Below are 144,179 nucleotides of genomic sequence, written 5' to 3'. Positions count from 1 at the left end.
AACTTGCCCCTAATTTTAATCAACTGTAAGCAAGGCTTCATGTTTAGTCCACCGAAGATACAGGGCAGGCATTCTACAAAACTTCTTAACATCCAAACAAATCAGCACCCAACAATTATTGGGAACGCTCCTAATTTCACCATAAATGTTGACGGTGCCACGGCTTGCACTTAATATTCATTGCATTTGCATTGCCATAGAACTAGCTAGCGACACTAGGAACTAAGCTGATGACGGCCGTGCGATAGACACTTTCGAAGACTTGCTCTTTTTTTTTATTCTTAGTCGTACTTGCGCGCTGTTACTAACTGCAATTTTTGAGACTTGTACAAAGGACCATTCTATCATTTTTAAGACCGTGCTGCTTGCTCATTCACCCTTGAGGCCGAGCATGGGCTGCAACTATTATTGTACGTAATTATTATAATATAGCAAGCAGATATTAATTTACTTCACGCAGTAACAGTAGGAAGACGCGCAAAACACCCTTCATGATTGGTGTCAGCTATTGGGTCTGTGTTTTCTCAGCAAGCCCAAGAGGTGGTGCATGGACCCTTGAACGGAGTCTCATTACACCGAAAAAGAATGTCCTTACTGTTGATCCATTTCCTTCTAGGATAAGTTGTTGGCAACCCTAATGATAAAAACATGATAAAAAACTACGTCCAGCGTGAAGGACGACGACTGTTAGACCACATACACTGCGCTGTGTATGTCGTCTCTTGCAGTCCTTGTCTCTGGCGCTGTACGTCGTTTTTTATCATGAATTGCCAACTACTCCAAGCAACCACCCCTAGAATGAACACTCGAATAAAAAAAAAACTTCTCTTTCCAGACCTGGAAAACTCGAAGCTGAGGATGCGACTACAGGAAAGCGACTTCGACTGCCGCTGCGGCGTGCGACACCAAGGCACCGTTGTGATTGTAGAGTCGGCAGGGCTCAGTGAAAATCTTTCGAGGCGCTTGGTCTCCTTTTGTATATCGCGGCTTTGAATAAAAAATGGAAGCATGCTCATCAACACCATGAGAGGTGACCCCGGGGGGGGGGGGGGAGGGGTAACGCAGCAGTGCCTCCCCGAGCGATGCCGGAGTCAACTCCCCCCACCTAAAGTGTCGTTAGGAGAGTTACCCACATTTGACATTTATTTTGAGTTGCCTCTACCTCTTCAGATAAAATGTTATTGTGTGTGACTAAAAGCTTAGTCGCAAGTGTGCGCATACGTGCGACGATAGGAGGACAAGCGCATTAGAAGCACCACAGACATTTTTTGTTCAATTTCCACTGCGATTGCTTGAAAACTATTCCACCGAGCTGGGTTGCCCGCCTCTTGCCCTACACGCAGGTAGGGAGAGGGGACGAAGCAGTCCCCATGCGTTGAGGACGGTTCGTTTCCACTGCGAACACCTTGCACATACAGAATATATTTAAATATATACTGACACGACGAAGTTCATTTTATTCAAGAGAAGGAGGTAGCCAACTTGACTATTTCTAATGGTATGGGTAACCTATGCCTGGAGAATGAATATGTTGCTCTATGTTAACCCCGCTTTAAATTGCTTTGCATGCTTTTCTTGCTCTGAAAAAAATCTGCAGTGACCCTTTGGCCACCATATGGCCTTGCCAACAGCAGTTGAAATCCATGTGAAGGCTATGCGCCTGATTATTGTTTCCCTTTCTAGCAAGCAATATAATTTACAACATTTATTAGGAACGGAAACATCGCCGCGAAGAGGTCATAAATATATATAATTGAGTCAGTAACCGAATTGGGACCAAGCCGGTTTCATTCTGAATCGTAATGAATAGCAGTCGGGCACACCAGCGCTTATACTCGGAGTCGCAGTAAAGAAAGAAAGAAAAAAAGAAAGACTGCAGTTTCACCAGAAAGGTGAAGCAGTATTAGTGATAGTGAAGCATATGCCGTACTTATTCGAATGTAGACCGATAGTTTTCTTTTTACACAATCATATTCCAAACTCTAGGGTCAGCTTAGATTTGAGGATCTTAAAAATGCGCCACTTTTTCATTTAAACTGCTAAATATGGCGCATAGCTAGCGCCATCTAGAAAAGTCAGTATCGCAGCCGCGCCAGTAGCCAACCGTACACAAGCGAGGTCGTCATTTTGACCTGTGTCGTGTCGGCCATATCGGTGTGCGGCGCGGTGTTAGTGCGATGGCGCGAAGCAGGAGATGCCACTACAGTGCCGCTTTCAAGCGAAAAGTTGTGATAGCCGCAGAGGCATCGTCAAACCTTCAAGCCAGGCGGGACTTCGGCGTCGACAAGAAAAACGTAAGTCATTGGATGGGACACCGACAGCAGCTTCTTGCGTGCGCCGTAATGAGGATGATATATAGCGGACCAAAGAAAGGTCATCACCACGAAGTGGAGACAGTTTTGGCTGACTTGTTCGGACGCAGAGAGCAGCTGCCTTTCCAGTGACTACAGATATTATCCAAGCAAAAGCTAGGGCACCGGGGTGCCCCAAACGTGCATCGCTATCGCACCTGGCGGGCTGGGTAGCTGCAGCGTGGGACGACATCCCAGGTCCTTAGATCGTGCGCGCCTTTAAAAAGTGCAGCATACATATCTAATGCGCTTGACGGTACCGTAGATAGTGCACTGTTTGAAGGGGACAGTGACAAGGAACGCAGTGACGAGTCTAGCAGCGACGACGACGTTGAATGAGCTCCGCACGTTCAGATTCAATAAATGCTGTTTGCATTTTGTGAGTGAGTGAGTGAATAAACTTTATTGTAGGTCCGGCGAGGACGCGAACTCGTCGCGCACCCGGCTAGTCCCACGTCGGGACCGGCAGGTCTAGCCCACCAGTCCGGTTGCGGGCACGCCGGACGGCCAGGATGTGCTTTTCTAGAGCGGGGCTACGCAAAAGCGAGTCCCACTCCTCCTTGATGAACTTGGGGGGTATGTCGACCCACACTCCCAGAGCATGCGAGGTAGAGTGGAGGTCTGGCCGCAGGACGGTCAGGCGTCGTCGCGATACACGTCGGGGTAAGCCTCGTGGAGAGCGGACAGACACGGATATGTGCTCGTCTGTAGGAGCCTTAGCGAAACGGCTTGCGCCCTATTCAACTTGGGGTGAGGGGGTGGAAAGCCCCTTCTGGACATGTAGAAATATTTAATAATTTCGTTGTGAGTAGCGGGAGCGTCCCTGTGACCGTAGAGAGGAGGGGAGTCAGTGCTCCTTATAGACCAGAACACGCTAGTCTCGCACCCACACTAACCGAACGCATACTCTCGCACCCGGGTTGCCCGGTCGACCGGCGCTATTTTGTACTGGGCTGCCAAAGTGTGTTCGCCGGCGACCAGTAGACGTGGCAAGCGCCAGCTCTAGGGCTCCAAAGTGCGGAAATGTGCCCGTTCACACGGATCCAAAGTAGAAGAAGTCATCTGGGCATCATTGCGTCGTGTTTGGATGCCAAAACAACCAGCGGAAAAGGAGCAGGTTGCTTAGCGCTGTTTGCGAAGAGCACAACACACGTAGGGAATCGTGCCGGTGCGGCGTTTTCAGCCTGCGCCGATTTCTATCCGCAACGAAGAATGCCAAGCTGCGCCACCGGTGGATAGCTGCAGTGAATAGGAAGAACTACCAACCCAGTGAAAATGCACGAGTGAGTATTCGATCTGTGTATATTTTGGTGCCACGTTCAACTTTGCGCCCTACAAACGTAATACGCAGGTTTGCTCCGAGCACTTTCTGGGCAACGAGCCTACAGAGCAGAATCCCGCGCCGGTGCTTCGCCTTGGCTATAACAAAAAGGCAAGCCTTTTCGTGTTTTCATTCAGGCAGAGCTCCCGACGGTTAAGCGGAACAGTTGAGTTTGCGGTTAGCGATACTTGCAGCTGGTGCACGGAATGACCATTAAGCGTGAACGACAAGTTGTAGGCCTTGCTGGTGAGCGTTATTGCTAATGAAAGTAAACCGAAGTCTGCTCGTCACGTAGCATGCGTCCACAAAAACGTAAACGACGACTACTCGTCGCCGAAGGTGTTCTTGCAGCGCACCTACCTTTACGAGCTGGTGTTGCAGGTGTCATTCGTAACGAATTCATTTGAGCCTCCTGAGCTCTAAACTGCGTGCGGGCTGTTATGCGGGGCAAAGCGCAAAATATTTCCGTTCATATGACGAGGAAAATAAGGTGCTTAATTATTCTTGTATTTTGTAACAAAATTTTGATCGCTCTCACTAGTTTATTTTACTGTTTTCTTTTCTGAGGGAGCACCAACAATCCGATGGCCTCGCACAAGTGAAACAGGTCTGGTACCAGGTAGCTGCAGTTGGTGGGGCTAATTTCTTGGAATGCAGGTGCGGTTGTTGTCTTGTACCAAAGGCGACCTGATGATGCACCTTTAAGTAGGGATGGTAATTTTACGTGCCCTGTCATGGTTTGTGCAACTGTACAACACCTGCATCTGTCATGCTCGCCCTGTTATACGGGCTTTGACTGCACATGTAGTTGAACATTATAACTACTGTAGTACCTCATTTTCCAATGAGTGCAGGTTTAGCATCATATGCTGCTTGTTCGAGTGCTGTAGGCTTTTGTTCTGAATGTTGTACTCTTAAGTAGTTGCACGATACAATTGGCCTGGTGTATTTTCTATTTCATTTTGAGAGGACATTATATCTTCGCAAAAGTGATGGCGTGGGAAAGAACTACAGCCCTTCTTACTATGACATCTATTTTGTTTTCAGTGTGCAGGTGGTGAAGGGCAGGCGTCTGCTAACCAGGCAGTCAAACGACCTCGCCAGTTGGTTGCCAAGCGCGGCGAACCCAGTAGAGACCATTACAAACAAGACCAAACTGAAAGTGCAGATGACAGTGTTCTGCGTGCTTTAATAATATATGGCACCAACACAGTGCTGTAAATTCCTTCACAGGTTACGTGCCAAAAAGCTCACAGGTGTTCTAGCATATAGCGCGCGGTTTGTACAAATGTAATAGCGTACCTACCCGATGTATTCGCTTCTGCAGTCTGCACAGCACTCAGTGTGTCCATTGTGGACTTGCACGAGGTCTTGAATTTTGATTGAATCCAGACAGCGAAAATGACAGGTTAGAAAAAACGTGAAACACGCCTTCCGCCCAGCTAAAAAGCCCAAGTTTCGCTTTCGCGCCGGGTCGCATCTCCCGGCGTGGCAGCCCAGGCCTGCTACTTCGCGGCGCTTGGGATAGATGGCGCGACCGGCGCTCATCATTATGGCGGCGCCCTTTGAATTCACGGTGTTCTGGTGTATAGAGGAAGCGCGGTCGGTGAGGTCACGCGCAGCCTCGTCGGCAGACTCATTGAGGTTCGGGGGAGCACCCTCGACCGATCCTACGTGAGCGGGAAACCAGTGAATTGAATGGTCTGTGAGAGCATGTAGACTCGAGCCGCTAAGAAGACGAACAGCTTCCTTGGCGATGGAACCCTTTTGAAAAGCCCTAACTGCCGTTTTGGAATCACTATAGATTTCGGACCCACGACCGTCTAGCAGGGCGAGGGCGATGGCGACTTGCTCGGCGACTCCGGGATCTCAAGTGCGAATCGAGGCGCTATTGGAAATGTTTCCGCTCGAGTCGACCACAACGACGGCAAAGGTCTTCCCGTCACTGTACTCCGCCGCGTCGACGAAGCTTGCGCTAATGTCGTGTCGCTTGATCTGTTTGAGGATGGCTGCTGCTCTGGCCTTGCGTCTGCCCTCGTTGTGGACGGGATGGACGTTTCGGGGCACAGGGGTCACTACGAACTTGTCTCGAATGCACCTAGGGATCGGGCTACCGTCCATCGAGAATTCCGCAGGGTGGTAACCCAGCTCTTCGAGGATGCGTTTACCTGCCGCTGTGGTGGCCAGGCGACTGAGTTGCGTGCGTTCTTGGGCTTTGGCAATCTCCTCGGCGGTGTTATGTACCCCAGCTTCAAGAGATCCTCGGTATGTGTCCTGATGGGTAGCCCGAGAGCCCTCTTGACTATTTTGCGGATAAGAACGTTGAGCTTGTCTCGCTCCGCTCTGAGCCAGTTGTGCTAAGAAATCGTGTACGTGAGGTGGCAGAGTACGAAGGCATTGATTAGCCTGAGAAGATTGCTTTCCTTCATGCCACGATGCCGGTTTGCGATTCTGCGAACTAGGAGGAAAGCGTTGTCCGTCTTTGCGATAATCTTGCGGAGAGCAGTTCCGTTTCCGCCGTTGCATTCGACAAACATGCCCAGGACCCGAATAACGTCGACCCTGGGTATCAACCCCCCCCCCCCCCCCCCCGTCACAAGTGCGAAGTCTGATGCTGCTTTCAGAGACTGGCTTCCAATCTTTGGGTCTGCCTCCCTTCTCTTTTCTGTAAAGTAGCAGCTCCGACTTGGCGGGGAAGCATCGAAGTCCGGTGGGGCGGAGATACTCCTCGAGCACGTCAATCGCCTCCTGCATGGCTTCGACTCTGCCCTCGTGCCCTCGCAGCCGCGGGAGCACCATATGTTGATGTCATCGGCGTAAGCGGTGTGCTTGACGTCCTCGACGCGCGCCAACCTGTCGGAAAGACCAATCATACAGATGTTAAACGATGGGGAGATGACGGCGCCCTGAGGAGTGCCCCGCCCTCCGAGGGGCACATCTTCGGAGCGGAACTCTCCAATGCGAAGATTGGCCTTCCTGTCAGTTAGAAAAGAGCTGACGTAGTTGTGGAATCTGGAACCGAGACCCAGGTCTGAAATGGTCTTGACGATGAAGGTGTGGAGCACGTTGTCGAAAGCCTTCTCGAGGTCCAGACCGAACAGAGCCTTGACGTCTCTGGAACGGCCATCCACAATCTGATGCTTGATTAGTTTCATGGCATCCTGCGTTGAGAGTCCGGCGCGGAAGCCGATAATGTTGTACGTGTAAACATCGTTGTCTTCGAGGTACCCGTTAAGCCTGTTGAGGAAGACGCGCTCCATGACCTTGCCGACGCAGGAGGTCAGAGAAATCGGCCTCAAGTTTTCGATGTTCGGGGCCTTGCCGGGCTTGGGAATGAGCACCGTGCAGGCAGTCTTCCATTCTGCAGGTACAATGCCGCTCTTCCAGGAATCGTTTAACTTGTCGGTCAGAAAGACAATCGACGTGTCGTCGAGGTTTCTCAACATTCTGTTGGTTACTCCGTCCGGACCCGGCGCAGACTTGCGGTTGAGCGCGAAGATGGTCTGACCTCGGCAATGGAGAAGTCTTCATCCAGCTCGGGGCATGCAGGGCCTCGGTAGGCCGGGAGTTGGGTCGACGGATCTCCGTCTCGACGGACAGGCAGGTACTTCTGTATGAGTTTTGCGACAAGTTCATCGACCGTGTTAGACCTGGTGGCTTCGTGAAGGGCCCCCCGGGCCAACGTATGCCTTTGATTTGACTTCGAGCCGCTTTCATCGAGAAGGTGCTTCAGCATACCCCAGGATTTGCCGTTGCGCATCTGTCCGTCGATGGATTCGCAGAGCTCGTCCCACTGCTGCTGGCATAGCGCCTTGCAGTGGTCTTCGATGACCTTGTTGAGCTCCGAAATCTTCTTTCGGAGTCTGCGATTGAGCCTTTGACCCTTCCATCAGCGGAGCATGACGGTTTTGGCCTCGATCAGGTGGGCGAGCCTGCTGTCCATCCGCTCGACGTCGAGATCTGTTTCCACTTTCTTGGTGGCCGCGGAAGCGTCGTTCCGGATGCCTTCACCATTCTTCGAAAGTGGCGGGTGCCCTGGCTCTCCCGGGTTCGTCACGAATCTTGCGAAAATGGTCCCAATCGATGAACGTGAATTCCCTGGCCCTACTCCGAGACACCTTGAAGTTGGTCTCGAGAATGTAGTGGTCGCTGCCGAACTCCATGGCGATGTTCTCCCAACCCACGTCCTCGACGTTCCTTACGAAGGCGAGGTGTCGAGTCCCAGGTGATGGAGTTGCCAATGCGCGTAGAAAAATTCTTGTCAGTGACTAGAGTGAGGTCCATCTCGTTGGCTTCTTGCCACAGGTTTCGCCCCTTGGTAGTGTCGTAGACGTAACCCCAGATGCCATATGGTGCGGTGAAGTCGCCGACGACGACGAAAGGTGGAGGGCCGGCCAAGTCGGTCGCCTTCTTGAGAATGGTCTTGAACTGCTGGCGCGAGTCTCTGGGGTTGCTATATACATTGAGGACTGACACGCTGTTTCTGCGCTGATTCCGCTGCGAAACGTCGAGCAGGATCTCAACCATGATGTATTCGATTCTACTCCTCGCCAGCTTGAGGTCGTGGGTGATATGAGTTAGCCGTTTATCGATCAAGGTGCAAATCCCTCGCCCCCCGGGCTGGCCCGACACGGCCCCGTATCCCTGAAGCGAGGCGGCGGAGATTAATGTTTCCTGGAGGGCAATGACCTGAGGTTTCGCAGAGAAATACCTGAAAAACTGCTGCAGAGGTGCTTTTTTGTTAGAATACCCTCTGCAGTTCCATTGCCAAATGCGAAAACTCTTTGAATCTATCCATTATGGCTGACCTGACGGACTACCACCTAACGGAGCAGTTAGGCCTGCGCAAAGAATGGGTCCTCCTGTCGCCGCGCTGCTGGGATAATGAAGTGTAGCTTCCTTTAGTATGGCGGGAATTTAGTCGGGGAATTCTGGTCTCGGCGCAGTTTTTGTGCAGTGGCAAGCTGGTGCGGCACGCACCATTGCTTATGCAAGCCGCATTCTCACCAAGGCTGAGAAAAACTATTCAACCACTGAAAAAGGATGCTTAGCGGTTGTGTGGGATATTAGTAAATACCGACCCTACTTGTACGGTAGACCCTTTAAGGCAGTCAGTGACCACCACGCGCTGTGATGGCTTGCCAACCTCAAGGATCCTTCAGGCAGACTAGCACGTTGGAGCCTATACGCCTACAAGGGCACGTCATTACAGTTTGTCTGCCGGCCTGGATGGAAGCACAGTGACATTGACAGTTTGTCACGCGCACCACTCCCTACGACGTCATCGGACCCTGACCATGACTAGCCATTTGTCGGCGTTATCGGCTCGATAAAGATGGCTGAGCACCAGCGCGCTGACCCTGAGCTGCTGCCGCTGATTGAGCACCTTCAAGGAGTTGAAGGTGTTTTACCGCACTCGCTCGTGAGCGGCTTATCATCATACTACTTGCAGAACAACGCCCTTTACAGCAAACACTGTGGAAGCGGTCCCAATACGTACCTCCTTGTCGTGCCGTCGGCGCTGCGCCAAGACATTTTGCAAGCCTGCCATGATGAGCCATGCACGGGACACCTGGGATTCGCTAAGACATTAGCAAGGATACGACAGCAGTATTACTGGCCCCGGCTTTATTCTTCTGTACAACGGTACGTGAAGACCTGCCACGATTGTCAGCGCCTCAAGAAACCACCAGTCAAACCGACCAGTTTTCTCCATCCTGTAGACCCTCCTCAAGCACCGTTCCAACAAATAGGAATGGATCTACTTGGGGCATTCCCACTGACCTCTTAGCGCAACAGATGGATAGTCGTCGCTACCTACTACTTAACCCGGTACGCCGAAACTGAAGATCCCTCAAGCAAACTCGTATGAAGTAGCCAAGTTCATTGTACGCCACATCGTCCTGCGAGATGGTGCACCGTCTGTTCTCATCACCGACCGCGGTACAGCATTTACAGCGGAACTTATGCAGGACGTTCTCCAGCTGACGCATAGCTCTCACCGCAAGAGCACAGCGTATCACCCTCAAACCAATAGATTAACGGAACGTCTGAACAGAACGCTGGCTGATATACTCTCCATGTGTGTCGACGTAGAGCACATGACGTGGGACGAGATTTTGCCCTACGTGACTTTCGCGTATAACACTGCTGCACAGGAGACTACACAGTTTCGCTGTGGACTCACGGAAAAGTTGATCCGCCGGTATTATTGTCCCTACAAAGTTACACGCCGCCTCAGTGGCGTGACCTACGAAGTCGTCCCCTGCAGTTCTGACCCCGGTTCCATCCATCGTCGTCCTCGCGCTGAAGTTGTTCATGTAGTGCGCATGAAACCATACTATACGCTTACGTGAACCCCGAGATGCACCTAAGGTGCTCAATTTCTTATGTCGTTGAAAGAACTTTGTGACGCGAGCGAGACTGTCGCGTTTCGCCTTTCTGTACCGACGTGGAAGCAACCCGCTACGCGCTGATGCGCGTTCCAAAGGACCAGAATAAATGCCATCAACATTTCTTTCTCTGATAACGAGACTAACGGGCAACTTACATAATTTATTTTCTTTAATTTAATTTATTTACATAAAATTACAAATGTGCTAGAACAATTTGTGCTGTCAATCACTAGAGAAAAAGTGATGGCAAACGTCTTATGAGCATTCCAAATGACAGATATGCTTTGATGTGTTTTACAGCACTAGACAAAATGTGTATTACGCCCAATAACAATGCGAGAAACTCACCGCGGGAAAGAGACTCGTAGAATCTTGTAGGCGCCAAGATGAGATATACGGTTTGTCGCAAAAATGGTGACGGCGGTGGAGAAGAACGTTCATACCATCCCGTGCACTTTCCTTGAGAGGCGGTTTGTCGGCTTCCCGTGTGTCTTGTGGCCTTTGACGAGTCGATTCGGTCTAAAACCGGTGTAAAATCTTTAACTTTCTGCATTAAGAAATCGTGACGGGCATTGCTGTCGTTGTTCCATACATATATCCATCAAATGAAGTCATCGTCCTTGCTGCTGGAACGTGCAAGTTGTGTGTCACGACAACTGAATAATGAGTTAAGTTCACTCACACCTACGGAAACATCGATGCATTTGGTCAGTCAGCTTTGCTACGAGCCATCAGTTTATAGAATTCTCTTCCTGAGGGCACTGTCACGCAAACGGATAGAGATAAATTTGGGAAACTCGAGATTATGCAACTTCTGTCATAAAAAAGTGTCAGACTTTTTGCCATGTTCTGTATAGCTGTGCAACGTCAGGCAGGTTTTTTTCCTCTCTCACGCCTTAATCTGCACTTCTTTATCATGTGCGCGAGCAATTGTGCGTAATAATATATATCAGTTGTTTTGTACGCTACCACTAAAATTAATTTCTGTTTATCTCAGAATTGTTAGTATTGTTTCTTTTTCTGTTTTTCATGTTTTGAACTACAGTTTCTTTACGCGATGTTTCATTAGGTGTCTGATAAAATTTTTCCAATGTTTGTTTACTACCGCAGCTCAGCATTTGTAACCCTGTTTTGCTGTGATTATTTGCTTCTACTCATCCTTGCGGTGTTCTCGTGTGCAATTTCCTTACTGTGATGCCCCCCTTACTCAATGCTCCTCATGAGGCCTGTAGAGTACCTTGGAATACATAAACAAACAAACAAATGCCAGGACTGGCGTGGCATCGTTGTCATAGAGTCTTGTTCAGACAGTCTCTATCGTGCTGTCCTCGTCATACCGACGTCGTCATTTAAGAATGGTCACGGGATTGTAATCATGCCGCTGACGTCACACCGTCTTTGTCATTCTATCGACGTCACACAGTCGTCGACACGCCGCCATGTTCAAGCCTTGCTATGGCAAGTGGACGCTATAGACCAGAACACGCTAGTCTCGCACCCAGACTAACCGAACGCGTACTCTCGCACCCGGGTTGCCCGGTCGACCGGCGCCGTTTCGTACTGGGCTGCCAAAGTGTGTTCGCCGGCGACCAGTAGACATGGCAAGCGCCAGCTCTAGGGCTCCAAAGTGCGGAAATGCGCCCGTTCACACGGATCCAAAGTAGAAGAAGTCATCTGGGCATCATTGCGTCGTGTTTGGATGCCAAAACAACCAGCGGAAAAGGAGCAGGTCGCTTAGCGCTGTTTGCGAAGAGCACAACACACGTAGGGAATCGTGCCGGTGCGGTGTTTTCAGCCTGCGCCGATTTCCATCCGCAACGAAGAATGCCAAGCTGCGCTACCGGTGGATAGCTGCAGTGAATAGGAAGAACTACCAACCCAGTGAAAATGCACGAGTGAGTATTCGATCTGTGTATATTGACACGTGTACTTATCTTTATCGGGCGACCACGTTTCGCCGCTTAACAACTGTAATCGCACAGCGAGGGATGCGCCTGAATGTATCCGATGTTTCTGGAAAGTTATCGATGCTTCTACCCGGCTGTCTGTTGTCGCCGAACCTTGTGTTATCTGATTTCATCGCGTAACGCGAATGGTGTAGAACTTTGTAGAAGGCACGCGGGTCCGAACGATTAGTCTGGAACATTCGACGAGTGCTCTATAAAAGCCGATGCGCTTGACCCGCTGATGAGATTTTCGACGATCGCCGACTGTGTTCGCCGCTATCGTTGTGCTCTAAGTGTAGCCTGTTTTGTGGGCACAGGTTCGCCCAATAAAAGCTAGTTTTGACTTTCACAGTACTGCTACTGTGTTCTCTCTTCACCGTCACTACCACGTGACATCTGGTGGAGGTGCTAGTGCGTTCATGTACCGAACGCCCCCGCAAAGCCGCGATCCAAGCCCGAAGCCCGAGGACCAAACTAACATCGCCGAAGACCAGCGTGCTAGCCGCAGACTGCAAGGACTGCCCCCAGAGCACGGATTTCTACCTGAGTCGACAAAGAAGATCGTGGTCAAAACAACTCCAATGGCTGCCCCAGCGTCCCCCGTTATCCTACAACAACCTCGGGACCCTCCGACCTTCCATGGAGCAGCGACTGAAGACCCAGAATCCTGGCTGGAGACCTACGAACGAATCGCGACTTTTAACAACTGGGACTCCGACGACAAGCTGCGGCATGTGTACTTTGCCTTAGAAGATGCCGCCAGAACGTGGTTTGAGAACCGGGAGTCGACCTTGACGACATGGGACCTCTTCCGTACCGGCTTCCTGCGCACCTTTACGAGCGTCGTGCGCAAGGAAAGGGCCGAAGCCATGCTCGACGCCCGAGTGCAGCTACCTAACGAGAATGTTGCCATCTTCACGGAAGAAATGAAACGTCTGTTCCGCCATGCCGACCCGGATATGCCCGAGGAGAAGAAAGTCCGCCTTCTCATGCGTGGTGTAAAGGAAGAACTTTTCGGCGCAATGATACGAAGCCCACCGAAGACCGTAGAAGAGTTCCTTCGCGAGGCCGCCAGCATCGAGAAGACACTCGAAATGCGGAACCGGCAATTCAACCGCCGTACAAGCTCTACCCACTACGGAGGAATTCAATCACTGGCCGCCGACGACTTACGCGAGACTATCCGAGCTGTCGTGCGGGAGGAGCTACAAAAGCTGTTCCCATCATCACAGCCTCAAGTGGCTTCGATTGCCGACGCCGTGCGTGAGGAACTCCAACAACAACTTGGAGTAGCCCCTGAATCGCCGCAGCGTGAGCCGCAAGCGATGACCTACGCCGCCGTCGCACGCCGTCAAGGACCCCCTCCGCGACCGCGCCAGGGCCCTGTCACGCCACAGTTTCGTCGTCCGCCGCCGCCGCCGCCAGCACGAGCACCCGTCGCCCAGCGCACCTACGCGAGGAAGACGGACATCTGGCGTGCTCCTGACCACCGCCCGCTCTGCTACCACTGCGGAGAAGCGGGTCACGTCTACCGACGATGTCCGTACCGGGAGATGGGACTGCGAGGTTTCGCCGTCAACGCGCCGCGTCCACAGCTTGGCGAGCGCCCACGTGACATCGCCGATTACCTCGCTGCTACTCAGTGGAGCCCTCGACGGCCGTCCCGTTCGCCATCACCAGGCCGCTACCTGTCGCCGCAGCGCCGACCATACACTGGCCCAGCCCGGGGCCGGTCAGCGAGCCCATATCCGGAAAACTAAAAGCAGCAACCGATGGAGGTGCGGTTGCTGTTCGTCGAACTGACGAAGATCCTCCGCCGCCGACGAAGACGACGACGAAACGATCTCGACGACATAACAACGACACGCCGCCGTCCCGACGAAGTCAGGAAGGCAAGACTACACCGACGAACGACGACTCGAGGACGCGACGTTCCAACTTCAGTTCAACACGACGCAGCCGTGATCCGACGCCACGACCTAACTGCAACGCCAGACAAAGAACGACCGACCTCGACGTGCTTCTCGACGGCCACGCAGTCACTGCCTTAGTCGACACAGGGGCTGATTACTCCGTCATGAGTGGACACATCGCCGCCCAGTTGAAGAAAGTTAAGACTACGTGGGAAGGCCCTCAAATTCGAACCGCTGGAGGACACCTCATCACGCCGTCTGGAGTCTGCACGGCAAGAATTACCATTCATGACCGGACTTACCCTGCCACCTTCGTTATCCTCCAACAGTGTTCTCGAGACGTCATTCTCGGTATGGACTTCCTGAACCAACACGGCGCAGTCATCGACCTGAAGTCGAAGTCAATAACGCTGTCGGAAGATAAAGCGATACCGCCAGAGAGCCCTCGTAGTCACCACGCCTTGAGTGTGCTCGAAGACCAAGTGAGCATCCCGCCCCGCTCCAGCATTGTTATTTCGGTCGGCACCGAAATACCCGCTGACGTAGAAGGTGTCATCGAAGGCGACCAACGTCTCCTGCTAGACCGTGAAATTTGCATCGCAAGAGGGATCGCTCGACTGCATGGAGGGAAAACTGGTGTGTTGCTGACAAACTTCAGCCCGGAGTTCAAGCACATGCACGACGATCGCGTACATCGAGGAAATTCTGGAAACCGGTAATGCGTTTGTCCTCTCGGATTCCGCCGCATCTACCCTGACGACCATGGTTCCCGAACCAGACTACGACATTAATCCAAGTCTCCCAGTTATTAAGCAACAGCAGCTCAGAAGTCTGCTTCGACGATACAACGACTGCTTTTCGACGTCATCGAGGATTCGACAAACCCCAGTCGCAAAGCATCGCATAATAACCGAAGAGTGCGCTCGACCACTCCGCCAGAGCCCTTACCGAGTTTCGACGCGAGAACGCGAAGCTATAAGACACCAAGTCGACGAAATGCTGCGCGACGACATCATCCAGCCGTCGAAAAGCCCGTGGGCGTCTCCAGTTGTTTTAGTGAAGAAAAAGGACGGAACCCTACGTTTCTGCGTCGATTATCGTCGATTGAACAAAATCACGAAGAAAGACGTATACCCCCTCCCACGGATAGACGACGCATTGGATCGGCTCTGCAATGCTAAATACTTCTCATCGATGGACCTCAAGTCTGGCTACTGGCAAATAGAAGTCGACGAAAGGGATCGCAAAAAGACCGCCTTCATCACGCCAGACGGCCTCTACGAGTTCAAGGTTATGCCATTCGGGCTGTGTTCGGCGCCTGCAACGTTTCAGCGCGTCATGGACACAGTATTAGCAGGACTGAAGTGGCAGACCTGTCTCGTTTACTTGGATGACGTCGTCGTCTTCGCCGGAAATTTTGACGATCATCTTAGGCGGCTTGCCACAGTACTAGAGGCCATCAAGTCATCAGGGCTCACTCTGAAGCCAGAAAAATGCCGCTTCGCTTACGACGAGCTTCTGTTCCTAGGCCACGTCATCAGTAAATCCGGAGTACGCCCCGACCCGCAGAAAACAGCTGCCATCGCAAAGTTTCCGCAGCCCACCGACAAGAAGGCAGTGCGTAGATTCCTTGGCATGTGTGCCTACTACAGGCGCTTTGTCAAGGACTTTTCACGCATCGCCGAGCCGTTGACACGTCTAACTAAATGTGATGTTGAGTTCAAGTGGGAAACGCCGCAGGCCGACGCATTTGAAGAACTCAAACGACGCATGCAGTCGCCGCCGGTACTTGCGCACTTCGACGAGTACGCCGATACAGAAATCCATACTGACGCCAGTAGCCTAGGCCTCGGTGCCGTTCTAGTCCAGAGGAAAAACGGAGTCGAACAGGTGATATCTTACGCTAGCCGGTCGCTGTCAAAAGCGGAAGGCAACTATTCTACGACCGAAAAGGAATGCCTCGCCATCGTTTGGGCTACAGCTAAATTTCGCCCTTATCTTTATGGCAGGCCATTCAAAGTCGTCAGTGACCATCACGCTTTGTGTTGGCTAGCGAGTATAAAGGATCCTTCAGGACGACTGGCGCGGTGGAGCCTCAGACTACAAGAATACGATATCACTGTAACCTACAAGTCTGGACGAAAACACTCCGATGCCGATTGCCTGTCGCGCGCCCCCATTGACCCGCCGCCGCAAGATGACGAAGATGACGATGCCTTCCTTGGCATGATAAGCGCGGAAGACTTCGCTGCACAGCAACGGGCCGACCCGGAGCTAAAAGGCCTGGTGGAATATTTGGAAGGGCACACCGACGTTGTCCCCAGGGCATTTAAGCGTGGACTATCTTCCTTCACGCTTCAAAACAGTCTCCTCGTGAAGAAGAACTTTTCACCAGTCCGCGCCAACTACCTTCTTGTTGTCCCGTCAGGACTTCGTCCAGAAGTATTGCACGCCCTACATGACGATCCGACCGCTGGACACCTCGGTTTTTCCCGGACACTCTCGAGGATACAACAAAAGTATTATTGGCCGCGCCTGACCACCGACGTCGCCCATTATGTCAGAACATGCCGAGACTGTCAGCGACGTAAGACACCGCCGACAAGGCCAGCAGGATTACTACAGCCAATCGAGCCTCCTTGCCGACCATTCCAGCAGATCGGGATGGACTTGCTGGGACCCTTTCCGACGTCAACAACCGGAAATAAGTGGATCGTCGTGGCGACAGACTACCTCACCCGCTTCGCTGAAACTAAAGCACTGCCGAAAGGTAGCGCAGCCGAAGTGGCGAAATTTTTTGTCGAAAACATCCTGCTTCGACATGGCGCCCCAGAAGTCCTCATCACCGACAGAGGAACGGCCTTTACAGCGGAGCTCACCCAAGCCATTCTGAAATACAGTCAGACAAGGCACAGGAGGACCACGGCCTACCACCCGCAGACGAATGGTCTTACGGAGCGGCTGAATAAGACCCTCGCCGACATGCTAGCGATGTACGTCGACGTCGAACACAAGACCTGGGATGCCGTCCTGCCGTACGTGACATTTGCTTACAACACGGCGGTGCAAGAAACAACACAGATCACGCCGTTTAAGCTGGTTTACGGCAGGAACCCGACGACGACGCTCGACGCCATGCTGCCCCACGTCACTGACGAAGAGAATGTTGACGTCGCTAGCTACCTCCAACGCGCCGAAGAAGCCCGACAGCTCGCCCGCCTACGGATCAAGAACCAACAGAGGACCGACAGCCGACACTACAACCTCCGACGACGCTTTGTTGAGTACCAGCCCGGCGACCGTGTTTGGGTTTGGACACCGATACGCCGACGAGGACTCAGTGAGAAACTACTCCGACGCTATTTCGGACCCTACAAGGTCATCCGACGTATTGGCGCTTTGGACTATGAGGTCGTGCCAGACGGCATTTCGCATTCACAGCGGCGCCGCGCACGATCTGAAGTGGTCCACGTGGTGCGCCTTAAACCCTTTTACGGACGCTGACGAAATTCCTTATTTTTTGTTGTTGTTGTTTTCTTTGCTACGGTTGTTTTTATTTCGCTTGTATGTAGCATCGGGTCGATGCTTTTTAAGAGGGGGGTATTGACACGTGTACTTATCTTTATCGGGCGACCACGTTTCGCCGCTTAACAACTGTAATCGCACAGCGAGGGATGCGCCTGAATGTATCCGATGTTTCTGGAAAGTTATCGATGCTTCTACCCGGCTGTCTGTTGTCGCCGAACCTTGTGTTATCTGATTTCATCGCGTAACGCGAATGGTGTAGAACTTTGTAGAAGGCACGCGGGTCCGAACGATTAGTCTGGAACATTCGACGAGTGCTCTATAAAAGCCGATGCGCTTGACCCGCTGATGAGATTTTCGACGATCGCCGACTGTGTTCGCCGCTATCGTTGTGCTCTAAGTGTAGCCTGTTTTGTGGGCACAGGTTCGCCCAATAAAAGCTAGTTTTGACTTTCACAGTACTGCTACTGTGTTCTCTCTTCACCGTCACTACCACGTGACAATATTTTGGTGCCACGTTCAACTTTGCGCCCTACGAACGTAATACGTGTAACACGCAGGTTTGCTCCGAGCACTTTCTGGGCAACAAGCCTACAGAGCAGAATCCCGCGCCGGTGCTTCGCCTTGGCTTTAACAAAAAGGCAAGCCTTTTCGTGTTTTCATTCAGGCAGAGCTCCCGACGGTTAAGCGGAACAGTTGAGTTTGCGGTTAGCGATACTTGCAGCTGGTGCACGGAATGACCATTAAGCGTGAACGACAAGTTGTAGGCCTTGCTGGTCAGCGTTATTGCTAGTGAAAGTAAACCGAAGTCTGCTCGTCACGTAGCATGCGTCCACAAAAACGTAAACGACGACTACTCGTCGCCGAAGGTGTTCTTGCAGCGCACCTACCTTTACGAGCTGGTGTTGCAGGTGTCATTCGTAACGAATTCATTTGAGCCTCCTGAGCTCTAAACTGCGTGCGGGCTGTTATGCGGGGCAAAGCGCAAAATATTTCCGTTCATATGGCGAGGAAAATAAAGTGCTTAATTATTCTTGTATTTTGTAACAAAATTTTGATCGTTCTCACTAGTTTTTTTTACTGTTTTCTTTTCTAAGGGAGCGTCAACAATCCGATGGCCTCGCACAAGCGAAACAGGTCTGGTACCAGGTAGCTGCAGTTGGTGGGGCTAATTTCTTGGAATGCAGGTGCGGTTGTTGTCTTGTACCAAAGGGGTCCTGATGATGCAGCTTTAAGTAGGGATGGTAATTTTACGTGCCCTGTCATGGTTTGTGCAACTGTACCTGCATCTGTCATACTCGCCCTGTTATACGGGCTTTGAATGCACATGTAGTTGAACATTATAACTATAGTACCTCATTTCCCAATGAGTGCAGGTTTAGCATCATATGCTGCTTGTTCGAGTGCTGTAGGCTTTTGTTCTGAATGTTGTACTCTTAAGTGGTTGCAGGATACAATTGGCCTGGTGTATTTTCTATTTCATTTTGAGAGGACATTATATCTTCGCAACAGTGATGGCATGGGAAAGAACTACAGCCCTTCTTACTATAACATCTATTTTGTTTTCAATGTGCAGGTGGTGAAGGGCAGGCGTCTGCTAACCAGGCAGTCAAACGACCTCGCCAGTTGGTTGCCAAACGCGGCCAACCCAGTAGAGACCATGACAAACAAGACCAAACTGAAAGTGCATATGACAGTGTTCTGCGTGCTTTAATAATATATGGCACCAACACAGTGCTGTAAATTCCTTCACAGGTTACGTGCCAAAAAGCTCACACGTGTTCTAGCATATATAGCGCGCGGTTTGTACAAACGTAATAGCGTACCTACCCGATGTATTCGCTTCTGCAGTCTGCACAGCACTCAGCGTGGCCATTGCGGACTTGCACGAGGTCTTGAAGTTTGATAGAATCCAGACAGCGAAAATGACAGGTTGAAAAACGCGAAAAACGCCTTCTGCCCAGCTAAAAAAGCCCAAGTTTCGCTTTCGCGCCGGGTCGCATCTCCCGCCGTGGCAGCCCAGGCCTGCTACTTCGCGGCGCTTGGGATAGATGGCGCGACCGGCGCTCGTCAATATGGCGGCGCCCTTTGAATTCACGGTGTTCTGGTGTATACCAAGATGAGAGGATACCGGATTAGGCTACACATATCCAAACCAAGGGAAGTCTCACATTGACAACTGCAGATGTTTAACAAATGCGAATCCAGAAAATGGTTCGTTGCTACACGCTTTAATGCTAAGCATTACGATCGACAGTCATCATGAGATGAGTCCTGCAGCAGCATTTTTATATATTCTTTTTTTCAATAACACTTGTCGCTTGGCGTCCTGCAGTTGTGGTGTACTGCAGCAACTTGACGTCTTTTACTGCGTAAGCTCGGGTCCTGCTATCTACAAACATGCGAAATCTGCAATCGCTTTCCAGAGCAACCACTGCACCAAATCTTATGGATTATTTTGAATTTAAAGGAAAGTTAAAGTGTAGTGATTTCCGAAAGCGATATTTTATTTAGGCTGTCTACTTTCTTTACGTAAACCTTAAAAAATGCAAAATTTCGAGAAAAAAATCTTGACGTGTGGAACTCGACCTCAGCAACTAAAACCGATATGGCACTTCTTCAAACTGCGGTTAGTAATACATCTAAAGTGGACAGCAGTGATATGTCATACGCCACCCTGATATATACCGCTAATTATTTTGTCAATGTTGCATTAGAAACATCCTTCCAAAGTTAGTAACAAACTCGCACAAGGTGTAAGATCGCGCATATAAAATTTGTTCGCTTTTGATGATCTGACGGATGCAGTTTATAGAAATGCGTATTAGTTTTGCAAGGTTGAATTGCAGATTTGTAAAGTTCATGTTTCTATGCGTCACGTTTATTCATTTCCGGCAATCCTCATTAAAAATTCCATTGTCTTAATCAATATTCTATTTGCTGCAATCACTGCAACTTAACTTTCTTAAGTGCAACAAATTTGATTCAAATCGGTTTGGCGGATTTCTCATAAAAACATTCCTGCGTTTTACATGTATTTGAGTAGCTGCACTCTACACTCTTAAAAAGGTTGCACCCTTTGGGGTGTATATTTGTCCCACAACAATAATCGTCATCTACTTTGCTTGCGTTTCCATTCTTGAAAACTCGGCGCTCACTACTTTCCTGTCGAGAATGCTGCGTCACACTGATAACGCACATGCCGTTCGTGACTGGGAAGTACCGGGCTCGCACCGTTAAAGAAAGGAAACGCGGGCAAGGCAGATGACGATTATTGTTGTGGGACAAGATAAGCCCCAAAGGGTGTAAATATTTTTAAGAGTGTAAGAAATCTTTGCACCCTTTGGGGTGTATATCAACCCCACAACGATAATCGTCATCTGCCTTGATGCGTTTCCTTTCTTGAAAGCGCCGCGCCCGCTACTTTCCTGTCGGGAATACTACGTCATGCTGATAACGCGCATGCCGTTCGTTACTGGTAAGTGCCGGGCTTGCAGCGTTAAAGAAAGGAAACGCATCAAGGCAGATGACGATTGTTGTTGTGTGGCAGATATACACCCCAAAGGGTGCAAACTTTTTTTAGAGTGTAGTTAAAGCGTCTTACACTCTAAGAACAGTTTACACCCTTTGGCTTGCCCCTTCTGCCACACAAAAATAATCGTCATCTGCCTTGATGCGTTTCCTTTCTTTATCGCTGCGAGCCCGGAACTTTCCAGTAACGAACGGCACGTGCGTTATCAGCATAGAACAGTTTACACCCTTTGAAGTGCCTCTTCTGATAACGCGCGTGCCGTTCTTCACTGGAAAGTTCCGGGCTTGCAGCGATAAAGAAAGGAAACGCATCAAGGCAGATGACGATTATTTTTGTGTGGCAGAAGGGGCAAGCCAAAGGGTGTAAACTGTTCTTAGAGTGTAATGAGTCACACCTGTTTTACAGGAAAGCCATATAGCTTTTCCATATTTTCCGTATAGCTTTAGGAAACTTCAGAAATACTCAAGGTCGTCTTATCTTTTTACCACGACACACGCAGTGGAGCATTGGAAATTATGCGAAAAGACACAGGGACGCGTTAACGTAGCCTGTCGTGTAAAAAAAGAACGATTCCAACCGAAGACCGTTTGTGACTTATCCCCACAAATTTGTGTGAGCAAGTCTTGTTCACAGCTACAATTACCACAGTTGCCAACGCCATTATTCTGTTCAATTCTTTACTACTCTATTGCTGAGTCCGGTCCCAGCACCGTGATATAATTACTGGTGCGATTCTCCTGTAATTATGTGAGTATATTCTTCTACCCTAAAATTAACGTGTTCGAACAATTGAAGGAACATGAGAATGGTGATGGCTAGCAAGAAAAGTTTCCTTAATAAATGCAGATTTGTGTTTCATCTTCTGAGCTTAGAAGCTCAAAAGGTAAAACGCTAAGCCATTTCTTTGTTGGAAAGTATGGGCCTCACCAAGATTGTGAAAGATGTAAACCAATGTAAGGTGCTTGCTCTAGAGGTTTTTTTCACTGCAAAAATGCGCAAACCAGATGTGCCTTTCCGTACAATAGTCAGTGAAAACAACAGTTGGCAGTTTTTGGATAGCTGCTTTTTGCAGAAACAGTTGAAGCATTTAACTATTGATAATCCTAATGGCATAAAGAATTATTCGATGTTGTTTCCTCTCTGGAAGACAACCATTCCGTAGCCGACATTTTTTCTGTTGACGTCGAAGATCTTTATTGTTCAATACCGCACGATGACCTATTTCGTAGTGTGATGACGTGCATCGAAGAAAGCGGCGAGGTAGATTTACGCAATGCAATCGGGTTGTCCTCAGAAAATTTCATGTCCCTTCTTGAATTTTATCTGAGTGCAACTTTTATCTGGTTCGAAAAGAAGTATCTTATTTCGAAAAATGGTGTGTGTAGTGGTTCATGTGTGGCGCCTGCTCTTTGTAATATTTTTTTATCGTTTGTCGACCGCGCTCCTAATAGTGCTTTAAATAATGACCCGGTTCAAATTTTTAGATATGTTGACGATTTTCTTGTGATAAAACAGACAAACAATGAATGCTCCGTTACGCTAGCTGACATTTTAACTCTGTTCAATGACAATGGCAAAGGTTTATCTTTCACACGCGAGCTATCTAGGGACGGTAAACTTGTTTTTAGATTTGCAGCTATCCTTACAAACAGGTCACGCTTGTTGGATGTACTCGCCACGCGCACACAAGGAACATTTACCTTATGCGTCTGCGCACTTAAAGATTGTGAAACGCACCATTGCTCTATGTGTCTAGAATCTTCGTTAATGAAATCTTGTCATCACTCATAGAACCAGAGTTTCATTCCACAGTTAAATAGGTTGCAGGCTGCGGGTTACCCAAGTGTGGTGGTGACGTCAGTCTCGGAGGTATTGGTTCAGAAACTGAAAGAGAAACGGCACAAAAGTAACTGTATTACACAAAATAAGAAGCCTGAAGTTGTGCCCTATTGCCATAGAGTGGCTCACAATCTAAAGAATGTCGCCACTATATAACAAATTACGGCAGTGTTTTCTACTCGTCAGAAACTTTCAATGTTGTGCAGCGGTATTTCTAAAAGAAGTAAAAAACCTGTTTGTGAGATGATCCACGCGAAGTTTGTAGATTGCAGCGTCGGTGTACGTGGTTTACAAGATTCCATTGTCGTGGAGCAAAGTGTGTGTAGGGCAGTCAGGACGCTGTGTTAACGAGCTCCTTAGAGAACATGAGCGATCTATACAACAGGCACAGGTTCCCATTTGGCTCAACATTGTAAAATATGCAAGTGCAAAGCCATGTTTCGCGATACTACGATTTTGAAAAATAGCCGTGATAACACGGCGCGAGAGTTATCGGAAGCATTCTTCATACAGTCATTGGGGTCACAGTGCATTAGCGTGCCTTCTTTAACCTTGTACTGTGCTGAATATGGCTTTTAGGTTTTGTCGCTGGAGTGCCCTCCTGTGTCCGGATGTTGGTGGTTCCCGCACATGGTGCTCACTGCGCATGTTCCTCTAGTTTCTGCTGTCTATAAAGGAGTGACGCAATAAAATGATGTCAGTTGAGAGTAGCGCCTTGTCCTGTCGTCTTACTTGTGTCCGTTGTTTTGCGCTAAACAAATTAATTATGGATTCGCCTCAACTAACCCGCCAACGCATTGTGCTGTGGCAGATAGCTGAATTCCAGTTGAAGAAGCCGTCTACTCGAAGCGGCGGACACTACTTGCACAAAAAATTAAAATGCAAAATTGACTAATTAGCAAGAATTATCTAATTAACTTTTGGGCTAACTATCGTATAACGCACATTGCAATTTACAAATTCTAGCCGTGCAGTTCGCAAGGCGGATCCACTTGGAAGAAATTTTCATGACGACATCAGCTTCGAGATAGTATAAATTCCCGAACTTTGCGGAGAAATGCATTGGGGTTCCAGTTACTTGTGTGCTTCAGTGCATCGAACAACGTTTTGTTAACAAACTAACTGGAACGCCAATGCATTCCTTCGCAAAGTTAGGAAACTTATACTATCTCGGAAATTCTTTGCCAATGAATCTGCCTTTCGAACTCCGCGGCTGTAATTTGTAAATTGCAATATGCACGGGCCATAATAAAATTAGGTAAAAACCTAATTAGTGAATTTTTATTATTTAGTCGATTTTGCATCTCAATTTTTTGTGCAAGCATTGTCCGCCGCTTCGAGTAGACCAACTTAAGAACTAGAATTGTGATATAAGCCACAGGCAACCCTCGCCTATGGTTCTCTGCGGGCCATGCGTATCACGTTTTCTTCAATATTCCCTCAGTAGCCACATTAGGTGCCCAAAGTAGGCATTCCATTATGGCCAACATGTTTTCCTTGCGTTTCTTTTAAAATTTCCATGCCCCCGCACCACACACACAAAAAAACAAAGGCATTGTTGCGTGTGCAGCAAATTGTCGCATGGTGAAAGTTCAATTTTATTCTTGTTTTGCGGAAAGTAATGGGTCATTGTAAGTTCGTGTTTCTAATGCACGAGGGCGCGTCATATGAGAGTGAGCCTACCCAAACCGCGGAATAATGGTTCGGTTCATTAAGTGCTAGGCATGCGCGGGGCACAGGATCAGCTGTCATTTACAAAAGTGACACGCAGGCGCGAGGATAAAGGTTCTTTAAACGTCCCCTCACCAGGTCTGGCCATATTGTCCTGACAAGCGCATTGCATAAAATGCGCGCTAACGATCGTGTCTCTAAAGTATTACATCACTTTGCGCCGCGGAAAGATCCGCAATTTCAAACCGAACGCCGTTTTTCCTTCTCGTAGCGGCCGCTCTAGGCCGGAGGATGACGTACTCGTTTACCTGCGCCTTCGTATGGGTGTCCGCACTGTGACGTCGCTCGTGGTGACACGTGACTTCGAGAATTATTCAAGACATCTCTTATTCGTGCAATCTGTTGCTAGAATCTACGAATTGAAGTTTAGATAAATAATAAAACATGTTTTTTTTCTGCATGTTTTTTTTTCTTTTACTTCGCACCGAAGCGAGAGAGATGTACTTCCGCTTCGTCTGCTTCTTCCCACAGTCGTGCGGTCACGTGCACAGGTGCCAAAACAATGCCATTTTTTACCGTGTTCCAGCGCGTGATCATGCTGTTCGATCCGCTTGTTCTGCCTCAGTATTCGCGTACCGCTGAATTATACCGCTAGTCATGTGTCCTTGTGTACAGTGCGCAAAACGATAACAGCTCGCGCGAAACGCCGCCAGTGAAAGTGCGCGGGGCCGAAGAAGAAAGCGAGGAGAAAAAAAAGTGAAGGTGGGGCCCATAACGTACCGTATGTGTCACGCGATCTTCATGGTCAGGTATGGGGAACGCAGGGAGGGAATTTGACTTGCGGAGGCTAGATGGGGCGAGTGGAGAGAGAGTGTCACTATGCAGTGGAGCTCGCCTCCTGAAATCATTGGTTCACGACACTGAAATATTTTGATCTCGTCTATTAATGAGCGGACTTGAAAAAAAAATTTGCGGCAAAACACTCCCTGCAAGGCACGTAACAACTTCCAGCGTATAACAAAAATTTGCTATGTGGCCTGGTGAGGGGACGTTTGATGCCCTCGTACACTGGGTTAAACTTAGTTTCGTGGCATAATGCACACTCCAAAATTTAACAGCGTGATGTCGTGAGGTTTTTGGCAGCCGAAGATGTTTCCCAAAAAGAAACTGGTCGCCTTATGGCTGACCTGTATGTTGAACATTGCATTTCATTGGCCACTGCGAAGCGTTGGATAAAACCGTTCAAAGGACGTGAACGTTGCAAAGACGATCCAAAACCGTACCTAAGTAACCGTGCAATCACCCCAATGGATGGATGTAAACAACTTTATTTTAATTCCGGCAAAGCTTGATGACCCGGGCTCGGGTCTCCCATGAGCTAGAGGACTTCGAGGCCTTGCCTCGTAGCCGCCTCTCGGGCCTGCATGGTCTGCCCACTCTTGCGTCTTGAGGTTGGAGCTCCGGAGCTACTGCCATCGTAGCTGATGTAATCACCCCACCAGAATTGCAAAGGCTGATTAGACAAGGACGGAGGATAAGCATTGATGAATTGGCAGGGCGTGTGAACATTAGTCACGGTTCGGGTCACACCTTAATTAATGAACACCTCGGTTATTGGATCTTGTGTGTGCAATGTATGCACAAGATTTTGAACCACCACCAGAAGACAGAGGTTCGGCGCTGCCTTGACTCACCTAATCCGGTATCACAATGAGGGTGACGACTTTTTGTCTGCAATCGGGACCGGGGACGAATCAGTGTGCCACTACTACGAGCCTGAAACACGACGGCAAAGCTTACAGCGGAAACGTGAATTCACCACCCCCAAGGAAAGCAAAGGCCGTCATTGCCGCTAGAAAGGTGTTGTTGACTTTTTTTTTTGTAGTTGTTAGCGGCCATTTGCTAAACCTGGAGAGACTATCAATCGTTTCTGCTATTGTCAAACATTGGATCGGCTGCGTGTGCCAATGAAGAACAAACGACGTGGAAAATTGAGGAATGGGGTTATCTTTGTTCCACGGCAATGCCCGTCCCCACGATGCTGACGTGGTTAACACAAAACTGGCAAAGTGGAAAACGCTGCAACATCCGCCATACAGCCCAGACCTGTCGCCGTGTGAATTCTATATTTTTGAGCATTTGAAAAGAACAGCCCAAGGGAACCAGATTCGTGTCGCACGATGACGTGAAAGAGTCGCTTACAGACTCTTTGAAGCAGCAACCCAAGGAGTTTTGTGAGCCGGGAATCACGCGACTCGTTATTCCGTGGCACAAATGTCTAAATGCTCAGGGATACTACTTTTCAGTAAAGTACGCCGTTAGTCATATATTCGCATTGGCTCACTTTCATTTGAATCGCCCTCGCATATATTGCAGCACTCCTGCTTTTTATATGTGCTCTCTGTTGCGACATTAATTCTCACAATTCATGACCTTGCAATGACAAACAACTCCTGCGTAGTACATTCTAACAAAGGACAGCGTCACTGTGATTTTCCCCGGGTCGTTGCATATGTACAAAAATGTAAACGAGGTTCTTGAAAGACACAGAAAAAGATGCAAATGAGAGAAAGGCAGGGAGGTTAACAAAGTGTCATTCAAATATTGGTCCTCAACTTGTTCATTTCGTTGCCTTTGCATTTTTCTTACCAGCGGCATGCACTGCTTTGCTGGTTTCCAGCTGATATAATTTAAAAGTTCGTGTGATATTTTCTTTGCGTATTAAATAGACAGAAAACACGGAAGCACTGATATAAGTTATTTCGAGCACAATGAGACGTATGAGTGTATTCTTTTATGAATAAATGCATATTTTGCTTGTCTTGATGATGCGTAGCGTTCAAGAATTTGTTTGCAGCATCTTTTGCAATGCCAATGCAGTTATTATTAAAGTATTTGATCCTTCGACAAATTATTCTACAAGGAGGAGGCCGAGCTGCTGCGTGAGCCGCCCCCGAACGAAATTAGTGGCTACGCCATTGGCCACCCCGAGAACGGCCGACATAGTCAAAGAAATATATTCGCTTTAAAAAGAAAACATGCGCATGTATCGTTCTCGTAGAATACTACAACGGTTTGCGCAAAAGTGTCACTTGGGCCGTTCATATTTTCCTGTACCATCCTGCTTCTAAAAAGGTACTGTTATGGGTTTCACTGCGATACCGAAACCTGCTACAGCTGCAACGTAAGAAATGAGCCAGAGCCATCCACAACCAATCCGACAGAAGTGATATTGTTTGGTTCTGTGGGCCATGCGCACGCATATCGTCGTCGCTTTTCGTTGACCATACTCCCAAAGATGAGCAATTTCCACAAGCTATTGAGGTTTCTGAGGGCCCCACCATGTATCTGCAGTGTTAGGGTGAGTTAACTACGCGAAGCGACAGGCTGCACCGTGTCTGGTCTGATAGCTCGGCGCTAGTAAATGTTGCGAAGCGAAACAGTGTTGTCGAAGTTCAGCGTATGCTTTGTTGATTTAACACCGTTTCAACGCCGCATATTTGTTGCCTTTAAAACGATGTGGCTGTTTTTAATTAACTCATTAAGGCGTCGTCAATAGTTGCCTGTCGAGGTCGCTTAGGCGGTGACACGGGTCCTTTAGCTCATCGACAACGCGAAGTTTCCGCTAAATAACGCCTGTAGTGACGAGATGCACCTAAGCAGTATTGTTCGTTTAATGTAAAGTGTGCTCACTCATATCGTGGTTTTCCTGTGCAGCCAATCACTAAAGCGAGCAATGCCGTCTCACTACCGAATGACCTCAGCGAGGCCCTCGATACGTCCGAGATGAAACACAGGAATCATCCTGGAGCGAGAAAACGGAAGCAAGTGAAGCTGCCAGAGAAACTGATTGATGCGGCTAATACCGTTCTTGAAAGTAAGTTCTTCCACGAGAACCACCTACTAATTCAAGCAAACCTTTGATAAAGTTACGCGATAGAGAAGTGCAGTAATCAAGTGCTTCGCTGTCCATTCACCTTCACGCCAAATTAGTTCATTTGAGAACGGGCGGGCCAAAAAATTTGCCGTCTCTTGAATTACAGCGGTTTCATTATATAGATTCCGATCGCATGCACTTTTGGTAAGTTTGTACTTGATTAAAAAGTCTGGAAAGGACCAAATTCACTTAGACAATGTGCGTTGGCCATTTAGGAGAGGTATGATTAATGCAAGGATTCCTTTTGCTCGCTTCTGTTGCTTTCTTTTCATCCACTCCTAACTACCGGCCGATTACGCTGATAATGTAGGCATAGCGATGCACTGACTACTGCTGAGAAAAAGAAATGTGTAAAAAAATCATTACACTTCGGTATAGGTTTAATTAATTAATAATAATAAATTATGGGGTTTTACAGGCCAAGACCACTTTCTCATTATGAGGCATGCCTTAGTGGGGGCCTCCAGAAATTTGGACCACCAGGGGCTTTTTAACGTGCACCTGAATCTAATACACGGGTGTTTTCTGCATTTTGCCCCCATAGAAATGCGGCCGTCATGGCTGTTGGGTTTCATTGAAACAACACTATCATATGGAAAGCTCTGGATATTTATTGTGGATATTTTGTGGCTGTCAGATCTGATGATGCAGAATTAGAGAGTTACATATCAAATGTTGAATCAGTCTAGACATAGACTACCCTTTGAGCAACCACTCAGTGTTTGTCTTATGCCGAAGAAGACTTATACCCCACCCACATAGACAACGTTAGTAACACTTTGAGTGAGTGCTCCTCTCTGCGTGAACTGTCACTTGGCCAGAACACCACTGTGTTGATGGATGAATCAGCCAACACACCATATATTTGTTACTTAAAGCAAGTGTTTGCAAGATAACAATATGATCACAAGTCATCACAAGATGGCATTGCACTTAATACCTTAGCAGGACGTTGTGCATTTGAAAGTGAAATATAGAGAACTGTGAACCTTCGGTACATCAAAAAATATGAGGCAGCTTTCGTTAGCAGGGGAAACATATGAAATCGCAAAATGAGGTGGTTTCAGAATTAGTGCCAACCCTGCATTGAGTATCATTTTATTTGTTTTTGAAGCACTGCTGTTGAGGTCACACACTGTGGAGCAGCGAAGTGAGTTCAACCGACACACTTGTGCGTGAGTGCATTCTTGCGGGAGTGTCACTAAACCTTTTAGTGTGACAGCCTGTGAACAATACTAATGGTGGAGTAACGCTTAGTTTGGCCATCAGTCTAGTTATTACTAGTAGAAAAAATCAATTCTTGATGAGGTCAAATTATCTGCAGCAACTTGAACATAACATTGCCAAGTGCTCTCTTTAAGTTGTCTGGATTACTTTACTTCTTCTTATGTTGTGTTCACAGCACAAAACATGACCCACCTGCGTGAGGCAGCTGTGGTGATCCGAAACCAGCTCTGGTCACGACACCTGCCCATTGAGAACGATGAACTCAGAGCTCGGGCTATGAACATCGAGAAGGACCTCTATGGATACAGTAAGTTTCTTGGCCCTTGTATACATTAATCAAGTAGCACATCCCACAAGTGCTTCCAACAATGGGGGTTTCATGAATTTATGAGATGTTAATGTTTCCATTTTTCTTTAATAATTTTTATTTTGAATAAGTTATGCTCAACTTTACAGGAAATCCCACAAATGTATGCAGCTATGTTGCTTTAACCTAGTTGGCTTACCTTATGCTTGCAGCACAGGAAGGATTTGTTCATAACCAGACTTGTGTTACAGAATAAAGGTTTTTGATTACAGTTAAAATTACTTCATTAAAAACACTTGGTCTCAGGGATCATTTAATGTAATGTAATTTAAAGTAATTTAACACTAAAATGTAGTCTATCACTTTTATGTTGCTTCCTACAAGCGTCTATTTACATTGTGCAGACACAGTAAATAGAAGAACCTGGCTTTTAGAGTGCAGCCCTCAGGCACCAGTTCCTGTGGCAATCCTCGGCTTTCTCACTCAGTATCCTCGTAACCTTGCTCATAACCTTGCTTGTAACTGAGCAAGCACAGCACAAGGATGTAAGAGCGAATGCATAGCGCATATGAAAGACTGTGATAGCAATGGAAGCACAAAGAGGAAAATGAAGGAGGAGGGTGCAGCAGAACCATGAAGTGGAAATCGGAGGAGAAGGGTATGGTGAAAGCATGAGAAGAAAAGTGCAGTGCCACGCACGGTGGGCTTTGCAACAACGATGGCTGCAATATTATGCCGAAGTAGCATGTGTCGTCCGTATGGAAACAAAGCACTGCATGAGTGGAGGTATGTCTGTGGTGGCTGCTGTGAATTGTGCCCAAGCATCACCCGCACGCTGCCTCTCATGATCTCCCGATTTGTGAGGCATTCGCACCACACTTCTCTCTGTTTGCAACGTGCCGCTCGAGACAGATTGCCTACACCAGCCAATTTATTGCGAAATGAAAACAAGCATACAGATGCCCTCAAATTTCACATTAGGAAGTATCGTATTCGTCGATGAATAATTCAGTGCTTCCTCAGAAGCCCTTCACACATTGTTTTTATCTTCACGAAGAACTGCTTTTTGGAAAATCTTTGTTTATCACCTGGAGTTGTTTCCTTAAACAGATGTGAACCGTGACACTGAAAACTACCTCACTATGTGTGCTAGAAGGAAGGATGACGTTACATCATAAAAACCTTATGTACAAGGTGGTAGTTACAAGTAACAATGACGCGCTGCTCACGAAGGGCCATGCTTCACTGTCGGTAAGGGATGGTGAGGTTGCTGTCAATAGGGCTAATGAAAAGCTGAGAAAATTGCCCACTTAGGTGATTTCCTGGAGTTAGCGTCCACAGTGGCCATCACTATCGAGCCATAGCAGCGCCGGTCGGCATACACCTGCCCAACACCTGGTTAAGCATTGAGATGAAGAAACAAATAATTAGTTCCCGGGTTTGCCTTTCTGAATGCGTGTCTTCCTGAGGCTGCTACATGGTACGACTACAGGCCCGCTGCTGTAGTTCGCACCAAATTCAAGTGCTCGAAGTGGCATCACTTGTTAGAGCTTGTCTCATCATTAAAGTAACTGGTTAGATATAATTGGTTACCGAAAAAGTAACTTAATTACAGTGAGCATCACAGACTGCAAAAGTAATTGATCAATTAGAAAACTACAAAAAAATGCATTTGAGTACAGGTAATCACTTGATTGTCACTCATTATGTACATACAAATCAGCTTTAAGCGCTGGCGTCATAAGCTAAACTGTTTTTTGTTCTTTACTGTCAGTGATAATTGATCTTATGTCATAATATCAGTGCTTTGCCAGTTGATGGGAGCAGGACTTTTTTTGGGGGGAATTTGTGTTGCAATAAAAATGGTAATAGGCCTTAACTGTGATGTGGTGGATGTCATGCTCAGGACTATCGAAGCCGAGTGCAGCGGGCCATTGGTGAGAAGGGAAGGGGGATTGTACAGTAGCAATTGTGCACACATCACCTGAAGTGCATCAAAATCAAAAGTACTAATCAAAAACTAATTTAAAATGCGGTCACATACGGTATATCTAGGAATTTGTCTAATTGAACCTGTGCTGTAAATTTGAATAGTATGTGCAAATCTGTTTTAGTAAAATGAGAGTGAATGTTGATGGCCGGGTGTCAACGCGTGATATCGGTATGCCAATATATAGCAGCTTCAATTGTTTCATTACTTTTCAGAATGCTGTACATCAGGCGTATTGTTAAGTACCTGTATAGGGGCTTTCCAAGTCTCATATGCTAGACATGAAATAGTTGATGTTCTCTTGTCTGATGTTCTCGTAGAGAGTTCTTGCATGAGATCCACATTTTGTATACTTGGCAAAACTCTCTGAATAATGGAGGTGTCTGGATTCATTCTGCAGCTGCATGCTTTTTTCATGATTTTCAAAGAACTGAATTAATTAGCACCTGAAGGGAATATAGACTTGTATACTTGGGCCTCTTGTAGCATGAGGCTAGATGTTCAGGTCAGGGCAAGTGAAATGCATGGAGGGGCACACTTGCAGAATTATTCATAAGGCCTATTCCTAATAATGTTTCAGCCGCACAATTTTAGGTTTAATCTGGCATGTTGCATTCATCTGATGCCTAGCTTACCAAGGGATTATTTAGTCATTGACAATTCTTGCGACAGATGTTATACAGTCAAAACTTGTTCAACACAAAAACCTCTTTTTCATATTCAATACTATTTGTTATGGCACACATGCTGATGTAGCCAAGCGAATTGTGAATTTTGGCCGTACTTTGTTATCTCAGATAACGCCAGGGCAGTGATTAATGAGACTAATCAATATGTTTGTTGGAAAACCTTGTGCTGTATCATATATTGCCAGATGCACACGTGGTGAACATGTCAATTGCGGCATGTCCCTGTCACTTTTGTAAGGGCGCATGCACTGCCCCATGGCCAGGGTATAAAAGCATGAGGACATGCTTCAAGAAAATGTTCTTTCTTGTTTCTGATAGGTAAGGGTCTGTTTCTCCGTCCTTTAGCTACAACATTTGTGTGCAGGGGGAAAAAACTATAACAGGGGAGACAGAGGCCGCAATAAAAGCACTGCACAGTTGAGAAGAATAAAATAATTTCCCGCTCATAGGAAATCAGTCTTTTTCTTTTTCGCGCAACCTTCCTCCACCTTGCAGGCTTCCACAGAATTGCTTTACCATACCCTGTGTACTTATAAATGTACTTTACCATACTCATACTTATAAATGTGTACTTTACCATACCCTGTGTACTTATAAATGTACGTCCAGTTGGTTACATCAGCCATTTATTTTGAATTACAGCAAATAAATATTTCACTGATTTTGGCTTTACCCCTGGTCAGGTGTTCCCTTTAATAATGGACTGTACTGTACAATGTAATAATGATAGGCCCGCATTGCTATCAAAATGGCTACAAATTTTGCAAACATACTAACACAGGAAGCAAAGTATTGCAAGAGAGCCGGGAAAGTGAATGCTGGCAAAAAGTAAAATAATGCACATGTTGCAGTTCGCATTTGCAGGCTGAAGATGTTGCATAAGGTTGTAGCGTCTCATCATCATCTGTTTTTCAGCTCTTGAAAGAATGAGCCCAGAGGAGAGAGATTACGTTGAAGAAGATGTAAAGGAAAGAGTATTTGAGAAGCTTAAGAAACGGATCAGGTTGTGGAAACCTATGAAGTGAGTATCAGCTGTAGTTCAATTTTTAATTAAAGGAGCATTTTCGCTTAAGCTCTTTAATATGCTGTGAACCGAGAGCTAATTCATGATAACACCTGTTGCTGGGGCTCACTTACTATGGCATCCTGCTGCTGAGCAAGAAGTCGTGTGTGATTCCTTACCATGCCAGTTGCATTTTGGATGCAAATGTAATGGAATGCAAAAACACTCATGTACCATGCTTCTGTTGGGTGCCTTTATTAAAGGGCCTCTCATCAGGTCTAGGTATTGCAAATAAACAAGTGCACTTTGTAGATCACGCTCTGACGATTGTGTTTGCAAAGGATCAAACCATTGCACAGTGCAGAAGGAACTCAAACTTCTAACAAGAACGTGCATACTCTTTCACTAAAGGGATACCCGCTTCCTGTCGTAGACTCAAGGTCTGATGCAGAAAACGCCTCTAGGCCAGATGCACTGCCGCCGCTGATGTCACTGAATATTATGGCATGTGACATCATTAAAGGGACACTAAAGGAAAATAGTGAGTAATAAGATTCTGGAAACCTCACAACACTTGTTTCGTGCCAAGGAAATACTGCTTCAGGCCAAGAGAACCTTTAGTGAGTGATCCCATTGCTTATATTCGAAAAGAAAGGAATAAGTATTCGACAATGTTAAATAGTGAATTCCCAAATTAAGTATGAATCAAGTATCCTAGACTGTTTGATTCATATTTGAAAATTTAAACATTTGCACACCATAGTTAAATCCCCTGTGCACGCTCCCTTCATTCTGGGCAGGTATGATGATTTTGGAGCACGCAGCTATCTTGTGGCGCAGCTTGCTGCAGACTACGCGGCCGTCCACGACGTCTTTCATGAGGTAAGAGCGACTTGCCAGCCGTAGAACTGCATTAGGAAGTATAGGATGTCAGTATGTGCATGCATATTCATGTGGTACTTGCACTAGTGCTGCATAGAAATTCAGCAATTTGACAGTTGATTTCTGTTGGCTCTTCTGCAGTGAAGACTTAAATACATAGTAGACAAGACGAAAAGGTGAAAGTGAATCGTACAACATGAATATTGTGCGACTGATCGTACAAGATTGATAAACAATGAATTGAACCTGTTGATGTGAAAAGGAGGATGTCAAGAGAGGCTTTGTGATGGAAGGCATAGAAGGCTTCCTAGGAAATGACAGTGTGTGTGGGTAACGTTTAGTCAAAGAAGTCAACTGTTCTGTGCAAAACGCCAATACAGTTGACTTCAATTAATTCAACTTTGGTGGAACATATGAAATTGGTTAATTTATCCAAACGGTCATATTAAGAGAAGAGGCATTGAGAATGATCTAATGCACCTTTTGGCACCATTTTGCAGTGCTGTTTACTGATTCTAATGTGTGTAAGTTTTTTATGACTTCATAGGGAAAATAATGTGCACCCAGATCTAGCATGCACATAACTTTATAGCAAGAAAAGAAAAATGATGTCACATGCCTTCTGGTTCTGGGAACCACAACTGAGATAAACACATGCGTAGTTTAGAGTGAAGTATTTATTTATGCGTAATGCCCATCATCTTTGCTGCAACGTGACCCCCTCCTAGCGGTTCAGTCTTTTTAGTATTCCACACTTCCCTGGCCTTTCTGCTACAATTTCGAATGGGATGGTGGCCCACACTTACACTAACGACTTTATCAGTATGTCCTTTGAGACACGCAATTCTTTGGAGCTACAAAGACACATGATGGGGCTCCATGTGCACTAGCCCAGCATGTAAGGTAATTTCTTTTGAGTGATGTTTTGTGCTTACAGCCCGAGTGCAAGCCTGTGGTTGCCATCTGATGCAAAAATTTGTTCTGCTGCCTTCTTGTGATGATTATAATGCTTGCTCTGAAGGTGGGCTGTTGCTGATGCTGTGAAAGCTGTTTAGGTTCGTTCGTAGGCAATGGTGATGGGCAGGTAGTCTTTTAACCAGTTTTATTGGAAAGGAGGTGGTGCGGATTAGAATCAGGTAAAAAATGGTAAGCACTCATTGTGCCCAATCGTTCTTGCTTCAGCAGCTACAAAATATAGTCCTAAAAACTGTATTTTTCGACGGAAGATTGTGCCTTTAATGCATTCATTGTGCGTTAGTGCCAACAAGACAGATGCTGCTACCATGAGCTTCAAGTGTGTGCATGTGGACCCGTCAGGCTCAAGTCATTCAGTGGGGGCCCATTTTAGAATCAACATAGTGAAAGTATAGAATTATATGAGCACTGGCCAGTATCTTCTGTCGGGATTGCATTAATTAAAAACTTAAATTAACCAGAATTTAATCAAGACATTGTAGCTATTGATTGTACAACACGTTCAGCTTTATTTAAAGATGTTCTTCATTGTTAATGACCAGAAGTGTTGCAATGGAAGCAGGCAGCTTGACAGCTGAGGCTGCTTGTTGCTGCAAAACAGCTCTGGAGCGATTCAGCACTGCCCATCTGGACTTGTACTCCTTTCATATACAGCATCTTCCATATTTGGCCGGTGGACTTTAATATATTCCTGTCCACAAACTACTCATCTAATCCAAAGCAAACATCGCTCACAGGGTAGCATATTGTATTCTAAGTTGTTTGAGATGTATTTAAACATCTGTGTTTGCCTGCATTTTGTAGAATGTAGCAGAAACTGCTTTCGGCTTCGAGTAGATTTTGCAGATAAGCACCGAGCTGCTGGTCCGGCAGGTTGTGCCATCTGGCGGATGGCAAGGGAAACAACTTCTCGGCTAGGGGGATAAGAGAGAAGCGCAGTTGCTTCGAAGATGCAGCAGATGCAGTTCGTCTGCCCGCACTGCTTTTACAGCTTTTTACGCACAGGGCACTCCTTTTACAGATAAGACGTAACGTCGCATACCGGAAGCACAAAAGTGTGCAAATAATGTGCGATTAAATGCAACCTTACATCTGCAAGTTGTACGTGAAGTAGTTATTGTGTAGAAAGTGTTGCAGATAAAAAAACAAATGCTCTGCCTGTTTAGTTTCTGCAGCATTGTCTGCTAAGTATGAAATGGAGTATAGGCTGTGCAGCCTTCAACAGGTTCTATAGTGTGTCTATTATTTTTTTAATTCTCGCATTACAGATTCGACACCTAAATCCAGCATTTGCCCCAGCTTCTATGATGGACTTTGGGTCGGGACTTGGTTCATGCTTCTGGTAAGTGTCATTTCTTTTTAGAGTGGTAAGCGCAAGAAGGAAGGAAACTTATTATAGTACTATATTCTATTCCTACCAGACATTATATTTTTTTCATCTAGCATAATGATTATCACTCTGGCGTATATATACTTTGGGCTGTTGGTCCCTCAGCAACTAACATGAGTTCTTTCATCTCTCAATGCCTCTCTGTGCACGTCCAGGCGAGAGAGCATGCTACCGTACTTACTCATGTAAGACCTGCACTTTATTTTTCTTAATGTTGGCAAGGTCCTGCTCTTACTCAAATTGGGCATATGACTGCTTCCTAAAATTGTGGAAGGCATTGAAAATGAATTACCGAATAATCCAAACACTGGCTACACACTATAGACATGATTATTCAAGATTCACCACCACCGGGGGGGACATCCGGTTGTCTTAGGGAGTTCTTTGTTTTGCTATAGTTATGTGTATCATTTTTCTGACAAAATAATTTGTGAGTTCGGCATCCTTTTGTCCCTTTTTTTCTGTTCAGTGCGTTATCTTTCGTCATGCTGGTTCCGCTATGAAGATGAACATTCACTAACTTATCGAGCTTGCGATTCTGAAGCTCTGTTTCCCTTTCTTCAATGAAAAAAAAGAATGTTTAGTATCAAGTGAAGGTGGGTCTGACTTTTATATTAGTAATAGTATTTTTAATTGATTGTGAAACTGTTGCACAAGTGACAATAATGGGTCTTCAAAGCCTCAGTATTTTCGCTTAATTGGGTTGTTTCTTAATGTACTCTGTCAACAACAGATGCCACTATTTGAAACAGAACAGCGTGGTATTCACGGGGACAAGCAGGGAGAAACAACACGGACGAGCGCTGTCCAACTCGCCAAACGTCTGTTTTAACAAATGCCACAAAGCATTGCTTGTGTTCATATACAATGCAGGTCGTACGGCACATATATTATACGAACCATATATTATGCCTTAACCCAAGTCTTAATCACAGTTAAAGAGACAGTGGATGTAGCATGCCATGCTCGAGGAGTACACTCATGGCAAACTGTGTTGTGAAGGTCACCCATACTTGCACTTCGCAGAATACTGCAGTTACATGGCATTAACTGACGTCCCAAGTTCCTTATTTCATTTAAGACTGCGAGAAAGCATGCGCTTTTACGCATTTGGCCTTTCTCATCTTGAGAGTTGCAAATGAATGCCACCGTATTGTGGTTGGGTCATGTGACTATGTGACTCGCTTTTCAGTGGGTCCTCTTTTTACAATGTTGCAAAAAGTTGGTCATAGACCCATTTGAGCAATTGCTGCACAATCTTGCCACATTCGCCAACTGCCACTTGTAACCTCCTGATTTGCCACTCATGTTTTTTTCACTTGATGCAGATGTACCCTTATGCAGCAAAAGCCCACAGGTGTTGAATTTTTCAGAGTCATTGTGAGCTTTTCTTTTCTATGAATTAATAAACATTTTTTGTTTGCTTGCACTGCCAAAATCGGTGACATCACAGGAAGCTGGAGCGTGGATATTGAGGCAATGCCACCACCGATCTTTAGTTTTTCTTGCAGGCCAACTGTCTGCTCGTAATGAGGCTAAGCTGCTCGTACTTTGTAAAGTAAAATCTGTCAGTGTTGTGTTCCTTAATCCTTTAGCCGTTTTGGACAAGCATAGCTCGTCTTTGCTAAATCAACTGTCCCAAAACCGTTTTGGACGAGTGTGGTTTGTCGAGTGTAGTTTTGAATGAGACTCGCTCGTTTGCGGGATAGTTGGTGGGCCGCTTCGCAGATGGCTGTACTTGGCAGGTAATTTCTTCTTTTTTTAACCACCATTTCATATTTCTTTGGGTGGTTTGACATGTCAAGTGCGTGAGTGTCGTGATCAGAGAGGGTCAGCCATGCGAGGATGATGCCGAGATGCCGCAGCGGTTGCACAAGGGCACCGAAGGAATGGTTTTAATAGCAAGAACAACAACCACAAGCAAGCAGAGAGAACAGAAGAAAAAGAAACCGGAGAGACGTGGAACAAAGAGCCTGCACGGAGGAAGGAGTTCGCCAGTGCTCCAGGTGCAGGAGTGAAGTCGTCGGGCATCAGGCCTGTGCTTTGTGCCTTCTACTGGACCAGGGTGACCTTCCAGAGGTGTGGTCACCGCATTCTCCTGATAGCATGTAGGAAGGTGCCGATCAACGTGAAAGAAGTGAAGCCTACTGTAAAAACCGGAATATAGGTGGAACTTTTTTTCAAAAATCTATTGCGAAAAGTGGACCCTTGTCTTATATACCGGACATTGGCGGAAAAGCTACGAAAGTCTTGCAACAATGGGCGGGTGAAAAAGAAGCGCCTTCGCCATCAGTATAGTGTACTAGAATAATGTATTATTTTACACTATCGCCATCCGCAGCAGCGTGTCGTGGCCACATTGTGGCACCGCCTTTTTGCGTTTACATTGTCACAAAGTTATATTGGTTGAAGGCTGCTTTTTCACATTTTATTTCAAAATGATTGGAAGCCGAAGACAAGTCACCATCGCCTTCAAGAAAAAGGCGATTGAGTGCACGGAAGCCCACGGCAACCTCGCGGCACAGCGCGAATTTGGAGTATCTGAAAAGAGCATTCGGCACTGGCAGAGACAGAAGCAGCAAACCAACAGAAAACGTCATTTCGGGGGCAGACCGCAGCGGACCGCAAAACTGGAAGACAAGGTTGCGGAGTTCGTCCGGAAGCTGCATGTAAGATCGCTGCCTGTGACAGCCGAATGCATCCGTTTGAAAGCGGTAGAGATCGCACACGCCTCTGGACTGGGCAGCGAAAGGCACTCGGCATACAACTCTAGTTTGGGCCACTCTAATCAAACGCGTTGCTCTGATTCGGAGTAGCGCTTGCGCACTTCATGCCCTTCTGGGTACTGTACACCCGGCCAATTTTTAACAGTATCGCGCGACCATCGACCCGCGTGTTTGTCAACATGTTATCATCACGGCACGAAGCGGCGAAATAGCGTAAGTAAGCGCACGTGTACACATGCACGTATCTCGTTTGTTTCGCTGCTCAGCGCCATTAATAAGGTGCTGACAAGCACGCGGGTCGATGGTCGCGTGATACTGTTAGAAATTGGCTGGGTGCACATGCGAGCAGCATTTAAATAAATACTGTAACTATTGTGCATGAGTCGCATTTGTTTCAAGGTAAGGGTGTCTTTCGGTACTTTTGCCATTAAAAAATTTTTTTTTTTCGTTTTTAGAATTCGTTAGTTGGGGGATCGACCTATATTCTGGTCCGACCTATAGTCCGGTTTTTACGGTATTCACTGGGAGCAGAGGTCAAACTATTGGGCTTGGTGTCCGGCATCAAGACTTCTACCAGGCCAAGGCCACATGCCCATGTTCGCTACATCGCAATCAGACTTACTCCTGCATCACTGGATCCCGGTTGTTCGTCTGGGGATGACCAGGATTTTTCTGCAGACTGTAAAACTGTAGGCCCATTCTGACTTTAATAGACTTTCTTTGGAGACTAAATTATTTTTTTTGTGTTTAATTGGTTTGTAGAGTTTTCTTTTTCTCTTTGTACTGGATATTTTTTATGAATGGCTTGTGGTGTGATAACGAACGGCTTCGTCATTTCATGCGCCGAGGCTGTGCCTCCGCAGCAATTGATTAATTGAAAAAACCTCATCGCAGAGGGCAACTCTTGGTTCTTTCAAAAAATGGCATCTGGTGAAGGTGACGCATGTGTTTCTGGTCCATTGTTGCAGAAAAGAAGCCTTTTTTGATCGTCCAGCTCTTAAGACCATAATGATTCAGACACAACAGTTCACTTTGTTACTGTAAACGAAAACTATAGTGATGACTTCAAAATTACCAAATCATCAGATGAAGAAGTCTGACGTAATAGTTCTGCGGAAACCCACAAGGTGGAGAGAGGTAAATAATAAAAGGAAAATGAGACGTCCGCCTAGTTGTAGCAATTGCTACAAAGGAAACCCATACGGGTTCCTCGAAAGAAAAACCTCACAGTTGAAGAAAAATTTGTCCTAGTCCAGGACTCGAACGTGTAACCAGGCAGCTAGCAGATGGCAGGGCGAAGTCGATATTGCTACGGCACAATATGTGCGATCACGAAAGGCCAGCAGTGTGAAGACGACGACGACGATTAGATGCTAGCGCGGGCTGTTGCCTCTTGGCCTAGCGCAGCGTATTTTCCTTGTAAATATATTTGTACATAGCTTTTCGTCTGCGTCATCCTACGTAACATATCTGGTGGAGGTGGACGTTCCCTGTACCTCGTCACGGAGCTTCGCAGTGGACGGTACGTCGAGCCTTCCTTCATGGCTCCCGGCGACGACAACCCGACTCCGCCGGCTCCGACACCTGCTGCCCCTTCGACGACCTACATCACTCTCCCCGCTACCCGTGATCCTGGCGTATTCTCGGGCCACGATGGGGAAGACGTCGATGACTGGATCAGCCTCTATGAACATGTCAGCCGCAATAACCGGTGGGACCCTACTATTATGCTCGCCAACGTAGTCTTTTACCTCGGTGGCACACCTCGAGTTTGGTATCGCACGCACGAAAATGAGCTCACCAGTTGGGATTCACTTAAGACACAGCTTTGAGACTTGTTCGGCAACCCCTACGGTCAAAAACTTGCCGCGCAGAAGGCGCTTTCCGGCCGTGTGCAGACGTCAACAGAGCCCTATGTCACGTACATTCAGGATGTCTTGGCTCTGTGCCGCAAAGTTGACACCCACATGACTGAGTCAGACAAGGTTTCCCACATCCTCAAAGGCATTGCCGATGACGCCTTCAACTTGCTCGTTTGCAACAACGTAGCCACGGTGGATGCTGTTATAAAAGAGTGCCGCCGCCTGGAACTCGCCAAAAGCCGACGTATTGACCAGCAGTTTGCCCGTCTGCCCAACACCCCAGCGACATCTTCCTGTGCCGACGCTCCTCGTCCCAACAACACTGCCGATGTTACCAGAATCGTCCGGCGTGAGATCGAGGCCGCCTATCCGGTTGCCTTCGACTCCAGTCCCACCAACACATCTGCAGTCACGGTCTCACTGATCCAGGCAGTTGTCCGCCAGGAGTTTGAAAACATGGGTCTTCACACCATCTGCTCGGCCCATCGCCCTGATACCCGCCCGGCTTCTTCGATTTCGCCCCGTCCCGCATCTTCTTACCCACCACGTTTCCGCAACCCATCTGAGTGGCGCACTGCTGACGACAAGCCTATTTGTTTCCACTGCCATCGAATCGGGCACATTTCTCGGCACTGTCGTAGTCGCTGGAGTTCCTCGATCCGGTCTACTTATACTGCCTACTCTCACCCCTCAGGTGGCCCTTCTCGTCCCTATGCCGCACGCTCCGATAATGCCGCCACTGATTCTCCTGCAACGAACTGCCCCTATTCTCATTCGCCTTCGCCCCAACGATGACAATCACGCTCTCCCCAGCCCCGTCGCTCCTATTCGCCGACTCCCTTCGGGCGCCGCTCCCAGCCGGAAAACTAGACGATGCAGCGCCTCGAGGTGACGCTGCATTGCTCCCTACGCCGCCAAATCCTCTACTGACTTTGCCCACTCATCTGAACCTTCTTGACGTGCACGTCGACGGTGTTTCCGTGTCTGCTCTCATAGACACTGGAGCAGCGCATTTGTCCGTAATGAGCGCTGACCTTCGTAACCGGCTCAAGAAAATTATCACGCCCGCCACGACGCCTGTTGTCCGTGTCGCCGATGGCGGAACAGCCCCCGTAATAGGTATGTGTACCGCCCGCGTCTCCTTCGCCGATCGCTCAACAATCGTGCTATTCACAGTCATCGCCCACTGTCCCCACGACATCATCTTCGGCTTAGACTTCCTCTCCGCACATTCTGCTCTCATCGATTGTTCCGCCAGTACTCTCCGCCTTGACCTGCCTGTTCTGGATCCTACTGAACCACACCCCAGTCGCCTCAGTTCCGCCGACTTCGTTCGCTTGCCACCTTCGGCACTGACCTACGTTGACCTAGTGTCATCCCCACCAGTCCCCGACGGTCACTACATCGCGGCTCCTATGCAAGACGTCCTCCTTACACACGGGATCACAGTACCCCATACAGTTTTATCTATTACGGCGAATTGCGTCTGCCTGCCAGTGGTCAACTTTGGCTTGACGACACAAGTGCTGCCACGTGGGATGTCTTTGGCCCAGCTTTGTTCGTTCGAGGATCACTCAGTAGCATCCATTGCAAGTAGACGACACTTCATCCGATACTTCTCTACCATCGCAGTCGACAAATTGTTCCATCGCTGACTTACGGAAAATGATTGCGCCCGACTTGCCCTCCGAGCACGCTCGTGAACTCTACCGCGTTCTGTTTTCCTACAACGATATTTTTGACTTTAACGATCGTCCTTTAGCCCAAACTACAGCTGTCAAACATCGCATTAATACTGGCGATGCCCCTCCTATTCATCGCCGCCCGTATCGAGTGTCACCAGCTGAGCGTCAAGTTATTCACGCAGAAGTTCGCAAAATGCTTGCCAAGAACATTATTGAACCGTCATGTAGTCCTTGGGCGTCACCGGTTGTGCTGGTAAAAAAGAAGGATGGCTCATGGCGCTTTTGCGTGGATTATCGGCACCTTAACAGGGTTACCAAAAAGGACGTGTACCCCCTACCTCGGATTGATGACGCCCTTGACTGCCTCTATGGTGCTCGCTATTTCTCCTCTATTGACCTTCGCTCCGGCTATTGGCAGATTGCCATGGACGATCTCGACCGCGAGAAGACTGCCTTTGTGACACCCGACGGTCTTTATCAATTCAAGGTGATGCCGTTTGGCCTATGTAACGCTCCTGCAACTTTTGAACGCATGATGGACTCCCTTCTTCACGGTTTCAAATGGTCCACGTGCTTGTGCTACTTGGACGACGTTATCGTATTCTCCCCAACGTTCGCTACGCACCTCGAGCGCCTCTCAGCAGTCCTAGACGTTTTTCGGCGAGCGGGTCTGCAACTCAACGCATCGAAGTGCCAATTCGGCCGTCGCGAGATTACCGTCCTTGGACATCTCGTTGACGCGAACGGAGTGCAACCGGACCCAGGCAAGATCCATGCTGTTAGGCACTTCCCTGTTCCGACGTGTGTCAAGGATGTGCGCAGCTTCATCGGCCTTTGTTCGTACTTCCGCCGTTTCGTGAGGAATTTCGCTGCCATAGCACGACCACTAACCGACCTTTTGAAAAAAGACTCTCCTTTCCAGTGGGGCGATAACGAGGCCTCTGCATTCTCTCATCTAATCGACATTCTCACAACGCCTCCCGTTCTGGCCCATTTCGATCCTTCTGCGCCTACCGAAGTCCGTACTGATGCCAGCGGTCACGGAATTGGAGCAGTACTAGCACAACGTCAGCGTGGCCACGACCGTGTTATCGCTTACGCCAGCAGGCTCCTCTCACCTGCGGAGCGCAACTATTCCATCACTGAGCGTGAGTGTCTGGCCCTAGTTTGGGCGGTTGCGAAATTCTGCCCATACTTATATGGCCGATCCTTTTCCGTTGTCACAGACCATCACGCGCTTTGTTGGTTATGCTCATTGAAAGACCCTTCAGGATGACTTGGTCGCTGGGCCTTACGCCTCCAAGAATATTCGTTCTCTGTCACCTACAAATCTGGCCGACTACACAAGGACGCTGACTGCCTGTCTCGCTACCCGGTAGACGAGCCTGACGACGCCGACAGTAGTACCGCCGACGGCATTTTCTCTGTGTCTGCCTTCGCTAACATCGCCGATGAGCAGTACCGAGACCTATCGCTGCAAGTACTCATCGAGCGTCTGCGCTCTACACCTACCGACGCATCCGTTCGCCGATATGTCCTCCAGGGCGGCATTCTGTACCGAAGGAGCTTCCTCCCTGATGGACCTGATCTTCTTCTCGTCGTGCCAAAACATCTACGACAGGCTGTGCTCTTTGAGATGCATGACGCACCCACTGCAAAACATCTTGGGGTAACCCGCACGTACGACCGCGTCCGCCGCCACTTCTATTGGCCTGGTCTCGCTCGCTCCGTTCGACGCTATGTTGCTGCCTGTGATCCCTGCCAGCGTCGGAAGACACCTCAGGTGCTACCTGCCGGTCATCTCCAGCCGATCACCGTCCCTGTGGAACCGTTCTTTCGTGTTGGATTAGACCTGCTCGGTCCCTTTCCCACGTCATCCTCTGGGAACAAATGGGTAGCCGTCGCGACTGATTACGCCACCCGATATGCTATCACTCGGGCTCTCCCTACCAGCTGCGCCACTGACGTCGCGGACTTTCTCTTGCGTGACATTATCTTGCTTCATGGCGCCCCGCGACAGCTGCTTACTGACCGTGGTCGAAACTTCCTCTCGAAAGTTATCGCTGACATTGTGCGTTCCTGCTCCATTCAACACAAACTGACTACTTCATACCATCCTCAAACCAATGGCCTGACAGAGCGGTTAAACCGTACTCTTACCGATATGCTGACCAAGTACGTTTCCAAGGACCACCACGACTGGGACATTGCCCTTCCTTACGTAACATTTGCGTACAATTCTTCCCGGCACGACACCGCCGGATTTTCTCCCTTTTATCTCCTGTACGGTCGCGAACCTACCTTGCCCCTAGACACGGCACTTCCTCCTGCTGCGGTCTCAACAAGCGAGTATGCGCGCGACGCCATCGCCCTCGCCGACCATGCACGCCCGCTTGCCCGTGCTCGACTTACGGCCTCACAGACCACTCAGCAGTGTCAGTACAACGCCCGCCATCGTGACGTACAGTTTTCACCTGGTGCGCTTGTGCTCCTGTGGTCGCCCTCTCGTCACGTCGGACTTTCAGAGAAACTTCTTTCGCGATACACAGGGCCCTACCGCGTGCTGCGCGAGGTGACGCCTGTGACTTACGAAATTGCTTCTGTGGGCTCAACCTCGTCCTCTACTGTGGCATCTAGTGATGTCGTACACGTCAGTAGGCTCAAGGCCTACTACACTGCTTCCGAGTCCGATCTTTAGTCGCTCCGGGACGGCGCTTTTGCAGCCGGGGGTAGTGCTACGGCACAATATGTGCGATCACGAAAGGCCAGCAGTGTGAAGACGACGACGACGATTAGATGCTAGCGTGGGCTGTTGCCTCTTGGCCTAGCGCAGCGTATTTTCCTTGTAAATATATTTGTACATAGCTTTTCGTCTGCGTCATCCTACGTAACAATATTGTCAACAACTCGAAGCAAAGGCAATAGTTTGACGCAATAGTTCTGCGGAAACCCACAAGGTGGAGATAGGTAGACAGTTAATTAATAAAGAGAAAGTGAGATGTTCACCTAATTGTTGCAGTTGCTACAAAGGAAACCCATACGGGTTCCTCGAAAGAAAAGCCTTGCAGTTGAATAAAAATTTGTCTTGGTCTGGGACTCGAACCCGAGCAGGTGGCAGGGCGAAGTTGAGCTCTGTGGAAACCCGCAAGGTGGAGAAAGGTAAATAATAAGGAAAATGAGATGTCCACCTAATCGTAGCAATTTCTACAAAGGGAACCCATACTGGTTCCTTGAAAGAAAGCCTTGTAGTTAAAGAAAAATTGGTCCTAGTCAGGAACCCGAAGTCGCAACCAGGCGGCTAGCCATCTGTTAGCCGCCTAGTTAGCTCAGATGGTAGAGTGGCTGCCCCAGAAAGGCGGTGGTCCGGCGTTTGAGTCCCAGGCCAGTACGAATTTATCTTCAACTGCAAGGCTTTTCTTTCAAGGAACCCATATGGGTTCCCTTTGTAGCTATTGCTATTAATGAAGAAGCCTGCTCAGAAGACACCATTGCCAGTGCGCATAACTGGCAGCGCATTGTCGTGAACGACATCCCCATGAAGCATCCTTGATTTCCGTTTTTGGACGTACCCGGTAAGGCGTTGTCAGAATGGTAAAACTTTCCGAGCAGTGCTCTTACTGTTTTTTTATTGTTAATTACCAGCACGTAGCTGGCCTCCTTTTTTATGAGCAATAAACTTTATTATGCTAGTTTGACTTGGTATGTGCCTGAATTTTTTTTTCGACATGGAAAACTTGCTTTTTGGGAGGAAAATATCCGATATCAATTTTAAAGAAGTAAGCAGTTTCGGCACAGAAATTGTAAGAATAATGACATGGTTAAGGGGCTAAAGGAAAAGTTTACTTGCTCTCTCACAGATGGCTGTAATAAATTAAGCAAATTTACCTTACACAGTTTTACTGCTGTTTGGTATTTGCTGCTTGTTATTACACTAGAGGGGCAGGCATGCCTTAGCATTATCAGGCTTTTCACGGAAAACATTATTGTAATGATTTTTTTCTCCTCTTCAACAGGGCTGCAAGAAGTATATGGCCTAAATACTTCCAGGAATACTTCAGCATCGACATCTCAAATGAAATGCATGGATTGGCAAGGCTACTCGCCACAGGTAGGTACTTGCAATTTTATAGTATTTGTACTGCTATAGGTCATAAACACTATTCTTGTGCATCACGGCTTGCACGCATTATGAGAGTAACAAAAGCTTTTTGAAGTTGCAAACAGTTTCAGGACATATTTCACTGCATTTTTGCCTAGTTTCGCTTCCTTCTCTAATGACAACTGTACGGACAGCCGAGGTGCATTGGTGCAATAGTCATCATCCTGTTGTCCCAGTTTTGATGGTGCATGAGAGGCCCATGCTGCTGAGGGTCGTAGGTCATGCGATTTCTTGCGAGAGCGAGGGTGAGCCATGCAGATGCCAGAAGCTAAGGAAAGAGGGCTGGTGCCTTGATTGAAAAGTGTGTTATAAGGTCTTCAGAGACATGAGTGATGTGCCCTTGACGATGTGCTTTTGACAATGTGCTCAATGACGGAGCAAAGTGGACGCACCGTCACGCTTCGTTCAGACTAGCACTCATCATTCAGTAGCACTCATCTACAAACACTACCGTATAATGCGGAATATAGGTCGAGGTGGAATATAGGTCGACCCCCTTACATTGAAGCAAAGAAGTCAACATAAAAATTATAAGGCACAACACTTTGTTTTATTTAGTGGTGCCGCCAGAGTCGTCACCTGCTCATTCGTCTGAGCTGTCTCAACTATCGTCCGAAGATGACTGCTTTTCGCTGGCTGCGTCCCACAACATGTCATCCTCGGTGCCGTCCAAGGAGTTGCTAATGCAACACTTCTTGAATGCCCGCACCACCATATCGTTGGGCAGCGAGCGCCAAGCCTGCGACACCCATGTGGCCACAGTGGCGAGAGGCGGCCTACGCAGCCGGCCGGTTGGAGTCGTCGGGTTGTCGCCGGCCATCCACTGATTATACTGTTCATGAACACGGTCCTTACAGGGCTTGTTAAGCACGACGTCCAGTGGCTGAAGGGTTGAGGTCATGCCTCCCGGAATGACGGCGAGTTCCGTCCTCCCGTCGCGGAGTGCCTGCTTCACACCTGCGGTCAAGTGCCCGCGAAAGGCATCCAAGACGAGCATGCTCGGACACCGCAGGAGTGCGCCGGGTCGCCGATTCCAGACGGTCTTAATCCAATTGAGCATGAGGGGCTCGTCCATATAGCCCTTTTCATTCACGCGAACAACCACATCCCGCGGGAAAGCCTCTTTCGGCAGCGTCTTCCTCTTGAATATTATGTATGGGGGCAGCTTTCTGCCTTCTGCAGTACACGCAAGCATCGCCGTGAAGCGCGAATGCTCGTTCCTCGTAGAAAAAAGCTTGACTTCTTTTGCGTCGCGTTCGCACACTGTGGTGGGCGACGGCATGTCAAACCACACCGGCGTTTCATCAGCGTTGCCGATCTGTCCCAACATGTAGCCATTCTGCTGCCGGAGACGGATAACATAGTGCTGGAATTCGACCAGCTTGTCCTCGTATGCCTCTGGCAGCTTCTGGCAGATTGATGTGCACCGTCGAAGTGCAAATCCCTTGCGTCGCATGAAGCGACGAACCCAATAAATGGAGCCCTTGAATTGTTCCTTGGGCAGTCCGGATTCTCAAGCGATCTCAATAGCTTTGATGCGGATGAGTTCCGCTGTCACTGGCAATGATCTGGCACGATGCTCGCGGACGAAATCCGCCACCTTGTCTTCGAGCTCCGGGTGCACCGCGCGGCGTCCGCGAAAGGACGTCTTCCGCGCGTTGCAGGCAGACAGCTTGACTTTCTGCATTCGCCAGTACGGGACGCTTTTTTCCGACACGCCGAATTGCCGCCGGGCAGACATGTTCCCATGCATTTCAGCATATTCGATTACTTTCTTCTTAAATGCCGCGGTGAACTGACGTCGAGTACTCACACTCATTTTGCGCGTTGTCAGGAAATTAGCTACGCCAGGAATGATCGCTGCACAAAAGGGAAGATGGCGTCGGTCCAACTGCGTAGGCCGCGTCCGTCACTGAGGAGGCGATAACGATGCGGATGCCGAAAGGTCTGCACTCCTACATGTTGCCAGACGACTATTCATGTTGTGCCAAGGGCCGGTATTTAAGTCGAGGGGTGACCTTTTAGTAATATTTTTTGGAAAAAACCTCGACCTATATTCCGCACTATACGGTAGTCTTCAGAGGGTGATCACTGAATAAGTAGCTAAAGCTGTCTAAAAACCTCAGTATAACTAAATGTGGTTATACATGATTTCAATACATTGAAATTTCACTACCACCATGAAGATATACAGTTGCCGACCGTTTATTTGGACCTCACAGGGTTTGCGGAAATGTCCGAATAAACAGGTGTCCGAAAAAAAAGATTAAGAAAAAAAAAAACTAAATCCTTTATCTCCGCGCACTTATTCGGGCTCGGCAGTAGGCTTGAAGAAATCGTGAATGCGCCATTGCACGCTGATCCATTTATGCGCAATCAGATAAGCCTGAATCTCGGAGAGGGTCGTACGGTCACTATAGGCGGCTGAAAGCGCAGTCACTGCTTGTACGTGCTCCGCATGCGACGGCAGCGTAGCACATGGTGTGTCATCTTTCGACTTGTAGTCATCGTCCGGCGGTGCAGCAGAAATCTGACGAGTGATCTCACTGTTGTTGAGTCCTGCACATGTCAGTACAGCAGTGTCAGCACCTGTGAAACTGTCAAATGAGGCAGTCTCCGGAATCGCAATGCTCGGCAGAACATTTTCGGCGTCAGTAGGGAGCATATCAGAAGGCGATTAATCCTAGGCCTCCCGGCACCCACTTGCCGGCATTCCCCTGCACAATCTGTGTGGGCACTGTAGGCGCAATTAGACACTTGATGGATGTTTCCGTATGCCACGTTGGATCACCGCAACCTCAACACAGCACACAAAGCAAACATCACTGTGCCATCACGCCGACACCAGTTGCACACACGAAAAACATCGCCTACTCGCAGCGTCGTGCACGAAGAAACAAACAAATCAGTGGCTGGATTGTCTTGACATGGCTTACTAAGCTGAGAACGGAACTGCTGTAGCAATGGCTGTAGCCACGAACCAGGCAGAAACGATGATGATGAGTGGGGATTTGCAGTAGTGCCACTTCGTGGGGCAGCAAGGAAGCTCCATTCAAAACAAAAATTGCGTTCAGCAAGTCGAACCATGCACCGGTCAGAGTCGGGGCATAATGCTCTTGATTGAGTTGGCTCAAGGAGTGTCCGAAAAATGGAACAAGAGCTTGCAAGGTGTTCGAACTTTCGGCAGTTGTTATACATTATGGTCTGTGGCAAGAATGGCGGTGCCGTGAAGCAGACCGAATAATCGAACATGTCCGAATTTTTGGAGTCTGAAAAATCAGTCGGTGACTGTACTGAGAAAATAAATGTAAATTTCAGGGAACACAAATGGCCCAATGGTTGAATTACATGCATGTCCTTGCGAACGCACCTCTCAAATCACGCGCTGCACGACCAAGAGCGACCGCCAAAGTAGAGCAGTGTGATCATCATATAGAGGGGTCGGCTTCTGCACTGTCCACTTCTACCAAAGAATGTGTGACATGTTGTACTTCAGTGCTTGTAAGACAAACCATGGTCCCATTTGTCGAGGCGATGCGGGCTTTTAGTGTTAAGGTTGAGACCACTATATTAAGGACAATTCCACAGGCATGAGTTACTTGCTTAAAACATTTACAGTAAATAATACCTGGTTAATTCGACTCTGGTTAATTTGGAAAATCGTACTTCGAACTTGTCGTCTGTTCCCCGCTGGTGTATGCAGTCAAACTTTCTTTAATTCTGACTTACTAGACCACACATCCAATAACTCAGACAATCACCATAGTCATGCCTTTATATATTTATATAGGCCTTTAAAGCCTATATTTGTGCATTTACCTCCATCGCTCATAACACAATGTTGGTCGCATGGCTTCATAACTGCGTAGTCACCACCCATGATTGCGTTGATAGCACCTGCAGTTTCGTCCGCAGCGGTTGTGGCAAACAGCAGTTTTGTTTTTACTCGAAGCGCGTGTCGGCCGCATGCATTCAAAACTGTGTAGTCGCCATCCACAATTGCGTCGATAGCAACACTGGCTTTGTCCGTAGTTGTTGCCGCAAATCATAGTTTCGTTTAGACTTGGTGGGCACGTCAACCATGCGCCTTCAGAACCGGAAGGTCACTGTCCACAATTGCGTTGCTAGCGGCCGTGGTTTCATCCGCTGTGTTTGCGACGTGTAATTTCGTTTTGACTCGGTGCAAGCCTGTTTTGTGATGAATGGACGATCTGTTCGCGACCAGCTCACTGGCAAAAAAATAATTGTAATGTGCGCAGTAGTGAAAAAGCGTGTCTCACGAAGATGCACACCGCAGCCGTGCTATGAAGGAAGTCGCAAGGGCCACACTGCTGCAAGCGCTAATCAGTTACGAGGTGATGAGAATTGCAGCTTCCACATTAATATTGTGGAAAATGGAAACAGGATTTGCTGGTTCTTTCAGTAAATAAAAGTGTGTTGATGTAGTAAGCATTTGTGTATTGATACCGTCGATAATTCAACATTCAGTTAATTCAGACATTTTTTTCAGTTTCGTGAAAACCAAATTAACGAAGTTTTACTGGATATGCATGAAACAAAATAAAGAATAAGCTTTTGTGTGTAAAGCATTTCAATAGAATCGAGATATATACAGCTTGCGATACCTAGAGAGGAAATGGAATGGCCAGCATGCACTGCATTACATTGAATGGAATGGCTCAAGAATATTTTTGTGCATTTATGTGTTATTGTAAGCTCCTCAGTCCAGATCTATGGCCTTTGAAGTTAAATATGACACGCTGAACCAGAAATCATTGGACGCTTTAGGCACATGCGGCAGCAGCACTGTTCTGCTTATTCTTGTCTCACTCACTCATTCAGTCTTGACACTTTGTTCATGTGAGTGATGCCCTGATTACTGGGGGAATCTTTGTTAAACATGCTCATGTCCAACATGGTAGCCTTCAGAACAGTCATCAGGCCATGTAGAATTGTTCTCACTTTCCATCAATTAAAAAAAAATTTGACCCAAAGCAGCTTCCAAGTATAAGTACAAAGTAATGCAAGCGTATCTGCACAACAGGCAAGCTCAGGTGGACTACTAAGTGGCTTAGAGCTAGATACTTGTTACCCTGGCCGTAGCTGAAAAGTAGGGGTGTGTGAATAACAAATTTTCAATTTCTAAGCAAATTTGAATGATAAAGACCAAGTACGAAGCAGATTGAATATTTCTGGAGTATTTTTGAGACAAATACTATTAGTTTTGCGAAAATGCAAGCTTTTTCACCTACTAGAGGTGCGAAAAAAATCAAGTTGATTGCGCCTGAAAGTTTAGGTGTCATGACGCAAAGATGCAGAAAGGCGTCACGTGGAAGCAGAGCATTGGTACATTTTAGCACTCGCTGTGGCTCGCTCATCTCGTATGCTGCTACTTTTGCACTTTTGTTGAACAAACATGCATTGAAGTGTTTAGTGTGTTTGTTGAAATGTTGTGTTAGATATAAGAATTGCCACTTTAATGAACTTGCTTCGTGTTTGTCATGGTTCCCTCTGCAACACTCGACAACTATGTGGCATTCTCAATATGTAGGTGGAAACGCCAATGGACAGGTGAAGTTTCGTTCCTTCTTTCAGCGAGAATTTCTTCCAGCCACTGATAAGGTGATTGCTCCCTCACTCTTCTACTTGCCTTTTGTTTCTTGCGCCACTTTGATGTGGCGCTTGTATTAACACAACACTAAATATGCAAGAAAGCTGCAGTTTCTTTTTGTGCATGCGCACGCGTGTGATGTTTTGTACAACTTCTGGCAAAATGATCTTGCAGGGCCTTACTTACTTGCTCATTCATTCTAGTACTCACTCACCATCCATACCAACCACGTACTTGTTTATTTGTTCACTTAAGACCCACTTTATTACTCACTCACCCACCAACCCGCCCACCCACTTTTTTACTTGCACAGCCACTGTCGCCACAGCTTGCTCGCTCACTCACTCACTCACTCAATGTCTCTCACTCACTCACATTCTCGCTAACCACTCGCTCACAAACAAACATACAAACAAGCAAGCAAACTAGCAAAGTGTTTAGGCAATCATTGAGGGCTACAAGAATACCAACTTAAGAGGAAGATTCAGCTTGGCCACTCCTGTATAAATACATGGGGACAGAGAAATTTATCTTGGCAGTCACTGCACCAATCTGCTTGTTAAATTTGAAACAAAATGTTAAGATCTAGTGACTGTAGGAAGCATATTGCTCATTTGTTGAATTGTTGAAAATTGCTAACTAAAAAGAAAAAAAGTTGACTATACCACATTTTCGACTCTGTAACTCAGTAGTATGTAAAGACATCACAATTCTTGGAACTGCACCTAATGGTAGTCCTCTAGTGGACAAAATTGATGTATTGTACATCACTCTGAAATATACCACTAATTTGTGAGTAGGGCTTTTGCATAGCCTTCGTAAACCTGATATAAATCCGTATGTCACATTTGTTTGCTTTAGCTGCTGTAGCAGATGCAGTTTACAGAGCTTCAATATCTGCTTTTGGTGCAGAGTTCAGGATTTGTAAACTTTGTGCTTGAATTATATTTTTCAACTTGCCAATTTCTTCCTGTAGGGTTGTGTAAATGGTTGAAAAGTTCAAATATCCTTGATATTTTATTTTTAATATCTGTATTCGATTTGAAAATACATATTCGACAATGTTTCAATATTTGGTTGGGTACGAATAATGGAATCCAATGTAATATATTTCTAGCCGTGCAGGAGTGAACACGGTTCTTAGAATTGGTTTCTATCTAATCTAAGAATGTTGGCACTATGTTGTGCTGAATTTTGTGATGATTTTGTGCCGCTAGCGAAATTTAACGTGGAAAGCTCACTTATCCACTGAATGGCTAAACTGTGCAGGAAAACCAGCCTCTCAGTAGCAACGAGCACGAGATTGCAGACAGCGAGAGTGCACTTTTAGAGCGCAGCTCTTGGTCGCGCGTTCCTACAGCAAGCCTCGGCGTCCTACCTCCTAACCAATTGAATGAGCACAGCAAAATGTGAGAGCGTACGCTGCGTGCAGCGGGAGATGAAAGAGGGGATTATCGTAAACAATGCGAGCAAAAAAGGTAGGAGGATGGTATGACGAAAACATGAAAAGAAATGCGTAGTGCCGCGCACGACGGACTTTGCAGTGACGAAGGCTACGAGATGGCGCCAGAGTAGCATACGTCGTCTGTGCAGAAACGTGCTGCGTGAGCGGAGGTCTGCCTGTGGCGGCTGCTGTGAATCGTGGCCACGCTCACTGTTAGCGAGGCAGTCACGCCGCACTTCGCTCCATTTGCAACGCGCCACTCGAGACAGATTGTCACCCGCCGTGGTTGCTCAGTGGCTATGGTGTTGGGCTGCTGAGCACGAGGTCGCGGGATCGAATCCCGGCCACGGCGGCCGCATTTCGATGGGGGCGAAATGCGAAAACACCCGTGTACTTAGATTTAGGTGCACGTTAAAGAACCCCAGGCGGTCGAAATTTCCGGAGTCCTCCACTACGGTGTGCCTCATAATCAGAAAGTGGTTTTGGCACATTAAACCCCATAATTAAATTAAAATTATTAGAGACAGATTGTCCGCGTCAGCCACTATATACCGAAATGAAAACACATATAGAGCTGCGCTGAAATTTCGCATTAGGCAGTGCCGTAATCATTGGTGATTTTTTTCCTTTCATTTTTTTTTTGGCAGTGCCATCCCCAATTTTCAGCTTATTCCTGACAGCAAGTGTAATGAGTGATGTCTGGCACAGAGTCAAATGCCTCCAAATTTATGGGCATTTGATGCGGTATTTTAAGGCACAGGCCGACGAGGATAGGTAGTGGGAAGTACTCAATTTTCCATGTTAACATGAGCCAAATACACAATCTATTAGTGTAACGGCTTACTAGTCTAGTTTTTTAACATTGACAATGCAATTGCAATGTTCCAACATAACAAATTAACCCAAATGCTAATAAATGCATGTGTATATCATTATTTGACATAGGAAGCTAAGTATTCGTATTCGATTCGTATTTGAAAATTTTTATATTCATACACCCGTAATTTCTGGGAAGTTCGTGAAAAATTCCAGGTTCTAATTCGAACTTCTGAGAAATATAATGAGCTGAAAAGCTCATTATAATTTAACTTTTTCACTCAAATGCAACAAATTTAATTCAAATTGGTCCAACAGTTGCCTCATAAAAGCACACCTGCATTTTACATGTCTTTGAATAGGGAAATCCAAGTTGCCCTTGAGCTAGAGCTTCCTCTTAACATGACAATGCAAATAATAAACATTGGCGCACATGGTATGAATAAGTGCACTTACATATTGCAAAGTTACTTAGCCTCAAAACTTTCATTGCAGCAGTTACACAGTTGCCGAACTGTATTCCAAGGGTGAGATCGCACAAGCATCGTGCTTTCCAAATGGTCGCTTTGCCTCCTACATCACTGAGCAGACAGTGTTTAATTGGCGTTCCTGCCTCACCTTATTGGCGACTGCTGACAAAAGCACATCGGCAAACCATGGGCATGCAAGTGACCGTTTGTAAAGCGAGGTGCTTGCGCAGTCTCACCCCAGCTTTGTTCACAGTTCGGATGCCGAAATTAGGACGGAACACTGTGCAGTCAGGACAACAGTGTTTTTCTGTGGCTGTAAATGTTGGAGATTCCTCCTAAAACAAGACAGTTGGTCACATCCCCTGTGCCAAGTGTCTGTTAGGGCGATGCCACTGTTATTAGGACAGGTGACAGGCAGTAGTTTGACTCTGCCAGATATGGTGAGTACAGTGCAAGAAGCAACAGGTCAAAATCGCAAAGCTGGTAGTACTACCACAAACTGTCTGCACTTGCTCAAATGCTCCGTCTTCTCGTAGGATTGAAAGAACTTTTTTTTTTAACTAGTTGTTATGATTCACTGACATGATAACTTGCTTACCCACTCACGAACTTGCTCACATACTCATATTCAATAACTCACTCACCTACTGACTGACATGCTTACAGACTCACTCACCTACTCATTAACGTGCTTACTGACTTACCTACATACAAAAGCACACGTGTACGCAAAAATGGCATAAAGGTTCCCATCTCCAAAGAGAAACTGCTTATCCTTCCTGAGTGGTAAAACTGCGACAGAGTGCTTTAACGCAGTAATCACGCATTATTTAACTGTGTGACAAGCTCGGTTGGTTTTTTCCATGACATGCTGAGACTCACTGCTTGGCATTTGTTGCTCACACATCACTTGCTTCTGTTCATGTGCTTGTTTGTAACCATGATTAATAAGAGTTAATAAGGTTGTATGAGCACTACAGAGTAACTTATTTTAATTTCTTTAAAGTTAACGTTTTCGGTCAACATTAGTGTGATCTACTTGTTATTTGTTCTTCCGCAGATTGCCTTTGACCTCGTGGTTAGTGCATTCTCGCTCATGGAGTTACCCAATGCTGTACAAAGGCTCGAAACAGTGGCCAGCCTGTGGGGAAAGACTAACGGCCTACTGGTACGGATCACTGTTGTGTCGCTGCTGTTTGAGTTGTGAGCACCATTATCAATCCCTAGATGTGATCTGTTTTCATAAAAGGTTTTTCCTCGTGCATTTTTGTGTAGAGCAGGTGCCACTGTTACTGATTGCTTTCGTTGGTCAATAGCTCGTGTGTCTCTACGTCGGCATCAGTTTCTAGAGCATCTTTTTATGTTTGCATTGCATGGAACCATTTAGATTGCAGCAAATGTAAATCGAGCCAGGACTTCCATCTGAAGACGTAATGCGCAGCAGTGTTGGCATATTAACTGGGTAGTTTACTATACGCACATGCTATTAATACTTCAGAATGGTGATATGTCTTAAGTGGGGAGCTGGGTCTTCGAAAAAATTAATTGTTCTTTGAGATATATAGTGGTGCAAACTTCTACATATACACTTGAACTTTGTGATAACGAAACGGGATGCAAGAAAATAATAGATATAATAAACTACTATATGCAATTTCCCTTGAAATCCCTACAGAGTCCATGTATTTTAATCCTTGTTTTAAGAAAATAAAATTAGTCTGCCAATAGACATAGCGAGCTAGATTGGTCTCCAAAATAAAGAATACTGACCGTTGCACTCCGAGCATAATGCATTCACTGGGTTCCGAACTCGTTCGGTGCGGCAGTTCAGTGTTCTCATGTCAAATATGCCACACCGCCGCACTACCGGTGGCTGCGCACAGGCAGCATTTCTTATTTTAGTGCACCTCTCTTGCTGCGACACGTAGCTGCTCCGAGATCGCAACCGGAGAGGCCGTGCCTAGGTGCACTGCATATCGATGATGGTGCTTGCTCGTGGCATGCTAAAACCAGTGCCTCCACTTCTCTCTCACACTGCAGTATGCTGCACTGTGCTGACACAGCTAGGTGTGACCTCCAAGATTGCGTGAAACCTGCTTGAGCTGACGCGCTCACGCAAGAGAGCCACGAGGCCATTAAGAATCTGCGGATCGGATAGTTTCACTTGCATTGGCCGAATGCGCCCGTGTTTCTGGTGCCCTGCCAAGCTCTGTTGGACGAATACAGTAGAACCTCATGGATACATTCCCGTTACGTACATTTTTCCAGCGCCAAAATTCGCAGTTGAGAACACAAGAAATGACCCAATAGAGTTACCCTCATATTCTACCAGTTCATGCATTCCAGGAAAGCAAGATTTTTCGGCACCAATGTTCCATACCGTATTTACAAGATTGTAAGTCGACTCGAATGTAAGTCGACCCCCCTCCCCATATCACGTGACAGAAAAAAAAAGAAAAAAAGAAGATAGCATGCCTGAGGGCACATTCGATAATGAAAATTTATTAGTAACTGACATGGTCACTGGACTACTGGTCTTCACTAGTGCTGCCATCGTCATCGTTGCTGCGGTCCCACAGCGCGTCATGGTCCAGCGAAATTTCAGATTTGGCAAACAACCGCACCAGGACATCTTGTGAAACAGCAGCCCACGCTGAATGCATCCAACCACGCGCAGCCGTCAAGGAGGCTCTTTTGACAGGTCCGGTTGGCACAATTTTGCGGTCTTCTGCTGCCAGCCACTTGTTCTCACGATGGAGCAAGGCCTTAAAATTAAGGCGAAGGTCCGGGCTTGTTTCATGACCATGTCGCACTTGACTGGCAGGGACCGATCACGCGTTTCAGCGACCTACATGCACGCTGCAAGCTTAGCCTACAGCTCCGGAAAGCGTCCAGACTTTGGCACGTGGGAAATTTCTCACTTGCCGTCAGCAGGTGAAAATTTCCCTTCGCTGCTATCGCCATTCTCGCTCCACCCGTTCAGAAACATCGAAATTGCGGCCCGCTGCGCAGTGATTTGTTTCTTCGGCGTAAAGGATGGCAGCCCTCTTGAACGCTGCTGTGAACTAATGCCGAATGATTAGTGGGCCTGGAGCACTCATGATGACTGAGGAAGCACATAAGTAACACGTAGTCGGCAGTCAAGTGGAATGAGTCAAACCAATGCCAATGCCTTTCAACAGAGAATGAGAAAACCACGAGCAGTGTCTGCTTTAATATGAACTACCGATATTCCCCGCAAGCGCCACCGTTCTGAGGGTGCCGCCCTAAATGGGAACAGCGGCGCTTCCATCAACTATCGACACCCCCTCATGAGTGTTGCATGCACTGTAAAACTTTCATAAATGCTAAAAAACCCTTCCAAAAAGTGAACAAACACGCGGGATAATGAAAAGATATGGTTAGAATCATAGAGCAAACATAAAATTGTAACTGCGTTGTAGCTCCCGTTGGTCTCTCTTTTTTGGCGGGGCCATGTTTTGGTTTCGATTGTAAGTCGACCCCCCAACTTCAGACTTTCAAATTAAAAAAGAGTGGTCGACTTACAATCGTGTTAATACGGTATGTTGCCAATCTGCAATTGTATGATACCTGTCCTAAACCCCACGTAAACAAGAAAATGTGCAAGGCTCGCACGTTCGAGAACAGGATGTAGCTGCCCATCACAAAAGCTTCACCATAATACTCGCCCGACCATCTCACGTGAAAATGCCAGCGCGCCCTCAATTTTTCATTTCGGTACCAGGAAATCTCCAGTGTCGTCGCACACGGCATTCATAGCTATCACCAGCAATCCTATCGCAATAAGCATCTTTGCCTTTGACAGTGCGTGGTGCCATCGGAAGCGTAGCGCACGCTTTTAACAGGCGATAATCGAAATGTGCTGTCATTCCCTGCTGCAGATGGCGATTCTATACGTTTTCCGGCTGCTTGATCCCATCTGAACAAGAGAAGGCGCCAGGCAAGCGCGATTGAGAACAGTATATAGCCGCCTGTCTCACGTAAAAACGATGGTGCACAGTTTCTTATTCTGGTACCAGCAAATCTCTGCCCGAGTCGTTGCATGGCTCATTCACAGTGTCACCGCCAAACTTATTGTGATAAGCATCTTCACCTATCTGTTTTACAGCGCATGGTGCATAGTGTCTTTGGTAGCACCCTGCATGCACACTTTTAGTGTGCAATAATCCAAATGTGCGGCCATTCTCTTCCGTAGGCAGCGCGAGGTGACCACGTCTTAAAGCGAAAGCTTTACTATGCCAGCCAGCGAGCCATTTTGGCTCATTATGCTGTTTTCAGGCAGCCGTGTGCCTGCATACTATGGCCGACGAACGACCTTGAGCCGTCGTTGCCTAGCAATGCCACAGATGCACTCCAACAGATGGTGTCACCGCTCGCTCCATCAGATGTGCTCCGCTGGGGTAGAGGGAGAGGAGGTGTTGCTTTGAAGGGGGTATATATATATGTGCTTCGCCTCAGTGTATTTAGACCTTACGGAGAGCGCAAAAGAGACGCAACAACGACAGAACGGAGCGAGGAAGAGACAACACGCTCAAGAGACACCAGAAGAACACGCTGCACAAGTCGAGAAGCATCGTAACGAAGATGCGGGGAGAAGAAGTCGTCCCACCTCCTGGAGTGAATCTTGAGCTGCGGAAGAGACTGCTTTGAGTTCTCGAGAGCGTCAGAATGAGACGCTGCATAGACGACGTACCGAGGAAACGGAGGAAGAACGTGCAAGAAAACTCGAGACCACAAGCGTAGTCATGCAGCTCTTGCTTTCGCAATTCAACTATGGTTCACCAGAGCCAAACCACAGGCAATTTTGCTTTGTCAGCATCCGCCGTTGCCCACCTGCTCGATTTTGTTTCAGTTTTCTGTGACCCTCCTAAACCACCACACAATGGGAAAACAAAATGCGTCTTGGGCTGCCTGAGCACCACCTATTCAATGCGCGTTGGCATCTTGTGCCACAACAGTCCATGCGACGCTTCACATTACGTAGCTCTCAACAATAGTTGAATCTGTCAAACCTTTTCTAGTTAGTTGAGATCGTACGTTTTCTCGGTTAGTACTGTTTTTCTCGCAGTTTTTTCCAAAATATGTGAAGAAGGTTCTACTACTTCAACAGGTTTTACAACAATATAGCAAGCCAAGTGGAAAGTGGAAGCGAAAGATCATAACATTGGAACATAAGGGCACATAAGCAATGGCTGTCGTATCGGGTCCTAAAAATCGCGTGTTGCACACGCCGGAGAGTCTTTTCGGCTGCTGTTTTCTTTAATTTTCATTACATAAGGCGCTGTGTAGTGGTTCGGCAGGCCGCGTAGTCTTAGTCTTCTATGCATGTTTAAAGTTGTGCATGCATATACTGCAGTAATGAATATAAGGAAGTAATTGGTATAGCAAAGTAATTTCTTCCCTTTTAACTTCATTATAACAAGGTTCAAGTGTATGTAATGTAATGTGTTTGTTTTGAATATGCAGTCCAATTTTATTTATCTCCCCTGGTTCTAATTTTATGCAAGCTTCCTTTAAATAATTTATTGCATTGGTTTGCAACATATCCGTTCGTGAAGTTTCACTAAACAGAGCACCAATGGCTTCTCTATGAATCAAGGAATAGAGTAACACCAACCTTATTGCTTTGCCTTACCTAGAACAGTTGCGAGGCTTCAAAGTTGGTCACCAGAAAAACACTTTGTTGTGTTTCAAATTCAATACCTCACGACTTCTGTTTAGGTAAGGCAGAGCTATAAGGTCTATCATATTGAATTCCTTGAAAGATACAGAAGCCATTGATACCATAACAAGCGAAATCTAGGGAGCAGATATTTTTCAAATCTTTGCAGAAGATAATTGAAAGTAGCTTGCATAAAATTTGAACTAAAGGCAATAAATGGAAATAGACCTTATATTCGAAATGAGCACACAGCATTACATATATGTACAAGATTTCAGCACTGTACCTCAAAGAATAAAGATTTGAAAAATTTTTGGATGTCTCTCGAATGTAATGCTGAAAAAGTTCTTAAGTCTCTTCAACTATAAGTGGAATTATCACGCCAATACCAAGCTTTCTATCTATTTTTGTCTCCGCTAGCAGCGATTTAAGTAGCAATTACTTGTGGAACAAGGATTACACTCCGACATATTGACATGGAACAAATAGCTTCCCATTGAAAACTTTTGGCACAACACAAGGAAACAACATTAGAATGAGAACGGAGGTTCAATTCCCTGTCACAGCGGCCGCATTCTGATGGTTGCTGAATGCAAAAATGCTCTTGTACTTAGATATTTAGGGGCACACCAAAGAACATCAGGTGGTCAAATTTACATTAAAAACTAGAATGTAGGTAGAGTACTTAAAAAGAAAATTATCAGCAGAGATCAGCTATTCCTCCAGCTCTGTATTTATTTGGTGCTAATGACAGCAGCGGGATCTCACAGTGGACAACAGCACCACCTGGTAAAGAACAACTGGTTCCTTGCAAAGCACACACTCTCATGCTTGCATGCTACAGTATTGCATGTCACCACCTCTGAAGTAGATGCCGAGATGTCACCAATCTCGGCTCCTACCTCATGCAAGTCACCTGGTGCCAAAGTTGATCGATTGGGCAGTGGTTAATGGATTTGTAGAGGCGAAGTCTTACAGGTAATATTTACGATAGAGACCAAATGAAAAAAAAAATAGTATGCCAAAAACATGTGATGCACTTCTTTCTATGCTACCATGTAAAATAGCTTCTTTTTCGAATGATCTTTCATAATGTAAGCAGCGTGTCACCATTGTCTACCTGTACACACTGTAATCGTCTTGTAATGACAGTGGAGATGGCACTGGTTCTGACATTGCTAACACCACAAACACAAGTTTCAGTTTTGTGTCTGCTTGCAGGTGATTTTTATGTTCTTTTTGGTTCATGTTAGAATTTTGTATATACAGTAACTACATGAGCATGAACACACCATTAGCATTAGTCAACATCTGATGATTGGGTCACCCTGTGTACAAAACTTTTGTGGTCTTTGTTTGTAAGTAGGGACAGTTTCTGCTTCTAAATAGCAACTTAGTATCTCTTGCAGTGTTAGTCTGTACTTCTATTTGTAAACCTCAAGTGGTTGAAATACATGATTTCCAGGCATACGAATGTTTTCAGCCTATGCAAGATGCATGGCTGCTGTACTTGTGTAAATCTTCAAGATAGCCATTATGCCCTCTCTTTTTTATGGCAGGTTCTTGTTGAAAATGGGACACAAGCTGGACATAAGGCCGTTGCTGAAGCACGTGACTTCATACTGATGGTTAGTCTTCCTATTGCCTTTCTATTACAGTGAAACCTTGTTAAACCGTAGTTGGCTGGAGCTCGGAAAAAGTTTGTGCTAAACGGCAGTGCCAACCGAAATAGCATGAGATCGACCACTACCTGTCAACAACGTAACTCAGAGAGAGAGTGATGAAAGGGGGAAAAAAAACATGCAGTATTTATTCACTTCGCGCGATAAAAGTGTTATTTTCGTTTGATGCCGCAGCGGCATAGCAGCAACAACAGCAGCCTCAAACTTACTGATGCTAAGAGCCAGCTTTTCAGCAAGCCCCCTCTTCTCGGCAAACACTGGCATGGCAGATTCCTTGTTGGCATTATGAATTCTTGATGCACGCGTGCAGTAGCACTGCAGAAGTCGCGGGGCGCCTTTTTCACTGCAGGGTGCTGTTCTCGTCGCCACGATTACGTTCATGAGGCTGACGTAACGCGCAGCTTCTGCCACTGTCAAGCCTGTATTGGCCGTGCTGTAGCTTTCTGTGTCGTCCTTGTCACTGTCGCTAGCCGACACTTTGGCAACAACAGAGGCAACGATGGCGAAAAGTCGAACCTCGTAGCGGACATCCCTTCGCAGTCGCAGCATTGCTGCCGAGCAACTTCTTTGCATTCCAAATGCCACACACCGTAGTCAACAGCAGATCCCTGTCGCGTGCCAGCTCAGACTTCTTCGTGTCATGTTCGATAGCACGAACAATGTCTAATTTTTCTTCTATGCTGAGCATCCGGAGTCTTTTTCATCCAAGCTTCGGCATGACGCGAGTCCTCGCATGCACAATGCCACAACGCTCTCTGGCACGCCACAGAAATGAAGTTGATGTTGATGTGGCTTTGTGCGCGAACACACAGGGCGCTTGGAGGCCGTTGTTCCGATCTCTGAAGCTTGTTGTTCCACCGGTCTGCCCGACGGAGAAGGCACACCGCCGTGTTTGCGCGACGAAAAGTTGAAACATTACATGTTAGCCGATACATAAGCATTAAGCTGGTATGGTTTATGCGGATACGAAACACATTATGTTCAATGGCCGCTGAGTCGGGGATTTGACTTTACTACATTTAAAACAAAAGTTCTGTTTAAGCGGGTACAGTTTAACGAGGTTTTACTGTATAAGGTGTTATGTGCGAAAGGCGAGAGAAGTGAATTCACATTTTATTTTTCGTGCATTGGGCATTTTTGCATGCGGTGCGTCAGTGGGTGGGGTTGGAGGCATGGGACTGGTGAGGGATGTTCCAGATAATCACATAAAAAGAGAAGTGCTCACGATGGCCATTTTTGTGACAGAAAGGTTGCACTGATCTGGATTGAGCACCGCACATCTTGGATTCAAAACAGGTGCAGAATTGATTTAGCCACACGTGCACACGTCGCATTATGCATTCCATAAAAACCCGGCTGTATCCATTTTGAAAACTGCATTTAATCGAAGGAAGTCCATTTTTATCCATTTTGGCTTGTGTACAGTCAGTTAGGTGGCCCCGAAAGATTTTTGTTAGGGGAAGAGGGTAATTTCAGACGGCAGCAAGAAAAAGCAGGCCACCTTTTTAGTGTGTTCATGCATATGCTGCTGTATAAAGGCGTGATATTTGGTTGTGTTACGAACTTGTACCGCTGCACCACGATTACGGCTTTGTGGTCCCGTAGCGCTCGTCACCCGTTTCGTGACAGAGCGTTGGTAGCGATGACTCCGAGCCTGGCGTCGATAAGAATAACAAAAGGGACTTTATACATTATATACAGGTTATCATACAGGACATGAACGGGTCGGCACTGGGGCCGAGTGCTCACAACAAACGCGACTGTTCTCGCACGACGACGTCCGGCGAAAACGCGTTACACATCTCACCCCAGTCGGGAGCGGCACTCTCTCCCGGTGGGGTCGGCAGATCCTGTTTTCCAGGCGGCGTCTCGCTGCTTTTATAATCCCCGAGGACCATTGTCACTCAAACGGCCCAATACAAAGTCAGCACACGACGGTCGTCCGAGGGGTCCAACCAGCGACCGCGCTGGCCACCCGGTTCAAAGTTCGCGCGCGCGGTGACCTCCAGGCAAGGGAGGTGCGGCGCCGGGCGGTCTGGCACACGCGGACACGTCCAAACACGCTTGCTCGCCGAGGCTTCTCCCGCACGACGGCGCAGCATCTTGTCTTGTGAAGGGAGAATTATGGCGCTCGCAGGATAGATTCCGCATCTTGCAGATTCGGAATCCGGGCTTGTGGTAATGGCACAACAGCATCCCCGCCCTCAGATAAGGCGCCGGGAAGACGAGCTGCCTCCACGTGGCTCGGATGCCAGGCGCGCACGTTCGTCAGGCTCGTCCCAGTTCACGTCCAGTGTCGGGACGCCAGGTAACATCACGTGCCCAGGTCCGACTCGCCAGGACAGGAGCTCTGCTCACCACGTCGTCGCCAAGGCACCTTGACCAGCTCCGCTCGGGTCGTTCCTAAGACCTTGCTTCTCGCCACTGGTCCCGCTTGGTCGTTCTGCAGCTTGCAAAACCGACCGGCAAAAGGCAACACCCAACACGAACAAGTGCCCTCTGTCTCCCGTCAAACACCAGACAAGGCCATAATTCAAATCAACCTAACTAAATTGTTTTCCCCTTTTTTCTCCCGCTGCAACAAGAGGCAGGTGTACGATCTAGCACACAAGGCTTAAACAATCAGTTTTCAAATCATCAACACAACAAAATAGAAACAATTATTAATCAGCAATAATAATTACAAATAGAATGGTCCCCTTGAAATCGCTTTGGACCGAAAACATACTTCTGAGGAAGCAAATGAGGTCATTCATTTTTACCGGCGATATTTTCGCGGAATCCGAAGCTGCTTATATTTGCGACCCTGCTTATCCGTGTAGCGGCGGTACAATAAGCCAGATTCCTTGCCAAATGAAACCCCCTTTTCTTTCACTCCCCGTTTGACGCTCTTCCTCAGATCGGCTAGTGAACAATCTTCTTGTTGTTCGCGAATCCGAGTTTCCCTTTCAACTGCAGCCTGCTCCTGCCAGCTGGCGGAAACCGGAGCGAGTGTGGAGCCCGCGTCGCCTAATTGCGGCGTCGAGTCTATATCGCGGCTAGCACTGCACGCGTCACTCCCACTCACTTCCAGGACCCGCTCGTCTAGGCCAGCCTCCGAGCTCTGCCTCTCCCGTGACTGCTCGCCACTCGAGTTACCGTGATCGGTCCGTGTGCCGCACCGCCTTTCGCTCACCGACGCTAAGTCAAGTTCCCTCAACAGCGGGCGCGCTTTGGATCGCGTGGGGGCCATGTACGCCACGTCGGCAAAGAATGATTTGCCCTGATCCCTCAGCAGCTGCTCCGAGCTATTTGAGAAGAGGTAGGAAAATTGCTCCGGGAGGGCGGCTGACACAGCGGCTTCGGTGTTAAGTTTTCCAAACTCTCCTTCAATGATAACCGTTGCGATCGGTAAACAGACACTCTCCTTCTCGGCCACTTGCCGTATCCTAACGCACTCTCCCGTAAAATCACTCGAGGAGACGAAAGACGGGTGAACAACGTCCATAGTTGCTGCAGAGTCCCGCAGTGCTCGGCACTTCTTGCCGTTTACCTTAATTTCCTGCACATAGGGCTCCAATAGACGTATGTTTTTGTGAGTTTCCTGTATCGTTGCAAAAGCAATTCTCTCTGGGCAGCTTGCAGCGATGTGCCCTTGCTTTTTGCAATTGTAGCAGGTTAACGGTCTCCGTTTTTCAAAAGAACGCGTCATTTCGTTTCGCTGTTTCGGACCATCGTCATCATTCTGAGATGCATTCTGTCCATCCCTTACAGTTTCTTTGGGAAGGGACTCGTCGTCCCGAAACTCGCGACGCGTGATTTCATTCCGTTCGTCGGGCTTCCCGTAAAACCCATCTCTTCTATCTGCTTTTTCTGTGCGCACTGCCTTGCTGTGCAAGCTGCGGCGGGTGTAATACTCTTCCGCTAACTCTGCTGCCTTGTTTAGCTTAACCTCCTTTAGCCTATCTTGCAGCCAGAGCCGGACATCCTCATCAATGTAACGGTAGAACTGCTCCAACGCGATGCATTCGACAATTTTGTCGCGGTCGTCGTAAACCTCTTCGCCCTTCAGCCATTCCACCAAGTCGGCTTTTAGACGAAACGCGAAGTCAACATTCGACTCCTTACCCTTTTTTGCATACCGGAACCTCTGCCGGAAAGCTTCGGGCGACAATTTGTACTTCCGCAGTAGCGCTTCCTTCACATCACTGTAGCTCTCAAACGCCTCTTTCGATAAGCAAGTTATTACGTCTGATGCCTCCCCAGGAAGCAACGCTAACAGATTCTGTGCCCAAAGGGATCGCTCAATGCTATTCCGTTCACACACGTGCTCAAATTTCACGAGGTATTTGGCCATATCCTCTCCGACGACAAAGGGTGGAAGTTGATCGCGTATTCTTGGAACGTTAGAAGTGAGACTAGGCGCTGGCGAGCTATTTCGGGTCTCCAACTCTTTCATTTTAAGCTCGTGCTCACGTCGCTCCCTCTCTGCCTGCAACTCCCGATGTTCCTTTTCTCTCCTTTCCTCCCTTTCCTCTTCGCGACGTTCATTGATACCCGCCAAGGCCTCTGCGGCTTCCTCAGCCGTTACGTCCCCAGTCCTCATGACCTCAAGGATCGCATTCTTTCTTTTGGTTGAGCCCAACTCAATGCCCAACTCCTCACAAATTTCGAGAAGTTCCTTCACCTTGTACTTCTCCATTGTTCACACTGTCCTCCTGCTGTTTACCCTTTTTGAATATACCTGCCGTACGCTACTATAACACTACTAGTAAGACATATGCAAGTATATCACACACTGCCCTGTTTACCCCCTCAGCATCCCCTGGTTTTCAAAACACTCTTACTAGGCTTGAAACACACAAGGTTATCACAATGCAACACCAAATCCTTCCCTAAGCTACTATAACCTGTGTCAGAGAAAGTCTGGTGTTTGAGGTAAACTTCAGGCACTCACCGCGCCGAGGTAGCTGATGCCGGTCAATCCCGTAGCTGCCATCCAGTGTTACGGACTCCCAACCGGTGCCACCAGTGTTACGACATCCAACCGGTGCCACCAGTTTTACGAACTTGTACCGCTGTACCACGATTACGGCTTTGTGGTCCCGTAGCGCTCGTCACCCGTTTCGTGACAGAGCGTTGGTAGCGATGACTCCGAGCCTGGCGTCGATGAGAATAACAAAAGGGACTTTATACATTATATACAGGTTATCATACAGGACATGAACGGGTCGGCACTGGGGCCGAGTGCTCACAACAAACGCGACTGTTCTCGCACGACGACGTCCGGCGAAAACGCGTTACACATCTCACCCCAGTTGGGAGCGGCACTCTCTCCCGGTGGGGTCGGCAGATCCTGTTTTCCAGGCGGCGTCTCGCTGCTTTTATAATCCCCGAGGACCATTGTCACTCAAACGGCCCAATACAAAGTCAGCACACGACGGTCGTCCGAGGGGTCCAACCAGCGACCGCGCTGGCCACCCGGTTCAAAGTTCGCGCGCGCGGTGACCTCCAGGCAAGGGAGGTGCGGCGCCGGGCGGTCTGGCACACGCGGACACGTCCAAACACGCTTGCTCGCCGAGGCTTCTCCCGCACGACGGCGCAGCATCTTGTCTTGTGAAGGGAGAATTATGGCGCTCGCAGGATAGATTCCGCATCTTGCAGATTCGGAATCCGGGCTTGTGGTAATGGCACAACAGTTGGGATGCTCAAGGCATAGTCATCTGTCTATGCTGAAGTAGTTTGTTTATTGGGTTCAGAATAGTTCTTGGGGTTCCTTTTAATGAGTTCTTTTAAGTGTACATGCTAACACTTGGCATGTTGTTTTCTTCAGATCAGCAAGGATGGCGGTCAAGAACCTGCTCAAGTCTTGGCTCCTGTAAGTAACAGGCAGTTGGAAAGTTTGCTTTGGCCTTTGTACATGTTTTTCGTTTTCTGAGTCTCACCAGACATCAGTGAGAAGCTGTAATTACTGTACCAGTAAAAAGACTGCGAAGAGAACTATCACAGTTCAGAACTAGCAGCTGTTTAATTTCGGGGTAATACTGTAGAATGTCTTTAATAAGATCTTGTTACATACAATTTCCTGGTGCCATTGTTCGTGCTCGAACATAAATAATGACCCAGTAGAGTTATTCTTATATTTTACTGGTTCATATGTTCCCGGAAAACACAATCTTTCCACACCAACGTTGAGTACATTGCCAAACTGTAGTTGCATGCTACATTTTCAGGCTGCTAGATCCAGAGTAAACAAGAAAATACGTGAGGCGCACGCCATCAAGAACAGTAGCCACCTGCCACAGCTACACTTCTCGTGTGATAACATTGACACACATTCACGTTCTTTATCTGGCACTAGCAAATCACTTCCCAAATTGTTGTATGAACAGTCACAGCTATTGCCGGGAACCATATCGTGATAAGCATCTTAGCCTATCTATTTCACAGTGCGTGGTGCCATTGGAGGCATACTGCACACTTTTAATAGGCAATAACTCAAATGCGCCACTCTTTCCTGCTGCAGATTGCGATCATATGATACGTTTTCTGGCCGCTAGACCCCATGTAAACAAGAAAAGGCGTGAGGTGCAAATGGTTGAGAAATGTAGCGGCCCACCACATCCATTTCTCCACAATATTCACCTACCTGTCTCCCATGAAAATGCTGGCGTGCACTCAGTTTTTTATTCGCGTACCAGCAAATCTCCTCCCTGGTCGTCGCATGGCGCATTCATTGTTATTGCCGCCGAACCTATTACTGTAAGCACCTTCATCTATCTGTTTTGCAGGGTGTAGGGCGTTGTGATCTTGGAAGTGTGCTGCACGCTTTTAGTAGGAAGTGATAAACCAAATGCATCTCCGTTCCCTGCTGTATGCAGCATGTTGGGAGCATACCATTTTGCTCCAGTGGCATCCGGTGTTGCCCACCCAGCTCGATCTCATTTCAGTGTTTCCCGTTGGCATCTTATAGCATCATACAATAGGAAAAGAAAAAAAAGGTCATGGGCTGCTGTAGCCCTACTTGCTTGATGTGTGTCAGCGGCTTGTGCCTTGTGCCACAATGAATGCACAACACTTTACATTACGAAGAGTTGGTACAGTTGAGTGTCAAATAGTTTACAGTGGAACCCCGATTATATGACTGACTTTCTCAGTGCTGTGAAGAAGCGTCGTAAAATGCAGGCGTCTTAAAATGCAAACATAATTTATGCCTATAAAAATACTGCTTATTTCGCGTGACGGATTTACGAGAAACTTCAATGTAACCTATTACTCTGCAGGGCTTGGAAGCCCAAATTACCAAAAAATTTAATGCGATAAGAATTAATGCTGCAGTACAGGTACCTATCATGCTTTATTCAAACGAACTTTTACGGCACTCCACTGTCCACTGCAACAATTCCCACCAGCCGGCACGAACTTCAAAAAAAGTCGGTAAGTTTCTTTTGGACCTTGTTTGATCCATGAACCAAGAGCTTTCGCTCGAGTTGGGCATTGTCAAAGACGAGGTCCTCTGCGGCGTCGCGTGAAGTGACGAAGTTTCGGATGCTGTCTATGTGCCGTAGCACCTTAGCGAATGTGGTAGGCACAGGCACGGCATCTGTGGCATTGTCGTTGTCCTCGTCTGATGTCGCAGTGGTGTCGGCACTAGGCAAAGCCTCCTCGATGGCGTCATCCAGCGACACCTTGCCGCAGATCGCAACGTTGTCGTCGGCCTCCACGTACTCGGTGAAGGTCGTGGTGAGGTTTAAACCCTCAAAATCGGCGGCGGTGAAGCCTGCATCGGCCTTGAGTGGCATCGAGGTTGTTGCGTCCCCAGCAGAGGAGGCAGTCTCTCGCTTAAAGCCACAGTGCTTGAACGAGTTAGCGATTGTGCTTCATGACACTGCGTTCCACGAACTGGCAATAAAATGCATGGCGTCGAGCACAGTGATCTTTTTTTTTCTGACTCACTGCACTCCGTAGCCGCCAGCCGACGCTGCAGTAACCGCTTCCAGTACCCTTGCTCGACACACTTAATGATGCCAGCATCGAGCGGCTGCAGCTGGCTTGTGCAGTTAGATGAAAAAAAAAAAGAACAATCTTTATGTTCCTCAGGCTGGACGTGTCGGGTGGTTGGCATAGTGCATTGTCCACAAAAAGCAGTATTTTCCTTGCCTTAGCCCCCATTTTGTTATCCAGCTGCTGCAGAAAATTGCTGAAGAGCGAAGATGTCACCCACGCCTTCTTGTTGAAGTTGTAGCTGCATGACAGCGTCTTCAAATTCTTAAAGCACCGTGGCTTTGCAAGCTTTCCAACAATGAGCACGGGCAGCCTCTCGGAACCGTCCTTGTTAGCACAGAATAGTGCTGTCGCACGCGCTTTACTACGCTTGCCACCATGACAGATTTCACCTTTAAACGCAAGGGTTTGCTCGGGCTGCATATGGTAAAAAATACCGCTCTCATCAGCGTGGAAAACGTCGCAGGGCTTGTATGCAGCAATCATCTCCGGCAGCGACTCCATCCATTCGTTCACCATCGAAATGTCCATAAAAGTGCTTTCTCCGGAGGAGCCGCTGTAGACAATCCTGTTTCGATTTTTAAAGCGCCCACCCGTTCGATGCCTGAAAGTCATCGATGCCCAGACACAGTGCCACAAGGTCTGCCTTTTCTTTTAGAATCGCGCTGTCAATGTTGATCGCAGAGCTCCGTGCTTGATGCAGCCACTTGACGAGAACTTTTTCTAACTTCTCATGCTGTCCTTTTGGTGCTTTCCGCTTGAGCCCGAACATGTTGGCATTCTTCAAAAGCACTGCTTTGTTTGCCAGGATTGTCTTAAGCGAAGATTCGGGTATCTCAAGGTCCCAGGCAATGCTGGCTTTCGTGGCTCCGTGCCGCTTTTCAGCTTTCTCGATAATATGCAGCTCATCGCCGAGCGACAGAGCTGTCCACTTTTGGGAACATCATGCGTCGTGTTGCTCCACACAACTCGGAACCTCCGCTGAACGCTGGTTGCTAGGATTATGACGAAGAACACATGCGATAAACCTCGGCCTCCCCACGCTACCTTCTCGGCAATATTCTGCTGGGAAACTGGAAGGAGAGAAACGCTTCCCCAATACCACAAGAGGCGACACCGCCGAGAAGAGTGGGAGGAAGTGGTTGTGGAGAAGAAAAGGCACTATTTCAGCTCAGTGGGCATCTGGGCGACTGCTGGTGGGGAGGAGAGAAACACTTCCCCAACACGACGAGAGGCAACGCCATCCAGAAGAGAGGGAGAAAGGGATTGCGGAGAAGAAAAGGCGCTATTTCAGCACAGCGAGCTGGTGTGGGAGAGAGAAACGAACGATGAGACGAGGCAGGGAAGAAAGCTGTGCCGGAGCGAACCAGTCGAGCGGTGTCAAGCACTCTGCATGCGGAGAGACGGAACGAGGAAAGAGATCCGCGGCATTTTTCTTTCGTCTGCCGTTTCATCTCGCGCTTTGCGATGGTGGTCGTATAACGTGGGTCAGGCATAAAATTGCATCGGATAACCAGGGTTATTAATGCATTGCTTTCATGGGGACTTCGCCGAGACTGCGCTTATCCATCTTAAAACCCAAGTCATCGCAAAACCATGGGGCGTATAACCGGTGTTCCACTGTAGTTACTTTCGATTTCACATTTTCCCGGTTAGTATGTTTTTTTTCTTGTGTTTTTGTTTTTCTGGGAACGTATGATCGAGGTTTGACTGTATTCAGCGAAATTTTTGCACCGGTATCACCATAGATGTCTTCATTGAAACTTCACGAGGAAAAGCCTGCGTTGACATAGAGTAGTCATGTAAAGTGGGACAGGGAGAGATAGCAGTTTCTTTTTTTTATTGGAGCCACGCTTAGTTCATGTCATCAGTGGTCATGAAGGAACTGGTTTGGCCTGTTGAGCTGGAAGTCGACACTGCTCTGTATTTTGTACTTATGCTAGTATGCACCACAAGGTGCATTCTTCCATCCATCTACTATCTAGCTGTCTTCTGTACGTGTGTCTTTGTACTTGTCCATCTTTATATCTATATATGCCTGTCTCTCTGCCTACCTCTAGTATCTAATTGTGTGTTTGTATATCTATCTCTGTATGTCTTCTGTGTAATGCTTACTCTGTTTCTTTTGTCCATGGGATGTTCAGTGTCCTCATGACCTTGACTGCCCAAGGGAGACGCAGGCACTTGGCATTCCCTGCACTTTTGAAGCACGCTACGAGGAACCTTTCCTTACACAGGTTTGTCACATATTGATCATTTCCAGCAGTTGCCAGTTGCTAACTTCGAAACTATCACTCAGTGAAATGTAAGATCCTTTGATCTTATACACATGATACCAGAGGCATTGCTCATCCCTAAGGCATTGCCTCCGCCCTTGTATTGGTGTTTACTTCATGAGAGGATACCATATAGGCTGAAGACCTTGTGAAAGCTTAGCCTTGTGGAAACAGCACCAGACTGGACTTGCAAATGTGGCCTTCCTTATATTTTGGAGACTGCAACTTTGAACTTCAGCCCTCCAGATGACAACAGCACAACCAGAGTTCAGTTTTGGACTGTAACGTTAAAGTTTTGAAGAACAAAGTTGCGCATTCAAAAAAGACAACCACAGGAAAAGGCGACGGAAAGAGTGCTCTTTCCGTCTCCGTGGAGACGGGCAGGAGCTGGGCAGGTCATGTGATGCATAGTGTCGATAACTGGTGGATCATTGAAGTTACAGAATAGGTGCCAAGGGAAAGGAAGTGCAGTTGAAAATGGCAGAAAGTTAGGTGGAGTGATGAAACTAGGAAATTTGCATGTGCAAGTTGTAGTCAACTAGCACAAGACAAGTATAATTTGTGATTGCTGGGAGAAGCCTTCGTCCCGCAGTGGACATAAAGAATAGGCTGCTGCTGATGATGATCATGCAGTGCTACATAGAAATACAGGTCCCTACAGTCATCCAAGGGCAAGGACAAATAAAGGAGAGGGCTTACCATTGTGTGCTGCTAATCCATTTGTGACCCTTCTATTCAGCCTGTGTTGCACAAAGGAGGGTTAGAGACAGACCGTGGGAAAGACCTCTTTTTCCGGAAGCTTGTAGCCTGTTCTCAATTTCTTGCTGGCTGAAACAACCTGTATCCTTTCATGCAATGCTCAAAGCTTGTCATATGTGGCATCGGCACACCTTCTTTGTTTTTAAAAAAATTATTGCTCGTGGTTTAGCTCAGTGATCTGGTTCTTTGTCTGTTCTTGTTTTCACACCTTTAGAAAAAGCACCCAGCTGCTTCCAGGTATTCTTACGTGGTGCTGCAGAGACCCGGAGAAATTGCCAGTGAGTCCTCTTTTTATTTTATATTTTTTGCAAATTGTGCCAAGTTCGTTTATATACAGTCAAATCTCAATGATATGATCACTGTTACGATCGGGGTGCAACTACTTTTTAAAACTGTCCCTGCCAACATGCATGAGTTACAACGAATTCTTTTTCGGGAACGCAAACGCTTCACCAAACCATAGGGATGACACAAATTATGTAGCTGCCACGAGACCTGTGCATATGGAAAGCGCTCGCTGCGGTGTGCGGAGCGCGGTGGCAACGTACATGAAGGAATGAGTGTGAAGTTTGAACCTTTCCATAAGTGTCAACTGTACAACACTGAGAAAATGAAGGTCCAGAAAGCTGTCAAGGACTCATTTGACTGAAAGTGATACAGCAAAACCTCGTTACTACAAGCACCACATTAACAAACTTTTCAGAAATTCCCTGCTGAATTCTTATAGTTTCAATGTAAAAATATTTCAGTACTACAAACTTCAGATTATTGAACTATTCAGGATAATAATTGTTATTCAGTTTCCTTTTAATGTTAACAACACCACAGTACTATGAAATAATATTCAGAAATCTGGGGATTCTTAGATTTCCGTGTATCCTTCACGGCAGCCGACACGGCAGGCTAGCAAATGACAAGGCGCAGAGAGCGGGCGTCGTGGAGCATGGGTTCGGAAACCTGACCGGCGCCCAAGAATAAAAGGCACGCGGGCAAGCATAGGCGACGACACATAAGGTGTTGCGAGTGCATGCTCCGCCCAGAAAAGTATCGCCTAGCAGAGTAGGCGCGTCTACTTCTTTCACCCTTATTTCAACGCACACCTCTCTCTTTAGCACTTCTTTCTGCGGCTGTACTAGCTACAGGCAGGGTGAAATGTAACCTCTGTACTTGCGGGGATGCCACACAGTCACACTTTGCACTTTGATGTAGTTCAGGTGTCTGCCTCAAGCAAGACAGTTGCAGTGGCCACGGCAAAAATGTGAAGAACAAACAAAAAGCACGAAACATTGCACTTTGTAGCCATGGAGCTACCTTTTTATCGGTAGTTTTCTCGGTGTCAGCGTCTGTTTTGCACGTTACTCTTATTATACGGTGCTTCCGTGGTGCGTGGTGGCGGAATCTATGGAAAGTAGCAGCAGTGGGTGCCGAGAGCCAACAGCAACGTTTTCATAGATAGCTCATATGGTGACAACTTATGAACTGATGTGTTGATGGGCACAATGGTTAATTTTGGGGCTTTCACTATAACAGTCTTTCAGAATAACGAGCAGTTTACTGCGGTCCATAGAAGTTCATTATACCGAGATTTTACTGTAACTATAAATAAACAAGACTATTTGGTGCTGTGATTGTGGCCCTCTTACGGACTGTGCGAATTTCTGGTGACCCCAAATGTTCTCCAATATACTGAGAAATTTGTTTTGTCGAGATGTTACTGTACTAATGTATGTTTCTGGTGGCCTTTGTACGTGTTGATCAAACCATACTTGACAGCATCAAGTTCTGAGAATTCCTCTGCAATGCCAGTTAGCTTTACTTAGGTAAATTACTTGAACTGTGAAATAACAGAAAACGATATAGACGTCACACAGCAATCACAATTCTTTTGAAAAAGCAAATGTTTTTGAATATTGTGTGCACTCTTGCACATTGCTTATCTGTAGAATCTGCAGAAAGTCAGTAGGAACAGAATTGTGTGTATTCATTTATTATCATAGTACAGCGCGTGCCCTTTCGTATGACACGATTTGTAGATGGGGGAAAAAAATATGTACGAATTCGAGGCTTCATGTAAACTTTGCCTCCAGATGCAACTTTGTGGCACCTCGCAGTGCTCTGCTGTGAAGCTGCACTTGCAGGCAAAGGTTGCGTATTTCTTTTTAATGCCCAGAAATGCATGGTATAGTGTTTACAATGCAGAAATTATGTACCAATGCTGCTTTCAATACAAGAACGGAATTCCCCTTGGCACCTTCTTGCAGAGGCGAGAGAGTGGGCTCGCGTGATCCGGCCAGTGCTCCGTCGTAGCCGGCATGCAGTCTGTCGGGTTTGCTGCAAGGATGCGCAGTTGAGGGAGTTTGTGTTCACTCGGAAAAAGCACGGCAGGTAGGTTTGATATGCTCTTCTGTCTGTTATTAATAGGCAGATAACAGGTTAATTTTGTCGTGAGTTGTTGGCTGTTGATGAGGGTGGTGAAAATATTGTAACTTGATTTGGTTGTTGATGCCTCTCGTATTTTTCTTTTATTACATAGCAATTATATGGAGGCTCAAGGAATATTCACGTCGTTTGCTGTCGGCGTACTGTCTCGCGATTGACCACGCAGGTGTGGCGACAAAAGCAATGAAGCAAAGTCAATGCACCATACACACGCATACTGCTCAATTAGATTAGTGATGAAGTGAGGCCAGTGTTCTGTTTTCCACTGCTGGCATGGGACGCTGGCTCCATGCACACTATGAACACAGTTGCATTGTGCTGAGCTGCTGTGTGCATGCACTGGTCTGCGCAGAATGGAGAGTAAATATGAAGCTAAGATTATTTAAAGCTTTACTTGGTACTGACTAATGGTGATAGTTTTTAGTGCGTCATTGAGGTGCGATGCCTGCAATGCCACTGATGGTGTTCCTAATTGCCCCATCATTGCAAGCTAGTAGCTGCCAGGATGCTGTTACTTCTGCCAAACACTAGTTGCCTTGCATGCTGTGTTCTACCAACGTGTCAGTAGACTCCCTTTAAGACAAACTCGAACAGACTATGAAAATTTGTTCATCTTATCAGAAGTTCATTTTATCAGAAGCATAATTGCCAACAAGACCACGTGCATCCAAATGTCTGAGGACACCACGGCCACCCGAAGGGAATGGATGTGCCGTCGGCGCGCTCCGGATCCCGAAATCTACCCGAAGAGAACCTACGTGTCGTTGGCGTGTACTACGGAAGGGTCCAGCGTGAGCTTTGCCCATCGCCTCCTGCCCGGGCCTCCCGAGCCGCCGTGCGCTGTCTGTGCCAGTCACCAAGAAATACGAATGAATCCCTTCCGTTTGCACTGCTGCTGACCGCTAAACCTATATGCGAACCTTTTTTGGACCGTATCGATGTCGGAAAGTCTTCTCCTGGCCAGCTGCCGCATTGGGTCTTTCCTCACTAGAGGCTAGGCCTATCACTGGTAGCGCACCCGCCCCAACAGCCACGGAGGTGCAATCGCAGGGTGAAGACCTCGACCCGACAACGTTCAGACCCAGTGAGTGGACCACGATACTCCGCGTGTACAAGGGACGCAAACCAAGCCCGGAAACACTGGTTGTGCCTCCTCATGCAGCCCCTCTTCGAGCTAAGTCTACCGCGACTGCCATCGGTGCTCCGGCCAACGCTGCCCCCGCAGCCTTCAAGCCGACATACCGCGCTCAACAACAACAGGTGCGCGTGACGCACGCAATCGTACTGCGAAGTAAGCAACTTGCTTCACTCCCTCCCAGCACTATAAGGGTAGTTTTCCGACCAAGAGGAGGCCTTGCCTTGAACGGAGCCACGGCACAGCCACTCATGCGAGCTCTGAAAGTCACCACCGCTGCCCGGGACCTAGGAGAGTTTCACCTCCGGATCCACCTCACGAGTCAACGGCCCTTCACCTCCTCCAACTCCAGGAAGTGGTCCTTCAAGAGACCACTTACCCCGTCGCTGCCTACATAGCGCCACCGCCTACCGCTGCACATGGAGTCATCTCGCAAGCCTACTGGGCGGAAACGCCAGAAGAGATGCTACAGGACCTTCAGACTCGCAACCCGGAAGCTCATATCATCGCAGCCCGCAGAATGGGGACCCTTTCCATATTGATCCCATTTGCGCATGGCCCAGTCCCTCACACCATACGCTACATGAGTGTAGTGTATGTGTATAGATGCACGACGTACGAGGGAAGTCCAGATGCATGCACAAACTGTCGTCGAATGGGCCACAGATACGACGTGTGCCCCCACCCCAAGAGTGGTCTCTGCCCGTGTTGCGGGGACAAGCATGAGCCGCAAGATCTTCCCTCCTGCATCCCGATCTGCATTCTCTCTGGGGGGCAGCACCTCATGAGCACCGGCTCGTGTAAGGCTAGAAATGCCACCACCAAACGACGCGTCCCACCGCCCCGGAAGACAAAGTGCACCCCTAACAAGAACTTTCCCCTGCTTAGCACGACCCTCCCGTCTACCTCTACATGGGCTTCCAAGGTTGCCAAGACGAATATCATGACCTCCCAGGACTCGGACGTGAAGGCTCTGCGGGATGAGGTAAGGCAGCTTAAGGCAGCCCTCTCTACCTCCACCCCTGCTCTGCCCCCATACCACCACCCTCATCTTTTTCATCCACCCTGCCTGACCAACCTCCTCAGAAAAACAGGAGGCCTGATGAGAGCCCAGCCCAACCTATAGACCTGGGTGCCAAATTTCAGGACCTCGCCCAAAACCTAGAAACCAACTTCACAGAACGCATTACTGCACAGGTCACTGCACAGTGCCAGACTATGATTGAAGCTTCCATTACCGGTATAATGGATAGGGTCATATCTAGCATCATGGCAAAGGTTGAGGAGTGTTTAGCTAACTTTATTCCTGGACTGTCAATGGCCTCTCCCCATGCAGTCCCACCTTCTGCATTCGTCATTCGTCCCACCACCCTTCAGCATGGCTCCTCCGAGGCACTATAATTCCTTACAAATTATTCAATGGAATTGCAGGAGCTTTCCGCGAAAGCGTGACCCTCTGCAGCAGATTATCGTCAATTGTTTGTCCCCACCAGACATTATCGCTATCCAGGATGACAGTGTTTGCAGGCAACTGCCAGGATTTGCTGTTATTCCCTCTGACTCCACTGATCTTTCTCGGGTGGTTACATACGTCTGTAACACCTTGCATTACACGGAGCCCGACATTACCTCCCCTATTGCTCACACCTTCATCGAAATGTTACCCCCCACCCCTGCACAACCTCTCCTGTTCATTCTTAACTGCTATATTCTCCCATGACAATCTATTCACCTACTCTCTCCACTCCTCAAATCCGTAACCCAACTGGCTGGATCAAACCCCCTACTGGTTGCTGGCGACTTAAATGGACTGGGGTTATGACTGGGACAGAGGCACAGTTTTATACAATGAAACGCTATTGCATCACCTGACCATCTTTAATGATTTTAGCCTACATACATGGGTTTTTAACAGTGTAACTGCCGATACTAGCCCAGACCTCACGCTTGGTAGAAACTTGGCTCACCTGCAGTGGGAAGGAACGCAAGCCACGCTAGGCAGCGACCACCACCTAATTCGCATTGCAGTAAACTATCGGCGACCTCAGCGCAAATTTACCACTAGGCGCACTAATTGGGACCAGCTCCGTAAATTTAGGCAAGCGCAGCCGGCACAAGCTCCCTTCGACCTAGACGCCTGGACTACTCAGTTTCAGAAAGACATTCACCAAGATATCCAAACGCTCAATACTACGCCAGACACCCCCGTTATCAACAGTATGCTCGCCCACCTTCTTGAAGCTCAAGCCAACATAACCTGAAGGGGGAGAACTTAAAAGCACAACAGGAAACTAAAACTCACTCACCCAGCTTCAATCCCAAATAGAACACCATAGTGCCACTCTTTGCAAAGCTAACTGGGCCCAGGTTGGTGACGGCCTTCGAGGCAATCTCTCCACAACCCGCGCTTGGCACCTGTTATGCCGCATGCTCGATCCCACACAATCTAAAACTCAAACACGTCTTAGCATTCGCTGCCTCACTCATAACCATTGGCATGACGTCGACACCTTCTTCACGCAGGTGAAATGCACCTATATCACCTCAGGTCCTCCTTGCAAACATCCCGAGTACACGGGCTCACCCCAACCACAGCTTGACGCTCCTATTACAGAATCTGAATTTTGCGCAGCCCTATTGAAATTGCACAATACCACACTCGAGGAAGATCAAATTAGGAATGCTGCCATCCTAAATCTTGATGTTGTCTCCATATCTCACCTATTACTTTAACAAGTGCTGGGAGGCAGGTACCCTCCCTGCCTCCTGGAAGCATGGAAAAATCATATTCATCCCAAAACCCAACAAGCCCATCCCCTTCGAGAACATCCACCCCATTTCTATTACATCCTGTCTCAACAAGGCCTTTGAGCACATAATCCTTGCCCGACTGACAATTTACATGGAAGAAAATCACCTTTTCCCCCACAGCATGGTGGGCTTTCGTGTGCATCTATCTGCCAGGATGCCCTACCTAAATTACACTCGATGTGCTTAATGATACCATCCTCCATCTTACTAAAGCTATCCTGGCGGTTGACTTTATTAAGGCATTTCACAGAATTTGACATGCTGCCATCTTACGGGAACTGCAAGCACTACAGGTAGGCCCTAAAACCTGCAACTACATTTGCGCCTTCCTCTTTGGACGCACTGCCTCCTTGCACATTGATCAGCTCAGCGCACCCCCTTGTAGACTCGGCGAGTTTGGAGCCCCTCAAGGCGCGGTCCTCTCCCCCCTTCTATTTAACGTTGCTCTCATCCCCTTAGCCCAGAAGCTCAATCTCATCCCACACCTCAAACATACGCTGTATGCTGATGATATTACCACACAGACCACTCATGGCTCTGACGAGGAAATTGAGGAAACTACATTTAGCAGCCGACACCATCTCCGCTCGTGTATCATCTATCGGACTTGAGTGTTCCCGCTCTAAGTCTGCGCTCCTGTTAATTAGACCAGAATCTGCCACTAACTCACCCATCCAAATTACTTTACAAGGATCCCCTATCCCCATCACTCCCACCCTGCACATCCTTGGCCTCTACCTACAGGATTCTGGATGCAATGACCATACCCTTAAAACACTCAAGGCCTCCACGCAATCAGTGTTGCAGCTTCTGTGTCGCATATCTTCCCTGCACAGGGGTTTAGAAGAAGCAGACAACATGAAAGTTGTACATGCTTTTACGCTTAGCCGCATTCTCTACGCCACTCCATATCTCAAGCTGAACTGCACGGAAACCGAGCGCATGAACGCCATGATCTGCCTTGCAACTAAGGCAGCCCTAAACCTACCCCGCAGTACTAGCACAGGCAAACTCCTTGCAATAGGCATGCATAACACGCTTCCTGAACTAGTTGAGGTGCACCTTCAGACGCAGTACTTAAGACTTGCAGTGAGTACCACTGGCCGCCATATCCTCGCCTTCCTTTGCATTCAGTCAACCCTTATAGCCATTCTTCGACACATTCACACACCCCTTGTAGTGAAACCCCTTCCTCGAAACGTCCATCCCCAGTTTCACATCTCTCGCCGCTTAGCTTGCGCAAATGCCCTCCACAAGTAGTACGGACAAGTCGAGAAAGCCATTTGGGTAGACGCCGCATGTACAACACATAAAGCTGTGGCAGTTGCTTACAACCCAACCCTGCTCTGACCCCTTACTGACTTTCCTCAGGCTCTACACCTGAGGAAGCAGAGGAAACCGCCATTGCCTTAGCCCTTTCCCTTTCGGATGCTGAATACATCTTTAGCGATTCAAAGACTGCTTTGTCCAACTTTTCCAGAGGCAGGATTCACACCCCTGCCTGGAACTTGTTAAACACCCCCACCCAGAATTTACCACGCAGGGTAGAGCTCCGGTAGGTGCCAGCTCACTCTAGGAACCCCGGAAACGAGGTGCTGATAAATTGGCCCGAGATTTAATTTGCCGGGCTCAGGACAGCCTCGATCCAGGTTTCTTGAGGGAGTGGGGGCACAGCTTTGCGGAGCTCACGCAAGTGCCCCGTTTGGACCGTTGGACTTGCCCTCCTCCCACCCCTCCATGACCCACTCCCAGCAGATCCTCTGGAGACGCCTCCAAACCCACTCTCTCTGATCCCCTCAGCTGCTATCCCACTACTGTGGTGTCTCCCCTACATGCTCCCTATGCCGCGACCTTCATGCCACACTCTCCCACATCCTTTTTGGCTGCCCTGCTGATCCTCCCCCACAGGGACAGCCTGCCATCTCAAGGTGGGAGGACTGGGAGCTCCTGATCTCGTCTATGGACCCGACATCGCAGCTTACTGTGGTGGCTCGGGCTGCTGATGTCATGAACAAAAGTAACATGAACGTCTCGACGTGGTGTGGGACCGTGCAGTGGTTTAGGGATCCAGAGGAGTTGAAAATCACTTTGCTACGAATATAGTTTTTCTGTCTGTCTGTCTGTCTGTCTGTCTGTCTGTCTGTCTGTCTGTCTGTCTGTCTGTCTGTCTGTCTGTGTCTAGCCGCGTTTACATGAATACGGTAGAAGCGTATCGTATCATCTTGCCGTATCGCATTCCGCTGATGCACCTCCGTTTATATGTATGCGCATCTCACTGGCTGGCAAGCTAGCGCCGTCTGGTGAAACATTTGAAAATGAGCCCCCTGCTTCCGGTAAGCAGGCTTCCGCTGCCATACGGCCGCGCCGCTGGTTGGTTGGCCGGTTGTAATCCCGCAGCGAATGCTTTCCCATAATTCCTGATGCGATACGCTTCTGTTTACATGCGCCGCTGAAATGCGCATTCTCCATCTCAAACTACCCTTGTTTGGCGTATTGGATGCGATACGCCTTCCTAGCGAATTACCTCGTTTACATGAGATGCGATACGCTTGAAAGTTGATACGATACGCTTCTGTCGTATTCATGTAAACGCCGCTTCTGTCTGTCTGTCTGTCTGTCTGTCTGTCTGTCTGTCTGTCTGTCTGTCTGTCTGTCTGTCTGTCTGTCTGTCTGTCTGTCTGTCTGTCTGTCTGTCTGTCTGTCTGTCTGTCTGTCTGTCTGTCTGTCTGTCTGTCTGTCTGTCTGTCTGTCTGTCTGTCCAAATATCTTCCTTAAATACGGTAAATGAAGTAGACTTAAGGGGAGGGGAGGAATGACACAAAAAACATTTATTTAGCTTAACTTAACCATTTCAGTACCGAGCTTTCTGTCCAAAAATAATATAAAGATACCAATTCTTTATTTGCCTACATAACTCTGTACATTTTGAAACAACCAAAAGACATCCTTAGAAGCACTTTATTTGTAAGATACATGCAAAATATTTTTTTGAAAGTATGCAGGGAGGATTGGTTTCACTGCACTACACAGCAGAGAGTCTCCGATTTTCTGTAGGCCTTGTTGCAAAAAATGTCTCCTTCGAAATTTAAAAAAAACGCTACTGTGACAAGCGGGGCTTGTGCTTATGGCAACGTACGTCAGATCCGTAAATTGTTGACTTGGTGCGGTACATTTCAAAGCACGGAATAGTGCGGAGGGGAGTGCTACTCCACAATACTCTCACCAGGTACATGTAGTGGTTGGTTTCACAGAGAATTAAATCTGTTAGTTCATTCGTTAAAAACAATTCAGAATACGGCACATGGTTTCCGTCCTCTGTCACACGTACCTTTATGCCAGGCGTGGCCATGAAAACAAACCTTGTCCACTGCCAACGTGTTAAAACGCTGGCATTCTCCGAATCCGATGACTCGCAGAAGATATGCTGCTCAGTATCGTCACTGCAACTGTTGAAGGAAAATCAAACTTCTTCACTTCTTGAGTTTGACAAATCTTCCGCAAAGAAACATTCTTTTTTTTTCCTGAGTGGAGCCGTTGCAGGTATTCACACACACAAAGGAGGACACCATTTTTAAATCCCTATTGCCAGCATCAGTGCATTAATTGGCCAAAATGCAAGCTTTGAATGTGTTTTTAATTTTTTTACTATGCCATCTGTAGAAGCCAAAAAGAACTAAACAAAATTCATCAGGGTAGTTTGACTCCGGCAATGAACAAGCACTTGTTCCAGCGTGGACGAGCCCATTTCGTCTTCTTGGGAGCGGTACAAACAGCATGTATGAGCTCAGCTCTTCTACGGAAGTGAAAGCTTTAATAGAAAACTGTTTTTAAGTGGTACTCATGCTTGGTTTCATCCAGTCCATGATGGATGTTTGGCACTTCGTTGCAAGTCGGCGAGCGGCCACAATGTCATCTTACCCAATGACCTTAAATATCCTTCTGTGCCTTCGTGCTGCTGGAAAAAGTTCACTAGGGAGTTTAAGCAGGCATCTGCCGCCTCATAGGTCATCGGTGCAGGCTCCGAGCGTGTGAAAGTAAAAAGGAGCATGCTGAGTGTGTGGCAAAGCAACGAACTTTGAGGAAAGTCTAAGTGACGTTCAGCGAACTGGGAAAGAAGGAAATAGCCAAAGAATTACGGAGGACGAAGGCAAGTGGAAACACACTGTCTTGACCTCCTCTGGCAGTTGCTACAAGTTTCGTTTGTGATACAGACGTACTGGGTTTGTGTTGTGATAACATTATCCTCACGTGCCATACGCTGTGCGTGCGAGTGAAAGCGTGCGACAGTGAGCCGATGATGGCGGCCCAATGTTGCTTGCACAAAGGAAGAAGCTGGGGCGGTGGGAAAAGAGCATGCGTGTTCCGTCGCGTGATGGAGGGTGGTGGGTGTTGTACTTTGGTTGTGCAGGCTTTATCTTGAACTTGATATGCTTTCGAGGTACAGTCTAGGTTGGGCGATAGCTGGTAGCTTTGAGTTTGCTACCCAGTGTACGCAACGCTATGAGCCATCGCCCGAAGGGCACTTTGGTCGCTGCTACTGCCGCGATTCCTCACACCAGCGTTCTGACAGTGAGTGTTCGTGCACATCAAGTGTGATCTGTTCATGTTTGCCTGTGCACACTCACACCATGTTTGTTAATTCAGTTAGGAGGCGAATGTTTACAAAGGGACGTTCTACTCTGGCGGCTGCTGCATATGGTGCGACTGCGCCAGCCCTGTTTTGAATATGACCTGCGATGCGGACAGTCGACGAGCATCGGCAACGAGGGCCGATAACTTCATATGCGCTATAGCATCCATATATGCACTTGCATTCTCAAAGTGAAACGACGCTGTCTCCTTTTATTTCCACCTCTTGTTTTCACCTCTGTCCCATGGTCGATGTGAGCTGCAGACGTCCAGTGGGATGCCTGGATGCGCACGCTCCCGGGCGTGGCACATTGAGGCACCCTAGCCTCCAGGATCGGTAGCGGTGACGGTCACTCTGAATGTTTGTCTTAACCGAAAGGCTCGTCTGAGATGGTTCATCATAAGCGAATTTCTTTTGCATTGAGTGTATGGAAAACTAAACAATCTTTCCCATGTTGTTTGTTATATGCGAGAATTCGTCTTAACCGAATTTGTCTTCAACGAGAGTTCACTAATTGGAACACCGTCCAGGGAGTTCAAGCACGACGTTAAACCTTGCTATCCCTGTCAATGTTTCACCCTTCAGCCATTGCTGACAGTGTTTTTCCTCTTGTATGTTTTCCTCAGCCATTTTTGTGGTTGGTCAGTGGCCAGACTTATCATGGGGAATGTTCTCTCGCTTCCTAGCTTTCTTTTTCTGTTGTTCTCTCACTTGTTCATCCGCTCGTTTTTGTTTGGGCTTCTTGCTTACATTGGCAATCATCACCAAATAATTATTCTCAGTTTTGTTTATTATTCCGTTGTTTTGTTCATTTCTTATTTTCTTTTTTACCCTTTTAGAAGTGAAATGGCATAGCTGGAGGTGTGCAACTTCCAACCTCTTCAGTTAGACCCCATTTGATTTCGGCTAGCTGTGATAAGCGAGGTGCTGGTCGGTTAGAGTTGGTTTTCCTTGTGTTCATTTTGTATACAGCACTACATATGATGGACGCTGATCTGTTCTCTTCTCTCCTGTCGTCCTTAGCTCACTCACTGATGTTCTTCTAACAGGAACATTGTTGTCTGCTTCAGTGATTGCGTCGATACGAGATACTGTAACACTGTGGTGGATGGAGGAACTGTACCTACAACCCTCTAGATAAACCTACATTTTTTGCTATTTGTGTTATCGCATCCGCATCACTTCAGTGATCAGAGTTGGTGCTCTCGCTTTCACAGGTCGAGGCATCCTGCACATTGACGGGACTAGCTTTTCCGCATCGCTTTTCTGCATGGTGGCTGAGCGTGTGGGGTGTTGAATGGCAAAGCTGAAAGAAGAAATTTCTTTTTAAAATTCCCCTTTGTATTCGGAGCTTGCTTAGCTAGTTATAATGTGAAGCGCCATATAAGGCTGCTATTCATGAAATAATGACTTGCATTGCGTTGATGAGGACGTGGCATACATAATGGAATGTAACATTTAGAGGGCTCTTGACAATTGTCATCAAAAGCATGAAGAAAAGTAATAAACATGGTGTTTTTCAATTTGAGTAAATCTGGTAGGCAATTAGTTTTCTGTGGTGATTTGTTACATGGGCTCTATCTGTTGCAAAGAAGTTCAGGTGCCGGAGTGCTCACGGTTACACTAGGCATGCGGCCGTGCTAGTCAGTGGCAGTGGGCTGCACTACCAATACAGAGAGGCGCAGGTTTCTACAGGCCAGATCGCAAAAAAAGGAAAAGATCAATGACCTTTTGAACACTGCTCCAAGTCCAGTCCAGTTGCCTACACTTTGGCCTAGGAACTTTTGCAACCGGTAGTTCATAGTTATTGTAACAGACACCGAATCAGTATCCTGTAATTTCATGCTGTCTGGCATAGCAAGTGACATTTGCTCCCTCGTGACTCTCCAGGCACGTGTACCGTTTGGCACGCAGCAGTGAGTGGGGAGACCAGCTGCCCCTGGACATACTGCTGCCCGACGAAGAAGGAGCACCGCTGTGTGCTGCCTGTGACGAAGATGTGGATGACACACTCAATGATGTTGATAGCAAATAAACAATAGGATGGTGCACTGTTATCGCTAAGACCGGCAGGTCTGGGCTTGTTACACAATCTCCTTTGATGGAGCTCGTGACGTGTATTGTTTGGCATCAATGGTCAGGCAGGGGTCATAGCCTCATAGACCATACCAGATCTGCCTGCATTTCTGCCATTCTTCTGACGCCATCCATGTCACTTTCTTAGCTCTTCACCTCAGCGATATTTTACTATGAACTTACAGAAAGGGGTGGTGTTCAGTGGAAGGACAGCAGCGTTCCTACAAACCTGCTCTGTGAGTGGAGAATATTTGCCCTCTAGCATTTTTGGGGAAACTCGCAGGTCTATGAAAGATGGGAGCTATGTAATAAATGCTGGCGGAGCTAAGGGCACAACATGGTAAACGCAAATTTCTTGAAATATTTTTAATTCACATCGCTGTCAAACTTAAAAGAGAATTTGCACAGAGGCAAGAAGCCCGTGTTGTGTTAAGACCCGGAACGTATATATTATTGAGCACCAGAGAGAGAGAGAGCGCATAGTTTGGTGTGCGTGCGGCATCACAGACTGCAGCGCACACACGCAGAGTGAATGCAACTGACTGGATGGATTAATTTTACGGGCTTTCTTTTTTTTCTTTTTTTCTTTTTTTGCTTTGAAACGGCGTGGTGGAGCGTGCAGCAGAGCTGAATTGTTCTTTTTTTTTCTTTTCTAATCGGTCTTTCTCAGATCGTGAGATGAGTGGTTCACTTGGATAAGCGGCCGAACCATTAAAGCGTTATATTCTTAGAACAAGCAAGGGTTCTTTCGTTCTGTGTTTTTCCATACCTTAAAGACCACCGGTTCTCCAGCCGTCTTCTTTGGTCTCCAAACATCTGTGCAGTTTCCTTTGCGTCGGCACTGCGGATCCGTCCACCTTTGAGCGCTATCTGAAAGCGTGAAATGTGCATTCTTGTGCCCCTTTGTTTACAGGTCGAAACACAAGACGCAAGCACTTAGACGTGCATACATTCTTGCAGAGGAACAAAACTTTCGTCTCCCTGTTGTGCAAGTCAAAAGCAGCGCAGCGTTAATTATTACGAAATAATGCCCTCATACGAAACATCCTTTTGTCTGGCAGCACCATGCTCCTGCCACGTGATCTATTCAGGTATGCTAAAGCACTTCGTTTTTCATTCCGCCTGTCTGGCTCGTCTATTTTGACTCACCTGCCAGGTGTGCCTCGACCAGTCATCGTAAGATCGCGTCTGCAGGCAAGTGCCAACGGCTGTCACGCAGAAGAGAGTAAACTTTTATTTTCAAAATCAACAAGATTCGAGTCCGGCGTCTCTTTAGTGGGTCTGGGCAAAGCACCTTTTCTAGGTGGCTTTGGTCTGGGCACTCGCCGCGGATGCGGTTCCGAGACCTTGTCTGTCGCGCAGAAGGTTCTTTAATTTATCATTTCTCTTCTTTTTTTCTGTTTTTTATTTAGCTTCTGTCTCAATAGGTTGTCGATGCCATCCAGGTCTTCATTGTAAGAGGACAAAGATTTCAACTATGAATCAGAACAAGAGGTTTCGTTATTTCTACAAGATAGATTAGGTATATATTTATTGATTTATTCCTCCATTCTATTAAAATAATACGCTAATATTTAATATTTCGCATATACCTATTCACAAATCTTGTTACAATAATTTATAAATATTTTTCTTATTTCTATATTGAACAACACGGTTCTTGGCCAGTCTGTCAGAACGGTTATCTGTGCAGCCGGCCACTGCACGTTTCACTGCAGCCAGGTAGAAGCAGTTTTCCGTGACTGAAGACAAAAAAAAAAAGAAGGAAAGAAACTCACATTAGCAACATCTACAGACTTTATGCATGTAAATTATTTTTGCAACAGACAATGGAGCTCTAACTGGCAATTCAAAGTATCATGCACAAGGCGGTGATGCCGTATCCCACAAATTAACTTTTACGGGCACAGATGTGGTCTGGCGGTTTCCCCTTTATGCCACCTCTGCAATGAGCCGGAATCCATCGATCGCTTTTTATTATCGTGTCGGTGGTTTTCTACTCATCGAAAACTATGTTTATAAATTCTGCTTCGAAATCTAGGACTGCCTTTGCACAGTAGTGTTGTACTCTCACTTGGAGTAATGGTATTAGGATACAGCCACAAGAACTCTTTCCGAGCCAGTTAGAGTTTCCTCTGTGACACCAGAAGATTGCCTTATTATTATTTCGCATTTGCCATGACTGATATATTTCTCCTTCAATAAGCGGTAAATATTGAAAATTCAAAGCAAAAACAAAAATTGACAGTTATATTAATAATATTATTATTCGAAACTTGCTCATTTTTACGTCTATTCTCTGTGTATTTTATTAATAAGTTTGTGTTACGATATTCCTATCTAGGCAAGGCTGACTACCTTATTATACACTACTTTATGTCATTTATTATCGGTTTATTTCTCATCTTGGAATATTCATGTATTTCCCCTTTTTATTATGTATTTATTTATTTATTAACTACTTTATTTGATTTCTCAATCATATTACCACCCGGTTCGTGGCCCGTCACCCACAGTGGGTTTATGCCATTAATTCAGGTTTCACTATCATCATCATCGCGCACATCTAGCCTCTACATATACATCTAGATAGATCGTACCTCGCGCTGGCTCGTGGAACGAGGCCTCGAGGTAAGCCCCCATTGTCCGAACCAACCATTCGTCTGTTGGCTGCTGTTCTGCCAGGACGTGTCCACCCTTGGCTCGACGCTTCTGTGCACTTCAAGGTAAGCGCCGCAACTCTGGGGCGTTTGTGTAGGTGTTGGGTGGCCTGAGCTTGATACTTGGCAATAATTAAGCGTCGTCCCGTCGTTAGGTATCCGCTGCCGTCAACCCGCGTTCTTGGACGCGCGTTCTTGCTACTTTATCCGGTAGATCGCGTCTCGAGAGTGTCCTCACATATATACTCCGTTTCAGAAAATCGGGTGCAACGCTATCGAGGCTAGTGATACTTTTCTGCAGTGGCTGCGTCCGCACTTAAAAATATATTGATGTTCTTTCTTGTGTCGTGCTGTACCCTGGTGTCAAAAGTAGCGCTCGCTATTATCTGCAATGATCGCGTGATGGCCAATGAGGTGTGACCACGCCAACTGCGTGATAGCCAGTGGCATGATGCAACATGTCTTTCGAATGCTATACGAGTCGAATAAACGCCACGTTGACCAGACTCTCCCACCCGGGACAAGCGTCTCCGCAACCTCACTGCGTCGTCCTCCCAGACGCTGGGCTCCACCGTCGGCCGGCTTCGGTTGCCACGGTACAGAATGGCGACGAGGATCCACAAGAACCTGCCGTGTCTCGAATTCCGTGACAACGTTACTTATCTACGTCACTTCTCGCCTAATTGCTCGCATGCCTTGGGAGTTTCTCTTAATGCTTCTACTGGCGTCGGCCTAGGCCTTCTTTCGTCTACGGCCATCTTTGGCGACGCCATATTGCCTTCTTCCTTCGGCTTCCCTAGGCCTACTTCTGCTTGCGATGATACAGAATGGCGACGAGGATCCACAAGAACCTGCCGTGTCTCGAATTCCGTGACAACGTTACTTATCTACGTCACTTCTCGCCTAATTGCTCGCATGCCTTGGGAGTTTCTCCGAATGCTTCTGCTGGCGTCGGCCTAGGCCTTCTTTCGTCTACGGCCATCTTTGGCGACGCCATATTGCCTTCTTCCTTCGGCTTCCCTAGGCCTACTTCTGCTTGCGATGATACAGAATGGCGACGAGGATCCACAAGAACCTGCCGTGTCTCGAATTCCGTGACAACGTTACTACGTCACTTCTCGCCTAATTGCTCGCATGCCTTGGGAGTTTCTCCGAATGCTTCTGCTGGCGTCGGCCTAGGCCTTCTTTCGTCTACGGCCATCTTCGGCGACGCCATATTGCCTTCTTCCTTCGGCTTCCCTAGGCCTACTTCTGCTTGCGGTGATACAGAATGGCGACGAGGATTCACAAGAACCTGCCGTGTCTCGAATTCCGTGACAACGTTACTTATCTACGTCACTTCTCGCCTAATTGCTCGCATGCCTTCGGAGTTTCTCCGAATGCTTCTGCTGGCGTCGGCCTAGGCCTTCTTCCTTCGGCTTCCCTAGTCCTACTTCTGCTTGTGATGATACAGAATGGCGATGACGATTTATAAAACCTTGCCGTGTATCAAATGCCGTGAGAACGTTGCTTATGTACGTCACTTTTCTACTACGTCACATGACACTCGGAGCTTCTCCGAATGCTTCAGTTGGCGTCGGTCTAGGCCTTCGTCTACGGCCATCTTCGGAGACGCCACATTGCCTGCTTCCTTAGGATTCCCTAGGTCTACTTCTGTTTGCGATAATACAGAACGGCGTCTTTTTAAACCTTCCTCCGTTTCTCGAAATACCTGGCACTCCTCCGATTCCTTGGTACCGATGCAAGAAAACTTTCCAGGTGCACATTAAAGCGGCCGGCCGGGGCGGATGGGAGGACCAGCGTCGAGCATCAACGCTCATCAGCATTTTGGGCAGGGAAGGGCAACGGAAACACTTCGCGGCAGTGGAGCAGTGTGAGACAAGAGACAACTGCAGCTGCAACGGGAGGACGAAATGCGGTTCAGAAGCCCGGTACGCCGACTACGGAGGTAACGGCTACGACGAGCAAGTATGAGGAGCTGCTGAAACTCGTGGATCGGCTAATCTCGCAAACTACAAATGTCCTGGCGCTGAGACATCTGTTCACAAGCCGAAGCAGCTGCCGGGTGGGCGTTTCATGGAAAAACGTTACGGCCCTCAAGGAGAAATCGCTCGCTTTGACTTATGGCGAACATTTCACCTTGGATAAAGCCGAAAAAATGGGCCGAGAATTAGGGGCGACGCAGAACGCCAACCAAGCGTTCGGCGACGCCGAGAATGTTCAGCCAGTCGGAGGTGCGCAAGATGGCGGAGCGGCGGCGCGGCGTTCTGGTCAATATGGCTATGGCCTCCTGCCCGGCAAGATGGGTCAGCGTACTCAAGATAGCCGAGCGTCCTCGAATGCCTTCCCGACGCATCACAGGACGGCGTTCGAAGCAGGGACAATCGGCCGAATGGAAATCGTTCGTGTTCTACACATTAAATGGGTCGATGTTACCATTGTGGCGGCGTGTGCCACTTGCGTCTTGAGAAATTGTCCGGCCAGGAACAGAACTTGCAACTTTTGTCGCATCAAGGGGCATCGCCAGTTCGAAATGTTACTCCAGTGCAAACGGAAAGCCTCCCAAAGGCATCTGTTCTCTCCGTGATTTAATACTTCACTTTCAAGCGCGGGGGATTTTAGCGTTTCCTTGGACGTTTGTCAGGTGTGATCACGCCACCTGGGTGATAGCCAATGGCGTGACGCAACATATCCTTAAAGGTGATAGCCAATGGCGTGATGCAACATATCCTTAAAATGCTATACAACCCGAATAACCGCCACGTTGACCGGACCCTTTCACCACGAAGAAGCGACTCCGCCAGCCTCTCGGCGTCGTCCTCCCAGACGCTGGGCCCCTACATCGGCGGGCCTCGGGTGCGATGCTGCATTCTTGATCGTAACTGTGCGAAACTGTTCTTGGTATAGGCTGAGTACTGAATGAAAAACGTCTTAATCCTCAGAAACAAACTGCGCTATACGGTTATCTAATGCGTTGTTTTAGATCAAATTGTTTTTCATTGCGTTGTTGTTGTTTTCTGGCAGGCCGTCGCGGCAGCTTCACGTGCAAGCAAGCGCGAGCATACGTCTTTGACGCGCAGCCAGGCCGAGCGCATCAAAATTGGATTTCTCCGCTCTTTGTGCGCATGCGCGAGGAGCAGTGGTTGCGAGGGAGAAATGTGGGGACTTTCGGTCCTTGAAATTTCTCTTCGCCTAGGTACTACGGGGAAGAAAGTTCGTCGCGCCGTTTGTCCCTATCGAGTTGGCAGACAGAATGCGTGGCCGGCAAGGCGAAGAAGCCGTGTCCAAGGTGAGTTGCTATTTTGTTGCTACGGTAGCATATGAAATTTTATAGACCCAGAGGGATACATTTGGAAGTTAGGTGTCTTCTCGGATTACTTTAGTGGCAAATCATTACATCGGGCCGATGCATTGTTCATTAGTGTCGTTGAGCAAGGTCAGCATACCGCACTTCAGGAGATTCGCGGGAACGGAAACAGCTTATGAACTCGACTGCCGTGCTCATGCGACCTCGTTGTTTTTTTCTTTTTTTTTTTGTGGCGGTAGCATATTAAATTCTGATAATCGCAGGGGGATACGTTTGGACGTGAGGCGTTTTCTCGGATGATTTCAATGGCAAAGCATTGCGTCGTGCCGATGCATTGTTCACTAGTTTCGTTGAGCATACCGAACACTTCAGGGGAATCGCGGGAACGGAAAGAGTTTATGGATTCAACTGCCGTGCCGATGCATTAGTTCTTAATGTAACTGAGCATACAACACACTTGGAGGTACGTGGGAATGGAACATTTTGTACTTTGTATGTGAAAGTATTAAAACTTGCGTCGCCATGCAATCTGAGCCGTAGATCGTTGTGAGAGCTGTAAAGCCACACTGGCAAAACACTACGCCCTGATGATGAATACGGAACAAATGTATGCTAATGAAAAATGGTCGTCATGCAATATCATAGATGTGGACCCTTGGAAAGTTGTACAGTAACACTGATATTGGCTACGTGCTGCAGATTCGCAGCGATTCTGAGGCGCTTGTGCGCAAGGGTAATTAATGAAAGAGCGCATATTACTAATCCCGGCTGTTGCGATGACTAGCTCATGTACGGGGCGCTCTATAAAGCGAAACAAGGGCTTAGATCGCTACAACCGCGTGCAAAATAGCTCTGAAGGCCTGCCAGTACACTTGTTCGGCGTCTCCGTGCTTGTACTGCGACAGGAGACATGACGGCAGGTGCGCACGTATCACACTATGTGCTCTGTCAGTGGCCGCTTTCCACTCTTGGTATACTTCGCCGCAATACACTGCGCATGTTTGATTGTGCGACATTGTTGCCTTACGGCGAAGCTGACTTTAAGCAAACGGCATTCTGCAACGCTCGAGCCATTTCGTTCGTCACTGCGGATAGGAAACGCATACATGTTCAAGCTATTTGAGCTGCATCATTTTGTCGATGTTTACCCCTCTTTACTAAATGAAGAGGATAACGTACGCCTGTGTGGGTGATTTAAAATTGATAAAAAGCCTGGCAACCTATGTGCAGTCAGTCAAAAAACACAATGCAGGCGTCCACGCGCCTGTAAAAAAAATGCAATTCAGTGATGACCCTCTGGAGATGGATCCGCACCTATGTAAGCACAGTCGGCTCATCAGTCACAAAGTAGGAGCCGAAGAGAACTTTCCACTACATGGATGACTTGCCATGTATGATAACGTTTTCACCTTTTGCTCTCCTGTTCGCCACATAAGCATTGCGTATTAAGACGAAGTCTCGCTGTTAAGTGCAATTATTTTTTTAAGTTTAGTTAATTTATTTAGTTTAGTGCAAGTTAATCGCTATCAATGTCGTATAATGAGCATTAAAAAGTTCGCTTCAGCTCCTTGTTTGTGACTGATGAGCCGGCTGTGCTTACATAGGTGCGGATCCATCTCCAGAGGGTCATCACTGAATTGCATTTGAATTGAATTGATCGACCCTCCAGAGGGTCGATCATCACTGAATTGCATTTTTTTTTTCAGGAGCGTGGACACCTGCATAAATGTTTTTTGACTGACTGCACATAATTTACTAGGCCCGTATATGAGCTAGACATCGTAACAGCCGGGATTAGTAACACACGCTCCTTCATTAATTACCCTTGCGCACAAGCGCCTCAGAATCGCTACGAATCTGCGCCACGTAGCCAATATCAGTGTTACTGTACAGCTTTCACAACGGTCTACTGCTATGAAAATGCATGACGAACATTTTTCTTTAGCATAAGTTTGTTCCGTGTTCATCCGCTGGGCGTAGTGTTTTGCCAGTGTGGCTGCACAGCTCTCACAACGATCTAAGGCTCAGATTGCATGTCGATGCAAGTTTTAGTACTTTCACATACAGAGTACAATATGTTCCATTCCGACGAATCTCCAAGTGTGTTGTATGCTCAGTTACATTAAGAACTAATGCATCGGCACGACGTAATGCTTGCCATTAAAGTCATCCGAGAAAACGCCTCACGTCCAAACGCATCCCCCTGCGACTATCAGAGTTTAATTAGCTACCGCCGAAAAAAAAAGAACACGCGACAAACTCGCATTGGCACGGCAGTCGAATTCATAAACTGTTTCCGTTCCCGCGAATCTCCTGAAGTGGGCAGTATGCTGACCTTGCTCAACGACACCAATGAGCAATGCATCGGCACGATGTAATGCTTTGCCGCTAAAGACATCCGAGAAGACAACTCACTTCCAAACGTATCCCCCTGCGACTATTAAAATGTAATATGCTACCGTCGCAACAAAATAGCGACAAACTCACCTTGGACACGGCTTCTTCGCCTTGCCGGCTACGCATTCTGTCGATTGTGCTGCCAGCTCGGCCAGGGACGAACGGAGCTAACAACCTTCTTCCCCGTAGTACTTATGCGAAGAGAAATTTTAAGCACCAAAAGTCCCCACATTTCTTTTCGCAACCATTGCTTCTCGCGCATGCGCAGAAAGAGCGGAGAAATCCAATTATGATGTGCTCAGCCCGGAGGCAACGCGCGGAGTGATACATTCTCGTCACCGAACTTATTGCGTAGCTTGCAGAGTGTTGCACGTGGTATTGTGTAAGAGTCCACCGAGTGGACTGTCCATCTCGACCTCTGCTGATTGGAAGCAGCTGCACGAGGGAAGAGGAGACGAGCGACCCCACCCAATCAGCAGTAGCCGAAATGGACAGTCCACTAGGTGGACTCTTGCAGAACACCACCCCTGAGGTCTGAAATGGAGTATACAGCGTGGTGCAGACCGAACCGTTTCCGATGCTTGCGGTAGCGGTTGAAAAGCGCGGACGAAAGCTTGTCAGCCGAATATCAAAACCTAAAACAAGCCTAATATCAAGCTTGTCGGAGGCTCCAGCTCAAGTGTTTACATGAAAAATGATTCAGCTTTTCGGCTTAGATACGTAGATTTATTGGTTGCTTATACGTATATTTAAATATCTTGTTGCGAGATTTTGTGAATACATGCAGTGAACTTAGTTTCCAGTGACACTTTTTTGCTTTTTATCAATCTTTATCTTCGCGTTTGTGTATTCCACAGTACACTTCGAATTTCTAATGTATATTTTGCAGAACTGCTGATCTTTATATGTGATCTCTGTTGCGACTACGATTTCGATGCAATTACAATACGCAACCGGTGACAGCTGCTCCTGCGCAGTACATTGGAATGAAGGACAGCGTCACTGAGATATTTTCCTGGCCGTTGCATAGGTACAAAAATGTAAACGTCACACGTCAAATGTAAAGTCACACGCATGCGCAGCGGCGCCGCTAGCAGACGACGCTCCGATGTGTTTCGCGGGGCGCGCTCGAGGTGAGTCGCCCGCGTTTGCAGACGAGTCAGTTGCCTCGTAATCCACTAGACATGGTGAATCAGGATCGCAAGCTGAGCTGATGCGCAGTACTTTTTACTCCGCTGCCGTGCTTGCTGCATTGCAGGAGGGCGAAGATACTTTTTCGTCGCAGCGTACGTGCGTGCCATAGTGACATTCCGCAGCGGGACTGGCTGCGGGATGGGTTGCGTTCTCGGCGCAAAGTTCAGAGGCCAGTGGGGATGATGTCTTCACTGGCGAAGGTTGAAGTCGAACTTTCGTCACTGGTAGTAGTGGTCGTAAGCTCGCAACTGTCAGTAGAGGGTGATGGTTGTGGGGAGGCGATTTCGTGAAGTGATGAGACCGGAGATGTGCTGGCACCGCTCGTGGGTGTGCCGGGACTTGATACGTTACTTTCCCCGCTTTCTTCGCGCTTTTTGTCACTGTCGGAGGAGGCCGGAAGGACGTCCTCGGGAGTGAGAGGTAGGCGTGTGTCAGGGGTGGACGGTTGCCTCTCTGAAGCGAGGTGATCCACAGTGACGGGTGAAGCAAAGTAAAAGCTCACTACTGGGGTTATATCCTCCGCCTCAGGGACGCTGCAGAGGTTCACCAGTGGGGAAACTCTGAGACGTTTGCATTGGCGCCGACTCTTCAGCAACAGGAGACTGAGAATGGGCTGTGGGATTTCCTTGCGCTTCCGCAAATGAAGTTTTCGCCAGGATCCTTCTGGGAGGTGCGCGTCCACGGCCGGAGCTTGTAATTCGGGGTTTTCGCGCTCGCTTAACCGTGGAGGACGAGCAGGGTTGGCGGGATCGTAAAATCGTGCCGCTTTCTTTGAGAAGTGCCTCGAAGTTCCGGTAACAGACAAGGTCACTTGCTCCGATGTTGACGGATGGTGAGTCGTTGGCTTCCATGATGGAGAAGCGCGAGGTTGATATGTTACATATCGAATGTAGCAGAAATGACAAAGCTAAGGTAAGGCCCGCTCCATTGGGAGCCCTAAAAATGGCTATGCTAGAGTGCGCGGTCGTGGGAGGCTGGCGGGCATGGAGAACAAGGAGACGTCATGCTCTAATTAGAGCTAGGACAAAAGATGGGGGCGGCTCGGTAACCCTTTAAGTGTGTTCCGGCTTGATTTCTCTAGAAGCGTACGGTGAGGGGCTAGTTGGTATGACATTATTCTTTCTCTGTCTTGTCCCTTTTTTGCGCAGTTTTTCTTTGTTCTTATATTGATTGTCTCACCATGTTTTTCAGATGGCCACAATGACAGCGAAGCAGTTCTGTGCCGAAGTTGACGGGCACCTCCTTGCCAGCCTACCGAAGTTGCAGGCGATCAACGCGCGGCACCACGAGCACTCTGTAAGTGAATGCTTTCTGTTACTTCAAATACACTTTTTTGCTTTTCCTCACAAGCTGTTAGTGCATACGCCAACTGTGCCAATTTAACGTAAAATTTAAGAATTCAGAGGCACTTAAGCGGGCCCTGAGCCGCTTACGTGTTTATCGAAGTGGAGAAAGGCATTTGAAGTTAAAATAGGCTATCTCATAATTACTTTGTCACGAAAAGTACTTCGATGCGTTTCACCAGAAGCGAATTTATTGGCAATCAAACGTGGCGTTCCCGACACTTCCTTCAATGCCTTTCACTGCCAAGGTTACGACGGAACGAGACGGGCCCACAAGGCACCGCCGTCTATATGTCACCGTGGCGCGCAGTTCCCGTTTGAATTCGGGTGTTAATGTAGACGCCACTGCCCCCGATTTCGGTGCCTGCGACGCGCCAGACGTAAGCCAAACCCGGCTGTCATGAGCGAGCAGCACAGCGCTGAGCCAGTGGACTCTTCGGGGCCCCCTGCCGTATGTGCGCTACGTAGCAGACCGGAGCCGCATGCAGATGTAGTGCGTATTGCGCAGCGTTTGCTTTGTGCGCGACAGGGCCCGAGTGCGGTCCTCGCGCTCGTACGATCCAGTCTGACCATGCTGCGTGGTGCGGACCGGCTTTGTGCTCCACCTGCATGACCGACTGATAGTAGCCACACCGGGGGGTTCACGATCGACTTCCTGTAACGGATGTAACGTCGGCGCCAATGAATAAAATAGCTAGCTGGTTGCAGCACTTTGGATGCTATACGAATTCTTAGCCAATAGGAAGGCCGAATTCCCCCTCGAGATGTGCTCATCCGCGCCGCGTCTGCTTGCCTCGCTGTTACATGCTCCATGGTTGGGAATTGACGTAAAAGTTCGACGCAGTAACCATGAGCTGCGCCTACATGCATGCGACAGCAGGACCCGTATTCTGAAACGTTCGCCTTCCGCGAAACTATCGCCTTGGCCGCGTCTCCGCGCGGATTGGCTGTTTGGGCGGTGGGTTGCGCCTCCAAGATCTTGCTATTGTACTGCCTGATGTCCTACCTTGGTTAAAAAAGAAAAAAGAAAACGCTACGAAATCGCACACCCAAATTTTCTGACCCCATATTGCGAACTTTGCTATTGTAGTTCTCCGTTTTGTGTCGTTTCCCTACTTCCACCAATCTTCCCATCGCCTCTTACTAATCTCTATTGCGGACATGTTTACTTTTCCCCTGCTCTTGTTGAACGCAAGGGTTTCAAGGAGGCCATTAGTGCCTAAATTGACCGCTGGGCAGACGTCTTCACATTCTAATAAAACGTGCTCCATCGTTTCCCTAGCTTTTCCGCAGCAAGAACATGCTTCTTCTTCCTTCTTATATCTCGCTTTATAGGTGCGTATTCTAAGGCATCCTGATCTCGCTTCGAAAAGTAATGAGCTTCTCTTTGGGTTATCATAAATAGTTTCTATCCTGATTTTGTGTTTTACTCTTAAGTAGTTACTCATGGCGTTTAATAAACAGCGCCATCTATTAGTTCCGGCCTACGTCATTTTAACGTCATGGTGTCGATGGGTGCTCTCCACGTGTATTGAATAGGGTTGGTGGTGTGTAGGAGAGATCAGAAGTGGTACTTTATATTAGTGTTTTTGCTGGCTTCTTACACGCGTTGTTTCGTGGCGATATTTGTGGATTCGTTTAAAATAAAGTATTTCACACTTCCTTTTTCAATTTATTTTACCTAAAGTGGCCGTAATCAACCGTGGTCAGTGCGCAGTACCGGTACTGCGGCCACTACGCGAAAAAAACACCCGCGCCACTCTGCACTCGCAAGGTATACGCTCTCATGCGATGTGAAGCGTTCGAGAGCGCGTGTTGGTAGTGCACGGTGACGTCACGGGTAAGCAGTCGCTTGATTTATTGAACGTGACTATCGCGGAAGGCGAACGTTTCAGAATACGGCCCCAGGCATACGCTTTACCTGCACCCTTTCCCTGCAATTACCTTGCCGCTTCCTTAGCAAGTAGTACGGGTGAATGCTCTTGAAAATGTTCACCTGCGCCACAGCGCCTACTCGTCGTCTACTTGGCGTTTGCTCACTACTTTCATCATGTGCCATGCTTGAGCGCGGTAGTAAATTAAATGATCCAGTAAACAATTAGGCTTTTATAGCGTTCCGCATCGTCAATGCATCACCATGGATGGATGGATTGATGTTATGAGCGTCCCCTTTGGAACGGGGTGGTGGGTTGCCCCACCAAGCTCATTATTTTATTGCCTAATGTCCTACCTATGTTAAAAAAAAACAAAAAAAAGAACCACGATGAATTCCCGCTATCAAAGTTTCTGGACCCCTATTGTGAACATGCTTTTGTACGCCTTCGTTGTTTGTCGTTTCCCTCCTTCCGCCAATCTTCCAATCGCCTCTTACTGATCTGTTGCTAATGTTAATGCTGTGGCGCCATCTGCTAACTAGAAACCAAACCAGTTTTACGGCTCGGTGCGGTGTCTGGCGTCCTATAGCAGCATGAAAACAAACAGCCGATCTCAGTAATTACTACAAGCCATGCCTAATTAGCATATCCAGACCTCAGCTGTCGAGACCTCAGCTTGAGATGAAACTTAGCGTTCACGCATTTCGCCGCTTGTTTCTTGGTGACAGCGGCGAGAGCCAGTAACAAGCGCGAATTCAGATCAAAACGGGTGGTCGGCATTGCCATGTCCACGGTTAGGGTTAGCTATTACTGCAGTCATTTGAATGGTATATCTTTTTTTAAACGGCAACAAATGTGTGTTACTCGGAACATCATTATAGAGCTCAGTGAAGTCCGACAAGGAGTTCTTGGACAGTTGCAAACAGATTTTTAAAAAGTACATAAATATTTTATTTAGGGTATAATAAACAGTTTGTAAATGCCTGCTAATAGTTCACAGGATGTTACTAGCAAGTTGTTAGGATGTATAAAGGTTGTTAATAAATAGTTGCGTTACAGTTTTTAGGAACTACATAATTTTATTCAGAGATAATAAAAGGTTATTTTGGCAATGTATAATTGCAAAAGAAATTATCTCTTGAATAAAATTTTTATGTACTTCCTAAATACTGTGAAGCGACTATTTATTACCCACTCTTATACATCCTAACAACTCGCTAGTAACATCCTGTCAACTGTCTGTGGCATATAGTCGACAGGATGTTACTAGCAAGTTGTTAGGATGTATAAAGGTGGTTAATGAATAGTCGCTTCACAGTTGACACATTGTACCAACATGAAATATTAAGCAGTCAGTGAAAATTCAATCGACATTTTATATATGTATGTTCAACTCAATATTGGTGGCCAATAGTCGGTAGGCGGTTACTAGGAAGTTGTTACAGTGTCTAAAGATAGTTTGTTGAATGTCGATAGGTTCTAGTAACATTTGTCTAAGCACGATTTATTTATGGCTACTAAAAATTTTTGCAACGGAAGCCAGAGAGGAGGAAGGAACGGTCTATACCAACTTTCCTATGCATACCACTATTAAGGCCATTAAATACCACAGCGCAGCAGCACCAGATTTCCCTCTAGGCAATACGGTGAGAAACTATATGGCCGCACTGCGCTGAGCTAGGGGATTCGTCACGGCACCCCGCGGCAGCCACAGTATTCCAGCGATATGTATACCAAACCCCTGCGACATGCAAGTTGCAACTGTAGCGCGCGTTGCGCAGCGTCTGCTTCGTGCACGACAAGGGTTCAGCGCGTAATATGTGGTGCGGACCAGCTTTGTCCTCCTCAAGCTTGACTTACACATCCAACCAGCGAAATTTTTGAAGCGGCTAACGCGTCTAGCCAGGAGCGGCTAGTAGTGAACGCACGCTGGCAAGCGCGCTTAAGGTCTGACCTTAAGTTTCGCTTAGTTCGAGTCTAGTTTAGCATTCAAAAGTAGTCGAAATTAGCGAGACCGAACGGCTACGACACGGATAAGCTGGGTGGCGAAACGTTAATCCCTACGCAGGTGGCCACGGCTGAGCGTGAGCAGACGAGAGTCGGCTTCTTCCAGAAGTACGTAATTAACATCAAAATTTAAAAACACAGCATCACTTACTTCAGCCTGCTTATTGAACTTTGTCAAGAAATATGCACATTAACAGTAGGAAGAAGCGCACTGATCCAAACACTCTTGTTGGTTGACGTTAGCTATTGGCCAATAGCAGCAGCGGGTAGGAATCCATTATATTACGAAATAAAGCGTCCAGAGGAGAGTGAGAGTCAGGATCCCGTTGAAAATGTGGCGTCTTTTGTGGGCCGGACCCGGAGATAGTGCACAGCCGTGCCAATAAAGTTTTTGTTGTTTTGCAAATTTAATATTTAACTATGAGAAGTTGGAAGGTAAAATATGCAGATCCAATGCCCTGTGGGAATCGATGTAAGTGAAGCTTTGTCTGCTGTTTGCGTTAATTGCTGGCGATATATTGACCGCATATGACAGTCGTGATGTGCAATGTTACCCTAGCTGCTCTGCTCGGCGCTTTCTGCGAGCCTTTGTCTCCTCGGCACTAAGTGCACGCTTGGGCGCCATTCTGGATTCTAGCGTTGTAGGTCGCAGAACTGCCTCCCCATCTCTCTATTTCCTTGCTAACATTCTCCCCGCCTTCTCCCTTTGCTGTCCTTGCTGTTGCAGTGAGCAAGGACACAAGCGCACCAGCTCCCGCACTCCATTTGTGGGGGGTCGCGCCTAGTTACGGCGTCCAGGGGGCACTGTGCACAGGAAATACAGCGTAAATTTGACAAGGGCTTTTCAGGTCATCTTTGCGCCTCACTCCTGTCATGTACGCTAAAGGCTTAGTGTTGCGAAAAATCCGCTGTCGACACAGCGGGCATCGCTAGGCGAATAATCAGTCTGAACCACCGCCACGCAGGTTCGCCGACATGAGTCAACAGGGTGAAACATTTGGTGTGGAATCACTTAGAGACATCAAGCCTAGCCAGGAGAAAATAACTGATCTGAATGAGAAGCATCACAATGCAGTAAGTGATTGCTTTTTGTTAATTCAAATACACTTCCTTGGTTTTTGTCACAAGCTGTTAATGTATATATCAACTCTACCAATTTTACGTAAAGTTTACGAATTCAGAGGCACCTAAGCGGGCCCTGAACCACTTACATGTTTATCGAAGTGGAGAAAAGCATTCGAAGTTAAAATAGGCTATATGATAAACACATTGTCACAAAAAGTACTCCGATGCATTCACCAGAAGCGGAGGCCTTTCACTGCCAAAATTACGACAGGGCGAGGCATGCTCACAAGGCACCGCCGTCTATGTCACAGTGGCGCGCAGTTCACATTTGAATTTTGATGTTAATGTAGACGCCACTGCCCCCGATTTTGGTGCCTGTGACGCGCCAGACGTAAGCCAAACGCGGCTGTCATGAGCGAGCAGCACAGCGCTAAGCCACTGGACTTGTCGGGGCACCCCGCCGTATCTGCGCTACGTAGCAGACCGCAGCTGCATGCAGATGTAGTGCATATTGCGCAGCGTTTGCTTTGTGCCCGACAGGGCCAGTGTGCGACCTCGGGCTCATACGATCCACTCAGACCATGTTGCGTGGTGCGGACTGGCTTTGTCCTCCGCCTGCATGACTGGTGAATAGTAGCCGCATACGTACGACAAGTGCATTGTAACATGAAGGTGTTTTGTGCCGGGGAACTTCCTGTAACGGATGCCACATTTATTACCTATGCTCTACAAAGGTCATCCCATATTTTTCATTCTAAAGTAGTCCGGTAATACTTTGCCCGCACTAAAATCTGTCAGAAATCAGTTTTTCCACTTGCGAGAAAAGAATGGAATCATTTACTACAATGTATTGTTGAATGCATATTTCATGTTTCATTTGAAAATATGTTGAAAAAGCATCTTTTTTAATCCCTCTCCTGCTTGGGCAGCATTGCTGCCTGCAATATTGTGTAAATAAATAAATAAACAATGGATGTAACATCGGCGCTAAGGAGTAAAACAGCTGGCTATTTAGTATATAGTAAGAAGCTGCACTATATCTTAGTGTATAGGAACGCCGAATGCCCATCGAGGTGTGCTCATCCGCGCCACCTCGTCTGCATAGCGTCTGCTTACAGTATGATAAATGGAAATGTATGTAAAAATAATAAGCGCAGAATATGAGGTTGAAAATACCTGCGTGTTTTGATGATAAAGTGAACATAAAATGAAATTTATTTGAGAAGCGAGTTAAGCATGCATATATAATATGTAGCTTGTCTAAAATGACACCCAATATCGTAACGCTATCAGATATTGGTAAGACATGATTACTTAATGATACACCTGCTTGTAAAAAAATGCAATCTATCGTTGCGACAAAAAAAGCTACATTGCCCGTTCAGACACGGTGATCACCAAACAGGGCACCCATGCCCACTGCCACACGGTACGGGCAGCCAGTGGCGGAGCATAAACAAACTCGACTGCACTTCGTTATGCCGGCATGTCTAGGCAGAGTCACATATTCAAGGAGCAAAGGCCCCCAGATAGAATTATATAATATATATATATATATATATATAATTATTATATTCTTTAATATGCTCACGCACGTTATATATTGCTAAGACGTGCAATTACTCCTGACATCTTGCTGTAAGACAGCAGAAAGACAGAGATATTGCTTCTGCAGATGGTGGTCTCACAAAGCCACGAAAATGAGCTAACGATCAGAGTGGACAACTACGAGGCAGCAAGAGCCATGGTGAACGCTTACAAGGACATGGCGAGAGGAGCAAATTGACTCGTAAGTGATTCTCGGTACCTCAATATCTATGATTCCCAAGAATTCCCTATATATGATATGATTCCATAGAAGAATTTGACATTCTGCACCAAGAGATACTCATGACCAACTGCGCGTGAGCGGAGCTCATAATGCTGGTCGTCCAGTGCCTGCATGGTCTTGGGTGCATCGCACTGCAGTGGTGCTATAGATGATGAATGCTCCAGAGCCCTTGCATACGTAATTTACTACTGCTGAGGCTCTAATTTATTCCACATGCTTGAAACTTCATCTACACCTGGTCCATAACTTGCCCCTAATTTTAATCAACTGTAAGCAAGGCTTCATGTTTAGTCCACCGAAGATACAGGGGAAACATTCTACAAAACTTCTTAATATCCAAACAAATCAGGACCCAACAATTACTGGCAACGCTCGTAATTACGCCATAAATATTAACTGTGCCACGACTTGCACTTTACATTGCATTTTCATTGCCATAGAACTCGCTAGCGACATTAGGAACTAAGCTGATGATGGCCGTTAAATTATATATTTAACTTTTGGACTAATTATCGTATGACGCACATTGTAATTTACAAATTCTAGCCGTGGAGTTCGCAAGGTGGATCCACTTGGAACGAATTTTCCTGACGATACCAGTTCCGAGGTAGCATAAATTCCCGCACTTTGCGAACATTCCCGAAATTCTGGAACTTTGCTAGCAGACGACGCTCCAATGTGTTTCGCGGGGCGCGCTCTAGGTGAGTCGCCCGCGTTTGCAGAAGAGTCAGTTGCCTCGTAATCCACAAGACATGGTGAATCACGATCGCAAGCTGAGCTGATGCGCAGTACTTTTTCCTCCGCTGCCGTGCTTGCTGCATTGCAGGAGGGCGAAGATACTTGTTCGTCGCAGCGTACGTGCGTGCCATCGTGACATTCCGCAGCGGGACTGGCTGCGGGATGGGTTGCGTTCTCGGCGCAAAGTTCAGAGGCCAGTGGGGATGATGTCTTCACTGGCGAAGGTTGAAGTCGAACTTTCGTCACTGGTAGTAGTGGTCGTAAGCTCGCAACTGTCAGTAGAGGGTGATGGTTGTGGGGAGGCGATTTCGTGAAGTGATGAGACCGGAGATGTGCTGGCACCGCTCGTGGGTGTGCCGGGACTTGATACGTTACTTTCCCCTCTTTCTTCGCGCTTTTTGTCACTGTCGGAGGAGGCCGGAAGGACGTCCTCGGGAGTGAGAGGTAGGCGTGTGTCAGGGGTGGACGGTTGCCTCTCTGAAGCGAGGTGATCCACAGTGACGGGTGAAGCAAAGTAAAAGCTCACTACTGGGGTTATGTCCTCCGCCTCAGGGACGCTGAGAGGTTCACCAGTGGGGAAACTCTGAGACGTTTGCATTGGCGCCGACTCTTCAGCAACAGGAGACTGAGAATGGGCTGTGGGATTTCCTTGCGCTTCCGCAAATGAAGTTTTCGCCAGGATCCTTCTGGGAGGTGCGCGTCCACGGCCGGAGCTTGTAATTCGGGGTTTTCGCGCTCGCTTAACCGTGGAGGACGAGCAGGGTTGGCGGGATCGTAAAATCGTGCCGCTTTCTTTGAGAAGTGCCTCGAAGTTCCGGTAACAGACAAGGTCACTTGCTCCGATGTTGACGGATGGTGAGTCGTTGGCTTCCATGATGGAGAAGCGCGAGGTTGATATGTTACATATCGAATGTAGCAGAAATGACAAAGCTAAGGTAAGGCCCGCTCCATTGGGAGCCCTAAAAATGGCTATGCTAGAGTGCGCGGTCGTGGGAGGCTGGCGGGCATGGAGAACAAGGAGACGTCATGCTCTAATTAGAGCTAGGACAAAAGATGGGGGCGGCTCGGTAACCCTTTAAGTGTGTTCCGGCTTGATTTCTCTAGAAGCGTACGGTGAGGGGCTAGTTGGTATGACATTATTCTTTCTCTGTCTTGTCCCTTTTTTGCGCAGTTTTTCTTTGTTCTTATATTGATTGTCTCACCATGTTTTTCAGATGGCCACAATGACAGCGAAGCAGTTCTGTGCCGAAGTTGACGGGCACCTCCTTGCCAGCCTACCGAAGTTGCAGGCGATCAACGCGCGGCACCACGAGCACTCTGTAAGTGAATGCTTTCTGTTACTTCAAATACACTTTTTTGCTTTTCCTCACAAGCTGTTAGTGCATACGCCAACTGTGCCAATTTAACGTAAAATTTAAGAATTCAGAGGCACTTAAGCGGGCCCTGAGCCGCTTACGTGTTTATCGAAGTGGAGAAAGGCATTTGAAGTTAAAATAGGCTATCTCATAATTACTTTGTCACGAAAAGTACTTCGATGCGTTTCACCAGAAGCGAATTTATTGGCAATCAAACGTGGCGTTCCCGACACTTCCTTCAATGCCTTTCACTGCCAAGGTTACGACGGAACGAGACGGGCCCACAAGGCACCGCCGTCTATATGTCACCGTGGCGCGCAGTTCCCGTTTGAATTCGGGTGTTAATGTAGACGCCACTGCCCCCGATTTCGGTGCCTGCGACGCGCCAGACGTAAGCCAAACCCGGCTGTCATGAGCGAGCAGCACAGCGCTGAGCCAGTGGACTCTTCGGGGCCCCCTGCCGTATGTGCGCTACGTAGCAGACCGGAGCCGCATGCAGATGTAGTGCGTATTGCGCAGCGTTTGCTTTGTGCGCGACAGGGCCCGAGTGCGGTCCTCGCGCTCGTACGATCCAGTCTGACCATGCTGCGTGGTGCGGACCGGCTTTGTGCTCCACCTGCATGACCGACTGATAGTAGCCACACCGGGGGGTTCACGATCGACTTCCTGTAACGGATGTAACGTCGGCGCCAATGAATAAAATAGCTAGCTGGTTGCAGCACTTTGGATGCTATACGAATTCTTAGCCAATAGGAAGGCCGAATTCCCCCTCGAGATGTGCTCATCCGCGCCGCGTCTGCTTGCCTCGCTGTTACATGCTCCATGGTTGTGAATTGACGTAAAAGTTCGACGCAGTAACCATGAGCTGCGCCTACATGCATGCGACAGCAGGACCCGTATTCTGAAACGTTCGCCTTCCGCGAAACTATCGCCTTGGCCACGTCTCCGCGCGGATTGCCTGTTTGGGCGGTGGGTTTGGGCGGTGGGTTGCGCCTCCAAGATCTTGCTATTATACTGCCTGATGTCCTACCTAGGTTAAAAAAGAAAAAGAAAACGCTACGAAATCGCACACCCAAATTTTCTGACCCCATATTGCGAACTTTCCTATTGTAGTTCTCCGTTTTGTGTCGTTTCCCTACTTCCACCAATCTTCTGTTTGAACCGCACCGATGGCACCGGCTGTTGGAATCTCAGCGCGGCCACCAGCTGTTGGAACCTCAGTGCTGACGCCCGTTATTGCAACTGGGTCGCAAGCCCCAAGGGTAGCGTTGGCCTGGCGGCCTGGGGCACACTGGAAGCATCCGAAGGTCCCAGCAAAGCATGAGGCGACTGCTAACAGAACAACTTGTTTATTCTAGCATCGCAAAAAGCGGGCGGTCAGGTCGACCGAAGTAGAGAGACGGGAGAGCACGTTACTCAACAGAAGAAATCGGAGCCTCTCTCCTGGCGTCCGGGGGCAGCTGCTCTTATACTCTCGGAGTGAGAGCAAGAGGGAAGGTCATGGGACGACACCACGTGACAGCGGCGACGGACGGACTGATAGACACGTTGGGACAAGGAGGTGACGCATCAGCCGGGCCGGCGCCGGACAGACCTCCTCGCTTCACACCGGGGGAGCTCCTCTCCCCGGCTGCCGCGCTTTGACAAGCGTGGGCACACACACACACACGCACACACAAAGACACGTGGCACTGAACATGCCGGGACGCGCTCGGCGGGGCGCGCTCGCGGCCGCTCCGAACGGGCCAAAATGTCCGCCGCTTGGAACGAAGCTCCGGCGTACGTTGCATCCGCGCTGGCTTTACCGCGCGTCGTAGGCGAAACGTAACAGACCGCCCCGCCGGGGGAGGGAGATCCCGATGGTCAGGGGTCTGCATCCGCTGTCCGGAGGGATGTCGCTCGATGATGCTCATAACCGAAGTCGGTCGTCCCTCGGCGTTTCTTGAGCGCAGCGCACCGAGAAGGCCTCGTTCTCACGTTCAGGTTCACAGAGGACACTGCAAAGTGACTTCGGGAGAGTTCTCATTTTTCTCTCGTTCCCAGCAAGCGTTAGAACTACGCCGAAACTCAGCCGCTCAGTCAGCAAGCACGGCACAACCCTCACTAAGCCATGCCAGGCTCTTTCCCCTTTAATACTACTGCCTAGTTCCTTACAGTAGTCTAGCAGCACTCAGAACGCGTCCACAAATCGGAAAATTGCACTAGAAAGCACATCATCACTTTGAAACACTACACAAAAGCAATATGTTAAAAATCCTGCCTCAGGAAGAAAAACATCAATAACAAACAATTTTGAGGCTGATTCCCACGTTAGGGGCTTCGACTTAAGCCATCGGCGTTACCGTTGAGACTCCCCTTTTTGTAACGCACCTCAAAGGAATATTGTTGCAAAGCGAGGCTCCAGCGCAGGAGGCGGCCATTTTTGGGAGAGATGGTCTGCAGCCATTGGAGAGGGCAGTGATTCGTCTCGAAGCATGCGAAGCGGAGATCGCAGCGAGCGACCGTACACTAGCTCACCTGGCGAAAACACTGTAGCCGCATGCGGCGCGGTCCTCAATGCAAACATCACCCCAGGCAGAAACAGCTCCCAGTCAGTTTGTTGTTCAAACCACAATGCTCTCCACACGCGCTTCACGACGGAGTGGAGCTTCTCAACGGAATTCGACTGGGGGTGGTGCACTGAGCTGTGTAGCAGTTTTACCCCGCACCTTTCGAGAAAGGCTGTCGTCAAAGCGCTAGTAAACACTGTGCCCTGATCTGATTGGATTTCCGCAGGAAAACCAACTCGCGCAAATATGGACAGTAGTGCATTGACTATCTCAACTGAGCTGAGTTCTTTAAGCGGCACTGCTTCAGGGAACTTTGTCGCTGGGCAGATCACAGTCAAAATGTGTCTGTACCCCGTGGCTGTTACCGGCAGAGGTCCCACTGTATCAATAACGAGCCGTCTAAAAGGCTCCGTAATGATAGGTACCAACTTCAACGGCGCCCTCGATTTGTCCCCTGGTTTGCCCACCCGCTGACAGGTGTCACATGTCTTCACAAAGTGGTCTGCGTCCCGAAAACACCCTGGCCAATAATACTCTTGCAAGAGACGGTCCTTAGTTTTCTTAACTCCTAGGTGTCCGGACCACGAACCCCCATGCGACAAGCGCAACAGATCCTGACGGTAGCACTGAGGCACGATCAGCTGATCGAACTCCATTCCCCTGCGGTCTATATACTTCCGGTACAGGACCCCACCTCTTTCCACAAAGCGAGCATTTTTCTTGGCGATACCTTCTTTGACAATGCAGCGTATGTTTTCTAGGCTGCCATCCTTCTTTTGCTCGGCTATCAAAGTCGACCGGCTGACTTTTAGCAACCGATCAAGTCCGTCTGACGTAGGCGCTATGAGTAAATCTGCAGATAGCTCTTCTAGCTTTCCCGCATCGGACATTTCCTCTCCAGTATCTGGTGCCTTTAACGCTACAGGCTCAATTTTATTCAGTTCGGGCGTGCTCTGAATATCACCTTGCTGCGCCTCTGACCCTTTCTCATCGTTCGACAACGTCGGCCCCGCAACTACCGCCTTTGCAGCGAGCTCCCGAACCTTCGATCTGGTTAAGGCCTGAACGCTAGCCTCACCAAACAAAAGCCCCTTCTCGCGCAGGAGGTGATCGGACCTGTTCGAAAATAGGTACGGGTACTGGGGGGGCAGCATAGATGACACTGCCGCCTCCGTCTCAAGTGCTCCGAAAGGACCTTCAATGAGCACTTTTGCTACGGGCAGACACACGCTGTGAGCTTCCACGGCTTGCTTGATCCATGCGCACTCGCCCGTGAACATATCGGGTTCTACGTAAGAGGGGTGAACCACATCCATCGTAGCTGCGGAATCGCGAAGCACTCGGCACTCTTTCCCGTTCACGAGGAGGTCTCGCATGTAAGGCTCGAGAAGCTTCATGTTCTCGTCAGTGCTGCATAACGACAAAAACACGACTTTTGTTTTTGTTTCTGGACACTGCGCCGAAAAATGACCCGGCTTCTGACACGTATAACAAACGCGCGCTTGCCTCGTCTCGAACCGCTTTCTGCGTTCGGCTTCGGCTGCCGCCGTCTCCTTACGTTCGGTCGGACTGCTTTCACTCGCATCCGCAGTACGTGTGTCCCCCTTTGCTCTCATGGGCGTGAACTTCGGCCTCTCGAACTTAGAGCCAAATTCACCCTTTTGACCGTCCTTAGCTCCGCGAGCCCGACGCGTCACAAACTCTTCGGCTAGCTCAGCGGCTCTAGCCACCGTACTAACGTCTGGCCTATCCAAGACCCAGTACCGCACGTTCTCAGGTAACCGACTATAAAACTGTTCCAGCCCGAAACACTGCAGAACTTTCTCGTGGTCACCAAACGCTTTCTCTTCTTTGAGCCACTCCTGCATGTTTGACATAAGCCTGTAGGCAAACTCTGTATACGACTCACTTTTGCCTTTCTCATTTTCTCGAAACTTCCGACGGAACGCCTCCGCGGACAGCCTGTACTTTTTTAGCAGACTCGATTTCACTTTGTCGAAATCCTCTGCCTCCTCTCTCTCCAAGCGAGCGACTACGTCGGCCGCCTCGCCGGGTAACAAAGTGAGCAAGCGCTGTGGCCACGTTTCCCGAGAGAACCCCTGCTTCTCGCACGTTCGCTCAAAGTTAACCAGGAACAAACCAATGTCCTCTCCAAGCTTAAACGGCCGCATCAGGTCAGTCATTTTAAACAATACTCGTTCTCCTGCACCGTGTGCCTGACTTCCAATACGAGCGCGTTCCATCTCCACCTCGAGACGCTTCATTTCCAAAGCGTGTTGACGGTCACGCTCTTCTTTTTCTTTCTCGTTTCGTTCTTTTCGTTCAAGCTCATCTCTCTCTCTCTGTTCTTTACGTTCAAGCTCATCTTTTTGCTCTTTAAGTTCGCGCTCCTGTCTTTTTGCAGTCTCCCTCTCCTCAATGGTCTCAAGGCATTCCGACAGCTCGTCATCCTCAGCTCCTAACTGAAGAATAACCCTTAGCAGTTCTGGTTTTCTGAGTTTGTCTGAGACATCCAGACCCAACTCTCTTGCAAGCTCCAACAATTTCGGTTTGCGCAACGACTTCAAATCCATGGCTGCTCTGAATGCTGCTTTCTCTACTGCCTACTATTGTCTTGCCGCAACTAACCCGGCAGCAACGACAACCACAATTACCAGCTCTGTTTCTGACACTAACAAAAGCCTGGCATAACTCAGAAGAAGAAAGTCCCGCACTCACCAAACCTCGCAGCCAAGAATTCAGCGCAGTCGTTCCGCTGCAGGCAACCAGTCATCACACAGGGCTCGTTGCACTGCTCCCGGATGGTCGTTGTGCTGCTCAGCATACAGTCAACCGCATATCTTCGCTGCTGGCCTCCGTTGTCGCGATCCCACCGCTGGCAACCAGATGTTTGAACCGCACCGATGGCACCGGCTGTTGGAATCTCAGCGCGGCCACCAGCTGTTGGAACCTCAGTGCTGACGCCCGTTATTGCAACTGGGTCGCAAGCCCCAAGGGTAGCGTTGGCCTGGCGGCCTGGGGCACACTGGAAGCATCCGAAGGTCCCAGCAAAGCATGAGGCGACTGCTAACAGAACAACTTGTTTATTCTAGCATCGCAAAGAGCGGGCGGTCAGGTCGACCGAAGTAGAGAGACGGGAGAGCACGTTACTCAACAGAAGAAATCGGAGCCTCTCTCCTGGCGTCCGGGGGCAGCTGCTCTTATACTCTCGGAGTTGAGAGCAAGAGGGAAGGTCATGGGACGACACCACGTGACAGCGGCGACGGACGGACTGATAGACACGTTGGGACAAGGAGGTGACGCATCAGCCGGGCCGGCGCCGGACAGACCTCCTCGCTTCACACCGGGGGAGCTCCTCTCCCCGGCTGCCGCGCTTTGACAAGCGTGGGCACACACACACACACGCACACACAAAGACACGTGGCACTGAACATGCCGGGACGCGCTCGGCGGGGCGCGCTCGCGGCCGCTCCGAACGGGCCAAAATGTCCGCCGCTTGGAACGAAGCTCCGGCGTACGTTGCATCCGCGCTGGCTTTACCGCGCGTCGTAGGCGAAACGTAACACTTCCCATCGCCTCTTACTAATCTCTATTGCGGACATGTTTACTTTTCCCCTGCTCTTGTTGAACGCAAGGGTTTCAAGGAGGCCATTAGTGCCTAAATTGACCGCTGGGCAGACGTCTTCACATTCTAATAAAACGTGCTCCATCGTTTCCCTAGCTTTTCCGCAGCAAGAACATGCTTCTTCTTCCTTCTTCTATCTCGCTTTATAGGTGCGTGTTCTAAGGCATCCTGATCTCGCTTCGAAAAGTAATGAGCTCTTTGGGTTATCATAAATAGTTTCTATCCTGATTTTGTGTTTTACTCTTAAGTAGTTACTCATGGCGTAAAATAAACAGCGCCGTCTATTAGTTCCGGCCTACGTCATTTTAACGTCATGGTGTCGATGGGTGCTCTCCACGTGTATTGAATAGGGTTGGTGGAGTGTAGGAGAGATCAGGAGTGGTACTTTATATTATGGCGTTTTTCACTGGTCAATTCGGAGCAGGATTTCTTGCTCCGTGGCAACGAATCCAAATTTCACTGGTCGATCTGGAGCGGGTTCGCGCGTTCCACTGGTCGTTTCGGATCAACTCGCTCCGCGCCGGATCGCTCTCACTTGCTCCGCCGCCGAGGCGCGGATTGGAGCGGAAATAGCTCGCGTCACTTCCGTCTTCAAGCGAAATCGGTACCCGGTTGGTACGCACAACATTGTGTTGCTTCGCAAAATGGCTGCGTTCGGTGCTGCTGCAGCGCTCGCGTATAGCGATGAGAGCGCGGACTACACCGATTACGAAGAGACGCAGGTGCTGTACGAAGACTTCTATGCACGTTGTCCTTGTACAATCCTTGCGGGCGCGACATGGAAATGACGGACTATGCGACTGCCACGGTCAAAACACGCGGGGGACGGCGGGTTTGGTTGCCGTGGAAACATACAGAACGGAAGTAGGGCATGGTTTACGGAACCGGTTCGTGCGACGTTTACGCAGACTTCCTGTGTGATCCGCCGCGGAGCGTTTTTGCGCTCCGCTGGCCGATTCGGATTTGTGAAACCCGAGCGCTCGCTCGAGGGCTCGCTCGAGGATTTTTTCGGCGGCCGCTCCAGATCGACCAGTGAAAAACGCCATTAGTGTTTTTGGTGGCTTCTTACACGCGTTGTTTCGTGGCGATATTTGTGGATTCGTTTAAAATAAAGTATTTCACACTTCCTTTTTCAATTTATTTTACCTAAAGTGGCCGTAATCAACCGTGGTCAGTGCGCAGTACCGGTACTGCGGCCACTACGCGAAAAAAACACCCGCGCCACTCTGCACTCGCAAGGTATACGCTCTCATGCGATGTGAAGCGTTCGAGCGCGCGTGTTGGTAGTGCACGGTGACGTCACGGGTAAGCAGTCGCTTGATTTATTGAACGTCACTATCGCGGAAGGCGAGCGTTTCAGAATACGGCCCCAGGCATACGCTTTGCCTGCACCCTTTCCCTGCAATTACCTTGCCGCTTCCTTAGCAAGTAGTACGGGTGAATGCTCTTGAAAATGTTCACCTGCGCCACAGCGCCTACTCGGCGTCTACTTGGCGTTTGCTCACTATTTTCATCATGTGCCATGCTTGAGCGCGGTAGTAAATTAAATGATCCAGTAAACAATTAGGCTTTTATAGCGTTCCGCATCGTCAATGAATCACCATGGATGGATGGATTGATGTTATGAGCGTCCCCTTTGGAACGGGGTGGTGGGTTGCCCCACCAAGCTCATTATTTTATTGGCTAATGTCCTACCTATGTTAAAAAAGGAAAAAAAAAAGAACCGCGATGAATTCCCGCTATCAAAGTTTCTGAACCCCTATTGTGAACATGCTTTTGTACGCCTTCGTTGTTTGTCGTTTCCCTCCTTCCGCCAATCTTCCAATCGCCTCTTACTGATCTGTTGCTAATGCTAATGCTGTGGCGTCATCTGCTAACTAGAAACCAAACCAGTTTTACGGCTCGGTGCGGTGTCTGGCGTCCTATAGCAGCGTGAAAACAAACAGCCGATCTCAGTAATTACTACAAGCCATGCCTAATTAGCATATCCAGACCTCAGCTGTCGAGACCTCAGCTTGAGATGAAACTTAGCGTTCACGCATTTCGCCGCTTGTTTCTTGGTGACAGCGGCGAGAGCCAGTAACAAGCGCGAATTCAGATCAAAACGGGTGGTCGGCATTGCCATGTCCACGGTTAGGGTTACCTATTACTGCAGTCATTTGAATGGTATATCTTTTTTTAAACGGCAACAAATGTGTGTTACTCGGAACATCATTATAGAGCTCAGTGAAGTCCGACAAGGAGTTCTTGGACAGTTGGAAACAGATTTTTAAAAAGTACATAAATATTTTATTTAGGGGATAATAAACAGTTTGTAAATGCCTGCTAATAGAATGTGTTTCATTAACGTGTCAATTACCACATATTTATTTATGCATACGCTGTATCTATTTTATTTGCTGTGTTTTGAACTTCAATTATTGTACGCAACTTTTTTGTATTTGTTTATTTTTTTCATTACCTTGGTGTTTTCTTATGTCTGTCGTTGCTATGTTGCCAAAATGTATTAATTCATGCAATGTTAAATTACTAATAGGAGGTCCCCCTGACAGTTCTTGTAACTCCGGGACCTCCTTCTGTACTAATGATGAATGATGAAATAAATAGTTCACAGGATGTTACTAGCAAGTTGTTAGGATGTATAAAGGTTGTTAATAAATAGTTGCGTTACAGTTTTTAGGAACTACATAATTTTATTCAGAGATAATAAAAGGTTATTTTGGCAATGTATAATTGCAAAAGAAATTATCTCTTGAATAAAATTTTTATGTACTTCCTAAATACTGTGAAGCGACTATTTATTACCCACTCTTATACATCCTAACAACTCGCTAGTAACATCCTGTCAACTATCTGTGGCATATAGTCGACAGGATGTTACTAGCAAGTTGTTAGGATGTATAAAGGTGGTTAATGAATAGTCGCTTCACAGTTGACACATTGTACCAACATGAAATATTAAGCAGTCAGTAAAAATTCAATCGACATTTTATATATGTATGTTCAACTCAATATTGGTGGCCAATAGTCGGTAGGCGGTTACTAGGAAGTTGTTACAGTGTCTAAAGATAGTTTATTGAATGTCGATAGGTTCTAGTAACATTTGTCTAAACACGATTTATTTATGGCTACTAAAAATTTTTGCAACGGAAGCCAGAGAGGAGGAAGGAACGGTCTATACCAACTTTCCCATGCATACCACTATTAAGGCCATTAAATACCACAGCGCAGCAGCACCAGATTTCCCTCTAGGCAATACGGTGAGAAACTATATGGCCGCACTGCGCTGAGCCAGGGGATTCGTCACGGCACCCCGCGGCAGCCACAGTATTCCAGCGATACGTATAGCAAACCCCAGTGACATGCAAGTTGCAACTGTAGCGCGCGTTGCGCAGCGTCTGCTTTGTGCACGACAAGGGTTCAGCGCGTAATATGTGGTGCGGACCAGCTTTGTCCTTCTCAAGCTTGACTTACACATCCAACCAGCGAAATTTTTGAAGCGGCTAACGCGTCTAGCCAGGAGCGGCTAGTAGTGAACGCACGCTGGCAAGCGCGCTTAAGGTCTGACCTTAAGTTTCGCTTAGTTCGAGTCTAGTTTAGCATTCAAAAGTAGTCGAAATTAGCGAGACCGAACGGCTACGACACGGATAAGCTGGGTGGCCAAACGTTAATCCCTACGCAGGTGGCCACGGCTGAGCGTGAGCAGACGAGAGTCGGCTTCTTCCAGAAGTACGTAATTATCATCAAAATTTAAAAACACAGCATCACTTACTTCAGCCTGCTTATTGAACTTTGTCAAGAAATATGCACATTAACAGTAGGAAGAAGCGCACTGATCCAAACACTCTTGTTGGTTGACGTTAGCTATTGGCCAATAGCAGCAGCGGGTAGGAATCCATTATATTACGAAATAAAGCGTCCAGAGGAGAGTGAGAGTCAGGATCCCGTTGAAAATGTGGCGTCTTTTGTGGGCCGGACCCGGAGATAGTGCACAGCCGTACCAATAAAGTTTTTGTTGTTTTGCAAATTTAATATTTAACTATGAGAAGTTGGAAGGTAAAATATGCAGATCCAATGCCCTGTGGGAATCGATGTAAGTGAAGCTTTGTCTGCTGTTTGCGTTAATTGCTGGCGATATATTGACCGCATATGACAGTCGTGATGTGCAATGTTACCCTAGCTGCTCTGCTCGGCGCTTTCTGCGAGCCTTTGTCTCCTCGGCACTAAGTGCACGCTTGGGCGCCATTCTGGATTCTAGCGTTGTAGGTCGCAGAACTGCCTCCCCATCTCTCTATTTCCTTGCTAACATTCTCCCCGCCTTCTCCCTTTGCTGTCCTTGCTGTTGCAGTGAGCAAGGACACAAGCGCACCAGCTCCCGCACTCCATTTGTGGGGGGTCGCGCCTAGTTACGGCGTCCAGAGGGCACTGTGCACAGGAAATACAGCGTAAATTTGACAAGGGCTTTTCAGGTCATCTTTGCGCCTCACTCCTGTCATGTACGCTAAAGGCTCAGTGTTGCGAAAAATCCGCTGTCGACACAGCGGGCATCGCTAGGCGAATAATCAGTCTGAACCACCGCCACGCAGGTTCGCCGACATGAGTCAACAGGGTGAAACATTTGGTGTGGAATCACTTAGAGACATCAAGCCTAGCCAGGAGAAAATAACTGATCTGAATGAGAAGCATCACAATGCAGTAAGTGATTGCTTTTTGTTAATTCAAATACACTTCCTTGGTTTTTGTCACAAGCTGTTAATGTATATATCAACTCTACCAATTTTACGTAAAGTTTACGAATTCAGAGGCACCTAAGCGGGCCCTGAACCACTTAAATGTTTATCGAAGTGGAGAAAAGCATTCGAAGTTAAAATAGGCTATATGATAAACACTTTGTCACAAAAAGTACTCCGATGCATTCACCAGAAGCGGAGGCCTTTCACTGCCAAAATTACGACAGGGCGAGGCATGCTCACAAGGCACCGCCGTCTATATGTCACAGTGGCGCGCAGTTCACATTTGAATTTTGATGTTAATGTAGACGCCATTGCCCCCGATTTTGGTGCCTGCGATGCGCCAAACGTAAGCCAAATGCGGCCGTCATGAGCGAGCAGCACAGCGCTGAGCCACTGGACTTGTCGGGGCACCCCGCCGTATCTGCGCTACGTAGCAGACCGCAGCTACATGCAGATGTAGTGCATATTGCGCAGCGTTTGCTTTGTGCCCGACAGGGCCAGTGTGCGACCTCGGGCTCATACGATCCACTCAGACCATGTTGCGTGGTGCGGACTGGCTTTGTCCTCCGCCTGCATGACTGGTGAATAGTAGCCACATACGTACGACAAGTGCATTGTAACACGAAGGTGTTTTGTGCCGGGGAACTTCCTGTAACGGATGCCACATTTATTGCCCATGCTCTACAAAGGTCATCCCATATTTTTCATTCTAAAGTAGTCCGGTAATACTTTGCCCGCACTAAAATCTGTCAGAAATCAGTTTTTCCACTTGCGAGAAAAGAATGGAATCATTTACTACAATGTATTGTTGAATGCATATTTCATGTTTCATTTGAAAATAGTTTGAAAAAGCATCTTTTTTAATCCCTCTCCTGCTTGGGCAGCATTGCTGCCTGCAATATTGTGTAAATAAATAAATAAACAATGGATGTAACATTGGCGCTAAGGAGTAAAACAGCTGGCTATTTAGTATATAGTAAGAAGCTGCACTATTTCTTAGTGTATAGGAACGCCGAATGCCCATCGAGGTGTGCTCATCCGCGCCACCTCGTCTGCGTAGCGTCTGTTTACAGTATGATAAATGGAAATGTATGTAAAAATAATAAGCGCGGAATATGAGGTTGAAAATACCTGCGTGTTTTGATGATAAAGTGAACATAAAATGAAATTTATTTGAGAAGCGAGTTAAGCATGCATATATAATATGTAGCTTGTCTAAAATGACACCCAATATCGTAACGCTATCAGATATTGGTAATACATGATTACTTAATGATACACCTATGGGAGGTGGTATAGTTGATTGAAGGTTATGAACTAAAACAAAACGTGCTTTTGTAGGACTTATTCATAGACAATTTGGTGGTTTAGCGAGCACCACCTGTTGATGTTGCCAAGTTTAGCGTTCAGCTGATCTTGCAATACTGTCAGTTACTAGAGAGATGAATAAATGGTTGTGTCATCGGAATACAAGAGGAACTTTTGACTGGTAAGCTCGTAAGGTAGATTGTTTATGAACAACAGAGACAGTAAGGGACCTAATAATAAAACCTTCAGGAACACCAAAGTATGTAAAGTTAGCCGATGAAAGGTGGCCGTTTCCATGTATAACTTGAGACCGATTAGTACAACAATCAACAACAGGACCATCAACAGGACCACTGATGCCGTAGGTCACCGTAGTTCATACAAAAGAATAGAATCGTTCAGAGTACCAAATGCTGTAGTTCGGTCACTGAATGCTGCTCCCACAATTCACCCGGTATCTATAGACCTGATTTTTCATGGCCTCGTAGCGCAAGTGTCAGCGTAACCGAGCGAACGAGCACAACGGCGAAGGCTCAAAGAGCGACACGGAGTGCATCGGAAAATAGTGAAGAGATCGCGAGGAAGAAAGCAGAAGAAAGCAGGGGAGGGGAGGGTGCGGCGAAAGCGCGAGAAGAAAAGCATAGTGCCCTGTATGACGCGGGCTTTGTGGCAGTGATGGCTGCGAGATGGCGCCAGAGTAGAATGCGTCGTCTGTACGGAGGGAGTGCTGCATGAACGGACGTCGGTCTGCGGCGGCTGCTGTGAATCCCGCCCATGCATCACGATTAGCGAGACCGTCTCGCTACGCTTCACACTGTTTGCGAAGTGCTGCACGAGACAGATTGTCCGCGCCAGCCATTATGTCGTGAAATGCAACCACGTAACCGCAGATGAATTTTTTAATCTTCGGCTCGCATGAAAGAATGTACTTTTCAAAAAAATCTGGTGGGGCTCGCATGTGCGAGTAAGAGCAGGTGCGAGAGAGGAAACTATTGCTCCTTGAATATAGACCGTTTCATCGGGCGAGGAGGATAGGGCGCGCGGAGAGCCTTTCCTCCTCTCTGGCTTGGGCGATCCGGCGCGGCGCTGCTTGAAAGTATTGCTGTCGCGTGCTGCGGAACGATTTCGATATGTTTTAGATCTTACTTTGTGAAATTTACGCCATGTTCGTTCATATCAGGTCGTCAGGGAAGCCTTTCGGTGCATCGGTAACTACTGTAGGCAGAAATGTCTTGGGGGCGCAAAAATGTGACGCGCATAATTAGCCGCGGTGTACGCGCATTATCAGTAGCGGTGCGTGCATGTGTTGTTTACTATTTTGCTTATATCGATTTTAATTCAACAAAGAAAACCGGTGTCCCTGTATTACCAGCATTAAATGGTAAATCAGCTCACTGTCTGATCGAATGGCGTAGGGAGTAAAACATAAAACATAAGAGCGCATGCTCGTGCACGGCCAACCTAAGGCAACCACGAAACATCTGAGTGGCAGGCGCTATCAAATATTTGTGATACACTGCCATCGTTCTCACGCATTTCAAGTCTAATATGCTTGAAATTACCATATGCCTACTCTAGCATTGCTGCATGAGGCCCATGGCGCTGCTCAACACAGCGATCACTGCGATTGGTGAGCCAGCACGATACATATGTAAGCTGTGTGCTTCGGCATTCCCTTTTTGGCCTGTATATAGCCATAATATATGAGAGGGTTCGCATAAAGAGAATGCGATGGCAATTTTTGAGCGCAAAATTTCCGTAATACGTGTGAGTGCGTCGTAGAGAACTGAACGAATACAACCGAAAAAAAATTTGGTTATCATTACTGCTTAGGACGCTCGCGAAGTTCGTAAACGGTCGCTTTGATGGGCAAGCTTAATTCAGACTGTAACGTATGCTGCTATTACTAGCCAAAATTATTTTATTTATGGGTGCAAACCTCATCCACCCAACCAAGTAGTCACGCAATGTAACCTGCGGCGAACAGTTTGAACGCTTGTCAAAGTATAACAGCCCAGCTCCTATCGTAGCAGAACGGTACACACGCTGTTACGATCGTCGCGTATGTTTTATGGCTCCTAAACCGCAGCTTAGAAATAGAGGATAATACTGCAATAAGGTCACATTAGTGATTGGAACATTCAGAAATGCACAATTGATCTCCGAGGCTGATTGTAGGCTCAAATATGCGCGCACACTTCGCGCTGCGTGTTCCGTCCACCTCAACGCCAGCAGAAATTCCGGCAACGACGCCTTCAACCACTTGAGCACGTCTCACAGAATCGTTTACCACGTAGAAGACGCACGTCATACTAAATAGACCGCACGATCGCGAAAACAAACGCCAGAACCTACCGCCGAGCGTATACCTGCCATGCAAAAGACCGCTTTCACCCAAGCCAGTATGGCGCTGCTCATAGGCGGCGCCACTGCGGTCCCAAAAACGGTCTATTGACACAACTATATTTGGCAGAACTATAATTCAGCGGGTATGCGCCAGTGGGGACGACGCTGAAGTAGCGCGGGTTTTTAGGTGAAGCGGGGGAAACGAAGACGACGTTGTTGTTGTTCCCTTGGACGACTGATAAAGTGCGTTTCTTGGCGGTGCTGCTACGCATACTCGTCGATCCCACGTCGTTACACTGGTGGAGGTGCGGGGTATTCTTCATGCTTGGCACCTCTTCGCGGAGCCGGCGATCGAGCCCGGAATCACCATCGCGCATCGAAACACCGGTCCACCGCTTCAGTCGTCGCCTGCTAGGCTTAGCGCCCGAGTCCAGTCCCCTGCAAGAAACTTCGAGAAATCGTTTGCCTCCTACAAATAACATGGCCACCGCAGCTCCATCGCAAGTAACACTACAGAATCCTATGGTCCCGGAGAGCTTTCATGGTGATGCCTTTGAAGACGTCCAAGATTGGCTAGACCAGTTCAAGCGCGTCGCCCAGTATAACCATAAGACCAGCTCGGCGGACAAACTCTCGAGTGTCTATTTCTATTTGAAGGACAATGCTCGTACGCGGTTCGTAAACCGGGAGAGGAGCTTTGCCACGTGGGACGACTTCCGCGCACAGCTGCTGGATACCTTATAACGCGATAGCGTTAAGGAGCTCGTGTCGCAGAAAAGCCGGTGTCGGCGTCGGTGTCGGCGTTTTGCGGCGTTGACCGTGAGCGATAAATCACGGCAGGCACTCCATAAATAAAAAGCAACTTCCAAGATGGGCTGGGTGGGAATCGAACCAGGCTCTCCGGAGTGTGAGACGGAGACGCTACCACTCAGCCACGATTTCGATGCTTCCGAAAGGTACAAACGCGCCTCTAGTGAATGCGGTGTTGCCTTCGAAACGAGCCGTGGAATGTTATACTGTGGTGTATATCGGTAATTATGAACATGTAACTTACAGAAGTCGCAATTACACGAGTAGCGAAGTGCGTTTCGCTGCATTTCTTCTGCGCTTTCCGCACACGGAGAGCCATCTTGCGGCAAACACAGAAGACCCCCCCCTCTCCATGTACGGCGCTACCCCGACAGATGGCGCGCCACGCGCGCATTGGAGCTGTCGCGGCTCGGACTCTCTCCCCTGACAACGCTTCGCCTTGCTCCCTCTGTAGAATCAAGCGTCCTTCCTTTCTTTAGATCACTATCTCTCTATCTCTCTGCCCGTGCCGATCACGGCGTTTGGCTGGCGTGCATCATTTCCCCCTCCGGGATACCGAGTTCTTTGGTTCGCTCCGCTTGCTCAGGCGCACGTTTCGTTGCTGCGCCGAACGCCGCGTTGCTCGACCATATGGCTCGACGCTCACCGCGTCTGATGCGTGGCGCCTCGTAAGTGATGGCTGCCCTGTAGCCCATTGTCTTACACCCATTGGCGGGTCGACGGGAACGCTATTGCGTTCCACTCTTGAAGGCGAAGCTTAAGCGTCCTCCAATTTTTCAAGCATTGACAGGAGGGAAAACGCGCAGCGTCTCCTTGAAATCCGCGTTCAAAAGCCCAATGAGAGTGTTGCTATGTTTTCGGAAGACATGGCCCGTCTTTTCCGTAGGGCAGACCCAGACATGCCAGAGGAAAGAAAGCTGCGATATCTCCTGCGATGAGTGAAGGAGCAACTGTTTGCCGGCCTTGTGAGAAATCCACCGACAACAGTGGCACAGTTCACAAAAGAGGCTACAGCCATTGAACGGGCCCTGCATCAACGATACCGCCAGCATGACATAGGCAACTCGACGGCGAACACTTCCGTACTGGCTGCGAGTAACGACATGTCTCTGCGTGAAGTTGTCCGAGAAGTGGTGCGAGAAGAGCTTCGGCAGCTCGGCTTTGTGGTTGCGCCTACGGAACCGACGCCAGCATTATCTTTTGTTGCTGATGTAGTCCGGGAGGAAGTCCGGCAAGCTTTTTCAGCTCCAGACTGTGGCAACGTTCCGCGGCGCCTCACTTAATGCGGAAGCTGTTCGCCGTCCACTCAACGCAACTTCAACGCCGTTGACTCCTATAACTACAACACCACCTACGCCACAAATAGAGCCGACATCGTCACCCTCGTCGACTCTACCGACCCCGCCGATCATGCCAGCACAAACAACGCCGTATTTTCGACATGCGCACGCCACTCCTTGGCTCCATGGAGAGCCGAACTACCAGCGTCGGAAAACCGATTTGTGGCGCACCGTCGACCAGTGTGCTACCATTGTGGTGAAGCTGGACACGTCTATAGAGTTTGCCGTAAATGGAACAACTATCGCGCCGCTCAACACCCAAGCTTTCCTGCCAACTATGCTTATTCTCCGTACGACGGTCGACGCGCTTACAACGACGCTCCTGTGAACAGTCAGCCACCAAATACGACGACGGCCCGACCATGTTCTCCTTCTCCATCTCCGGCGCGCTACAATTCGCCGACTCGTCGCAGTTTTGCTGACGTCACTAGGGGCAGATCGCCTAGCCCTCGAAGGGGAAACTAGCCGCAGCGACCTCCGGGGGTGAGGTTGCCAATACTCTAACTGCTCCACATCCCCCGTTATCGACGAACGACGACGTGAAGACGACATTGACGACAAAGACGCCCAGCACAACGATGAATACGACGGATAGAAGTACGAAAGACGTAACTGACATCGTCAGCGCCGAGCTCATCGTTTGCATTGACGGCCACGAAATAGCCGCTCTGGTTGACACTGGCTCCCATTTTTCCATCCTTAGCTTACAGGTCGCTGACAAACTGAGGAAGGTGAAGACACCATGGCACGGGCCCAACATAAGAACCGCCGGAGGTCAGTTGATGACACCTGTCGGGAAATGCACGGCCCGACTCTTAATCGCCGGTTAAACCTTCGTCGTCAACCTCGTCATCCTTACTGAGTGTTGTAAAGAACTTATATTGGGCATGGATTTCCTACGGGAATACGGCGCCGTGATTAACATCCGTGACAGAAGCGTTACATTTGCCACGAGTTCAGATAATGTCACCCATGAGAAGCCACAACAACCTCGCTTACGTATTGCCGCGGACGACGTCATACTTTTGCCGCGGAGTTGCTCTCTCGTACAGGTGCGCTGTGACAGCCTGCAAAGTGGGACTGGAGTAGCTGAACACATCAGTGCGCTAGCACTGAATGGCGGTGTGGCCATTGCCAGAGCACTTATCCATGTAATCGACGGAAGCGCCGAACTCTCTTGCTGACAAATTTTAGTAGGGAGCGCCGACACATCGTTAGAGGCACTGTTGTCGCCTATTTCGACGAAGTGACAGAAATACAAGAATGCCACTTAGCGCAGGACTCGGCCTCTACAATCCACACAGCTGCACCTATTTTAGACGTTAATCCGACGTTAACGGCCGTTGAGCGGAACCGTCTGCTTGAGCTCATCAAGCAGTACCAGGGCTGTTTCTCCTCTGCGTCAAGAGTTGGTCAAGCGCCACTTACCAAACACCGCATCATTACTGATGTCGACGCCAGACCCATCCGACAAAACCCTTATCGTGTGGCCCCAAAGGAACGTGAAGCAATACAAAAACAAGTGAAGACGATGCTAGAAGATGGCGTTATTCGACCATCTAATAGTCCGTGGGCATCACCTGTAGTTTTAGTGAAGGACGGTAGCCTGCGCTTCTGCGTCGACTATCGGAAGCTCAATCAGGTCACAAAGAAGGACGTTTATCCACTGCCACGTATTGATGATTCCTTGGATAGGTTGCGAAACTCGTGCTACTTTTCCTCAATGGACTTGAAAAGCTGTTATTGGCAGATCGAAGTGGATGAGAGAGATCGTGAGAAAACAGCCTTTGTGACGCCTGACGGACTTTATGAATTCCAGGTACTTCCTTTCGGTTTGTGTTCGGCGCCAGCAACATTTCAGCGTCTAATGGACACTGTGCTCTCCGGACTCAAATGGCAAACATGCCTGGTGTACTTGGATGACGTGATTGTCTTTTCCGCAACGTTCGACGAACACTTACGAAGGCTGAAAACTGTTTTTGAAGCGATACGCTCTGCCGGTCTTACTTTGAAGCCTGAGAAGTGCCATTTTGGTTTTCATGAGCTCCAGTTTCGCGGTCACGTCGTCAGTAGCCAAGGAGTCCGACCTGATCCGGATAAAATTGCCGCCGTCGCTAATTTCCCGATTCCATCAGACAAAAAAGCCGTGCGACGTTTTCTGGGACTCTGTGCATATTACCGGCGATTTATTGCGAATTTCTCGCGTATCGCATGGCCGTCAACACAGCTCACTCGAGAAGATATGCCTTTTACTTGGGGCGAAGACCAGCAGCGGGCATTTCACGAGCTCCGGCAACGCATGCAATCACCTCCCGTATTAGCACACTTCGATGAGGAAGCCCCGACGATATTGCATACAGACGCTAGTAATGTCGGTCTAGGGGCGGTGCTAGTACAATGGCAGGACGACAGCGAAAAAGTGATTGCTTACGCCAGTAGGACACTATCCCGAGCCGAAGCTAACTACTCCACCACTGAAAAAGAATGCCTCGCAATGGTATGGGCAGTTCTGAAATTTCGTCCGTATTTGTATGGTCGGTCTTTCACCGTCGTTAGCGACCACCATTCCCTCTGCTGGCTCATTAATTTGAAAGATCCTTCCGGCCGGCTCGCACGCTGGAGTCTTCGACTCCAAGAGTTCGACTTTGTTGTTACATACAAGTCGGGAAAACGGCATGCAGGCGCCGACTGCCTTTCTCGGTCTCCTGTTGAGCCGGCAACACAAGACGATGACGACACGTTTTTTCTGGGACTCGTGGATACTGCCGATCTTTCACGCCAGCAACGGGATGACATTGAATTGCTGCCGCTTATTGATTACCTCGAAGGACGAACCAACAGCGTGCCGAGGCTCTTCGCAAGAGGGGTGGCATCATATTGCTTGCGTCGCAACGTCCTCTACAAGAAGAACTTCTCGCCTAGCGGCAGCAACTACTTCCTTGTTGTCCCATCACCGCTTCGACGTGAAATCTTACACGCCTGCCACAACGAGCCGACTGCTGGGCACTTGGGCTATACTCGCACATTGGCACGGATTCGGCAGAATTACTACTGGCCGAGAATTACTGCGGTCGTTAAACGTTACGTTCAGACATGTCTGGATTGCCAACGTCGTAAACCGCCATCCGTCAAACCAGCCGGCTTACTGCACCCTGTTGACGTACCGGCCACACCATTTGCACAAGTAGGCATGGACTTTCTGGGCCCCTTCCCAACGTCTAGTACTGGTAATAGGTGGATAATTGTTGCCACGGATTATCTCACTAGGTACGCCGAGACAAGTGCCCTGCGACGGGCAACAGCAGATGAAGCGGCACGATTTTTTCTGGAATCCATCGTTTTAAAGCATGGCGCTCCCGCAGTATTCGTCACGGACAGAGGTACTGCGTTCATGGCCCAGTTTCTAGATATGGTTCTACGTCTAAGTGGTACCGCCCACCGGAAGAAAACAGCGTATCACCCTCAAACGAACGGACTAACAGAACGACTCAATAGGACTTTGGGTGATATGATCAGCATGTACGTAGATGTAGAGCATAGGAACTGGGACGAGGTTTTACCTTATGTCACCTTCGCGTACAATACGGCTCGTCAAGAGACCACTCGCAAGACGCCCTTTAGTCTCGTATACGGCCGTGAGGTTACAACAACATTAGACGCAATGCTCCCTCATGAATTTGACGACAACGAGACGGGTGCTGAAGAGATAACACACCGAGCAGAGGCAGCTAGGCAGCTTGCGCGTCTGCGAATCCGCGAACAACAGGACATTCACGCCAGACGCTACAATCTTCGGCACAAAGCCGTAACATACAACATCGGCGACAAAGTGTGGATCTGGACACCTATTCGACAGCGTGGGCTCTCTGAAAAGCTCCTACGCAAATACTTCGGGCCCTACATAGTTCTCCGACGCATCAGTGACGTCAACTACGAAGTCGTTCCAGACAGCTCGCACTGTTCAAAGCGCCGACGGCATTTACCCGCGGTCGTTCACGTGCTGCGTATGAAGCCGTACTATGAGGACTGCCAACACTGTGCAGTTCTTTACCGCTGCTTTCCAAGCCTCTATCATCGGGGCGATGATCTTTTCTAAAGGGGGAGCAAATGACACAACTATATTTGGTAGAACTATAATTCAGCGGGTATGCGCCAGTGGGGACGACGCTGAAGTAGCGCGGGTTTATAAGTGATGCGGGGGAAACGAAGAAGACGTTGTTGTTGTTCCCTTGGACGACTGATGAAGTGCGTTTCTTGGCGGTGCTGCTACGCATACTCGTCGATCCCACGTCGTTACAATATGTTGACGCCAATTACCAAGATTTTTCGCCATGTAAAATGCAATGTCTTTCATAGCGAAATACTACGCGAACGTTAAGTGTTTAGCGAAGCATCGTACACAACTTGTAGAATTGCAGAATTTGTAGCGTGTAGAATTTGCAGACATTCTTTTTACGTAAAATTGATGGACAGACGCGGCGCATATATGCAGTGTAATATCAGTAGACCCCTTCAACGCTACAGAGCTTGCAATATTCAAGCCGCAAATTTTCTCGACTCGCGCGCTTTTGAAGAAGAAACTGTGCTTCAGGCATGGCAGCAGAAAGAAGCCGACATCTCCTTCAATGAGCACGGTTCGAGCCACCCGTACCCCAAGCACACGCGAAGGGAACGAGCGTGCGTGGCGTCCTGGCCGTGACGTCCCATGCGAGAGGGCGCCACCCCAAATTCTCACCGCTAATAGACGTATGCACGCTGGCTCAACGGAGTGTCTACCGCGTGAGTCATTCCGACGAGCCACTGCATCTTTTTATTGTAGCGCCGGGATGTAGGTGCACTGGAGTATCGACAAACGCGTGCTACTCGCACACCCCTTCGTGGTTCTTTTCATTGTTCCTGCAATGCTTCGGAGCGTCAGCTTCCGCGACCACCGTATTTAGTTCAGAAATGAAATAGCCGTAATTTTTGGTTATTTCATTATATTCTTTAATATGCTCACGTGTTTTAGATATTGCTAAGATGGGCATTTACTTACGGCATCTTGCAATATTCCTTTTGCAGTTGAAAGTTATGATGGTGAATGAAAAACACCTCCTCATCACAGTAGAGGATCCGCACAAGTTCGGACATTTTTCCGCGGCCGTGGACCCAATAGGTTTGCCGGCAACCACTGTACAGTCATGTAAGAGATGCATTTGAATATCTATGATTCCATAGAACTTGAATGTGCAACAGAAGTGCAACACAATATTATAAATGCAGTCACTGATATGGTGCTGATTATCCTTGTGGGTAACGCGTTTTCTTTTTTTTCCGCTCAAAATTGAAGAGTGGAAATGTCTGCCAGCGTCTGTTGTTGATTGTGCAAATGTAGATTCCTTTGTGAAATCTTTGTCACTGCACTTGATGTAAACCTCTCCTGCTAGGGCAGCATTGCTGCCTGCAGTATTTCGAAATAAATATAATACCAGGGTCATTTTTAAGACCGCAGGAGCGAAAAAGAAAAAAAAAAGGATTTGTCAGCTTATGATACATCGCACCAGTACCTACAGTGCTTAGTTGTATTTTTTTGAGGCCGTGCCTTATTTCTCCCTATTTTACCCTATTTTCTCGAGCATCGTGCTGCCAGAGAGACATACACAGGTGTGCTCGCTTGTGCCTGCAAAGAGTTCGAGATTCTGCACCAAGAGACAGGCATGACCAACTGCGTCTACACAGAAGCGAGCGTGGCTCATAATGGGGGTAATCCAGTGCCTGCATGGTGCTGGGCGCATCGCACTGCCGTGATGCTCTAGATCAGGAACGCTCCAGAGCCCTTGCATACGTAATTTACTGCTGAGGCTCTGATTATTCAACATGCTCGAAACTTCCCGTACACCTGGTCCATAACTTGCCCCCGATTTTAATCGACTATAAGCGAGGCTTCATGTTTAGTCGAAGAACGTTCTACAAAACGTCTTAATATCCAAAGTCAGGACCCAACAATTATTGGCAACGCTCCTAATTGCGCCATAAATGTTAACTATGACACGGCTTGCGCTTACTTTACAATGCATTTTCATTTGTGTTTTCATTTTCATTGCATTTTCATTTGTGTTTACAGCCATGCAGGGGAGGAGAGTGCAAATCGAACTTCAGCACCGCACGTACGTTTGCGCTCGCACTGGTGCCCGCCGCCACGCGACGCACATCACGTCGACCATTGTGGGAGTTGTGCTCGACCTCGCCCGCCGACTTCTCCATTACATTGTCCACGCTTTGTTGTAACGCCATCATTAAAGTGCCATCGTCATTTTCAACATAGGCGGCGACTACGGGAGGGTGGGGGGAGTGCCTCCCCGAGTGATGCCGAAGTCAACTCCCCCCACCTAAAGCGTCATTACGAGAGTTCTCTGACCGATATTAGAGCTGTCTTTTGAGTTGCCTCTACCTTTTCAGAAAAAATGTTTACTGTGTGGCTAAAAGCTTAGTCACAACTTGGCGCAGACGTGCAAATCTCACGATAGGAGGACAAGCGCATTAGAAGAACCAGAGACGGCTACGTCACCCGCGTGTTTTTCACTTCAGCATTTTTGTTAAATTTTGTTAAAACACTACGATTGATTAAAAACTTTATTCTTCCACCGAGATGGGGTGCCCACCTATTGCCCTACACGCAGGTAGGGGGGGGGGGGGGGGGAGATGCCGAAGCAGTACCCGTGTGTATAGAGGACGGTTCATTTCCACTGCGAACACATTGCACAGACACAATATATTGTAATATATATACGCGACAAAGTTAACCAACTTTATTTCTAATGGTATGAGTAACCTATGCCTAGAGAACGAATATGTTGCCGTATGTTCACGTCGCTTCAAATTGCTTTGCGTGCTTTTCTGACCCTGCAAAAAACCTCCAGGGACCCTTCGTTAGAGTCTTGCCAACGGCAGTTGAAATCCACGTGAAGGCTATGTGCTTCATTATTGCTTGTATTTCTAGTATGCAATGCTAGCGACTCCTGAAGAAAATTTCTAATAATTTACGACATTTATTAGGGATGGAAACATCGCCGTGCAGAGGTCGTAAATATAATTCACTCAATAACCGAAATGAGGCCAAGCCAGTTTAACTAGAAATCGGAAGACCAAACAGACGTGCGCAGCAGCGCTTATACTTAGAGTCGCAGTAAAAAAAAAGCTGCATCTTCGCAGGAAAAGCGAAGCAGTATTAGTGATAGCGAAGCATATATAAGAAAATTCTTCCAAGTGGGCAATTCTTCGAAGTCGCACGAAACATGCACATGGATGGCGAAAGAAACCGATGGGACACAGAATGAAGACGCATAAAAAATCAACCCAGCAAATTCAACTGGAGACGGTTAACGCAACAAGAGATTTTACAACCGCCGGGTCTGGATAGTTACAAACAGGGCATTGAGGAACTTTGACGACAAGTCGGTGGAGTACCTGACGGACGTCATCAACCAGATGTGGAAACACGGAAGAATGCCGGAGATGTGGGAGAGGGCTACCACGATCCTTCTCAAAGCTGGGCAAGCACCCCAGTCTCGACAACCTCCGACCGATTTCACTAACTTCGTGTGTTGGCAAGATGGCCAAACAGGCAACCTTAAACAGCGCCATGCGATAGCTGGATGGATGGAGAAAACTTTATTGGATACATTTTAATGTGGTTGGGCCCCTAGAGGTCCGGGAGCCCCTTGGCAGACATCTTTAGGGAAGCACGGTCAACCAGCCAGACCGTGCTTCCGTGGGGGACTGGAAGAGCGGGATATTTACCCGCACAATATAATAGGCTTTCGACCTGGACTGTCAACGCAGGATGCCATGAAGGTGATTAAAGATCCAAGTCATGAGCCGTAGCACGAGGGACACGAGAGCCATACTCAAATTAGACCTGGAGAAGGCCTTTGATAACGTTCTCGCACTCCTTTGTCTTGAACCAAATCTCTAACCTCCGGTCGGGCAAGCACTTCCACGACTACACGACATCGTTCTTTGCGGACATATAAGCCACTCCCATGGCGGGAGACCTCGTTTCGGAATCAGTTAGGCTGGGTTGTAGAGGGACGTCACAAGGGTCTGTCACATCCCCAACTCTTTAACCTTGCCATAATCGGTCTGTCGAGGAGAGGTGTACCGGAGGCAGTGACGGATGGGTGGAGGATGCGTGGCAAGAAGCCATCGAGATCACGGAAGAATATCTCAAACCGATCGGTCTTCGGTGTTCACCGCGGAAATCGAAACTTTTCCTTTACAGACCCAGAGGAAGGGGCCCAAACCGAAGTGTTGGAAGCCGGTAGAGGACGTCGACAGCACTCTACGGACAAGTGAGGGAGGTGTCATCCCCAGGGTGGAGTCCCTCCGGGTCCTTGGTATGACAATCGAAACGAATGCATCGAATAACCTGATGGTGTATGAACTAACCCAGAAAACGGATTGTGCCATCCGATTCGTACGGAGAGTTGCCAACCGGCACCTGGGTCTTGGAGAGGACAATCTCTTGAGGCTGGTGCACGCCACTGTGATGTGTAATTTTACCTACGCGGTGGTCATGCATAGTTGACAAGGATCGGAGAGGGACAAGTTCAACACATTGATCAGGAAGACTATCAAGAGGGGCCTCGGGCTTCCCTTGTGCACAAGCTTGGTGGCACTGATGCGTCCTGGCATGCACAACACGCTGGAAGAGATTTCGGAAGCGCAGGATAGGGCCAAATACGCTAGGCTGTCCACCACCCAGGCGGATAGGACCATCCTGCGGGAGCTTGGGGTTTTTGCGGGCTCCCTCGGGAACAGTGTAAACGAATCGTCGACACTTCAATTCCCCGCAACGTTCATGCCAAACAAAGCATGGGTCGGAGACGAGCTAGAGCCAAGGCTCTCCTGGTCGAGGCACACTAACGGGCTCGGGATTGCTGTTTTGTCGATGCTGCCCGGTACTCCGACGGGACGGCGTTCGTAGCAGTAGGCATCGATCACGATGGGAGAATCACGAACTGTACGTTTCGAACGAAGCCAGCCGAGGTGGCGGACCAGGTGGCCATAGCCGTGACCCTGCTAGATGACAGAAGAACCACCATCTACAGCGACTCAAGGACGACGGTCTGAGCGTTCGCCAAGTGAACTGTTTCGGAGCAGGTCCCTGCGGATTCTGCGGGACGAGGACATCAAGCCGCACACTATTGTCTAGAGAGTTGTCGACCGCGTGGCTACCGCGTGGCTACCGCGTGGCTACCGCGTGGCTACCGCGTGGCGGAGCGCTGAGCTTACGGAGAATTGGGACCCTCCCTCATCTTATAACAAACTAGCCAAACATTTTTACAGGAGATGGAGGCGATATCCTTTGCCACATAGGAAACTATGCAGACCACAGGCTTTAACGCTCATGTTACTCCAGATCGCGGCGTACTCAAACCGCGCACTGTTACACAGAATCTATCCAGAGATACGATCGACCAATGTTTGCGAGCTATGCTCAGACGTAGCTAACTTGGGACACATGCTCTGGCGGCGCTCCGCGTTACACGACGGCGGCGTCGTCAAAAGGGAAGTTGCTCCAAAGAGCCCCGATCTTAACCACAGCTATGTGCTGTCCATCGGTACCCGCGACGCAGCAGAGAGGCTAGGCCGTTCTGTACTGACGTGGGATCAGACCGCTACGTGCAGACGCGCGTTCTGAAGGACCAGAATAAAATTTGCCAAGCCGTGAACATTTCTTTCTCTGATGAGACTGACGGGCAACTAACATCATTTATTTTCCCTAATCCCTGCAGCTTATTCAATTTCCCTGGTGAGCTGGTCATTGTTTGCGGCCAGCGTGTGATTGCGGTCAAACAGAGCCTTGCATCCGTAGCGTGCGGAATGCGCGGCAAGGTGGCCTGATAAGGGTAGTTTCTCAACGATGCAGTGCTCACGTAATCGCTCGTTGGTGCACCTTCCCAGCCGTACCGCATACTCTTTGCCACAGGCCAACGAGAGTGCGATAGAGTGCGTCACCGTCCTTCTGCGCTATGTAAATAACGCCATACCAACTAGCCCACCACGCAGCCTGTCCTTTTGAAAGCCACCATCAATGGTGGTCCAGCCAGTTTAGGATTTGGAGGAATTTTTGGACTAGGAAAAGTGTCGTTCTGGAGCTGTTGAGGAGCAGTTCCACACCTGCATTTTGGAGCTGTTAGGCGGAAAATGGGCTTTTTTTGTACACTGAGTATTACAGCAATAATCTGTAGCCAATTGGCGAAGCGCGTTATTACTGTGCAATCGGTAAATGCTGCTCAAGAGTGAAGCAAGACGCAATGTCAACAGCGACCAATTAGGCTTGCCTTCAGACGGATGGCATACCATGCACGGTACGTTGCAAACCTTTTTATTTGGCTAGGTAGGGAACCTAATTTTGTGAACAATTAAATAAGAGTTATTCACCTCGGCGCAAGAGAGACGTAAAATTACAAATGTGCTAGAACAATTTGCGCCGTCAGGCACCAGAGAAAAATTGATGGCAAATGTCTTATGAGCATTCCAAAGGACAGATGTGCTTTGATGTGCTTTACAGCACTGGACAACATGTGTTACGCCCAATAACAATGCTAGAAGCTCATTGCAGACAAAATACGCATAGTGCCTTGTATGCGCAAAGATGAGATGTACGGTTTGTCGCAAAGATGGTGACGGCGGTGCACCGCCGCTGTTCTCTATGGAGAACAGCGTTCGTAGCATTCCGTGCACTCGCTTTCTTTGTGAGGCGGTTTGTCGGCTTCCCGTGTGTCTTGTGGCTTCTGACGAGTCGATTCGGCGTAAAAGCGCAACTTTTGTCGGCGATACCAGGTCGACCTCCTTTCGAAGCCCCATCTTTTACTGTCTCCAGGGCTCAAATAGCTACGGGCACGTCCAAAATAGCTCTGAAGGCCTTCCAGCACATTTATTAGGCGTATCGGTGCTCGCAGTATGAGAGGATACGATGGGTACGCGCTTGTGTAATTAAGGAATACATACTGTGCCCCGTGAGAATTGAGTGATTGAAAGAACTTTTATTGGGTCCAGCAAAACGCGACAAAACGCGCTACCGGCTAATCCCACCACGGGACTGACGGGTCTAGCCTACCGTCCTGATCGCGGGCGCGCTGGACGGAAAGCGGGAGACACATGGTGCGATTTTGGGTGCGATCGGTCGTACGACCATTCGCATCGGCAGCCGCACTCAACAGGTTCTCAACCAAATTCGCCGCACGCGGCGCCGAATCGCACACCGCGCATGCGACCAACTTGCTGAATATTGTCGTGCGACTGCCGCATCGGTCGGGCGACCGCAGCCAATGACAGCGCCGGTAGCGCGAACGTCACGGCCACGTCGTAGACCCGACGGGGCGGAGCCAGCGAGCGAGCGCCTCGCCGCTCCGATCATGTCTGTTTTTTTTCTCCCTGGTCGAAACGAAAGCCTCTTTCGACGCTCACGGCGGCACTTAAATAAGCTGCAATTTGCTTCTGACACGAAATAACTTATAGAATAAAGTGGTCTCGAAAGAGTGCATGTTATAAAACGTTGTGCGATATAGTAAATCGTTGGCGTGATTTCTAATCGGACGCGGTCAGCGCAGACGCGCCAGCAATCGTCTAGGAAGCGGCTCACTGGCGTGTTTACTCATCGCTACTAACGGCACCGAGAAAACTAACCGTAGTTTCACTTAAGAGAAGCATAAATGTTCAGGCACTGATTGTGCTGATGAATTTAGGCGCTTTATTAGGGGCTGCGGAAGCATCGGCATCGGCCCTCGGCCTCAGATAGACGGCCGGCGACCTAGGCCTACACAGTTTCCGAGCGATCGCAAGCTCGCCTGGCATGCTCGTTCGCTTCTGTCGACGCCAATGAAATCAAATGTGCTGCAACTTAAGCGTGCGATAACTGTGTACACGTTGGGTCGACTAACATACGCGCTTCGTTATACGAGCTGCAAGCGATCGTGTCACAAGCGCAACCGGTGTCGGATTCGATGGCCGAGCGAGCTATGCCTACCGGCTCCTAGCCATCGGCGGCTGCCAACGGAGCCGTTACTGCTAACGCGGCCTTGCGGAAACACGTCTACAGTGCTTCCATAGGCGCGTTTATATTGTCATCGTTTGTTTCAAACAAGAGAGCTGCGCAAATACGTTTGCTTTTACTTTCTGTTCGAAGTTATGCAGCATTCCGAACTTCCACGCAGGGGCGCCGGTTCTGGGCGGAGCTATCCGCCGCTCGGTCATTCGTACCATGTGTCCCGAATCGCCGCATGCGGTAATGCTATGTTCACACTACGGTCGTAACGTGCGTAACAGCTCTTTTGGCGTATCGAACGTAACGGCTGTAAAAAACGTTACGGCAGTTAAGCCGGCACCTTTGTTCACATTTACTGTTGCTTAAATTACGGCTTTTACAACAGGCCAATCAAATTTGGAGCTGCAGAATCGACGTCACCAGCGGTCCAATATGGCTCCTGCCAACATGCGAGCGCTGGCCGAGATCGAAGAAATTCACGCTCAAAACAAACTTATAGTCATGTATATTCAATCGCCCAAAGACTACGAAGGCGACGCAGAAGGGTTTGGGTGTGGCAACTATTTCTCGACAGGGCCGTGGACGGCGATTTTCACAACCTTTTCGCCAAGCTCCGAGTTGGTGACGCTGCGATGTTTCATAACATCATGCGCATGTCGCCCCAGCAGTTCCGCTTCCTTGAAAACCTAATGAGACCACTCATCGAAGTTCGGAGCACGCATCTGCGGCCATCGATTTCCTCGGCGGATAAACCAGATGAACTGAAAACAGTCTCGCAAGGCGCACTGCAAAAATTTTCACGAACACAGCCAATCGTGCGCACGGAATGGCGGAATGGCACTTCCCGCGCCCGGAGCTGTCTGCAGACGGGAGGACGGAAGTGTCGTCACCGGTTGTTGAAAGCCGAAAGCTTATCGGTCATTGGCTGTGTCGCAACGGTCGTAACATAACAGTCGTAAATGTTGCCGACCCTTTAACACTCTCACCCACGATTTTTGCGAGAATTGCGCACGTTGGTACCTTTACGTTCGCAGTCTGAACTAGACGCATACGCTTGTTGCGCTTCCGCTTACGTATGTTACGAAAAATCGGCGCCTTACGAACGTAGTCTGAACATAGCATAAGTCGCACACCACACGCACGCGCCGTACGACAGATCGCACGGGAAATCGCACCATGTGTCTCCCGCTTTAGGGTACCTCCTTTTTCAGGGAGTCCCCGTAGCCGTCGCGGGCCGCACCCACGTCGGGGTCGGAAGATCGTGGTCCTCCGCCCTGTCGCCGGCCCTCTGGACAGCCCGTAGTTGCTCTGAGAGGTCGCCGCCCTTAAGCGCTGCCTCCCAGTCGGTTAGAGTGGTTAGCGATGAACTGCGTAATGCAGGGCATTGCCAGAGCATATGGGACAAGGAGCAGTATGCCTCCCCACAGTCTGGACAGTGGGGTTCTACATTAGGCGCGAAGTGACTGAATCGGCCCCTGGAGGGAAATGACCCCGTTTGAAGCATGCGAAACGTCGACGATTGTGGTCTATTAAGTTTAGGGTGTGGTAGCGGAAAGGCCCGCCGAGCAATTTGATAATGTGTCAAGATTTCATGGAAGGTAAGAAGCGAATCCCTGTACAGTCCTAAGTCGCCGCCCGTGAGTCCACCTGAACCGCCGCGGTGTGTAAGACCTCGCACACAGTCATGGGCCAACTCATTGGCGTTAACAAGCTCAGAGTGTACATTGATTCCCATATGGGCAAAGTAGCAGCTTCACCACAGGCCACGCAAGGACAATTCTGGTAAATGTGAGGATATGTACGGTTAAGTGACGCCGGATTTGGGTAGGAGTTGGTTTGCAGGACTCTGAGCGTGACCACCTGCGGCCTGCTTAACTTGGAATGAGGCGGCGGGAAAACCCTTTTAAGTAAAAGAATTAGTAATTTCATTGTGCGCCTCAGCGTCCGGGCAAAGAGTCGCCCGATCTGAGGGCAGTGCGGTCGGTAATGCCACGCGCAGCTTCGTGGGCAGACCCGTTGAGGTTCAGGGGAACTCCCTCGATCGCCCCGACGTGGGCAGGAAAGAAAAATTGGTAGTGGCTTAGCTCGGCTATGCCACGATATACGTAGCGAAAGCTAATTGCATAGCATGGTTAACCTTGGTTAATCTTGATTGCAAGTCCATGTTATTCTGGTTGTCTGGCTATGTTGCGGCGTTCAGTCAGTCGTTCGGCACGCTGTTCGCCTGTTTCCTGGGCGATTCGTTTCCTCTTCATCTCGTTCCGATGTCGATTTCAGGCCTCCTCCTGCTTATAAGAATTGTTGCCCTCCATACTGCCGCCTCAACTGTGGTTGCGGCGCACGCGAGCTCTCCTTTTCAATCCTCCATGTTATCAGACATGCGACGCAGCTGGCGAAGCGAGCGGAGGCGAACGCAACGACGAGGAACGCGATGCGACGTCAAGTGCCTCGTCGGAGCACGGCCACGCCGAAATCGCAAGTTCGCGGCCAGTAAAGCTTTCGCTTTAAAAGGATGGAGTGTTTGAAGTTGTTGCCATGTTTGGCGCCTTTCATAATTTGAACTACCTGCCGGGCTACCCGGACTTTCTGGAATGCCCTGACGGCCGGTTTCGAATCGCTATACACCCTGTCTCTCCGACCGTCTTGCATGGCGAGTGCAATCACCCTTGCTCGGCCGCCTCGGGGTCCGTCGTCCGGACCGAGGCACAGCTGATGATCTTGCCCACTGTGTCCACGTCGGAAACCCCAAAAGCCTAGCCGTCTCGGTAGGCGGTGGCGTCCACGAAGTTTGCTTGGATCTTGTCCTTGCTTTGCGACGATCTGGGTTGTGTACGGTATGAACATTGTGGGGCAACGGTGATTTTGAAGTAGTTCTCACATTTGAGTGAAATTTCATGGACAATTTATTCTTCTTCATTTGTTTACATGTATATTATACCTAAATGATGTAATATGAGCGTTGAGTTGTTGTACCTAATACACCATGTTTACGATGGGTGTCCCGAAAATTAGCCATGTGTAAGCATTGTACGACGTTGGTCGGAAGGCCATTCATGTAAAGAACTGTGTGCAGAACAAAAAAAAAATACAGGTCGCCGTCAAAAATTTACGCGGCGAGGTTCTGCGAATAAGTTCATTTTCAACGCAGCTAGGCCCGCAGCCAGTAAAATTATGCAGAACTGTTGATTACTCTAGACCAGTGCATGCTGGAAGTCCGAATACCACGCTGCGTGCCTAGAGAGCAGGAATATAAACCGCTTTTTCAGATTGCGCACTCCGTAAGCTTTTGACGCTGATTATACCTTCGGAAGGCGAGCTCCTTTTTGGCTTACACGTGATGACAAGCTTCGAACTCTTGATGGTGGAATGTTGGAGGGTACAATTTTCCAACTAATGCAAGGCCAGGCGACTTCACGACGCAAATCTAGCGGTAGAAGCTCAGCATGCTTTTTGTTTAGTGGCACTGATGATGAGTAAATAATCATAGTAAATGAATCTTACCGCCCGAGACTGTACAGACTCGCGTGTACTGCATAGGTTCTGTCGCTCAAGATTCCTTACTAATTCGGTCCTGCGCGTTCCTATTCGAATTGGGGCCTGCCTTACGCCTACTTGTCTTACGCTTACTCAGGTAGGCGGTTGCTTCTTGCGACGCAGCCGAGGCTATGGTAGTTGTGATTAGAGAGAGAAGGAGCAAAGACAGGAAAGGCAGGGAAGTCAACCAAATGAGCAAATCTTGAACATGCAGTTTCTGTCATAAAAGAAGTGTCATACTTTATGCCATGTTCTGTGTACCGGTGTAACGTCATGCAGTTTTTTTTTTGCTTTCATGCCTTAATCTACACTTCTTTATCATGTGCGCGAGTAATGTGCGTAATAAAATTTATCGGATGTTTTGTACGCTACCACTAAATGTAATTTCTGTTTATCGCAGAATTGTTAGTATTGTTTCTTTTTTCTGCTCTTCATGCTTTGAACTACACTTTCTTTACACGATGTTTCATTATTTGTGCGAGCAATGTGTGTGATAAAAATTTTCGGATGTTTGTTTACTACCGCAGCTCTGTATTCGTAATCCTGTTTTGCAGAGATTATTTCTACTCATCTTTGCGGTGTTCTCGTCTGCAACATTCTTACTGCGGTGGCGCCCTTACTCAATGCTCCTCATGCGGCCTGTAAAGTACCTTGAAATAAATAAATAAATAAATAAATAAATAAATCGAATAAATAAATAAATAAATCGGTTGAATAAATAAAAATATAAATAAATATATTCTGGCGCATGTCATTGAAAGGCTTAAGCCTTTTAACAGCGAAAGTTTTTCACAATGACTTCGGTGGCTGCACAAAAATCCCAGACACTCAGTCCGCTTTAAACACACGCGTTCTGAACCAAGACACATGTTTACGAGGACGGCGCTCCTATATTACCCATGGCGAGAAAGCGATCGACAAATTACGTCTGATTGTCCCGATGTGTAGATGAGACGAACTCTGCGGCCTGTTTTCCGTGTTGTGACAAAAACATTGTTTGTAAACTGTCATTAGCAAATACCTAAAACAGGAAATAGAAGTCAGAGTCACATCAACTGTCATATATCATAAATTACAAGAATGAAGGCTATGAGAAGAACGAGAACAAGGTGAAAGTGGGAGCCAACGTTTCGCCGAGTGGACTTTACTTAAAGTCCACTTGTCGCCTTGAAGAAGACAAGTCCACTTGTCGAAATGTTGGCTCCAGCTTTCACCTTGTTCTGGTTATGCTCATCATCTTGAATTTTCATGTTGCGCCTTCACCCTGCTTTCCCCAAGAAGGAAAAGTGAAAGTGTACTTCATAATACTCGCAAGGCAAACTTGGAGCCGATCAGCTCAGGCTCAGCTTCGGCAAGAAGTGAACGAGCTGGAATTTCGAAATAGACAGCTGAATTTGGAAATTCATGGCGCGCCTTTCGTGCAAGGTGAAAACTTGCACAAAGTCATCAATGAAGTTGCAGACCAGCTGGAAACGCCTCGTTTGGTTATGCATCACATTGCCTCAGTACACAGGCTGCGCACACAGAAACATAAGATACCTGGAATAATCGTGCGTTTCACAGGGCAGGCGATCAGGGAATCGTGGTTGAACAAGAAGAGGAAACTAAACGATAGCCATCCGCGCATCGTCATTCAGGAAAACTTGACCTGTCAAAGCAGAGACCTGCTACAAGCAACAATAAACTGGGCCAACGAAGCTGGGTTTAAATATTCCGAGCAATAAAAACAGCGCTAAACGACAGGACGAGTGAAGGGACACAGACAACGGCGCTGACTAACAACCAAAGGCGCTGACAGCGCCGTTGTCTGTGTCCCTTCACTCGTCCTGTCGTTTAGCGCTGTTTTTATTGCTCGGAATCATGAACCAACCAGCCCAAATGCGTACTCTTTTGGGTTTAAATATGTTTCGTATGTGCATGGAAAAGTTCTATTGCGAATGTATGATGGTGCCAAAGCAATTCACGTTAAATGCCGCGAAGACCTTGACCGCGCCTTCAGCCCATATGATATGCCCAGCCAGTGCTATTCTTGACCAAATAAGTGCAGGGACCAATGACCACAATTTCTATTCGCCAGATGGCTTGAACAGCATAGTATATAAAATTAGATCTCATGCACTGAAATGTGTGCATCTAAACGCCCGATCTGTTCGGAATAAAGCATTTCTTCTAGAAGAATTCTTCAGCAAATTTTCTTTCAATTTCTGAGTTATCGTTTCCAGTGAAACATGGAGCAAAAACGAGAGTGACGTCTTCAGCATGGAAGGTTATAATGCACATTATCTCAATCGACCTTGTGGTCTTGGAGGTGGTGTTGCACTTCTAAATTCAGAACAAATGAACTGCGAATTAGTAGGTGCTTTCAGTACTCTGACGCCCGATTACGAAGTGTTATGCTTACGTGTAGATAAAGTATTATATTCTGTCTATTATCGACCGCCGAGTGGGCATATCCAAACATTTCTTGATTTTTATAAAAGGTTTCTTTCGTTTGTTGTAGAGAGCAGGTGCATGTTGCCTGCCACAGGTGATTACAAATTTGATATGCGAATCAATACTCCTGTTAGTACAAATTTTAAAAATATTTTTCTGCCAAAAGGGTTTGATAATGTTATTAATGAAATAACAAGAATAACAACTGAATGCCAGTCAGTAGTGGATCAATTTATAACAAATTTTTCGTTGTTAGAGATAAAACCTGGTACTTTATCATGCTCTATTATTGACCATGTTCCTGCTTTTTTTTCCCTAATTGATGCCGGCATTCATAAACATTCGCCTGCTGAAAGCTTTCACCAGCCAATACCTGACACAGCTCTTCACGCGTTTAGAAATAAGCTGCCTCTGGTGCAGGGTTTTCATTTCAGACGATGCTGACCACGCCTACAATGCATTCTTAGACATCTCTAAAGGTTTTTACCAAGTTTACTTTCATGTGAAAAGACGCCAAAGAAATGGAACAATTCGGAAACCATGGGCAGCACGCGACCTCTATCAACAAATGAGAACAAAGGATAGGCTCTACAGACAATTTCTAAACACTCGTAATCCTGATGACTTGACCATATTCAAACAATATCGAAACAAGCTAACCAAGAAACTGCGCACTGCACGTAAAAAGTAGCTCTCCTCATTCATGGATGTCAAGAATGCGCCGAGCGAACTGCTTTGGGAGAAATGAAAAACACTACTATGTCGCGGTAGTCGTTGTAGCTGCATATCCAAACTTACCATTAAGGGTAATGGTTTGAATGGGGCGGATCTGGCTGATGCTTTCAATGCTTTCTTTGCAAACGTGAGTACATCGGATAGTTACCCGGATGCATGTAAATTTGTGAACATGAGGAATAATAAATCTTTATTTCTGCAGCCAGTCACAGTGCATGAAGTATTTTCAATAATTATAGATTTAAACAACAGTAGAGATATCGATGAAATTCAAATAAAACGTGTGAAATATGTCGCAGACTGAATTCCTCAAAATATTGCGAATATATTTAATATCTGAGTACATCAATATTTCCAATAAAGATGCAAATTGCCAAAGTAGTAGTGGTTTTTATAAAGGGGAACCGAAATGACTTGTGTAATTACCAACCGGTATTTATCTTGCCAATTTTTTCGAAGGCTCCCGAGAAATTAATTCGCAGTAGAGTCTTGAACTTCGTTGAAAGCTCTGATGTATTAACACCTCACCAATTTGTGTTCCGGAAGACCACGTCAACAGAATTAGCTTTGCTTCACCGCAAGAAATATATTTTAGCACAATTTGAAAGCATGAAAATAGTGATTGACTAGTGAATAGTGAAGTTGTATATTTATGGTATTCGTGGGTGTGAGACACATTTATTGCGGTAATATTTACCCCATCGGCGACAAGTTATCCAAATCAATAACTCACGACCACAATTTCTTCCACTGCTTTGTGGAGTCCCACAAGGAAGCATATTGGGACCCTTATTTTTTAACCTATATATAAATGACATCGTTAATATTAATCAGAATACCAAATTTATTATATATGCAGATGACACTACCATATATTTTTCTGCTGGTAACATCGATCACCTTATCTCTAATTGTCGTGATACTATAGTTCAGCTACAAAATTGGTCCTCATATAACTCTATGAAGATTAACGAAAATAGAGTAAAAGCAGTTATCTTTCTAACCAAAAATAAGCCAGTCCTTCCTCATGTCGATATGATTTTGAACTCTCATCCTGTAGATATTTTTGACCATTTAAATGCCTCGGCGTGACAGTTAGTGCATAAATGTCTTGGGAATCCCATGTGAACTTATTAGAAACAAATCTTGCTCGAATAACTGGAATAATTGGTCGTCTCGGATACATTCTTTCTGCAAAACTTAAAATACTTACTTATAATTCACTTTTCTATTCACATGTTAACTACTGCCAACTTGTCTGGCGTACAACTACATTCTCGAACCTACAAAACAATTTACGTTATGCAGAAACGATACCAACCTACCATTCAGAAACCATTACCAATCTACTAATTCTGATTTATTTATTTGTTCCACTGCTAAACTTAGATCTATGCTTGCAGAAGAAGAAAACTTATTTACTTACCTGGCATTTATTTATATATTTCATTTCTTTCGAATCATTGTGTTTTACTTTTGTTCTGCACTGATCAAGTGTTTACATTTGTTTGTCGACTGCTTTTTATTGCTGATGCCCAAACGCCACTCATTACGTGGGGCTGCGGACTCGTCAAGCCGCCTACTGGCAGCTTTTTTCCGTTGTCCTTCCATCTGTAAGGTACATGGTGGAAATAAAGACTTGATTTAATTTGATAAAGCTACTACCTTTACTTGGTATATCCATCTACTAATTTGCTATCGAAGTGGATGCTTCGCCTTTCGGGCGGAACTGCGACTTTTCTTATTTATTTTTCCATATGGGCCACATTACGCCGCGACTAGCGCCGCATTTCCCATGCATCTACCGTGGTCTACCGCATCCAG

General features: G+C 47.9%; 2 protein-coding genes and 1 long non-coding RNA gene across 9 annotated transcripts in view; all 3 read left to right on the top strand.

Moving 5' to 3' along the window:
- LOC139056205 (uncharacterized) overlaps positions 1-1,019 on the top strand; it is a 28,083-nt gene extending 27,064 nt beyond the window's left edge. For both annotated transcript variants that reach the window (XR_011512212.1, XR_011512211.1), the window contains one exon: positions 836-1,019. This is a non-coding gene — a long non-coding RNA (uncharacterized lncRNA). The remainder of the gene's footprint in view (positions 1-835) is intronic.
- Positions 1,020-27,694: 26,675 nt separating this feature from the next.
- LOC139056202 (ribosome assembly protein METTL17, mitochondrial-like) lies at positions 27,695-87,876 on the top strand. Its single transcript, XM_070534227.1, has 15 exons — positions 27,695-27,854; positions 28,211-28,370; positions 29,833-29,964; positions 33,559-33,664; positions 34,447-34,528; positions 36,772-36,845; positions 47,180-47,274; positions 52,877-52,947; positions 56,727-56,834; positions 62,909-62,977; positions 68,844-68,888; positions 73,159-73,251; positions 74,264-74,327; positions 76,311-76,434; positions 86,955-87,876. The coding sequence occupies exons 1-15, from the start codon at positions 27,792-27,794 to the stop codon at positions 87,097-87,099; spliced, it is 1,431 nt and encodes a 476-aa protein (XP_070390328.1). The 5' UTR covers positions 27,695-27,791; the 3' UTR covers positions 87,100-87,876.
- Positions 87,877-89,784: 1,908 nt separating this feature from the next.
- LOC139056204 (uncharacterized) lies at positions 89,785-130,249 on the top strand. 6 transcript variants are annotated; one of them, XR_011512208.1, is made up of 8 exons: positions 91,985-92,656; positions 97,890-97,994; positions 102,888-102,996; positions 104,663-104,776; positions 106,771-106,875; positions 117,672-117,780; positions 128,684-128,804; positions 129,726-130,249. XR_011512208.1 is itself a non-coding variant. In XM_070534229.1 (5 exons), the coding sequence occupies exons 1-5, from the start codon at positions 92,519-92,521 to the stop codon at positions 129,887-129,889; spliced, it is 633 nt and encodes a 210-aa protein (XP_070390330.1). In that variant the 5' UTR covers positions 92,021-92,518; the 3' UTR covers positions 129,890-130,249. The 6 variants fall into 6 exon arrangements, 2 of the variants coding, with proteins under 2 accessions (XP_070390330.1, XP_070390331.1); XR_011512207.1 differs by lacking the exon at positions 91,985-92,656 and adding an exon at positions 92,712-93,089; XR_011512209.1 differs by lacking the exons at positions 91,985-92,656; positions 102,888-102,996 and adding an exon at positions 89,785-89,866.
- The last annotated feature ends 13,930 nt before the right edge of the window (positions 130,250-144,179 follow it).

The sequence above is a fragment of the Dermacentor albipictus genome, chromosome 2, assembly GCF_038994185.2.
Source record: "Dermacentor albipictus isolate Rhodes 1998 colony chromosome 2, USDA_Dalb.pri_finalv2, whole genome shotgun sequence".
In the NCBI taxonomy this organism is placed as follows: domain Eukaryota; kingdom Metazoa; phylum Arthropoda; class Arachnida; order Ixodida; family Ixodidae; genus Dermacentor; species Dermacentor albipictus.
Note: the sequence above shows the minus strand (reverse complement) of the source record. Positions and strands in the feature narration are given on the sequence as shown.

What these genes read in the sequence shown, in the direction of transcription:
- LOC139056204 (XM_070534229.1), top strand. Translation starts at nt 92,519, where the DNA reads ATGCAACATATCCTTAAAATGCTATACAACCCGAATAACCGCCACGTT. An exon ending in CCTACATCGGCGGGCCTCGG is followed by an intron (nt 92,657 to 97,889) that starts GTGCGATGCTGC and finishes CATGTTTTTCAG; the next exon opens with ATGGCCACAATGACAGCGAA. An exon ending in GGCAACCACTGTACAGTCAT is followed by an intron (nt 128,805 to 129,725) that starts GTAAGAGATGCA and finishes TTGTGTTTACAG; the next exon opens with CCATGCAGGGGAGGAGAGTG.
- LOC139056202 (XM_070534227.1), top strand. Translation starts at nt 27,792, where the DNA reads ATGAGCAATTTCCACAAGCTATTGAGGTTTCTGAGGGCCCCACCATGT. An exon ending in GAAGGACCTCTATGGATACA is followed by an intron (nt 29,965 to 33,558) that starts GTAAGTTTCTTG and finishes TCTGTTTTTCAG; the next exon opens with CTCTTGAAAGAATGAGCCCA. An exon ending in CACGTGACTTCATACTGATG is followed by an intron (nt 62,978 to 68,843) that starts GTTAGTCTTCCT and finishes TGTTTTCTTCAG; the next exon opens with ATCAGCAAGGATGGCGGTCA.